Genomic DNA, 144,179 nt, shown 5'->3' on the forward strand with positions numbered 1-144,179 from the left:
ATTTGGATTCCTGACTTCAGGATAATAACAAAGTTCCTTTATTAGGCAATCCAAGACCTTATAAAGATCTGGAATAAAATGGAAAACAGCAAAAAGCCTCTCAAAAGTTAAAGGTTTGCTGGTATCTTCCCTAGTCCTCGTAATTACAAATTTAGATAAGCCTTTCATTCCTATACATGCCTAGAAAAAATTTCAAGCTGATATTTTGTTTTTTTGAACTATTTCAGGACAGGTAGTCAACTAAAATCTACAGATCATTTCAGTCTATCAGTTAAGCAGGGAATGAAGGGAGCTTGAAGGAGAAACATGGAGTATCAAAATTCCAATCTCCATTATGTGCTTCACCAAATGTAATTGTTTTATTCTTGAGTACCATTTGCAAATGAATGTGCAATTCACTATCAGATGGCTCTTATTTTCATTGCCATCTATAGAAAGCTAGAAGTCTGTGACTTGATATCAAATTTGTCCTAATGACAGAGAGTTTTAATTTTGTCATCTTGGAAAACACATTTTAAGACATTTGATGTTGCAGTAATGTACCCACTGCAAGTCAGTAATGTACTGAGTCACACAGTGTCAACCTAAAATCATGTAAGACTAACTAGATTTGAAAATTTAGATATGATACTTGGAAGAAATCAAAATATATTTTGACTTCAGTTATTACTCTGCCTCTGAAGGAAATTGACCCATTGGGGTTTTGTTTTCATATTTTCAATTATTTTCTAATGCCATGGCCATGGAGGCTAATGACAAAGCTTGCTGAAGCCTCCACATCAGATCATATGGAAATGAGTCCTCGAGAGTGTGAAACCTGAATTTCAGAATTCAGATGTGGGACCAATCTCAGAGAATACAGCCAGAATTCCAAATAAAAGGCAGTAGCAATTAGAGTCAATCCAAGCCAGCATATTGATTCATTAAGGACTAATCTTTAGTAGCAGGGTGTACTCTTTGAAGACAAAGTTTTCAACTCTTGGGCGGGTCTGGCCAATCACCCCAATATGCTAAATAAAGAGACACGGTGAATGACAGAGAAAGGAGATTCATTACATGGCTTAGGACATGCTGTGAAAAGAAGTGAAGTAAGGACTCAGCCCATCTTTAGTCATCTTTGGGGTACAGACATAAGCTTTAAATAGACAAAGAATTAAGGCAGGAGTTGAAAGGTATGCATAGCTAAACAATCTCAGTCACAGATGTGTTCAACTGGTCTACATCTGAGGTCAAGTTGTAGACAGGTTTTACTGCCACAGTGCATTTTGTAAGAGATGCTCAATATCACTGGCCAATTTTGTCCTATTTCTGGCTTAGTCATTATACCGTACTGATGTCCTTTCCCCGTCTCTGTCCAGCCAGTTTTCTCAGATGATCTGTTTTCTATATCATTAAGGTCTTCACATGCAAATTCCTTTTCTCTCAAGCTTTACTTGTCTTTGTAGGATCAATTATTCATTCTTGCCTTTCTCCTCTTTGCTTTGAATCTCATTCTCTAACTATACTTTGGATAGCCTTCCATACACAATTTCATTTCTACTACCCTCTATATGTTGTTGCCAGCTATGTCCATATTAACATTTATATAAAGTAAATATAAAAGATCAAGTTTCTTGCAACTCATAAAGTACTGTTGATATTTTATCCCCAAGCGACTTAATAAATTCATTGAAAAGAGCAGTCAATAATTTCTGTCTTTACTTCTCCCCTTTCTATTCTATTTTATGAATCTACTTCACATAAATCTACTACACTAATGCAATAGATCATAGAATTGTCAAAAAAAGTAAAATGTATCCATTTAAACATTGTTTATTTTGGCTATACTTTTCCAAAAGCCATCTGTAATGTGAAGTATGCAAAATTTTTTAGAGTTTTGTTATATATGTTCCTTTCACAATAGAGGTCTTTAAAGACCAATTTATTACTTCCATATTTAATTTAGTCCTTGTAAATTCAGTCTTTATTATTCTAGTTACACATGAAATTAAAATATTTTCAAATAACACTCAATGGACTAGAAATATAAAGATTAACCAGGCATCTTTATTGAAGGTAGTTTGCATTCTATTAAAATTTAACAAATATGTAATATCTTTCATAACCAGAGTATCTTCCTCATGCTTCATATATTAATACGAAAGTCAAATTTTAATGAGAATAAATAGAGGCATGTGTGTGCCCTTTCAATCAAGCTTTTTATAATTCTTCCACTAAAGTCTCCAGTGTATTGATTATACTTGACTGTGAAGCAGTTTCAATATTTAGATTTTGCCCTTTCCTGTCAGAAAGGCCTATGTCTTTTACTTGCTTGGCATCTGAATTGATTTAGTCATGGTCTATCTCCTACCACGCTGTAGGCCAGACCTGCGATAACCGTAGGACTGCTTTAAGAACATTTTTTCCCATTTTGTTGTTCAGGTTAAGGCAAAGAGAAAATAAGGAGTTCCAATGGGGATGTTGGTGGTGTTTTCAGGCAAAGATGTATTTATTATGTGGGATGGGCATTTACATTTAACTATGGCACAGTTGTTCAAATGCAAAAAAAAAATTTGAATGTACATAAATTAGTATTATCCCTGTACTAACATCTATTTCTCTCTTTGTCGTATTTTTGAATTTGACTCTATTTTGAGGCAAATAACAATAACAATAATAATAATAATAAACTGCTTTTATACATGCACAAGAAAGACTTTCAGTCACCAGTTGCTTCCCAGCAGGGAATCCCTTCACAGTAAACTGCTTCACTTACTCTCCTTGTGGTGACTGGGATATCAAAACCAAGCAAACCAGCCATGCTGTGGGCTGTTAACACAGGAAGGTGCAGAAACCAGCTGTATTAACTCCCAAAAGAAAGCTGTTATTCCAATAAAGCACGACAATACATAAGATCTGTTTGCAGTTTTCCACCCAATGGGATATATTGAATGCATGTTTCTGTAATGAAAAGATTCTGAGGAAACTGTAGATTTATTTTTTAACCAAACAAAGAATCATAAGCATATTATTTGTGTCTTTCTTAATTCACATATAATCAACCGTATATTATTTTGAGGCAGATTATCCAGTGTGGACCCTACAGCTACTGACTTCCCTTTATTTTGTCTTTGGTTCATGGCCTTTTGGACATCATGTTGCCCATTAGCAACCCCACTCCAAAACAAGGGGGAAGAAATAAAATCTGCTGGACATAAGTCAATCTATTCTGCTCCTTTCTAGTAGTTCTCGTAAAAGTGGATATGGAAACTGTTCATTAAACTGAGGCTTTTGGAGCAAGAATAGATGTCAGTTATCATGTTTCTCTGGCTTCCAATACCATGGAGAATTGAGAGTTGGCCATACTAGCAGACACTATACCACAACAATCTATTTATTTCGTGTTTACATCTATTTCTGTTCTTTCCACACCCTTAGACTATAATACTACTTTCTAGATCCCTAATTTTATGATCATCAAGTCATTCCTGAAAATTATTTTTGAAGTTTAAAAGTTGGCAAAAGAAGAAGCAACAAGATACTAGATTCCCCATGCATTCTAGATTTTCCTTGTTGGTTAAAATAAAAATTAAACAAATTCCTTGAGTTCTTCATTAAGTGTGGATTCCATGTGTCATTTACTTTCCTCACACAGAACACATTAAGTTGAAGATGAGGGAAAAAAATTAAGGCTGTTAGAACTTTAAAATTTAATAAACTTTAACCACTTAGATTTTTATGTGATGTTTTGAGACTATTAAATTGGATTATTTTTCTTCTTTGTTATATGTGAGATAAATTGGGTTTTAATTTTAATTTTAAACATGAGGAATTCAAAGAAAATGAGATGAAACCAAAACCTTATCTGTGGACCAGGCTGGAGTTTTATATACATGTATATTAGACCATTATGTTTCATCATGATGTTTTAATTAAGGAGAATAAAAGAGATTTGGAAGGAATCTAGAGCGGTATATTAAAAGAGCAAAAGTTCACTTGGGGGGGAAAAGGAAAGAAAGAAAATATGTTTCTGTCAACATGAAAGACATGGTTCTAAAAATCTACTGTAATTGCAAACAGTCAATAGTAATGAACTAACAAAAGATTATAATGAGTCAATGCCCAGCAATATCTCTTGTCATCCCAGGTAACAATTGACAGAAAAGAAAAAGGATCTAAGAATTAAAAAAAAGTGCAAAATTATTATTTGTTCACTCATCTAACAATCCTGATCTTAAAATATAAACATGAAGACTAAAGAAGAATGTTTTCCCTGCTTGCAAGAAGTTCCAGGGAAATAGTAACAAAATGAAATGCAGCTTGCAATGAAACACACACTATATAACAATTCTTGAGTTAGAAGGTCATTAAAACTACTTTCCCAGGAGATTTCAACTACTCTTTCCAAGACTGATGATGGCAAGCCTTGATGCAATTAAATCTATGATTTACTTGTTTTACACCTATTATAATATAATCAATAAAGAGATAATCTTAAATGAAGACAGGATTATTTAAAATACCCTAAGGTTTCACTACAGGCTGTTAGATAGACTGCTAACAGCCAGGATGATTAAGTCTATTCAATTCTGTTCAATAATATTTTCTTGAGCACTTACATATATTACTGAAAATTTAGTGCCTTTGGTCTTGATGCCAATTCACAAATAATGAGAGTAGGGTTTTGGAAAAAAGTAGATAAAGGTTTATTAATTTACCAGGCTAATAAATGACTACAGTAAACTAGCAAGCCAAAGAACTAAAGTCCTGTCCCAAGAGAAAGCCCAGGAGTTTTGGGCTTCCAGCTCTTTCCTGGGTTATTGGTGTCTCATTATTTATTGGCATTAGTCTCAAAAGCCTCATGTCTTCCTCCCTCCTTGCTGAGATGAGGAACATGGTGGTCCATCAGGTGGATGAGTGGCCCCACTGGGAGCATGATGACTCTACAGGTGGCTAAATGAGTGCTAATCTTAATTCCACTTCCACGGGGAAGGAAGAGAACAAAAAGGGAAAAAGTTAAACTGGAGCTACTTCAGTGAAGCAGTCTGAGTAGTGAAATATTAGGCTAAAATTATAGCTATGAGCATTTTATAGGTATCTTTTCCTATACACATTTACAGGTAACTGAAATACTCCTGTTCAGTCCTATGATCTTAAAAATACTGATTGGAAAACTAGCAATATGAGAACTGAAGCACAGCAGACTTTGTCACCCCAAAGTAAGCTACTTTGGCATAAGGGTTTTTTCTGATCTGAAGGCAATTGCAATGAAACAGATACAAGAAAAACTCCCTGACCTTCTTTATTTGCCTAAAAAGAAGACAATAAACTTGCAAGTGTCTTCCTTCGCTCTCTACCAGAACGGACAGATGTTAATCATGGAGGACAACTTTACACTCCCAACTCAAAGAAGACACCAGAAGAATCTGCATAACCAGTCTCACTAGTTAGCTCTTACTTCCTTTAACTTCCCTATTATTTTTACCTTTCTGACATTTTCCATCCCTAGACACGCAGTCTTTTTTCTTTGTTTTGCTACAAAGTTTACTGTTTTTTAATTTAGATTTTTCTGTAAACCTAGATCTAAGGAGCAATTTGAGCTACTCATCACCAAACGCTCCATTGTGTTTGTATAATGAAGAAACTTGTTTTCTCTTGTTGATCTGTTCCTTGTCAGCCTGTTTTAACAGGGCTCTAGACAATGTAAATGGGTAGAAAAAGAAGAAAAAATTTCTTCCCTTACAAAAAGTAAGACCTTTTAGCAAAATTAAATCTGGAAGTCCTAGTCATCAGATAACTTATGAAGACCCTGTGGTATTGGCAAATAGCGGTTAGACATGAGTGATAGTGTTAGGCAAAGAATTCTTGGTTCAGTGCATATGTGCTGAGACTCCTGTTCCCTCCCTTTCATGGTCTGCTTGCTTACATGCTGCAAGCTAAATTTTTCTAGACCTAGGTTTCTCATTCCACATCTTTGTAAAATACCTTAACAACACCAGATATGACTGACCGGTAGAAAACCTGCTGCAAACTGACAAAGAGAAGGTACATTATGCCCACATACTCCTTATCATTGACTGTGCTCTTGCAGGCATTGTGTCATTCATGGCTCCTGCATCTGTTTCTAAATGAAGAAAAAAGCTCTAGTCTAACCTGGTCAAGGTGGACTACTTTGACCAAGAATTGCCTTTTGCCATTACCATGTCATTATAATCTCACTGTGTTTTTAAACTTTTAAATGTTCTCCCCCATCACTGTTTTTTCTTAGGCTGTCAAGGGTAATCACATGTACAAGTGGTGTACATCCTACTTCCCTCACAACTTTCATGTCAATCACTCCCTACAGGCTGGTCTTGGGATGCAACCTGACACTCCAAGCCTCTGAAACTTCAATAAAAGCCTGTCCCAGGGTGGACTTAGTGGTCATTTTCCACCTGTCTTTCTGAGATGATCCACTTTCACCTCTGAGAGTACTTTTCTATATAAACTTTACTATTCTTAAACTGTGTTTTCACTGCCTTTCAAGTCTTGCCTGAAAGCTTGTCTCACCAGATGCAAGAATTGAGATAGCCTCACTGACTCCTCCCATAACAGTATCTGCTAAGGAGATCACTTCTCCACTCTAGACAAGATCTGGAACATCCTCATTACCTACTGGCCTGCTTGCTTGTAGTCTCAAAAATAAGATATTTGTTAACTTAAGGACTTTACAATATTTATTTAGAATGTACTTTCCCAGAAATATGGGCCAACTGCTTCTATAAGTTTGTACCCTCCAGACATCTTTGTGGTTGCCCAACCTTAACATTTAATGCACTTGATAATATCCAGTTCGTGTGTGTAACTCCAGTCAAATTGGAACTTTGTGTCTCATACTCAGGCACTTAGTTGCTTTTTAAAAAGGGACAATTCATATGGACTCCCAGGGCAAGATGGAAGAATAGAAGCTTTCTCCATGTGACTCCATGAATTAGAAGAGTTAGAATAACAAAGAACGGACTATTCCAAAGTGAGAAAGAGAGGAAGAGGCAACTAGACCACTGAAAAGTCACAGAGAAAGGCTATGTAGAGAGAAACAGGAACTAACCCAAAGCACCATCCCTGTCTTCCTGGGGTAGGGAGGGAGGGAAGCTACAGCCACGCCACATGGTGAGCCTGGTGACAGAATGGCAGTTCTAGCTGTAGGATAAGTTCACAGTTCTTGGAAGTCTTAAATTAGTACAGGGATTTGGTGCAACAGTGATTCCTCCTGTGTGACAGGCCAGCATTGGGAAGGAAAGAAATCCATTTATCTCAGGAAACTAAAACTGGGCACCATCCTGAGATGGGCTTTTTGTCTCAGACTGGGATACTCCAGGAACCTGAAAACAAGGAACAATCACAAGTCAGGTAGTCTGGGGACACTCCCACCCCTCAGGGTTTGGGTGGGACACAGTCAGGAGACCTGTCCATGGGATAGAGGAGGGTCACACTCAGATCTGCTTAGAAGCTTGGGCAGCTGAGAACTCAGGCCGTGAAAGTTGCAGGTGTGAGTGGCTTTGCAGACTGTGGCAAGGGGTGAACCCTTGACCTATGTTACCACTTCAGAGGCAGCTGTCTAAACTTGCAGCTGGAAGATGTCTTACCTCCAGAGCTGCCTCCTTCCTGAGTGTGGTTGCTGCTGAATATGACTGAAAGTTCAGGTCCAGAAGCATAAAAAGAACCTAAGGCATCAAAGTTACGAAGCCCAGCCACATAGATGTGCTAATCCTAGATCTCAAGGTTCTATCACTTCTCTTTCTTAAATGAAGGAGAGTTTTCAAGGCTATGAATTCAGATTCCTTTGTGACTTTTCTATTTATGATCAAATCTCTCACCAGCTGCTCTTGGCATGATCTGCTTTCTGACTGCTAGAGATGTGTCTTTAAAAATAAGCTGGAGAACTTTTGACTGTCATATCATATCTGAAAACAATATTTGATTAACTCAAGTCTGTTATTTTCTTCCTTCAGGACTTCTATAACCTTAGTGATAACCATCCAACTAAAATTTTTACATTTAGCATTGGTCTTACATATTTCAATGTACAGTTATTCAGTGAACCAGTGTATCATCTTTTCATTTACACCTCATTCCATCCACTACAGTGACAGAGTTTATTATTGGGAGTTTCTTGCAGAAATGACATTTTTTCCTCTGGCTGGTAGGCTACTAATGTAACCAGGTGTCTACTTCTGGACAAACTGTCTAAAATTTGGTTATTCTAGAAGCTAACTCTGAGATCAGGATTTGAATATAAGCAACATATATGAGAGATGATGATAGACATCACCACTGGAGTAGGGTGGAAGTCCTGTGGGATGAGCATCATGAGTCTCGGTGGTCCAGGCCTTACCAATTATTTTTTTTTCTAATTCAACTTTGACTTTGGGACTGACAATATTGCTGCATTATCCAATATGCAGACTGTACAAATGCTTAGGATATTAGCAAGGTAGAGGCAAACAAAAATAAATATTCATCTTCAACAATTTTATCCAAGGGAGAAAAATTTAAATTTTTTTCACTTCTACAAAACATGCAAATTCTGTGTTTTATTATGTATACTTATTTCTATTTTTAAATACCTTGGCTGTAGGGAACACAATCTTTCCATTGCTTTAGGTATCTAAAAACCTAAATCTAAAAACCTGGTGTACCTTCTGGAACACACTATGTCTACTTATTAAAGACAGCTGGGCTCATGGAGTCTCCTCCTGAATAACTTTAACAGCAATTTTCAGTCATCACCCAATTTTAAACAAAGTCTTCTAAAACATCATAACTGCTTCCCTACTGGAACCACGGCTCTTGGTGCTGTCACCAGCCAAATCCATCAGATTTTGGTCTAAAAAGCATACCATCCTCCTAGGGACCTCCTCTTTTTCCCTGACTCAGTGTATTTCCCTGAACATGAAACTCCCATCTCAATTATCAAGGAGGTTCATCACCAGAAAGGAGGTAGAGATATTTTTAGAGTGATTTAATCCAAGGAATATCACACAAGATTTTACTCCTCCTTCCTCTACTCTTCTCCTGATTTAGAAATCAATTCTAGAGGATACTATGTTCAACACATTAGTGTAACCACTTTCATTATTATTAATAATAACCACTTTCATTATTATTTCATTTTTTTTTCATTATTTTTATTATAATAACCAGTGATTTACTGCTAAGTGTATTCATCATAGAGAATATTTAAACTAGATAAATGAGTAGCATAACTAAAATACATGGTTAACAGTGACCATGTCATTCAGTCTTGAAGCTAACCATTGCAATACTATTTTTCCTTCAAGTTAGTAATGAGAAAACTGAGGCTTAAGAAATTATAATCTGGATCTAATGAGAATACTTCCTCTTAACCACTTGAGCTGAGTGAAATGTGAAAAGAAGGAAAAATAGAGCAAATGAGAAGGGAAGAAGGTGGAGGAGTTCTCTAAAGTGGTTTAGATTCACTCCATTCTCTGCTTTAGAATTCTTTATTATGACATCCAAAAAAAGAACTTCTATATTCCCTCTTGCCACCCTGACCTCAAGTCCTGCTTGTAAGTCTAGACACAGACAAAATGCATGTGCAGAAAAACATGTACACATTTCACACACTCAGAAAAAGTTCTAGTCGCTTAAGTAAAAGTCAGATTGATTCTAAAATACAGCAGAAACTATCACTTCACAGGTCTGTCAGTTTCTTTGCTCATTCCCAATTTGGAGACAATGGACCTTCAGGCCTTACCTCTAGTCCAGTGTCCCCCCTGCCTCACAGACTAAACATGCTGGTTGCCAATCAAAACAAACATCTTTACTGACAGCCAAGTTCAGCCTAAAAAATTCCCTCCTTTAAAGAAACACAAAGTATGCTCTGTCCCTAAAGTAATTCTTTCCTATGCTGCTCTTTCTTTATGTGAAGGAGAGAATCTGCCCTTGTCTACATATGCTCCACCTCAAGAATCTCTCAAGGATATCTGCATGGCCTAAATTTAGGAAGGAAAAAGCCCTTGAAATTAAAATGAAAATCAAAGTCAAAATCCTGCTTCAACCCTGTGTTCATCAATCTTTCAAAAGCACTGGGAGAGAACAAGCATATGTTGCTCTCTAGTCTGTGGATCTGAAATTCCTAAGATACATAATTCTAGGCTGGAACTCATTTCTTGTCTTTTAACTCTGTACATCCGTGCTGAGGATTCAACTGTTTCTTCAGCTCATAAAAAGCTCTTTTCAGCCATAGCTCTCCCAGCTTTTAGTTTCCTGTATTAATCAGGTACGTGAGTGTTTCAAATAAAAGCCTCAAAAAAACAATTTCCTTGGAAAAGATGATGATCCTGTAATGAGTTTCTAATAAAACCTACCTCTAGGGTTTAATTTTTGTGTAGAATTAGTCTAGTGAGAGAAAAGAGGGCAAAGGATTTGGGTTGGATTTGGTATTTGCTGGTAGTAGGGGGTAAGCAGGGAAGACTGAATACTGGTTGTGTTAACACACATATGGGTCTGATACAAAAGGCAGAAGTTTAACCTTGCTCACCTGTGGAAACCTAAGCTAGTGTCTTTAGACTCAGGCTCCCTGATGCATGAGGGTATGACCCTGCTCAATATGACCCCATATATCTCATGCAACCCAAACCCTGTGTAAATACTCCAAAACCACAATTGATGGAATGCCCAGAGAAGAAGGTGTTTTAGGTCATTGGGTTTTCTGCTCGATGTACAACTGTGTAGAAAAATCCTTCGTATTTCACCTTCAGAACCAAAAGTATTTAGAAATGCCTTAGTCTATTTTTCTAACATTAATGTAGTACAGAGAATATTGCTTACTATCTAATTAATGATTCAGAGACAGTAAATAAGGGTCATACTTTGGGAGATCAATTACTTTGGTGCCCTAACTACAGTCAAAAGTAAAGAAATAGAAGTGGCATGTGTTAAAGATGCTCTGGTTAGATCTAAACAATAATCTTTTTTAAAAAACATGATGCAGGCAGAGTAAATGATAATAATAATGACACATCTCTGTTGACATTAGCTTATAGTCTATTAGAGTTGAGTATAAATTCATCATTGACAGATATTTGTTCCACTACTGGCTACCTATTTCTTATAAAATTCATGGTAGAGACAGTTTTATAACTATTAAAAAATTAAAATAAAATGAAATAATATAAATTAAATGCAAGCCAACATGAACTTATGTCTCCTGATCTACATTGTTGCTATTATTGCTGTTTTGTAAAAACAAGGCTGATCTTCAGCTTAAACTCAAAAGCCACCAAAACTTGTTTCTGCTTCAGTTCAGGAGGAAAAGACCTTTCAGTAATTCCAGGAAAAAGTTTTTCTGCTCAAATTCTTCTGAACAGTGTGGCTCTGGATTAATGAAAGATAAATCAGACTCCAAACATACAAAGAAAGACCAAGAAAAAGCAGCAGGACTAACCATAGCAATGGTGACTTCAACTGCCAACAAGAACAAAAAGGCTTCACACTAGCAGTTATTATGTCCTGGTCTCCAACGATTGTGTTTTTCCTGACAAGTGAGGAACAGAAGAGGTATTCTTCCTAACTTGTCAATGGCTATAAGCTTTCCAGGTGAGAAGACCCCAGTAGTGAACTCACAGGGTTCCTCTCTTTTTTCTCAGCTCCATATTTGCTAACAAGCCACTGTTTATAGTTTCTTCTGTTTACTAACAAATATCCTTATTATCAGCAATTCCAACTTGATATAGAGTTCACTGATGGCTGTCCGGAGTTCAGTGCCAGGCAGATTACTAGGGAGAAAAAGAGGGACATGGAAAACTGAAGAAGGATGTGAAGAGAGGGGAAAACGCACCAAAGAGAAGTCTCTCATGCTCAAACAATTGATTAATGTCAATGACACTAAATCTATGTTCATTTTTCAGTCTTTTTTACCTATTTTAATAGAGCTTTCCAAGTATGTGGCCAAAAGAAATTGTTTCCACCTGATTTTTCCCTTCTGCCACCTACAAAGTCTTTAATAGTATCTTATCTTGTTTGTCTGCTTCACACAAATGCTATGTGTAAGTAATGTTCTTCTACTTAATAGAAGATGAATAATAAGAAAATTTAATTCTCAACCTACAGCTCTAATACCATTCAATATGCATCCACCAGGACCTAAACTTTCAGCAGGTCAGTAGAATGATTCATCAGTCTAAAAGTTAAAATTCTTTGATTTCCAGATCACATCCAAATAGTCAGCTACTTAGGACTTTACTGACAGAACACTGGAAAGACAAGGAACAAAGAGATTCAGCCTAGAGAGGAGCATAGAGTTTCAGACATACTGAATGCACTAATAGTGATACATAAACCACTATGCTTTCAATTCCATTGATATTGATTTATTTCAGATTGTTCCCTGGTGCTGCAAATCAAAGTCAGCACATACACACAAAGAAAAGCCAAAAGTGGAAATGACCTTCCTTTACTCACATCAGTAGGTCAACAGGCTGACACATATTCAGAAGAAATAAACACATACTTGCTGATGCTTTAATTCCATAATTACTGAAGTCAGTTAAAAGACCAACAAGCATTTGTAGAGAATTTGTTAGACTGCCCTAAAATCTGTCCTAAAATCAGATTCAGATGTCATAGTCAGATCCCTGAGTTCAGGTGACACTGCTTTTAGTCCTCTTTGAATATTTGCTTAATCAGAAAGGGAAAAATGAAGAGTTTTGAGCAAGACAAAATTTCTTAGGAATAAAGAATAGCCATCCTTCAATGACAAGAATGAAATAAAAAGATAAACATAATAGGAAAGATAAGGAGATTGATACACTTTTAAGCTGCTATAACAATACCTGAGGTATAATTAAACTATAAGTTTAAATTGTATTTAAGGCAAAATAGAACATATTTTTGCTTTAGTTTTTGGAAGAAAGAAGCAGAATACGTTAAGTGCAAGGAAACTTTTTTTGAACTACTTCCAAAAATGTTTAAAGCAATGTATTAGATACCTGCTTTAAAATATAGACCTAAGAGAAAATTTTATGAAAAAGAATAAGATCTTAGGCAGAATATCATTTATATAAATGTAATATACATGTATACAAACCAATAACAAACATTTAATAAGTGTACAACCAAGTTACATGGTAAACACATACAGTAGCTAATTTTAGGAATGGGAGAAACAAATAAAAGTGTAAAATAGAAATAAAGAAAAATTTTAAAAACCTTGCATTGATTAATGATGGCACTATACCATGAGTTAAAACGTGTGATTAGATTAACTTTTTGTACCATAGACCAAGTAATTATAATTGTAATCAATAAAGCTTATTGCATAAAAGTGTCAGAGTTTTAAAAAAAAAAGGGGAACATAAGAAAAAGAATGGCTAATTAGTTTCACATAAAATGCAATCTTCCTTGGCCAATGATGACAACCATGTCCTCCTGTAGTTCAAGTCATTACAATATATATTGGGGAAAAATTTGTTCTTTCTGTCATGATTTTTCTCATTGATTTTAATGTGTTTAACGAATGACTAACAGCATTGACCTCCAGTGTAAGATCATCTCCTGGTATATGTGAAAGTAGGGGTACAAACTTGAAGTAGTAAGAACAGGAAAACTTGGTGACGAATTGGATATGAAGCACTGTGAGGTCAGGGTTGATAGAGTTTTTTCTCACTTAGGGAAATGAGTGGATAGGATGCTATTGACCAAGCAAAGGAACACTGGTGGAAGAACAGTTGATAAGAACTAAGCATATCTATATTCAGTGCAGTAATGATGTTTATATGAAGATTCCTCATATATTCTCTCAATGCCAAAGGTCAAGTCAGGTGAAGCATTTCTGTAAGTAATCAAAAAGTTCTCTGGTGAGGCTGGGCACAGTGGCCCACACCTGTAATCCTAGGTACTCAGGAAGTAGAGATCAAGAGGATCACAGTTCAAAGCCAACCCAGGCCAGTCATTTGCGAGACCCCATCTCTAGACAAACCTTCACAAGAAGGGCTGGTGGAGTGGTTCAGGTTGTAGGCCCTGAGTTCAAACCCCAGAATGGCAAAAAAAAAAAAAAAAAGAAAGAAGAAAGAAGAAAAAAATCTAGGGACAAAAGGCAGAATATTTAAAACATCTTCCTTGAATATTATTTCTCACAGATGAAGTTGTGATGAGCTTAGAGCAGCAGTCTATGTTATTTTACTGGGTTCTTAAAAGGCAGTCATCCATGCCAGAGAGCCACCTAAATATCAAGAAGTAGAGTTAGATCCAAGATGGTGACAGAGACAGAGCTGCACACCTCATGAACTCCTGACCCAGAGACCTGCCGAAGAGCTGGAGACACACCTGGCTGAGGTAAAGCACCAGGGAGAGACAAAAACATGGCACTCTAAACACTTAGATAGTGGAAGGCTTCTCCATGCCACAATCTAATAAAGAACACCCGGCCTGCCAAATCCCAGCCCTGTAGGTCTGCAGAGCTGCTGCTCAGTTCTGCTGGGCTCTCCGCCCTTTGGGCTGTGCCAGGCAACAAGTAACATACAAAGGTAAACCCATCAAAAAAAATCACAGCAGACTTCTCAACAGAAACATTAAAAGCAAGAAGAGCATGGGGTGAGATCTTCCAGGCACTGAATGAAAATAACTTCAACCCCAGGATACTCTACCCAGCAAAACTATCATTCCAAATAGATGGAACAATAAAAGTCTTCCATGATAAGCAGAAACTAAAACAATACATGACCACCACGCCACCACTACAAAAGATTCTTCAAGGAATTCTGCACACAGAAAATGAAAGTAAGTAAAACCATGAAAGGGCAGGCAGAAACAGACCACAGGTGAAGAAAAGGCAAGAAGGTAAAGAGTAGCACTGATTCAGCTACACATAATCAAACCCTTAATCAACAAAGACAACTACATGACAGGGATCACCACGTACCTATCAATACTAACACTGAATGTTAATGGCCTAAATTCCTCCATCAAAAGACACCCATTGGCAAATTGGTTTAAAAAGGAAGATCCAACAACCTGCTGACTACAGGAGACCCACCTCATTGACAGAAATAAGCACTGGCTGAAGTGAAAGGCTGGAAGAAGATTTACCAAGCCAATGGTCCTCGAAAACAGGCAGGAGTAGCAATACTTATCTTGGACAAAGTAGACTTCAAACCTACATTGATCAAATGAGATAAAGGACACTCCATACTATTAAAAGGAGAAATACACCAAAAGGAAATAACAATTATCAACCTATATGTATCCAATGTCAATGCACCCAATTTCATAAATAATATTCTAAAGAACCTAAAAACATATATAAACTCCAACACAGTGATAATGAGAGACCCTAATACTCCCCTATCACCAATAGATAGGTCACCCGAATAAAAAAATCAATAAAGAAATCCTATAACTAAATCAAACCATAGATCAAATGGAGCTAGCTGATGTCTACATAATACTTCATAGAACTTCTGCACAACATACATTCTTCTCAGCAGTCCATGGAAGCTTTTCCAAAATTGATCATATCTTAGGGCACAAAGCAAGCCTCAGCAAATATAAGAAAATAGAAATAACCCTATGCATTCTATCTGACCACAATGCATTAAAACTAGAAATCAACAACAAAAATAGCAGTAAAAAACATGCAAACAATTGGAAGCCAAACAACACATTGCTCAATGATGAATGGGTCATTGATGAAATAAAAGAGGAAATTAAAAGTTTCCTGGAAGTTAATGAAAATGAAAACACGACCTACCAGAACCTATGGGACACAGCAAAGTTAGTCCTAAGAAGAAAGTTTATGGCCATGACTACATATATTAAAAGGACAGAAAGATCTAAAATCAGTGACCTAATACTACAGCTCAAACTCGTAGAAAAAAAAAGCAAATCCCAAATGAAGAAGAAGGAAAGAAATAATTAAAATAAGGGCTGGGATAAATGAAATAGAAACCAAAAAAAACATACAAAGAATCAATGAAACAAAAAGCTGCTTCTTTGAAAAAATAAATAAGATTGAAAGACCCCTGGCAAACCTGACTAAAATGAGGAGAGATAAAACCCAACCAGTAAAATCAGAAACACATAAGGGGAGATAGCAACAAATACCACAGAAGTCCAGGGAATCATCAGAGACTCCTTTGAGAGCCTATACGCTAATAAATTTGAAAATCTTGAGGAAGTGGACATATTTCTAGAAACTTACAACCACCCAAAACTGAACCAAGAAGATATTAATCACCTGAATAGATCTATAACACAAAAAGAAATTTAAGCAGCAATCAAGAGTCTCCCCAAAAAAGAAAAGTCCAGAACTTGATGGATTCACTATTGAATTCTATCAGTTGTTTGAAGAAGCACTAATGCCAACCCTCCTTAAACTGTTCCACAAAATAGAAAGGGAAGAAACACTGCCTAACTCATTCTATAAAGCCAACATTACACTCATCCCAAAACCAAAGACACCTCCAAAATGGAGAATTATAGGCCAATTTCCTTAATGAATATCAATGCAAAATTCTTTAATAAAATAATAGCAAACCGAATCCAACAACACATCAGAAAGATCATCCACCATGACCAAGTCAGCTTCATCCCAGGGATGAAGTTCAACATATGTAAATCTATAAATGTAATACAGCCCATCAATAGAAGCAAAGACAAAAACCACTTGATCACCTCAATAGATGCAGAAAAAGCCTTTGACAAGATCCAACACCACTTCATGATAAAAGCTCTAAGAAAACTAAGAATAGAAGGAATGTACCTAAACATTTAAAGGCTATTTATGACAAACGTACAGGTGAAAAACTGAAACCATTCCCCCTAAAATCAGGACTGGAATTTCTAGCCGGAGCAAATAGCAAGAAGAAGAAATAAAAGCAATACAAATAGATAAAGAAACTTTTGAAATATCCTTATTTGCAGATGATATGATTCTATACCTTAAAGACCCAAAAAACTCTACCCAATAACTTAGACACCATAAACAGCTACAGTAAGGTGGCAGGATACAAAATCAACTACAAAAATCCTTAGCTTTTCTATACACCAACAACAAACAAACTGAGAAGGAATATATGGAAACAATTCCATTCACAATAGCCTCAAAAAAAATCGAATACCTAGGAGTAAATTTTTTAAAAAGATGTGAATGAACTCTACAAGGAGAATTACAAACTCCTGAAGAAAGAGATCGAGGAAGACTAGAGAAGATGGAAAGATCTCCTGTGCTCATGGGTTGGATCGGTAGAATCAACATAGTAAAAATGGCTGTACTATCGAAAGCAATCTACATGTTTAATGCAATTCCCATCAAAATCCCAATAACTTTCATCACAGAGAATGAACAATCTACTCTAAAGTTCATTTGGAAACACAATAGACCTCAAATAGCCAAGGCAATACTCAGCAAAAAAATCAATGCTGGAGGTATCACAATACCCAACTTCAAACTATATTACAAAGCAATAGCAATAAAAACAGCATGGTATTGGCATAAAAACAGACATGAAGACCAGTGGAACAGAATAGAAGATCCAGATATGACTCCACACAACTATACCCACCTCATTTTTGACAAAGGTGCCAAAAACATATGAAAAAAAAAATAGGGCTGGTGGAGTGGCTCAAGGTGAACACCATGAGTTCAAGCCCCAGTTCTGCAAAGAAAGAAAGAAAGAACGAAAGAAAGAAAGAAAGAAAGAAAGAAAGAAAGAAAGAAAGAAAGAAAGAAAAGGTGCCAAAAACATATGATGGAGAAAAGACAGCCTCTTCAACAAATGTTGCTGGGAAAAATGGTTATCCATCTGCAAGAAACTGAACCTAGATCCATGTCTATCACCCTGTACTAGTATCAACTGCAAATGGATCAAGGACCTTAATATCAGACCTGAAATTCTGAAGTCACTACAGGAAGGAGCAGAAACACTCTGGAACTAATAGGTATAGGCAAGGACTTCCTCAATAGAACCCCAGCAGCTCAGCAACTAAGGGAAAGTATAGACAAAAGGGACTTCATAAAATTAAAAAGCTTCTTCAAAGAAATGGTCTCTAAACTGAAGAGACCACCCACAGAGTGGGAGAAAATATTTGCCAGCTATTCATCAGAGAAGGGACTGATAACTAGAATATACAGGGAACTTATGAAACTAAACTCTCCCAAAACCAATGAACCAATTAAGAAATGGGCAAGTGAACTAAACAGAACTTTCTCAAAAGAAGAAATTCAAATGGCCAAAAAAGCACATGGAAAAATATTCACCATCTCTAGCCATAAAGGAAAAGCAAATCAAAACCACACTAAGATTCCATCTCACCCATGTTAGAATAGCCATCATCAAAAACACCACCAACAACAAGTGTTAGCGAGGATGTGGGGAAAAAGAAACCCTAATCCACTGCTGGTGGGAATGCAAGCTGGTACAACCACTCTGAAGAAAAATTTGGAGACTTCTTAAAAATCTAAACATAGACCTGCCATATGATCTAGCAATCCCTCTCCTGGGGATATACCCAAAGGAATGCAATACAGGTTACTCCAGAGGCACCTATATACCCATGTTTATTGCAGCACTATTCACAATAGCCAAGTTATGGAAACAGCCAAGATGCCCCACTACTGACGAATGGATTAAGAAAATGTGGTACTTGTACACAATGGAATTTTACTCAGCCATGAAGAAGAATGAAATCTTATCATTTGCTGAAAATGGATGGAACTAGAGAACATCATCTTAGCGAGGTCAGCCAAGCTCAAAAGACCAAAAATCATACGTTTTTCCTCATATGTGGACTTTAGATCTAGGGCAAATGTAGCAAGGTTGTTGGACTGGGACCACATGACAAGGGGAGAGCACATATGGGTGATATAGAAATAAATAGAAAACCCAAAACAAGAAAGCATTTGATGTCCCCATTCCAGAGGAGCTAATACAGAAACCTTAAAGCAACAGAGGTTATCATGAGAAGGGGATCAGTAATTAGGGTAAAGATCAGTTAGAGATGAATCAACATAGGTCATAACATGTGTACACGAAAGCAATGCTAGGAATATTTCTGGATAGCTATCCTTAACTCAACTAGCAAAAACACTTTGTCTTCCTTATTATGCTTGTCTCTTTTCTCCAACAAAACTAATGATAAAGCCAGAACAGGATCTGTCTGAAACTGAAGGGAGGGGAAGAGAGGGGAGAAGGTGGGAGAGGGGGGCAGGGGTGAGAAATGACCCAAACAATGATTGCACGTGTGAATAAATGAATAATAATTAAAAAAAGAAGTAACAATATGCATCTCAGCTCACATTCTCTTTTACAGTACAATGCCAACAAGTGGGGTCTATGCTCTCTCATTTTGAACTTGATTGATATGCATGTAACTGAAAGGGACATTGATTCTATAGGTGTGGTCATGAATGATACCATGGTTTTCCACTTGTCTTTTTCTTTCATAGCACACATACTCTGGAATAGCAGAGCAAACATTTAAGAACTCTGACTATACTGACACACCATAGTGGAAAAATAATATGAAGAAATTATGCAAATAGAGGGATAGTTGAGTAGTTCCCCACTTCTTTCCAGTCCCAAACTGTTAGTCCTTAGTTCTCAAAATCTACCATATGAATGAGCCTTAGAGATGTCCCTGAGTCTAGCCATAATCTTACTACAAACTGCACAAGAAACCAAGCCAAAATTACCTGGCTCAGCCACTATTGATTTCCTAACCACAAAAGTTAGCTGAGAATTTTTTTTAAATAACTTTTGCTGTTTTAAATCACTTAAGTTTTTGGTGACCAATTTTGAAGCAATACATATCTTACACAGCAATTCTTCACGAAAGTTGAAGTGAGTGAGGCTGTATCCCTGAATGAATGGGGGTACAGCACCAAATACAGAAGAAAAACCTGTAAATCTTAAAGTTAGATAATTAAGATTCTCATGTATTTGTTTTTCTTACTGTTATTGTTATTTGCTAATATTTACTTACTGTTTCCAATATACCAGGCATTAATATTTCCAAGACAAGTTTAAACATATACTATTTTATGACAACTTGATACTTGAGTATAATTAAGTAACTACTGAAGTTCAAAAACTATCATTACAAAGAGCATCTTTCCATGGTGGAGACTGCTTCCAAGCCCATGCTTCTACCCATCATGCTATACTATTTGGGGCACTTTCTATGTGTAAGTTTAATTCATAAACCTTTGGTAGTAATGACAAAACTTAAGTGGAGCTATAAAAATATAAACCTAACTAAATAAACCTACCAAAACCTGTCACACTAATGATGGTGAACCCAAGTAAAGTCATCTGGTCATGTAGAACAATAATCTAATTAATGGACTCAAAATTTTAATATACAATGCAACTAAATAGACTAATATATAAATCAGAACAGTGACCTTTACTTACTAGAAAGGTTCATGTAAAGGATTAGACATGGACACACTGGGATAGCAGCCCTATGATAACTATATGAAATGTTATTCTAACAAGGTAGCAAGTAGTGTTTACAAATGCTAATATTCACAAAAAAGAATGTCATCCTAACTAAAAGAAAAGGGAAGAAGAATCAGGAAAAAATATTTATTTTTGTCTCAGTCCACAGAAATCTCTCTGTATAAATCAACCACTTTAGAATGAAAGTACTGGCAAGAATTCAACACAACTCCTTATGTCTCCTGAGGCATCATTACACTGTGTTTTCCTTTAAAAAATCACACTTAAACACTTTCTCTCTTATAAACTGTTAAGGAGTATCACAGTATTACTATTTCTTGATGAAGCAAGTGGTCTCACCATGTGTGTGGTGAGTTGAGGGTGGGATTTGAGTGTGAAGTCCATTCAAAGCATTCCTCACAAGAACTTGTTCTATTGCAACATGGTGGGTGCCATGTTTTGACTCTTTCACTGCCACACACGTAGTTTGCCAATGGTCCAGAAAGCATTACTTTAGTTTTTAAAATCTAAGACTATTTTTCTGTTGGCATGAGTTGTTCAAATATAAATTCTAAATGCAGTAGGAAATGCCTGAAGCATGATTTCCCTGAAACAAAATTTCAGATTGCGTTTTCCTGTGACTGAGTAACATTGCTTGCAATGCTGTTGGTGGAGTCCTTAAAACATCTTTGAAAGATGTAACTGCAGAATGAAGTTCCTAGCTGCATATCCCTAGGCAAAACTGACATAGAAAGGTTGATACACTGGTGGGACTTGAGAAAAAGCAAACAGGACTGTCCATGGTTCATGCCTACCATCTTGGAGAATGATGACTATCACAAACAGAACAGGAGTCTCAATAATTCTACTTCTGAATAGCCTTTAAAAGTCCCACAAATGACTCCTAGAATGATCATCTCTCTTAACTTGAATTATCACTGATGTAGGGAAAATTTCCTAAACATGCCTTCACATCTCCTTTGCAACTTTTCTTATATCCCCACCCCAATTTCACATCCTACCTTTCTCCCATGACTGTACTTCCTCTTCTAAACATTTATCTGGTCACCTAAGATACATGTAGAATTGAAGAAGGGTATAAACATTTACATAAAAATAAAAGATTGTCAGGAAACACATGAGTGCATTCAAATCTAGAGCTTATAAATATCACTCATTCTCTTTCTCATTCTTTTCCCCAGAAAAATGTACCTTCTGAGTTTTCTGTTAAAATACTAGTCTTCTAGTTTCTCAATGATCATTTACTAAATGATTGTACAACTTTAAATTATCATTCTATGGAAGATAGACAGGCTAGAAAGGAGGAATCAAAGACACTCAAACTCTTCACAGTAATGGATATGTTCATTATTTTATTGGGGTAACAGTTTCACAGTTGTATATGCTAAAACTTATCAAATTGTGCATGTTAAACAGTCATTGGATATGTATGCTAATTATACTTCAATAAAGCTGTACAAAAAATATCTTATCTCAGATAACTCATTCCAAAATACACTCCTACAGTAGAATTAGTCAGCTAACTAATTCAAGAGTGCATTTGTGTTGCTTCTCACACCTGTATTTTTCTTTCTGATTTCTTCTCTCATGAGATTCTTAATGACTTGTTCTTCAGAATACAGCTTATTTTATACCACCTCCACTGAGACTTCCCAGACCACTCTAGCCTGTACATTTCTTTTTTTCTTTGATTATCTAAATATTGAAGACACTATAGCCATGATTGGGAAATCTAAATGTAGAAGAGTCAAGCCTAAGTTTGAGTCAGAATTCTGAAGCTTACTAACTTCAGGATGCTTGAAATATAACTAATCACTCTGGGCTTCAGTTTTTCTTCTCATAAGTATTGATAATAACAGTACCCATTTAATTTTCTAAATGAAGATTGCTTGGCTTAATAGTTAGTATATATTAGTCACCTAATCATTGTTTTCTTACATTTATTGTACAATTTTCTGCCATACTTCTTATATATTTTTGGAATGAATGGTAGAATAACCTGGTCTGTGATGGTGCCCATAAGAATAATTCTATCTACGTTCTTTACACAGTAGAGAAGAAAGAGAAACACACACATACACACAAAGAGACACACTGGATTGCATTTAAAAGTCTTGGATTTAAAAGAATGCCTCGACTGCTCACAATATTATCATCTTTCTGCTAGAGTAAGCTAGCCTACTGCAGTAAGCTTAGCCTGTTTAAATTGTAAAATATATTTAGCTGTAGTCTCATAATTGTACTTTGTTTAATTTCAAATAATAACATAATCACTACCAAGTATTGATCATTTACATGACAAGGTACAAAGAACCTGGAATAAGCCAAGGATCACAAATCTAAAAGTGACTAAAATTGAATTTTAACCAGTATATGTCTGATTAGGTCATGATGCTCCAAACAATTTCATCAGTTGAATTCTGGATAGCAAAATTCAGATTATAGCCTTTTAATAGTCAGTGACTCATTTATATTAATTAACTCACATAATTCCCCATCTTATTTAATACTGGATACTTTCTCCTGTGAAGCAGGGCCTGGTTCCTTAAATATTTATTACCCAATGGACTTGGTAAAAATATTTCCTTTTTAGGAAATTTTTATTTGGGGAATGTGAGGAAAGGTTGATTTTGTATTTTCCCTATGGAACTTACTTTACTAGCAAAGAGAATGTTCTTCATTATTTACCTTGTTCACTGACAGAAGTGTTTGAATAGCTAATTAAGGGAGATGGCTACCTCCCATTAAGAAACAAGTATGCAGATAAAAAAAAGCTATCACCAATTCAAATAAGTAGATATTTAATTGATACTTTGGAAGCTCATGTGCTGAGTGGAGCTTTATCTTCATAAATAGTTCCTAGCTAAAATTCATTGCCAAGGCCACTTTGACCATAAAACACAATTGCAACTAGTGATGTCATTATTTGTTGTTTCATCACAATTAGATTCATGGTAAATGATCTTTCCTAACCACTGGCTTAAAAGACCAGGCATGGGAATATCTGAAGTGTAACAAATTATATTTTAGCTAAGCTACATTTTAGCAATTAAGTGTAGAGGATTATTATATACTTGGTCGATAACACTTATAACATGACACCCACATCATTATGATTTGTGATCAGTTATAGAGAATAAATTATGTAACAAGTGCTATTCTCAGCACTTGGATGAGTTAGCTCATTTACCTTTACACCCCTTTGAGGTGGGCCCCAATTATGAGATATAGACCACAAAAAGTTAACATTATATAGCCAGTAACTAGTGATTTCAACAATATTATTAGCATTGTTAAGAACAATAATGTTTTCATATATGATATTAGATCTCAAAATAAAATTTTAAAAATGAATTTCAAGCAACTGCTTTATTTACCCCTTCAACAATCTAACCATCCAAAAAGTTTCATATGTTTTTAAGACATAGAAGCTTAGTGTTTTTGTCAAAATAAGAATAATTTTAGGAATTTAAACATACCTTCCTTCTTAGAAAGTACATAATTCAAATTTTGAGCCTGTTGATGTATATACTGAACAATTGATAGGTATTTTCTATTAGAAAATCCAATACAAACAGATAAAAGATAAAGAAGGTATATACAACCTTAGGAGACATTGGAATAGCCCATGAAATACAATAACTAAAACTGAGAATGATGGATATTTGTATTCCAAATACTTTCAAAATCACATTAGCTTTATAAAACTCTATTTTCTCTACACCCTACCCTCACAGTCTTCCTTTACCCACTTTACTCTGGGTATTTGGAAACTGCCAATTTGGGACTTCCTCTGGCCTTGATAATTGGCAGCTGGGATCTATCAGTTCATAAAATCCAACTTGTCAGCTAAAACCAGTCATATTTCTTAAGCAAGACAATCTGTTAAACAGCTTAGGACTTAAATCCATGAAAAACATTTGCAAAAACACATTTTATGCTTGCTTTTCCTAACTTCTGAGGCTGCAGATGTTACAAAAACCACCATTCTGGAAATCCTCCCAGACATCTCTTATTCTGCCTTGAAAGTATAGGGATATCTTCAGGGTTCCATAGTGAGCAGCCAACCAGCTCTGGTAGCCATAGGTGGGAACAGATTTCTGCAATGTGGAAGGAATCTTTGCTTCACCTTGGGCATAGTGATTTCTCTCTACTGTGCAATTAATCCAGTTCATCATAAGCCAATGACATCAAAGTGCAGTTAGGCTAGCTGCTTCTACTGGCTCTGACCCTAACAAGAAAAATTTGTATAGAATTGTATAGATTTTAAGGATATCACAAAGCTTATAACACTAAAGGGACTAAGGCAAGGCAAATCTCAAACTATAATCTTCTTGGTAAAATGAAAGGGATAGAATGACCATACTACAAATTTCCTTCCAATTCAATAATTTCATGGCTACTTTATTTTATTTTATTTGTTTGCATGTGTGGGAGGTGGGGAAGACTGGGGTTTGAACTAAGGGCTTTGCGCTTGCAAAGTCAGTGCTTTACTGCTTGATCCTCAACTCCAGTCCATTTTTTTCTCTGATTATTTTGGTAATGGGGTCACACAAACTATTTTCCCAGACTAGCCTCAAAACATAATCCTCTCTATCTCAGCCTCCCAAGCAACTAGGATTATAGGCATGAGCAACCAGCACCTGGCTCATGACTACTCCTTAACATTGCTTTCACTTATAAAGAAGCCTAAGCTACTCCATTACCCTTGTTAACTCTTGAAATTACTTAGCAACATAGTTGGTCCCAACAGAACGTCAGCCCACAAATAATGAGAAGGGTGACCACATTTGAAAACTTGCTCACACTCAGACAAGGAAGGTTTCAAAAGGGATAAATGGTGTTTCCCTTTATATGATTAAAATTACCTCTCAATATAATTTCTCAAAACTTCCTGTCAAAGTGGGCAGATGTGCACCGGGGACCTCATCACCCTCCTTGATTTTGCTGCAGGCAAACAAACATTAATAACTGATTATGCTTCTTGCTCCCAAGAACACCCTCAGAATCCTCAACTGTATCTTACAGACAGACCCTACTAATTATTCAGAGTTGGCATAAATGAAAGAGTACATTTGAAATAGGACCTAATATAATTAGTCCTAATGCATCCCCAAATGCTCTCTATACATCTACAACTGGATGTGTTCTGAATACATTCCTTCTCTTTCATCAAAGTCTCTCCTCCTCTTTCTGCATTCTCTGTTTTGATAAGTAACAATACCAGTGATCCACACATCCAAATGAGACAATGTTTTGTCTCACTCTCACTTCTAACCAATCATCAAATCTTGAAGTTTTACTTCCTAAACTATTTTCACATTTATTCTCTGCATTCCAGCTAACACTTCCTAGTCCAAAGCCTTATCATTTTTCTTGTAACATATTTGCAATTGCTTTTTATACTAAATTCCTTTGCCAGTGATCTTGGGAATATCACATTTCCCCCATTTTCAACTCTTCAATGGATCCTAATGCATAAGAGTATAACAGTCTCAAGTTATTTAAATATCTTATGTAGCAGTTCAGAGTATCATAAGTGAAAGCTGCATGGCCTTTTAGAATCCAGCCTTGGAAGTAATACAACATCACATCGACCACTCTCAACTGAACAAATCAATCCCAACCCTAAACAGAGTCAAGAGGCACTAGATCTGAGGTGTGAGTGCCAAAGAATTTGCAGTTATATGTTAAAATCACTATACCTACTTCTCAGTTCCACATATCATATGCTAAAAACAACTAGTAACTTCCTGAATTTTGCCTTTCTGTATGCTATTTTCAAATGTGGGTTACACTCTTTCTTTTTCTTTTTTATTTATTTATTTATTTTTATTATTTTATTGTTCATATGTGCATACAAGGCTTGGGTCATTTCTCCCCCCTGCCCCCACCCCCTCCCTTACCACCCACTCTGCCCCCTCCCTCTCCCCGCCCCATACCCAGCAGAAACTATTTTGCCCTTATTTCTAATTTTGTTGTAGAGAGAGTATAAGCAATAATAGGAAGGATCAAGGGTTTTTGCTGGTTGAGATAAGGATAGCTATACAGGGAGTTGACTCACATTGATTTCCTGTGCGTGGGTGTTACCTTCTAGGTTAATTCTTTTTGATCTAACCTTTTCTCTAGTACCTGTTCCCCTTTTCCTATTGGCCTCAGTTGCTTTAAGGTATCTGCTTTAGTTTCTCTGCGTTAAGGGCAACAAACGCTAGCTAGTTTCTTAGGTGTCTTACCTACCCTCACCCCTCCCTTGTGTGCTCTCGCTTTTATCATGTGCTCAAAGTCCAATCCCCTTGTTGTGTTTGCCCTTGATCTAATTTCCTGAATTTTGCCTTTCTGTATGCTATTTTTAAATGTGGGTTACACTCTTTCTTTTTCTTAAAAAAAATAAAAAACCCAGTTATTCCTCTAATATTATCAAAATACTACTTCCAATGAAGAGCTTCACTGACAGTGCCAAGTCAACTTGACCTCCCTCTTTAGTCTGGTAAGATCTTGCCTCCTACACCAGCACCTCTTACTGAGGTTCAGTCTCAGTAGATCTAGTGTTGAGTCAAGGATTCTGAAGTTCTTAAAGTTTCCACATGATAATTATGCTGCTGATCCAACTAACTTTCAATAACAAGAGCCCACTCGAAAAGCTTCCTCAAATATCTAGCCCAGGGTGGAGTGCTCCAACAAGGAGAGAGGTGTGGCACAGGGACTGGCAACAGAGAGTACGCCTGGGACAGAAGCCAAGGTGGAATCAGAGTAGTTGCAACAGACTCAGAGGAGCAGGCCGACTATTCAAATGTGTGTAATTCTGAGATATAGGCAGAGAGGAAAATTCAGGGTACAACCGAATGAAAAGGAAATTGGGAAAACTAAGCCAAAAACTAGCAAAAGTTTTAAGTGTGGGGTGGGAAGTAGAGCATAGGAGAATCCTAGAGCTTATGAAACAGCATCTATTTAGATTTTTGTGGGTTAAATATATGGAGAGAGTCATTGGGGGGCGCTATGATAATTACTTTCCAAAATATTTGCCCACACCTCCATTGAGGCAACTGTCTTGTTGCACTTTATTTTTTTAAATTTTCATGTCTATATCTAAACTGTGCCCTACTGTAAGCTTTCTGAGCACATGGACTGTTCCTAATATGCTTTAATAAATAGGATTAATTATTTAAGAAAGCACATATGCTTTCCAGGTTTGTATCTTAACTCTTCCATCACTACTTCATTTGTTACTTCAAGGAGATTATTTAAAGTTTCTGGGTACTTCTATGCTTTAAGGATAAAACAGGATATAATAAGATCAACAATAATGTTTACATATAAGATTCTTGAGAGAAGTAAAAGAGAGTACATGGAACACAGTAAGCTTAAGTGAGTGTTTGATTGATATTGTAGGAAGAATGGTATCTATGAATTTGGGAATAAAATCAAATTACCAGAATAAAAATCTCCAGCTCAGTGATTTACTAGTGTGTAACTCTGGGTATAGTACATAATTCCTCTAAGCCTCAGTTATTTCATCTGTAAAACTGAGATGCTAATAGTGCCAATTTATAATCTCTTAATAAGATTATTAAGGGAGTTGAGATTATCTACCCTTACAAATTCAACAATTATTCCCTGAATATTAGTTACTATTATCATTTTTGACATGAAATAGTGACAACTAATAGGTTTTTCATAAATACTTGTTGAATGACAAAGTAAGTGAATGTAGGTGATGTTAATCTCAGCAATCTCACTTCCCTTCATGATATTGCTATGTACTTAGAGAAACTTTTTTCTTAGGACTTTTGCAAGGAGGTGGACTGGAGGCACTGTTCCCCTCTCTACCTTCTCATATATAAAAGAACTTTACCTTCATCTTTTCTTACATGTTAAGTTTCCATGTAATTTTTCACTTGAAAACTGTTTCACCACTAAAGTATAAGGAAATATACCTTACATTGTCTATAAATATGTCTTCTTCTAAAGACCATACAAGAATAGCACAGCATTCAATATCTGATTATATATTCTGGGGATAACACATATCAACAACTATAAATATCTAAACAGTAATAAGTACATGAAAAAGGCAGCTATCTCAGCACTCGTACCCCAGTCATCTAGCATTTCCTACTTGTCTGGCCCTTGAGATCCTAAGCTTAGAATTGGTTGGAGTCAGGTATGATACTGACCAGCCTGTCAGAATTAACATAGTGCTACTGAAATAGCAAAATTATTAATAGGAACAGGAGGCCTACTTCAGTACACATGGTGGGAAGCTTCCTGCTGACAGAAAGATACAGGATAGGATTCATCTCAGCATTCCAATGAGCATTACAGTAAAAACTCAACTGTCCCCCAGAGACTTCAGACCTTCAAAATATTTGGTTCATCTATTTTAAAATAAATATCAATACTCGAGCTGTAAAAGATTCAAATCCTCTTTCAACTAGTGTTTGTTAAAGAAATGCATTTTTGGTGGTATAAATATATTTTCCTTTACCTCATATTTATGTTGTTAGACATGGAATAAGTTCAAACATATTTTGTGTCATAAATTTATATAATCTTTCTGTCTTCTATGGGATTTGGGAATGTCACAACTTTCAAATTTTAAGAGGAAAACTTTCCACAATTTCTTTCACATGCAATTCAACATTTCTCCTTCTGAGAATTAATATCAAATAGCCAGTGCAGATACACCTCAAGAGAGGTTGTATACATTTCCACAGCTACATATAGTAGACAGTTCCATCTTAATAAAAGCCCTCCTACTGCTTTGTTTTCTTGTGGGTACAATACAAAGTGTCCTTTATATAACTAATGAGGCTCATGGTATATGCAGATGGAGATAATAGAAATAAAATAAAGAGACCAGCCATGTTAGGCAGAATTCTGAGCAAGGAAAAATAATAATGATCAATGAATTTTAGCCTTGTTTCTAAGAAGTGGCACTGGAAAACAAACAAACAAACATATACCTCACTCAACTAGGAGTTGAGATTCATTCTTGATATAGCAATAGCTGGCCTATGTGGGCTACATTAAGAGGAAGTACTTGGTTAGGGGTTGTGGAATATGCTAATTCTGCCATTCATCAGCTACCTCTTAATGAAAAATTCTTATACAATTATGAGAAGGCCCCCAAATTCTTTATTAATAGAAGTATTTTGGCCCATATGCTTAATTCCAGTTAGATGGCCTACACAATTAAAGAAGCCAGTTTCTCAGGGAGAATCACAGGAAGCAAACACCAACGCAAAGCCAAGAACCATAGGGCAAATTCCAATCAATAATACTAGAGAGGGAAGGGTCATCCTTCAGGTTGGGGAACAAACCAGTAGGAAGAAGTGTTAGAGAATTTTTTCCTAATGTTGAGAGAGAGAGAGAGAGAGAGAGAGCTTCCCTAATGCACATCCCAAGACCTTTCTCTGGAGTGGGGAGGTCAGGGATTCCAAAGGAGCTGCTTCCATACCTAACTTTCTTAGAGTCATGAGAACAGAAAGGATTCTTTTCCTATATGTACTGTGATTTGGGTCAACCTAGAGAAGCAGTCCCTCCTTTTGAGGATAGAATGTGGTGTGTTAACAACTGAGTGATCCTTGAAGGAAGGACAGTAAGGGCTCTAAGCTCCCCTGAAGGTTCAAAGGATGACAAAATCTATCTATATCAATTATTTCCAACTTTGTGTTGGAGAAGAAGAAACAAGTAATCTTCATATTCCAGTAAAAACCTAATACCTGCATAAAAAGTCATCTGAGTTTGAATGAGAGACATTATTGATCTAAGTATATAGTGTCTGTGAAAGACATAGGAAAATATCCACTGCTGGATTAACAAAAATTTGTGCATACAAGGGAAATCTTATTTGTTTAGTAATCAGAAAATTATTTATAAATGTTTTTATACTGAATAACCAAATAAAATGTATTTTCTTTCCTTCCTTCTTTCTTTCCTTCCTTCCTTCTTTTCTTTCTTTCTTTCATCTCTTTCTTTCCTTGAGAAGGGTCATATATTGTTGTCTAGGCTAGCCTCAAACTCATAATCTTCCTGCCTCAGCTCCCAAGTGATATTATGTGCCACATGCCAAGACTCTCTCTTTTTAATTATGTATTCAGTATACAAGCCATAATTACTCAACAACTTTCTCCTTTTGACATGTAATAATGAAACAGAATTTTAGACCTGGGTTACCAGTCAATGTAAAGATAAGTTACAAAAGTATAACTGATGTAGTGAATACACTCCCCCATCTTTCCACAAATATCACTTAATAAACAAGACTTGCAGAAACTGGCTCAGTCTCATGAAGTACCCTAACACTGAGAGAGATCTTATGACTCAGATGTACAACTCCTGCAGGGACAAAATGGAGTCCTGGGAGAAATTTGGGAATATAAGAAAATATGTATCCTAGGTCTTTCTTCACAACTGAGCTCACTTTAGCATAAAATAAGTGTTTCACAGGATAAAATAAATATCTTCCAAAGTTTCTCACTTATTGCTATAATTCCCTCAAAACCCAAGTTATCATTGTATGAAATGCACTCTTATTGCTGAGCAATTAACAATAGATTTGCTTATATATGATGTCTTTCTCTTAAGGGGTACATGGAGATGATGCATGTGGCTAATAAGGGCATTCAGCACAGCACATTCATGCTATGTGGTTCACGGAGCTTGCAATCAGGTTTTGGCAACACCACTGCAAACACTATTAAAATCCTTAGGAAAATCAGTTGGTTATGTTTTGGTAGTACCAAAACAAGTTTCTCCAAAAACTTTCACAAATATTCATTAATCAGGGAAAATGATTCAATGGTAGGAGAATGTTACTTCAATTTTAATGTCAGTTCTAGTGTCCAAACACAGGTCACATAATCCTTCTGCAAGGAAGACAAATTTCTAATTATAATGGCTGTAAGAAATTACAACAAATATTACTGAGCTCTTTCCATGTGCCATTTATCCCTGTCAGATATACTTTATACACATTATCTCACTGAATCCACACAACTATTTTATCACATTTTATAGATGAGAAACTTTAAGAAGGTCTGGATTTAGCTCAGTCCTAAATGACTTCAGATGTATGCTTTTAACCATTATATTACCTTTCATTCTTATTAACTTGTGGTCTGGAAAAATAAGTCACAAAGGGAAGACACTGACTATGTAAAGCTCATGTCACCTGTCATTGTTTCCTGACTGCCTAATAATTAAACAAATTATTCTAAGAGTTACTTTTTGTTGTTTTGATTCTTTTCATTTCTTTTTCATTCTTTCTCTTTTTTTGTTGGTGGACGAGGTATAACTTCAACAATATGTTTAGATTTTTTTCTCTATCCTGTTTCACAGCTGTGTTGGAGCACAACCTTGTTTGAGGTACCATCCACCTGACCAGCAAGAGAAAGGCATTTTGTACAGCCTCATTTTTCCTTCCAATACATCAAGAAATTATGTCTGTCCTTTACAGCCCAGCATGGTACATCTGATTAAGCCAGCTGTTTTACTGACTCATGGTGGCCATAAGAGGGATGTCCACTTGCTGGGGAAGAGCCAAGCAATGCTGTATTAATTAAATTTGCATCAATGTTGTAAATACCCCTAGAGACCATGGTGATGAGTCTATTTTATGAATCAAATAAGTGAATAATAACTTCTAGAGGTTGCTAAATGTACAGCATTCGAAGAACAGACAACCAGATAAATCTAAACTGTGACCAAGGGTTACCCTTGCTAATTAAAACACACATTGAGAACATTAACCTGATTCACAATCTAAATAAAACTCCATCTCTGGATGGCTTTCTTTCTTTATGAAATTTCTTATTACAACAGAAGTTAACCACATGAAAGTCATCCTTAATGGACTCAATGTTTTTTTAATTTTCTAAAGTTAAAAGACAAAAAAGCAGAGAAAATGAAAAGAAACATGAAAACTGCCACATTTATGATTTCCCTGCAAGTTACACATCTCAAGCCCTTGGCCTTCTGTTTTTAAGAATTATCTTAAAATTTCAGAAACTCTTCCTGTCAAAAAAAAAAGGAAGGAAAGTAGGAAGGGAGGGATGAAATAAAAAGGATTTCCAATGTCTGTAAGAACCAACTAATAGAAATTATAATAAAATGTCATGGTCAAATTCAAGGTCATCTAGCTTTGAACCTTACCTGAGAATGAATTGTTTGTACTTATTATTCAGAATAGCAAAAAATAAATTTTGAGTAAGTGAAGCTGTAATATACTACAATCTTTTTAATACATTATTGTAATTTTTATCTCTGAGGTTATTTGTTATAGTTTCAAATCAGTTACTGTGATGTGAACACTTTTCAGGCCGATGGCATCTTCCAGCCATTATGGACTCATCATCGTACAGTTAGATTGAGGTTTTAAACCAACAGAACATCTGTTGATCAAAACAATGTCTGAAGGTAAAAAAAACTTGCTTAAATTTATCCTCCTTGAAATATATATATATATATGAACACACATATGTGTATGCATATACATATATATTTGCTTCCTACTGATCTTCTGAAATAAAATGAAAGAAAGAAATGTGTGCTCCAAGGGCACACACAGGTTAGCAGTTGCTTCAGCCCTTAAGATCAGTGACAGACATCCACTCTAGGTTTTAATCTTAGAGAACTTGTCAAGGGTAGTGTGGAGAAGAGATGATTTTACTTCAGGTCATGGGAAATGTAACAAAACATTGCTTCAAACATTTGTAAGTTTTTGTTAGGTGTATTAGTTACTCAAATTCAATAATCTTGTGAATCTTCCTAAATTTCTCCAAGAAACATTTTAGTTTTTAAAAAGCATTTATTTTCTATTATAACTAAATTATATGAATATTCTATTTTTTAGCCAAAATGTGATTAAATCCTTAAAGAAGTTTGTCAATCAGTTTAGTTTCATATTAGTAAAAGTGTATTATCAAGCGTTTGGAAAAATACAATATTTTCGTTAGGGAATGTCAAATATGCTGAAGTCATTTTTCTGTATTTATAAATTAAAAAAAATTTCCTCTTGGTTTAAAGAGACCTGTCCTAAGGATGCCCACTATCTCCACTCCTATTCAACATAGTACTGGAATTCCTAGCCAGAGCAATTAGGCAAGAAGAAGGAATAAAAGGAATACAAATAGGTAAAGAAACAGTCAAAATATCCCTATTTGCAGATGACATGACCATATACCTTAAAGACCCAAAAAACGCTACTCAGAAGCTTCTAGACATCATCAATAGCTATAGCAAGGTAGCAGGATATAAAATCAACATAGAAAAATCATTAGCATTTCTATACACTAACAATGAGCAAACTGAAAAAGAATATATGAAAACAATTCCATTTACAATAGCCTCAAAAAAAATCAAATAGCTAAGTGTAAACCTAACAAAAGATGTGAAAGACCTCTACAAGGAAAACTATATACTTCTGAAGAAAGAGATTGAGGAAGACTATAGAAAGTGGAGAGATATCCCATGCTCATGGATTGGTAGAATCAACATAGTAAAAATGTCGATACTCCCTAAAGTAATCGACATGTTTAATGCAATTCCCATCAAAATTCCAATGACACTCATTAAAGAGATTGAAAAATCTACCATTAAATTTATATGGAAACACAAGAGGCCACGAATAGCCAAGGCAATACTCAGTCAAAAGAGCAATGCAGGAGGTATCACAATACCTGACTTCAAACTATATTACAAAGCAATAACAATAAAAACAGCATGGTACTGGCACAAAAACAGACATGAAGACCAGTGGAACAGAATAGAGGACCCAGATATGAACCCACACAACTATAACCAACTTGTCTTTGACAAAGGAGCTAAAAATATAAAATAGAGAAATAGCAGCCTCTTCAACAAAAACTGCTGGGGAAACTGGTTAGCAGTCTGCAAAAAACTGAAACTAGATCCATGTATATCACCCTATACCAAGATTAACTCAAAATGGATCAAGGATCTTAGTATCAGACCACAAACTCTAAAGTTGATACAGGAAAGAGTAGGAAATACTCTGGAGTTAGTAAGTATAGGTAAGAACTTTCTCAACGAAACCCCAGCAGCACAGCAACTAAGAGATAGCATAGATAAATGGGACCTCATAAAACTAAAAAGCTTCTGTTCATCAAAAGAAATGGTCTCTAAACTGAAGAGAATACCCACAGAGTGGGAGAAAATATTTGCCAGCTATACATCAGACAAAGGACTGATAACCAGAATATATAGGGAACTTAAAAAACTAAATTCTCCCAAAATTAATGAACTAATAAAGAAATGGGCAAGTGAACTAAACAGAACTTTCTCAAAAGAAGAAATTCAAATGGCCAAAAAACACATGAAAAAATGCTCACCATCCCTAGCAATAAAGGAAATGCAAATTAAAACCATGCTAAGATTCCACCTCACCCCTGTTAGAATACCCATCATTAGCAACACCACCAACAACAGGTGTCGGTGAGGATGCGGGGAAAAAGGAACCCTCTTACACTGTTGGTGGGAATGTAAACTAGTACAACCACTCTGGAAAAAAATGTGGAGGCTACTTAAAAAGCTAGACATTGATCTACCATTTGATCCAGCAATACCACTCTTGGGGATATACCCAAAAGACTGTGACACAGGTTACTCCAGAGGCACCTCCACTCCCATATTTATTGCGCCACTATTCACAATAGCCAAATTATGGAAACAGCCAAGATGCCCCGCCACTGACGAATGGATTAAGAAAATGTGATATCTATACACATTGGAATTTTATGCAGCCATGAAGAAGAACAAAATGTTATCATTCGCTGGTAAATGGATGGAATTGGAGAACATCATTCTGCGTGAGGTTAGCCTGACCCAAAAAGACCAAAAATCGTTTGTCCTCCCTCATATGTCTCATATTAGATCAAGGGCAAACACAACAATGGGATTGGACTTTGAGCACATGATAAAAGTGAGAGCACACAAGGGAGGGGTGAGGATAGGTAAGACACCTAAAAAAATTAGCTAGCATTTGTTGCCCTTAACGCAGAGAAACTAAAGCAGATACCTTAAAAGCAACTGAGGCCAATAGGAAAAGGGGACCAGGAACTAGAGAAAAGGGGACCAGGAACTAGAGAAAAGGTTAGATCAAAAAGAATTAACATAGAAGGTAACACACACGCACAGGAAATCAATGTGAGTCAATGCCCTTATAGCTATCCTTATCTCAACCAGCAAAAACCCTTGTTCCTTCCTATTATTGCTTATACTCTCTCTACAACAAAATTAGAAATAAGGGCAAAATAGTTTCTGCTGGGTATTGACGGGGTGGGAGAGGGAGGGGGCGGAGTGGTTGGTAAGGTAGGGGATGGGGGCACGGGGGAGAAATGACCCAAGCCTTGTATGCACATATAAATAATAAAAGAAAAAAAAAAGAGACCTGTCTTTTTAAAGTTTTTGAGGAGCATGGCACTATTCACAATGGCAGGTTATGGAATCAGCCTAGATAACCTATAACTGATGATTGGATAAAGAAAATGTGGTCTATACACACAATGGAGTTTTACTCAGCTATTAATGAAATTATGCCACTTGCTGGAAAACTTCATCATGCTTAGTGAAATAAGTCAATCCCACAAACACAAATACAGTTGAATTTCTCTCACTGTAGAAAGCTAGGTGGAAACAAAACAAAAAAACAAGGTCATGAAAGTAAAAGGGCAACTATTAGGGAGGTAGAAGTGGAAGGGAAAAGGGAGAAGGAGGAGATGGTGATAAGAAAGAGTAACAGAAGGCAGAACATGACCAAAGTACATTATATTCTTCTACAGAAATGCTGTCATAAAACCCCTGAGTATGTTCAATTTAATATGTGCCAATAACAGTAAATATTAAAAAGAAGGAAAATTTTAAAAAATAAGTAAATACATACATTCATACACCTTTCTTAAATCTGTGCTGGCAGGTGTTGGAGTGAGGAGTGAGATTGAGGATCGTGTCCATTATCATATGAAAGAGGAGTTTGGTTAGCTGACACAAACATGTCCTCTGCACTGAGGCTAATGACATGACTGTCCTCACAATGATCAGGTCTGCCACATGGCTGTCAGCATGCCAGACAGTTGATGGCTTCATCATCTTAGAGGTCTGAGCACTGCCCTGCAGCCCCACCACTGACAGGATATTGGAGAGTGGCTAAATTTCCATAAGAACATATCTGAAAATAAATACAACTCCCAAAGCAGAAACTCTTTAACTTTTATAGTAAGAACTATATAATTCAGAAAAATAATATTAAGAATTGTGATTTGGGAGCCTGGGAGTGTGGCCCAAGTGGTAGAGTACTTGTCTAGCAAGTGTAAGTTCCAACACTCCAGTTCTGCCAAAATGAACAAAGAAAAATAAGTAAGTTGATGGCTAGACATGATGACTTATTTCTGTAATCCTAGCTACTCCACAGGCAAAGATCAGAAAGATCAAGGTTTTAGGACAGCCTGGGCAAAAACTTAACAAAACAAAACAAGTATCTCAACAAATAGGGGATGGTGATACAACCCTATAATGCAGGATACATGAGAGGTGGAAGATCATGGTCCAAGGCAGCCCCACATAAGAATGCTAGACCCTATCTGTAAAATAACTAAAGCAAAAAAGAGCTTAGGTGTAACTCATTAGTACAGTATCTGCCTAGCAAGCTCAAGGCCCTGAGTTCAATCCTTGATACGAAAAAAAATTGTGGGGTTTTTGGCATAGTTTTACTAATTTAATAATGTATAGTACAATTCAAGCATGGTGGCACATACCTGTAATGCCAGCTCTTGTGAGGAAGTTCAAGAGTAGCTTAGGCTACATAGTAAGACCCTGTCTCAAAAAAGTTGTAACATAAAAAAAAAGAAAGCAAGAAGAATCACAGAAAAATATGAAAATACAAAATATGTACTTCCATATTTACTACTCCATAGTAATAGATTTTTTTCTTAAGAAAGTGACTTAGTAGAGTATTAGTTAGGGGTACCTTTGCACATGAAGGAATACTAACAATATTCAGAGAGACTGATCATCAATAAAGTTTGAAAACTACTCAATCCAAGAGACCACGAGAGAATTTGGTGTTAGTGTTTGTTTTCTATCTGTGACAAGGTTTTATTGAGCCTAACTGGACCACAGGTTCAAAAAAGAGGTTTCTTTTTATCTCTAAAAGAAAGCCAATAGCAGAAATAGTGGAATGTTTTCACTGAAAATTCACAAATCAATTTAGACATATCTGGGAAATTATAATGTATATAAACCAAATGCATGCAACAGATAATAGCCTCTGGTTTATGTATAGTAGCTCTGGTGGTTTTACTATGGAACTGACTACAATGAACCCTTTTTATTGCAAATTTTTTTCTTTTCTATTTAGTAGTAAGGTTGCCTACTAAAGCCTCTCAGCCTTAGCCTGAGGTTTGATTTTCAAATCTAGCAATAAGCTAATATGAGCCCAACCCAAATAGATCTCAAATAAGAGACCAGCATTTCATTGGTTTGTCTTTGATGTTGCAGTCCACCGTGTACTTCTTGCTGGCAGGGTGGATGAAGGCTATTGATATACTGTATCCAGTCAAAGACATGTGTTCACAATTATTGCCTTCAAAATAAAGAGAGGAAACATAACCATGTCCCCTGGGATATGGAAATTGCACCATTACAGAAGCATGGCCATAGGCCAATGGTTTGTACTGATATACCTAATGAACAGTACATTTCCATTTCCAAATGTGCATTCTATTTGTAATAACATAAAAGCTATTTTTTAGATGAACAGAAAAATTAGGCCTACCTGGCACAGCCACATAACTAAAGACTTGAGAGTATTAAATTGATAGAGTATAATAGTGTCTGGCACAAGAAAAGTTATGCTTAGATGAGGGCATTGTGCTCATATGTACCACAAGAAACCTTATACCCTGTGTAGGAGACAGAATCAAGGCAGGATCTGGAGATGAGGTTGCTACATTACACTCTGAATTATTACCAAATAGCAGCTTCACAATCAATAAGTAAACTCCTCCATTGACCTGAATAATTGGCAATTTCCAAGTTTCATGGATGGAGTAGTAGTATGAATTCTATGATGTCAAGGCCAGTGATAGAGAGAAGGGTGGACTCCATATTAGACTCTGAGTTCATAAAACTGGGAAGAAACTTAAGGGTTGCCACATGTCTTGGCACTTGCTCAGTTCCCTTGCCTGCAATGAATCAGGAGAGAGAGAGGTGAAAACTTATTACCATCAAGATCACCATCCTGATCTCCAGGCACCAATGGTTGCTGACTCTTGGCAAGTTGTGAGGCAGGAAGAGGACATAAATGTGACTGTGAAGGAGAAAGACAAAAGAATCTTGAAGTCACCTCAGCTGCACTGTGACACTGGGACTTGAGGGAAGCTAATACTGAACATATGCTATTCACTTGGCCAGAGGAAGAACGAGAAAATGATGTGAGGAACAAAAAACTGCAGTCCAAAAGGTAAAGGGCAGGATGCATGCACACTGTTTTGGAAATGGGTATTTCACAGTGAAAGCTGCCTGTTATAGTTTAATGCAGGTTTTCAATTTTTCAAAGCCATCAAAAGTATCATTGTACTTACTTTTACAGGTAAAGTCATTATAATTCTTGCCAATGTAGTATATGAATCAACAGAACACTATATGCCTTCAACCATAAATCTTAATGATTTTTCCCATTATTTTTGTTACACTATCCATTTTTAAAACTGTCTTAATCTGAACTGACATTTACTTCACATTTAAATAGGAAGATAGGTGTTCAAAAAGAGATGCTGAAATAAAGCTAAAATATTTATATGCAGAATACAGCGGGAGTAGTCGTTTAATAAGTTAGCATGCAATGTTAACATTCACAAGCTTGGCGACATATTTGAATGCTATTAAGTAAACTATGTATCTTTTTTAGGTTTTTTTTTTTAAAGCATGAGGGTTTGAATTCAGGGTTTCACATTTGCTAGGCAGGCACTTTACCACTCGAACCAGGCCTCCAGCCCTGAACTATGTATCTTAATAAACATGCACAAGACTAATCAAAAAGTAATCATTTTCCATGCTTTTTGAAAGGGTTTTGGGACTTTCTAAAGTATAGGTAATATTTATCTTTGGGCATGAGGAAAACTTCCTGACTCTTAGATTTATGAGGCAATGGGGTGTAATGCCAGGAAGAGCCAGGAAACCTTCACTGAAACAATTTTACTGACATTTAGATAACATGTTCCAGGCAAAAAAAGGAGATATCAGATACAAAACTCACTTCAAGCTCTAGCGTTATAATAGTATGAGGTAGTAATGCTGAAGTTTGTATCACAGTTGTTTTATTTCTCTATTAGCTTCAACGGTAACAGAACTGTGGAGTTATAGCATCTTAAACATCTTCTAATCTTTCTGTCATTTTAGAGCTACAATGTTTCATTATACAATACATAACTGACATAATAAAAAGCTGTGAGCAGAGAAATCTAAATTTACTCCCAATTCCTATATTCCCAGTTAACTTGATGGGCAAACCATGTGCCATACTACTTTTGAATTTAGTTTGGCCCTTTCCTCATAACTTTCAGATTAAATCTGTTTGGGCATCACTGCTACAAAAGACCAAAGTACATAAAACAACTGGATTTTTTAACTGATTTATTGAAGTGCTTATTGCTAGAATTTCATTTATCCCAGAAAAACAAACATGAAGAAATTATTTTTTCTCCTCTTATTTGGGCCTGCATAGTCACCAAAGTAGATTTGCAATCATATTTCCTTGTGATAATCAGTCATTAATGTAAGTGCCATGAAAAAAACTAAAATGAGGAAAATATATTTTGCTTATATTCCAATAGAAGAAATAGCTTGATTCAAGTTGCTTTTATAAAAAAAAAATGAACGAGGGCTTAAAGTGGTGGCTCATGCTTGTAAAATCAGCTACCTTGGAGGGAGAGACTGAAGGATTATAGCCAAGACTAGTCTGAGCAAAAAGCCAAGATCCTATAAAAAATAATAATTAATAAACACTAAAATAAAAAAAGACAGGATATTTGGAAAATTTGACAACAAAGCTTAAAAAAGCTAAAAATAAAGGGCTGTTTAGAAAACATAAGTAAGTAATGATACATAAGAAAATAAAATAGAAATATCCATCCCATCAAGCAACACACACACTCCACACACAATTCATCTCAGGTCAACATAGCACCGTATTATAAAACAGATAATACTGCACTGAACTGTGCCACAAGCAAATGAGCTCCTCAGTTAAGGATCATGTCCTTTGTACTTTGATATATCCAGATCCCATAACCACAGTTGCCACAATGTCTGACAAACTAGTAGGTGCTCAATGATGTTGGTTAAACTGAACAATCTCACTCCATGACTTTTCATTTAGTCAAAAGATAGTATGCTTAGGATAAGACACAACAGCACTGAAAGTCATGGTATTTGAGAGGAGTAAAAGCCCATCACCAAATATACGTTTAATATACATCTTCTAAGAGGAGTTCATGGTAAAACTTTTGGAAGCTCCATTGTTTGTGGGTTCCTGATTCAGGGTGTAGATGTTTGTTTCGTTTTGTTTTGTTTTAAGGTGGCATGAGTCAATAAGAGAAGATTAAGTAGAAATCTGGCCAGTTTCATAGCACATCACTTCACACAGGAAGAGCAGTGACCTCTGGAAAGAGTACTTAGCCCTAGGCCAAATGGAAATTGGCATAGCCAGCTTCATAGAAGTAATAGATCTTGGTTCAGAAAATCTATCTTGACTGAAATCTCCATCTTCCCTCTACAAAACAATCATCCAATATGCCTTTGTGATAATCGGACACTGAGTAGTGGCAACATTGTTCTGAGCATTTTACAATATTAATGCATATAATCCCCATATCAAGTAAGAAAACTGAGACATTGCTTCCAGGTTGTGGGTTTTCCTTTTCTTTTTCATCCCTGGCATAGTTTAGGGGTACAAGGAGAGCATGACATAGTTATCTGGCCATAGCTGGTCATGTCACCCTGCTTGGTCTTTGGATTTTAGTTTCTGATCTTTCTGTTTTTCTGAGGATGTAACCAGGTTCTGTACTTCCTCAGGACAAGCACTAGCATCTGATATATTGTAGTGTCTGCCAGATCTTCTCATTGATATGTCTCCCATGGTCTGAGCCCTCCAAACTTGATCTCAGTCTCATCTGATCATCAAGACTCTCAGCCTTCTTTGATTTCCACTAGAGAATGTGTGAACTGGAGCTCCTATCTGCCATTCTTGACCACAGAAAACCAGATGTATCTCAATTCCTCCATCCTCTCAAATCTGTCACACTGACATTTCTGCTCCACCATAGGTGCTTTGTCTCAGTATAAGACCTTCTATGGAGACTTCTATGAAGGATATGACCACAAAGTCATCTTCAAGGACTCTAAAACAGGTTTGTTGATCAATATCCATCCCCCTGATATGTATTATCCAAGAGAGAGAGTGTGAGGGGCTGGGTGGGGAATGGGGCAGTGATCAGGTAGTCCATCTTCTTGTTTTCTTCCTTGCTTTTCAAGGTCTGTTCCCTGGTTAGGAAGTGTTTTCCTCATTCCTGAGAAACAGGAAACCTCCTTAAATTATATTCTGTGTCCTCCTTGCCGTGAGATTATAGTGCTTCAATTATACCTCTTACGCTTTAGCTTCTTTTCTCTCAACATATTTTGACCTTTTCAAATGAAATCATTGGGCTTCTTGATTTTTTTATATAGGAATTGGCCTCAAAAACCTATTTTGTGTTTCCTTATTTTCATCTGAGTGTTTTATTTCCTACAAAGAAATGAAGGTCTTGGTCTCAATAGGTGAAAGCAGCAAGAAATGGCAGAAGTAAAAGTGATCACCTCAGCACGTGGAGGATGTTTTTGAAGGGCAGAAGTCTCTCATCAAGCCACCTCATATGCATTGACTAATTTAAAAATGAAAAAGCTTCAAAACACTTAGCTACTCTAGCTGATTACTTGTTAAGATTTTTCTCATCATCTTCCTTTTCTTGAATTGTTTGGGGAACATTAGAAATTATTAAAATCTTTTTCTTGATATATCTCTAGAGAGGGGATTTAGGGAACTGTGGGGATTAGACAGAAATCATTCTCTAAGAGCTGTGAATATGAATTTTTTTATTAATTTATGCATCCATTCCACAGATATTCATCATGCAGTTCCTGTGTGCCACTAGCTATGTCAGGAGTGTTAGAAATAAGAAGGTAAGTAAAAGAGATAAAGATACTGCTGTCATGTTAAGTTAAAGTATTCCAGAAGAAATGTACTGTATGAAAAGCATCTTCAGTTTTCTTCCCTATAGATAAGTGAAAGTTATCTTAGTAGAAGCCTGGACAGGTGGGCAGTTAGCTTCCAGAGAAGAGGACATGACATAGTTGAAGTCCAGCGAGGGATAGGCACTTGGTGAGTATAAGCCTTCCACAAATAAAAAGAACACCCATGTGGCTGAGCCATGGAAAGGGAAGACAACAGTGGAGGGATAAGCAATAACTAAATCACTGCATTTAATGTTATCTTTTAAGACCCACCAGTATCCCCCAGATCATGCTAACCCAGAGAATGATGTTATTAGTAATGTAGTTTGAGCATTTTATCATGTTTACAGTGGGGAAAATAGGTAGAATAGAGTTTAAGAATGGGAACAACAATATCAATTTGAGGGATGTTATAGAAATTCAGTTGACAAATCACGGAGGCTTGGATATCGACCACAGTTGTAGAGATAAAAAGAAGTGGACTGTTACAAAATATGTTTTCTAGTAAAATGATAGAACTTGGTAGTAGATTGGTTGCAAAAGATTAAAGAGTAATAAAAATATCTGAAAGATCAGCGAGGGCAGAAACTGTGACTTTCCTATTCTTAACTGCATTCTTGTCATATAGCACACTTCCTGATTCACTGCAGATACACAGTGGAAATTTGTTGAGTGAAAAGATGTGCAAATGGATGGAGATGTGATCCTTTTACTGTCCTGGGAAATACTGGAGAAGCAGATTTAGAGGTTAAGATTACACATTCAATATTGGTAGTAGAGAGTTTGAGATGCCTGACTCATTCAAGTAAAAGGACTCTAAGCATTGAACATAAGAGGCTGCAGCTCAAAAGAGAGATCTGGCCTGGAGATACTTATTTGGTGATGGAGGCAGAGAAACAGAAAATGAGTAAGGAAAATGATATTGTGATGAGAAGAGAAAATGGCCTGGAAGCCCGGCCCAGAGATACACTAATGTTTAATATTTGGCAGAAAAATTTGATCTTACCTCCTTTTTTTTTATCCTGATAATGTGTTAGTATGTCTCACTGACTACCAATAAAAACTTTAAATGCAAAAGATACTTAGGAGTGAAGAGGATGGAAGTACACTGCACATATACATACAAAGACAACATAATGAAACCACCAAACACCGAAAGAGAGGGGATGCTGAAGAGGGGAAATGTCAATATGATGGAAGGGGTGAACTTGTTCAAGGTACATTGTAAGCATGCATGGGATTATCACAATGATATCTCTTTGTATTATTAATATGTGATAAATCAAAAATTAAAAAAGGAATTCTTTGGTGATATTAGTGGATATTTATTGAAAATCTTTCATTTCTCAGATAATCTTTTAGGTGCCAGAGCCACAAACATAGGGCATATTCTTGGCCTTGGAAGAGCTTAGTGATCCAACCAGCCATGTGATGGTGTTATGAATTACTGTGCAGTGTATAACACTTTAGAAGAAGAGGCAAGATTAAATATTTCCACCCTCATCGTAAAAAACCACGCTTTGGGCTCAGCTATAGAAAAATACCAAAAAAAAAAAAAAAGAGAGAAAAATAATGTATTTCTGCTAATCTGAGTTATATATTATCCATTTAAAATATATCAGGTAGTGACTAATTGAACCATTGTATGCTGTACTGTAAATACACAGACAAGGAAATAACATAGAATGAAACAAAAATTATGACAAAGTGAGGTGGCAGTGTGTAAAGCCAGAAGGGAGTACACTGTAAAAGTGCAGAAGTCAAGAGTCAAATGCAATAGGCAGTAGAGCAAGAGAAGTACTCAGACACAAAATCCATGTTCAGAAGCAGGAAGGGAAAAGGCAATGGTGGGAGCTGAGTGACAAAAAAAGACAGACTGACCAAGTTTCTGGTATATCACCATTTTCATTGCAATTCTCCATGTGCTCGACTATTCTGTTCTGACAGTTTCTTCATGCCCATGTGTGTCCTTACACTAGACCTATATTTACAAAAAGAACTGATGAGAGGTATCACTAATGTATTCAACATTTTGAAAACTCTGATTAGACTCCAGTAGCACTACATGTAATTAATATTGCTTTCAGCATTGCTGTGAAGTACAGACTTAGTACTGCCATACCTCTCTCCCTCAATATATCCTATAACATGTCTACAAAACTTTCTGCAATGTTATATTTATGTTTGATCAATACATATACAAAAAATGAATTCTGTCTCTAAATCAATCCATTGGGCACTCCATAAGCAGTCTGAAATTAACCAAAAGTTAATATATTATGGAAATTTAGGCAGAATATACCAGGCTTAATTTAAAAATTAAATTCTTTCATATTTTAATACATAGTACTCACAAAAAGAGTAAAAACAAAGGAAGGCTTCAAAATTCACTTCAGCAGAACTCTGAACTGAGAATTCCCAGTTTCTATAAAAAACAAAAAAAATGATTTGATGAAAAATGAGAGATAATATCTGCAAAAGTTATTTCCTTGATGGAAAACTCAAAAATAATTTTTAAAATGGCCTTGTGTGAAATGCCACACAATCTTTGCTCCCGTGAAGAGAACTTAGGAATTGGACATGGTGTACTCTGGAACTCCTACAAATAGCTCCTCGATGGAAAGAAACAATTTACTTTTGTGTCTACAAAAAGATTCCCCAAAAGCATAATCTTTAGGAATAGGAAGCAAACCTTCTCCCAGGCTCTCAAGTGAATTTCCCTTCTAGATCACGATTTATTAAAAAGAAGAATATATACATACAAACTGTGAATACACATAAAAATAGAACATATTCATGTAATGTAAGTATTATTCTATTAATATGTAACATATTAGATAATAAAATATATACAGAAATGTGTATATGCTTATATTTCTGTATATTGAGTGAGATCCTGATAGAACAGTTGCCCACAGGCCATTTAGGGGAGAATAGGCTCTCCACAAACCTTCATCAGTCCATCCCAAACAAACACAACCTAAGTAAAAACAAATGTGCTTGATCTGTCAATACTGCTCTATGATAATTCCACAGGGCCCCTTTTCCAACCAAATTTTGATACCATTCTCACCCTGCTTAGGAATTCTGGATGGTATTGGACAATGATGCTATTATCCCCTCTTTACAAAGGAGAATGAAATCTCAGAGAGGTTTAGAAATTGTTCCTATCAGAAAATAGCAAATAATATATAGCTAGTTCTCAAACCCAGATCAACCAATTACAAAATCATTCCTTTTTGTATTGCTGCCATCCAAATCATCATGTTAAATAAACAAATTTGAACATTAGAACATTTAGAAGAATGAAGGTGGAGAAAAACTTTTATGTGAAACTTCCAACTCTGAGTCACATGAAGACAGGAAATATGTTCATTTGCTGCATGTATTTAGCTGCTGGTATCATGATGACTGTGTGTTGATAGTCAGCATGTACTTGCTGAAAATACAAAAATGAACTTGCTAATTATTTAATTGATAATCATTCTTAAAGATGCAATCTACTCTGCTAGGGAGATTGACATTTGAGGTTATGTTTGCAATATATGTAATTGTTTAAATTACACAGATTTTGTCAAAGTATGTTCTATTCAGAAAGATCTTTAATTTCAGTGTTCCACGACTTTGGGGTAATAATATATATCACTTCATCTAGTCCATAGAGGTGATATTTTCTTAACCAAAAATAGGTGACAGAAAAATAATTCCTCCCCAAATGTATAGAATTATTCTGTTCAGTGGGAAAATGTAGAGAACCACAAATAAATGTCAAATAATGTGGTGTGCTTTTGAAACTCCAGTCATTAAATGTTATATGCCAAGTCATATGAAGTTATATTTTGTATTTATTTTAAAAAATAAATTTTTATTTATTATAACACCCTGACCCCAAGAAGTTACCTAGAAAAACATTTTTCTTCATAAGGATCCAACTCCCAGGAAATTCTAAATTCCAAAATTGTGTTCTTATTTTTGGTACTGTGTACAAAACAAAAAAATATTAATTGCTTTTAAGATGGAAAATATGTAACCTTTCCACAAGCACATAACTCAAAACTAAGTAAACATTTTTTAAAACTTTCCCCCAAGAAATATTATGCACCAAACATGAGCCTGATAATTTTTAAATTATAACTAAATGATTATAGAGATACCAGTTTCCATAACCCTATGCTCAGGTTGCAAATTTTCTTCCAAGGAATGCAAGAAGATTTCACAACAGCATTCATTCATACAACATATTCTCACTAAATCACATCAAAGTCCATTATATGATGATAAAAAGCTAATAAATGTAAATATGTATTCTAAAATAAATGCCCAGACCTCAGTTCTATTTGCCTGATTCAAAACAACAGTTATTGATGTAACAATAGAAAAGGCAATGGAAACCATCCATAAGCCATAACTAATCACTCTTTTAATGTTATTTTTAAAACTGGGTTCATGTTGCATTTTTTCTACTATTTTTTAACCCAGAAAAAAATTCTGTTTAGATTTTCTTTTTTGTTCATTTCTTGGCCATAACCTTTCTTCACCCTGATCATTTTTCCCTTTCTGGATGCCTTGTACCTTCTAATATGTCATTTAAACTATCCATTACATTGCCTACTGGCCAATAACACCTATAATAAAAAATTCCTCCAAGATAATAATACATAGTGTTACATTTTTAAGTAGATTTGATTTCCTGTATAAGGCAAATCCTTTCCCACATGCTGATTTCATTCAGAGGGAAAAAAAAAAGTATTAGTTCACACAAACTAAGATTTTTGAATTTCCTTAGGAAATTTTGGTGCATGCATACTCTTAAGCTCTTCTTGATGTTACTAGAACTTTTAGCAGTAATTTTCTGTGATACATCTATATTTGCCAGGCACTGGTGACTCATGCCTGTTATTCTACCTATTTGGAAGGCTGAGATCAGGATGATAGCAGTTCAAGACCAGCCTAGGCAAATAGTTCAGGAGACCCCATCTCCAAAATAACCATGGAAAAATGGACTGGAAGTGTGGCACAAGGCGTAGAGTGCCTCCTTTGCAAGCATGAAGCCCTGAGTTCAAACCCTAGTCTCACCAAAAGCAATTTATAGTGTATCATTGTGTATTAGATACAATTAATTTAGAAGCAAGAGCTTAGAGCTCTTCTACAGATACAACAATATTTTATAGTTTCAAGGGCTTTGTCCAATGGAGGAACACTTTCCCCTTGGGTATCACTGTCCACTCAGTACCTCCAAAAGACAGCACATTGAATCCAACAATCAAAAATATGGAAGATGTTAAAATCATCTTTGAAGTATCCAAACTCAGAATCTACATTTTATATAGAGAAACATAATTCAACTTACTCTTTCTTAGGATAACTACTCCTACTCTAGTGGTTCCTAAAATTAGCATACTTTAGGCCTTATGTTTGACATTTTCAAGGAATAAGAATACAAAAGAGGTAAAGATAATTGCCTAAGTCAAGAAGATATTCATAATTCTTTTTGGGTGCATACTCAAAATGAAAACCGCTTGAGTTGTAAAGAACAATCTTAGAAATATCAAACTTTATCAAGCCTACTTGAATAATACTACTTTTTCAGGTAGATGTGGTTTGAAAATATGTATCTGTGTAAAATTAGTAGGAAATATTCCTAGTTATTTTTATGTCTTTACTTTGCTTGCAAATTTTGCCATGAATATTACCAAACATTTTGTACTTTGTTTTCCTGCTGTGTCAGTTCTCTATGACATTTGTTCCAACTTCTTAACATCGAGATTCTTAAAACTTCACTCAGAATGTAAGTCAATGTTAACATAAAGAGTACTCTTAGTAAATGTGCTAGTTTCATTAAAAAGATGTTTATTTTGGCTATGATTTTTCTCCTCAATATACTCTTTTACTCTTCTAGTCACTGTCTACCAGCTAATTACCCACTCTAGGAGATTTTGACACTGGGAGTTTGTAGGCTGAGGCTATTCCATGTGACTTCATCCACTTCTCCTAGACCCAAAAGAAGAATTATCTCCCTAGTGATGTTTTGGCCAGGACATTATATAGTAATCTCATTCTTGCAGAATCTCCAAGAAAAGGATGATATTTAGCACATACATGGATAACATGGGATAATAGAAATATCTAGGTATAATCCAATCACAGTTCTTGCACTAAGAGTTCCACCCAATTTGTGAGATACACAAAGTGTAAAGTAGATAAGCAACCACTTATCAAAACACTAGACTTCTGCTTTTCCTACTTTTCTCTCCCAAGTGTTTCTCAAAATCTTGGTCTTGGAGCCATTTGCTTGCCACCTGGAGAGATGAAGAAGCAATGCTTACATGTTTTAACCAAAACCAAGTGAGAACCTTATGTTGGTACTGAGCTTCCCTCAGAGAAATGAGTGAAAGAGGTAGAAGCTGGAAAGAAGGTAAGACCCTGCACAGAAATATGTGAAGAGAAATATGTTCCCTCTCCTTTACAAACAAGCAATGAGCAGTAAGAAAATATTTTAATTTTTTCCAGTAACTTGGTTGAAAAGTTTGATACCAACATTGAGCTCAAACCTAGTTTTCTTCACCATATTTTGTTGTCCAAGGCTTCATTCCATGCAATGTGAAATAACATTGAAGCTTTTATCCATTGCAAAATATAACTAGAGTCTGATATTCAATATAGATTCTCTTTCTAATGCAGTAAACAAAACACATTTTCTATCATTAAGTATGCCATTATTTTTCAAAATATGAAAGTGATTTAGTTCCTGATATATCTGGGTGTAAACAAGGGACAAAGAAATGAGGAAATTTATTATAAACTTCATTGAAGGACCAAATAGTGGATATGAATTCTGGATGACATTTATAAATGTTAAAGATTGGCTTCCTTATTACATGCAGCTAAAATATTTGAACATGATATTTTGTTTTCAAGCTATTTTTATTTTTGTTAGACACAAGTCACATATAACACCAAATGTTAAAATCACAAAGAAGGACAGACACAAGTCACATATAACACCAAATGTTAAAATCACAAAGAAGGATTAACAGAATAAAGAAGAAATCATATTATTATGCACCATGGCTTGGAAAAAAAATCTCCCTGGGATTGAATTTTGTTAACTATAAAACAATTATTTCCAAAGTCACTCCAAATCTGAAATTCTGTAATTCTAAAATTGTAAATGCTTAATACAGCTAAATTTTAGTTTCTGTCTTCAATGCAGATAATAGCAGGAATATTAATAAACTTTTGATTAGGAACCAATGAAAACCATGATGTTTCTTTCCAGTGTTCATGTGCTAGAGACACACATATGAACATACCCACGCACTCATGAACGCAGAATGTGTTCTTAGACTTTTGATTTATTAGATGATCTCATTTAGTGCCTTTAAATGCTGTCTACATTTGAACAATCTCCAGTACAGACATCGCTACTGAACTCTAGACCCACCCCAGTTTTTAATTCACATTTCCTGTGATATTTAATAAGTGTTTAAAATTCAATTTGTATGTCCAAGTCCAGACTTTTACTTTTCTTCACTACCACTACCACAAACATGGTAGTATGGATGTTTTCCACATTGCAACATATGGCAAATACATTTCTGAATTACTTAGCACCTTCCCCCAAATTGTGAAATTATTTCTGAAACTTCTTTTCTCTCATATACCATAGCCAAATTATGAACAATTCCCTTCAGCTCTGCCTTTGAAGTATAAAAACTTAGATCACTCATTACTACCCACACAGCTACCATCCTGGACCAGGGTGAGAACACCTCTTCTCCTGAACTACTGAAATAGCCTTGTACTGATCTCCCTGCTTCTATTCTTCACTCATCTCAAATTCATTCTCTATGCAGCAGCCAGAATGATCATTTGATCATGTAAAACAGATAGCATGGCTCCTCTACTCAGAACCATCCAGTGTCTTCTCTGTCAATAAATAACCACTTCTTGCCTATACAGCTCTAGTTCATTTTTCTTTGTCTCCTGCTTACTCCTTGACCTCAACACCTTCCATTCTCCTCTTACTCACTGTGCTTCAACCACATGGCCCCACATCCTGATTATCTTCTCAATATGATGTCATCATATGACATGTATTAACTTTTGGTATTTCTCTTTTTTTCTCTCTCTCTCAACTAGAATATAAACTTTTGAAATTCTGGGATTTTGTTTTGAATAGTGCCCTGTCTTCACAGATAAGAATGTTATCCAGAAACACAGCCAAATCTAGTATATGATTAAAAAACCATTAAAATATATGAATAAAATCACTTTTATTTCTCACAGTTTATGAAAGGTGCTTATTTTGTGAAATATAAAAAGACAAACATAGACTTAGAAAAACTGTGTATCAGCTAATAATTAAAGTATTAATATTTTTCTATATAAAGAGTTTCTGTAAATCAATAAGAAAATCATAAAACCAGGATAAAACCTAAAATATTGTATTCCCTGCTACTTGTTCCTAACATTTTATGCACATCTATATATTTTTAAGTACTATACTAATTACCGTGAAAATGTATGTGTTCTGCCTTCATCTTGTAAACTCTCATTCTTCTACATCTATATTAATAATACCACCTCAGTGATAATCTGAACAAAAGAAGAAATACAAGTGGTAAACAAATATGAATATGCCTAATAGCATAGCAATGAAAATGTAAAATAAAATAAAATAAAATATTTTCATTCATTAAATACTCATTTAAAATCTAATGTTTCCGAAGGTATATTAAAAGTGACAGGCCTGGGCATATATCCAAAGGAACATAAGTCAGGATACAATAGAGACATCCTGCACCACTATTCACAATAGCCAAGTTATGGAAATACCCCAGATGCTCTACAACTGATGAATGGATCAAGAAAATGTGGTATATATACACAAAGGAGTTTTACTTAGCCAGAAGGAAGAATGATACCATGTGGTTTGAAGGTAAATGGATATAATTGGAGGACATTATATTAAGTGAAGTAAAAACAAGTTCAGAAAGACAAAGTTTGCATGTTTTCTGTCATATGTGATAGATCCAAAAGATAAACATATACACAAGAAGAAACATGATCAAATACAAACATATGTAGAACATGTTTGTAAAAGTGGAACTACACTATGGAACTCAGGCAAGGAGGGAATGGAAAAGGGAACGATAAAGCATCAATAATATTGTAATATATAACATCTGTGAAGACAGAGGAATATAACGATATGTATTGAAAGCTGTTGGAAAATGGGAGGTGGCTGTAAGGGGTAAGGGAGAGCAATGGAAGGGGTTAAATGGACCAACGTAAAGTAGCTCACAACAGGGATACATTGAGAAACACCTTTGAACATTGACTTAAATAATAATGAAAGTCAAGACTATAAAATAGGTACAGTGTGTGGGAGGGTACTTGAGGAAAGAGAGGGTGAATGAAGGAGATGTAGGTGAAGGAATGTGTTTGTTGGATTTCATGTACGTATAGGAAATAGACCAACGAAACCTCTTGATTTCTTTAAATGGGGTGGGGAGGAGGTCAATGTGGGGGAGATGTTTGGCAGTGATCTAACCAATGTACAATGTAAGACTCTTCAGAATTGTTACAATGAATCCCCCTGTACAACAAATATATTCTAATCTAAAGTGACAGGCTTTTATATCAACTAACGGGATTGAAAACTATAAAACATTTTCAGTAAGGAATTTTAAAATAGATTGGATATATTCATCTTGTTTTTTAAAAGACCAAAATATTAGAAATAGTCAGTCAAGAAAATGCTATGTATCTATTAATATATATTATGGTATGTACACAAAAATATAATGTCCTTATATTTAACATATTCTTATTCAAATAATGCTGTAAAATGAAAAAAAGTTAGTGGTATACGAAGCATAAAGGCCTGGAGGCAGGATCTCTTTGGAGATTGTGATGCATGATGTCACTCCCTTTTATATCATTGCCTTCTGAGCTCTATCCACTGGCATTCCTACCCTAAGTCCCACTGTCACCGTTATAGATGCCAATAGCCTGATAGCCTAGCAGAGGTGCAGCACAACTGTCTCCTTCTCTAAAAGTCAGTGAATCAGCAGTTGCATCAGGGCAATCATCAATGTGTGATGGTGAATGTTCACCTTGATGAAAGATGCACATCCAATTCATCATGTTGAGATCTCAGGTTAGGAAAACACTGCTATTAAGGTAGCTAGTCCAGCATTTAAGGGAAAGAATGGCCCAAAAATTACTAAAGCTAATGCTGGAGGATTGGTTGGAGGAAGATTCTTTCTTCTTTTTTTTTTTATTTATTCATATGTGCATACATTGTTTGGGCCATTTCTCCCCCCTGCTCCCCAACACCTCCTTCTCCTCCCCACCGCCCCCACTTCCAGGCAGAATCTGTTCTGCCCTTTCCTCCAATTTTGTTGAAGAGTAGACATAAGCAATAATGAGAAAGACATGGCATTTTTGCTAGTTGAGATAAGGATAACTATACAGAGAGATTCCTAGCATTGCTTCCATGCACAAGTGTACTACAACCAGAATTGATTCATCTCTCTACCAGACCTCTTCACTACTTCCCGGTCACCTTCCCATATTGACCTCTGTCATTTTAAGTTTACTGTATTAGCTCCTCTGCAGTGGGAACATCAAACACTTTCAAGTTTTGGGTTTCCTACCTTTCCCTATTCCTCCTATATGTGTCTTCCCCTTAGCGTGAGACCCAAGTCTAACAATATTACTGCATTTGTTTTAGAGCTAAAGTCCGCATATGAGGGAGAACATACAATTTTTGGCTTTTTGAGCCTGGCTAACTTTGCTTAAGATGATATTCTCCAGTTCCATCCATTTACTTACAAATGATAAGACTTCATTCTTCTTCATGGAGCCAGAATATTTTAGATTCAGTTCACCAGCATTCCTTTTGGTCTTAAGAATTCCCACTGAGAAATGATGAAAAAGGATGAATGAAAACCAATTTTTAATATTGACAGTGTGTCAGGAAATATTGATTGGATCTGAGGCATCTTCTAATTTCACCTACTTTACACAATATTTCTGAATCATTTGGTAGGATATGTGGTAAATCAGACCCTTCTGCCCTTTGCTTTGGAAAACACGCTTTGAGTTATAGCTCTCTGCATGCCTGAAGGACAGCATGATGTTAGTGTGGGTGTAGAAAGCTAGAGCAAAGAAATAAAACTGATAGCCTAGAAATGAAATATATGTACCTTTATGGGTGTGCATTGTGTTGTGTGTTGTATGTGTGTTGTTTAGGGTGATACTGCAAATATCATATATTTCATATATATATGTATATATATGTATATATAGGTATGTATATTACATACACATAATATACATTTAATATCAATGGAACAGAATTGAGGGCTCAGAAATAGACCTATACCTGCTATATGGTCAATTGTTTTTTTTCCAAGTGCCAAGGCAATTAAAAGCAAAAGTGAGCCTTTGCAACAAAATGATACTGGCAAAAGTATCCAAAAACAAATAAATAAATAAACATAACTCACATCATATATAAGAAATTTTGGCATTTAGCCTTCTTGGTTTTGTGTTCTTTCTTACTTGGGACACAAAAATCACAGTTATGAAAGACTGACAAACTAGATCACAAATTAAATACTTTGTTGTTTAAAAAAAGTTATTAAGACACTGTTAGCAGTTATGGTGATACATGCCTTTAATCCCAGCTACTCTGGAGGTGGAGATTAGAAGATCACCATTCCAGGCCAGCCCAGGCAAAACTTAGCAAGACCTTATCTTTAAAACAAGCCATGCATGGTGGCACACACCTCTGATGCCAGTTTCTCAGGAGGAAGTAGTGGGATCACAGTTCAAGACTGGCCCAGGCAAAATGTGTGAGACCCTACTTGAAAATCAAACTGAAAAAAACTGACAAAAGGACAGGGAATGTAATAAGCATGAGGGCTTGCCCTCAATACCTAGTAACACCAAAGAAAGAAAGAGAGAGAGAGGGAGGGAGAGAGGGGAGCAGAGAGAAGAGGAGGAGAAAAAGGCACAATTAATGTTTTCATGCAAAGTGAAAAATCTACCCAAAGCATTGGAGAAAATATTTGCAAGGGATACAGTTGATAAAAGACTTATAAACATAAAAATCTCTTCAAACCCAATAATAAGAACACAAACAACTTTCTTTTTTAATGGCCAATATATTTAAATGGACAATGAACAAAAATACAGAAAATAAACCAGTAAGTGACACTCAACATTAGTAAACATTAGGGTAACATAAGTAAAACCACACACAATGAGATACATACCTGTTAGAGTGGATAAAGTTCAAACAACTGACAAAAATAAATTTTAGCAAGTCTGGAGTATGCCTGACACTAAAACAACTTCTAGAGGGGGTGAAAATGGTGTAACCCTTGAGGAAAACTGTTTGGCACTATTTTATAAAGTGAAATATGCATTCACCATTTGATCTGCAGTTGTAGTCCTAGGTATTTACCCAAGAGATATGAATATGTATGCCCATACAGAATTGAATTTGAATCATCTACCAACTAGGAACAATTCAAAGGTCAATCTTCTGTGGATTAATTGATTGTCATATGTCAAAGGACTATTAATCAGCAGTGAAAAAGGAGCCATCTGTTGACACGCCTAACCATCTAAGAATCTCAAAACACTATGCAAAGTGAAACAAGGCAACAAAAGACCAAAAGCTGTGTGTTAATGAGTATGAAAATTAAAAAGAAATTAAAACAACAGTGTTAAAGACCTTCCATGTTCATGGATTGGAAAACTTAATATTGTTAAAAAATGTCCATACTTCTCAAAATGATCTACGGATTAAATGCATTCCCTATCAAAATCCCAATGGCATTTTTACAGAAATAGGAAAGACAATCCTAAAATTCATACAGAACCATAAAATACCCCAAATGCACAAAGCAATCATGAAAAACAAGAACTAAACTGGAGACATCACACATTCTGATTTCAAAACATATCACAAAGCTTAGGTAATCAAAACAACACAGTACCAGTATAAAGACAGGCTTCAAACAATGAACCGAATCAGGAATAAGTCCAAGAATATAAGTCAACTGATCTTCAACAAGGTGTCACAATGAGGAAAGGATAGATTCTTCAACAAAGGGTTTTGGGAAAAGTGGATATACACAAGCAAAAGAATGAAAATGACCCCTTATCTTACAACCTACAGAAAAACATCTTAAAATGAATTGAATACTTAGCCATGAGACCTGAGACTATTAAACTTCTAGAAGAAAACTTAGGAGAGAATTTTCATGGCATTTGTCTTGGCAATGATTTTATGGACACATGACACTAAAAGCACAGGCTGTAAAATAAAAAATCAGTAAATGAAACTACATCAATACTAAAATAAACTTTGGCATAGCAACAGAAACAACGAACAGAGTGAAATGAGAACCTATGAAATGGGAAAAATATTTGCAAATCATATATCAGATAAGGCATTTAGATCCAAAATATATGGGGAACTCCTACAATTAAATAGCCAAAAAATTAAAAAATAACCCGATTATTAAATGACCAAAGGACTTCAACAGACATTTTTCCAAAGACAAACACATAACCAACAGGTATATGAAAAAATATCATTAATCATCGAAGTCATTACTCATCAGAGAAATGCAAGTGAAAATCACAATAATATACCAATTTACACAAACTAGGATAGCTATTATAAAAAAAAAGACAAGTTGTATTGGTGGGGAGGTGAAGAAAAGGTAACAATTGCATACTGTTGGAGGGAATGCAAAATGGTTCAGCCACTATGGAAAACATTGTAGAGATTCCTCAAAAAATTAAAAGCAAAAACTACAAACAAGCAAGTATTCCCACTTCTGGATATTTATGTTAAAAAATAAAAATCAGGACCTTTGAGAACTATTAGCACTCTTATGGTTATTGCACCACTACTATATTTATGTAATAGCCATGATGTGAAAATATCCTAAATTTCCAATGACAGATGAATGAGTAAAAAATAGCAACAAGTATATGCTATGCAGTACTATTCAGCCTTTCAAAATGAAGAAAATCTGCAACATATAACAACAGGGATAAACCTAAAAGATATTATGCTAAATGAAATAAGCCTGTTACACTAAGACAAATGCTCTATAATTCCACTTACAAGAGGTATCTAAAGTAGTAAAATTCATAGAAATCAAAGCCTGGAATAATGGGTGCCAAGAGATCTGCTGTACAACAGTGCCACAGAATTCAATGATGCACTGTTTTTCTTAAAATGTTGTTAAGAGGATAGATCTCAGGTTAAGTGTTCTTATCATAACAAAATAATAAATTTTAAGAAAGAAAGAAAACAAAACAAAACATTTTTGTGTTAGAAAGACCCATGATTGCCAGAAACCAAGGACAGGGAAGGGAATGGACTAGAAAGAGGAAAAAGGAAACTTCAGAGGGAAATGTTGTATACCATGACTGTGGTGATTGCGCCACCAGGCACATATGTCAAAAATTCACAAAACTTTAATTTTGATTGATTTTAATCAATCTAAACATAAGTCATAGATCAAAAAAGCTAATGTGTAAAATATATCAGAATGGATAATATAGGTCATTATTTGTTGATTACATGTTTGTTTATATAGAATCAACTTGAAAGTACAAATTAACAAAGAAATTCCTAAAAAAAAATTTCAAAAAATATACAGACATGCATCATCACATATTCAAGCTTAAATTTTGACAAGAAAAAATGAAAAATCCTAAACTGAGTATTAATTTCTTTCATCACACCAAAATTTAAAATTCCCATGACAAAAAAGACTGTTTTAGTTACCCAGTGCTGTTTTATACATTGCTTAAAACACAAACATTTGTTATCTAGCACAGTTTCTGAAGGAATCTGACATGGCTTAGCTCCAGATTCTAGCTCAGGGTTTCTTACTCATTGGCAGCTAAGGTGTTGGCCAAACTGCAGTCTCTGAAGACTCTGCTGGGGCTGGATGGTCAGCTTCCAAGTTTAGTCGCATGGCTGTTTGGCAGGAGACTTCAGTTCCCTATAGTTCCCTACAGTATGAGTCCCTACACAGGGCTACTCATTATACAGCTTCCATCAGAACATGTAAAATGTGCATGTATAAGATAGAGAACTCAAGATGGAAACCACAGTTGTTCATAACTCACTCTGAGAAATGGCATCCTATCATTTTTGTCATGGTCTATTTATTAGATGTAATAGCCCATTCTCAAAAGGAAGAGCTTGCACAAGGTCATCAATGCTAAGAGTCAGGAGTCACCAGAGCAATCTCAAAGGCACTATTAAAAAATTAAAGGAAAGGCTGGGACATGGTTCAAGCGGTAGAGCATCTGCTTAGAAAGCACAAGGCTTGGAGTTCATATCCCAGTACATAGAAGAAAGCCTTCACTTTAATAGTTAAGTGACTATAGAAGTAACGAAGGTGTTCAACAACCAATGAATGAATAAAGAAATATACACAGCCACAAAGAAAAATGAGATTATGCCATTTCCAGGAAAATGGATGGAACTGGAGATCATCACGCTGAGTGAGATAAGCCAAGTTCAAAAGACCAAATATCACATTCTCACTCATTTGTCAAATGTAGACCTAAAGTGATGATGATAACAATAACTATACTAGGACCTAACTGTATATGGGGGACTGTGGCGGGGGATTACAGGGACAAGAGAGGGGAAAGGAAATTATACTGAAGGGTGAAGAGGATGGAAGTATGCTACATACATACATATGAAGACTGCATAATGGAAACCACCAAACACTCCTAGAAAGGGGGAATGGAAATATAACAACTTGCTCAAGGTACACTGTATGCATGTATGGAATTAAAGCAATAAAATCCCCTCATATTATTAATGTATGCTGTTTCAAAATTAAAATTAAAGAAGATTTAACAAGGGTGAAATATTTGTGATACATATAGCAAACAAAAAATAGTACGCAAAGCACATTTAAAAGTTCCAAGAAAGTAAAATGAAAATGAACAAATTAACAGAAGAGCCCAAATATATATCTGGCAAATATTTATTTGGAAAGTTATGTGACCTCACTAATTACCAGAAATGATATGAAATAAAACATTATTTCCTACCCATTATATTAGCAGCAAATAAAAGTATCTATTAACACTTGTCATAGAAGGATATGGGAACACAAATAATCTTCATATAAGAATGTAAAATTATTCTGGAAAGCAATCTGGCAATTTCTAGTAAAGTTGCCAAAAATACCATAAATATACACCATAGAGAAACTCCTTTATGTGTTGCAGAGAAGCCTTTCCTGGAAAGGAAAAAATGTTACCTGAAGACTTACTTCATTTTGCAAAGTTCTGGAATCATCCTAAATATTCATTAGCAATAGATAAATAAAAAACTATCAATACAAACCAATGCCACATACCCAATACAATAAATGAATTAAATATAAGAATATCAACATATGTAGATTACAAAACAGTAAGGAATAAAAAGAGAATAGTAAGATATGTGAATTTTGCAAAAATAAATAAAGATAAATTATATATATATATATATATATATATATATATATCTCATGTACCATGTATCAACTTATTAATTTTGGTTTTGGTTTTTTGGAAGAGATTTCCATATTGTCATGCCCAGGCTGGACTTGAACTTTGTGATCTTCCTGCCTTAGCCTCCTGAATGTTATGGACAGATGTGTGAACCACTACACCTGGCAAAGAAATATTACCATGCAGTTTAAAACAAGAAAGGGAGAGTTAAGAAGAAGGAACAAGAGAATGCAAATAAAGCACAGTAGAAGAGTTGGTACAGAAATGGGGTGCAGGCTCATCTTTCCCACTCCTTGAAGTTGGGTGAGGTTTTGTGACTTGCATTGTCCAGTACAAATCACTGAAGTTACTACATGCCAGTTACAAGTCTAGGTATTAAGAGACCTCCTGTGTTTGTTTTTCCTTATTGCAAATCCAAGAGGATAACAGTGTTCTTTCAAACCACTGTTTTAAGGTGGCTCCTTATGCACTAAAAGTTCATTGATATGAGAGCTTAAGTTTCTTTGGAGCAGGAGTGTATCTTGCTCATATCGATGTTGTTAGGATATGGTGCCTACATGTTCAAGTAGCATACTTTTGGAAATATTTAATAAAAACAGAAATTGTAGATGGTTTAATATCATCTACAATTAACAAACATTAATTGTTTTCATTTTTTCCTTCCAATATTGTTAAAATAATGCTGCTTTGTTTTCTTCCTCAGAGTTAACTACTGTCATAAATTTAGGGTGTATCATGAGGATTCATGCTTTTATACTTTCACTTTCACAATTCACACATCTATAAAGAGTATAATCATGCTTTGTGGAAATTAACAATATTTGTGTAGAGGTGAATTCTGGAAACATCCTAAATATTCATTAGCAGTAGGTGGATAAATAAACTGTCAATACAAATAAATGCCACATATCCAATACAATAAATGAATCAAATATAAGAATATCAACATATGTAGATTACAAAACAATAAGGAATAAGAAAAAGAAAAGTGGGGTGATATGTGACAGTGAATACTGAAATTAGTTCAAAATAGTTACTTTTTTCATAGTTAGATATTTCTACAGGAAGATGTATAAAAGCAGACTTATTTCCTTTCTTCTTATGAGTTTTAAATGAAGTAAAATTAAGCTTATTTTAAATTCCATTGTTTCTAATTAATTTATCATGCCGGTAAAATATAAATTCAATGGAGCAAGTAAATGTCACACCACTAATTCTTAGTCTTGCTATGAAGTTTAAACTGAACAACAAACAAAAAGTCTGTGTTAAAGAAGAGAAACAAATACATTAGACCTGTTTGGCTTGTTAGGAGGCAGTTATTTATTTATCACCATATTATAAATAAGCACTCAAAGCACAAAGAGATTAAAAACAAAAAGATCTCATCAGGATTAAGAGATTAATTAAGATGCAAAAACAGAGGGGGTGACTGATGGAGCAGTTCAAGTGGTAGAGCACCTGCTTAGTGAGTGTGAGTCCCTGAGTTCAAACTCCAGTACTGCCAAAAAAAAAATCTTTAAGAATGAAGGTGAGATTAAGTGACACACATCCCTTGGAGTGGAAACACCAGACCTTAGACGAGGTGATCTGACTTCTCTTCCAGGACACTTTGTTCAATACCACATTACAATAGATAAATATACATAGAAGACAGGAAAGGATGATTGCTGTCTCTTTGAACAGTCATGACTGAACAGTGTTAGAATCTTTTTCCTCCAGTCGTCTGAGCTCCATCCCTCATTTCACAAATTTCTGAAACCCTTTGCTTAATAACTTTCATCTATACAGAGTTTGTTTCTCTTGACATTTATTTTTCCAAAAATTTACATCTCACCCATATCAGTCTCTAATATTTTTAACTATCTTCATAAATATTCATGCTATCATGAGCTACTGGTTTCCTTGTGAGTCATGCTGTTTCTGTTTCCTGAGAGGTAATACAATAATAATTACAATAACTCTCTCTCTCTTTCACACACACACACACACAAACACACACTCACCAGTCATCTCACTCACGAAGTAGAGAATTTTAAAGAGTTTTCTAAGTTTTCCTTACAACTGAGCCTTCTAGCTCTGTGATGATTAGTTAAGTGCATTTCTTGAAGTGGGTCAATGTGCCCAGATATTTGGTGTGTCTGTGATAGTGTTTTTGACGAGATTAATATTTGAATTAGCAAATTGCTTGAAGCAGATTACCCTTCCCAATATAGGTCAGCATCACAGAATCCATTCCATGGCCTGAGTAGAATAAAAAGCTATGAAAGAAGAATTCTTTCTGACACAAAAATTAGTTTTTTGCCTCCAGACGCACACTTGATTGAAATACCATCAACTCTCTTGTTCTCATGCTTTTCAACTCAAATTGGAACTATATCATCAGCCCTCTGTGGTCTGGACTTCTCAGTCTCAATATTTGTTTGGCCCATTGCTAATTATGCATGTTTGTGTGTGTGTGTGTGTGTGTGCTGTCTCTTGAGAACTGCAACTAATATAAGTCTCAAAATAGAATCCTGCACAGTTCTATAACTGACTCTAAGAGCTGACAACCAATAGCCTAGGATATTTTTGAGTGTTTAAATAATTGGCAAGAGACCAGCAAAAATAAATGTAGTATTTAATATGGTAGAATGATAGAATACTAGATCTAGAAGAAACTAGAACCTCAGAAACTGGTTATCTAAAAACCTCATCCTTTATTACATACATCAAAAACAAAATTACAGGTGTTAAATCATAGTAAAAATGATTAAAAGCGAAACAAAGTAAGACGCAGGTCTCCAGATCATTTATCAATCTTCTTTCAATTACACTGGTGTTGTTTTTATAGTTTTACTTTTCCCTGAGATCTCTGTATTTTTTCTTCTGATGTCATGAGAGAATCTGGAGTAGAAGAGAGTAGATGACTAGTTGAATATAGGAGTATAACGTGTTCCTCTGTAAAATGGAATAAAATTTAACCACATATTTTACGAAGTAGTAGTCATGTAACAGCAAGAAGCTACTGATCACTGATAGTGAGTGAAAATATTCATAAGGTAAAAAATAACACATTCTACTACCTTTACATTTAGCTAACCTGAAAACATTTCTCCAAATATTTAGTGGACAAGTTTCTTGTTGGGACAATTTCACAGTGACTTACAAGAGGAAGTGTTAAGAAATACGATTAAATCCACAATTTAAAGGAAAAAGAAGCCTGGGATAAGTAACTAAGAGTCATTCACACAGGGCAAGCTACCTGGAAGAAAAACACACAGAAACTGAAAAAAAAAATCAAGGAACTCTTCACATACCAGGCACAAAAGAAGACAACACTAACAAAGAGGGGACTGAGAACTGAGAACAGAACCCAGGATACAAACACCACGTCGCTGCTGGTCATACACTAGATACTCGAGATTCCAATTCTATAGAATAGAAGATCATTGAACCAGAATTTCCACAATGTAACTTTTCACAATTGTCAGCTCTCCAACTTAGATATCAACTCCAAAGGACATCTAGTTTTAAAAGTGCAACCCCCTCGCCAATATTTTCCCAAAGCATTCTCTTGATTTCTATTCCATTAAATGAATTAATAAATGTGCACACATACACATATATTTGTACATCGTAAAGTTCATCGCAAAGTCACTGAATTATGTTATCTGCACGTATTCCAAATTGTATTTCAACTATTGCTATTATGGGTTATCATTTTTAAATCCTGTTAGAATAATTCTTTTCATTTGCATGCTTTATATCTAGTATCTGAGGAATGGAGGGAATGAACCAAACAGGGTACATTGTATGCAGCTATGGAAGTTTCAAAATGAAACCCCCTTGCTACTACTATGTAATAAGAAGATCATTAAAAAAAGAAGTAAAAGAAAAAATATTTTCATATTCAGTCTTAATTCAGGAAAATGTTAAATGTTTTGTTTCTACTGAAGTATCTTTAATATATCTTAGTTAAGTTTTGTAATTTTTATTTCTTAAAACATTTTAGCACTTTAAGTGTATTTTCTAAAAGCTTTTAAAATCAGGAATTAGTATTAAAGTTAATGAAATTTTTTGAGATGGTATTACTTTATCTTATAATGTGCAATATTAGCAGACATCCAAATATTTTAAATTTAAAAATATTTATATAATATACAAATTATATACATATTTAAAAATAGAATTATAATATGATTTGCTTAAAATGAGTTTTAGCATAAGTACAATATAAATCATATAAAAAATAAAAGTTGGATCAATTTTATTTCAAAAAAAGGAAATAGAACATTTTAGATGAAGAAGTAGAATTAAGTAATCCCTGAATTTTACGACCTACACTTTACATGTGTGCGCACACACACACACACACACACACACACACACACTTTCTATCCTAACTCTCTCAAAGGCTAACCCCCAATCCAATTCCTTCTTGGGAGTGCCAGGATAGAAGCAGAAGAATTTTCTGACGAGGGTATTTTCTGACAATTTTAAGCGTAAGTACAAATTCTTCATATAGGTACAGTCTTCCACTTGCACAGTCTTGAAGGAAGCACAAAACTTGAATCTTGGTGTAAAATAGTTGATTCATTGCAGTTTGCAACATATTCTGAGGAGGTTAAGTGTGGCCAGAGGGAACACAGCACTAGGACCAATTAAGTCTAGAAATGAAAAATGGCCACATATAATACCCAAGTATATAATCCAGATATGAATAGTAGAAAGTTGAATGTACTGATAATACTATAGTAATGACTTACTTCTCCAGTTTGATAATATTTGTGTGAAAAAAAACATACAAGAGGAACATATATGCTGTGTACAACAAGAATCTAATCATTCCATAAAATGATTAAAATAGGGTTGGAGGCTTGGCTCTACTAGTAGACTCATGCATCACAAGTGTGACTCCCTGAATTCAAACCCCAGTACCACCAAAAATAAATGAATAAAAGAATGATTACAACATTTTTAAAAAATATGTCTTCAATGACCTATTCTCATCCTGTTTAAGATGTTTCCACTCAACTTCAGATTGTCACCCACCAAATACCCTTCATATCACATGTAGTCATCTTACTTAAACTAAGAAAAGCCATAGATGTGTATTAGGCAACTTTTTCCTACAATACTTGCCAAAATGCATGCTAAATTTCTTTTTGTCTTATGTTAAATTTCTTTAGGCTATATGCAAGTTGGAAGGTATCAGTCAAACTGCTATATTTATTTATTTTGATACTCAAAAATAACTTCACTTGCAACAGAGTGGAAGTATAATTTACACATCTGTGGCTGAAACACACATTTTTGATATAAGGCATACCCATTGGCACAGTATTAAGTATTCCCAAAAATAAATATATAACACTTACTCTAAACACATTTGTGTCACACATTGAAAATGAAAGGAACAGATTTTCATTTGTATTATAGATAAATGTATCATTTCCCTGGAAAACAAGACACAGCCAATTTGTCAAAATTATTGAGTCCAAACTAGGAAGTCTTTTTTTTTATCTACTGAATTTAAGATGTTTAGACTTCATAAAACAGAGGTTTTAAATAGGTATCACATGCATAGTGTCATTCAAAAAATGAGGCTATAATCCCTTGCTTTTTAAGCTGCTTCCTAAATGTTCTTAGGAAGCCAGAGATATCTAAACCAGAGGGCCAACTCCATAACTTCTATCTCATTTGTAAATTTCCAGGACTTCAATTAAAATTGAATACAAATTATATTTGCTATATTTAGATTAAATTTAGTTTTGTAGTCGATCTATACTCCGAAAATGTTGTTATGAAGAGATTATGAAGTTTAATACCAGCAAATTCTAGATAACTTATAACTTCAGTCCAGGCAGAATCCTTAAGTTAACAAAGCTAAGAGTACTTGCTCTTAGCTTTACGGTCAGCCATATTAAAAAATAAGTAGATCTAAACCCTCTACTCTACTACCATGCCATCCATTGTCTTTGTTATTTATCTTCAAAAATCAACAAAAGATAGAAGATTCTTTTTTAACTCTTAATAAACAGCAACATACATTCTCCTGATTTCTCATTTTTAAGATTGATATGAAAAAGCACATTACAATAGTAAATTGTCTAATCCATTTAAAAGAACTCTCTTGTCTGGGTGTGGTAGTGTACACATACACACACACACACACACACACACACACACACACAGTTACTTAGAAGGCAGGGTCTAAGGGCCTGGCCAGGCAAAAAAGGAAGACCTACCTGAAAAACAGTTAAAAAAAAAAAAAGGTTTGGGGAATGGTTCAAGTGTATTTGCCTTTTTTGTTGTACTAATTTTCCTAGTACAACAAAAGTGATGATAGCTAGATAGCTAGCTAGATAGATGATAGAGAGATAGATAGATAGATAGATTAAAAATAATTACAATAAAACCTGTCTTCTACATAATGTCCTGGAAAGTTTTTCTATTTTCAAGGGAAAAGTTATTTCCCAGATATGTCTGACTGAATAAGAAAAAGAAATTTTCTGAAAAATAAAGAAGTCTCTTTAGTCAATGAGCCAGAACAACTGCTTAAAGAAACACTGAATTTTCAGTATTAAAAGTCTTAACTATTCCACTGAGCTCTGGTCTAGAATCAAAATCTAAATATCTTCTCTTCCTGTCATTTATTGTAGAAATGAAATACTCATAAAAACACTCTATTTTTTTTCCTTTGAAAGTGCCAGAGTCATATGGCGTCCATATTTGAATTTAACATGTGTCTTTTTTTGTCTGGCATTATATTGTCATATTAACTCTTCTGTTAATCTACAGACTTACACGTTTACTTATTGTTTTTGGCTTATGTGTTCAGATTTTTAGGAGTATTGTATGACTTTTTTCACTTAATAAAATTTAGAAAGTTCCAGTACTCGCCATCACTATTTATGTTTCAGTGTTGTTGTTTGCACAACTTTACCATTTCTCCTGTCAAATCACCGAATCCAGTCAGCAGGCTTGAGGGGCTGCTTTAATCATCCACACTGTGCTCCCCTACCTGTTTCTTTCATCCCCAACTCAACTGTGACTGCTGATCCTTCTTCCTATTGTCACTGCTAAATGACTTAAGGACATATTTTATTTTTTCCTTACTCTTGAGTGACTCAAATTGTCCTTCACCCTTTTCTTGGCTCTTATCATCTCTTATCCTCCATTTCCAATTTGAATGCAACTTGTTATCTTATATGAATTTGTATAGCCCTGAGGAGTATTATATACTTTGGTTCCTATGAAGATGAGCTTATTTTTAGCAAGTAACTGAAAGAAAGAAGTTAAATATTGATAAGTTGAAGAAGTTAAATATTGATAAGTCTCTATATACACATATATGGCTTTGCCGAAGTCTCAGTTAGTTGAGCTACAGAAGGCTACATTTCACACATAAAGATATGGAAATGGTAAATAAAAGTTTTAATTATCTTCTCAAAATATTACTTTTTATGTGATTCAGCCTAAACAAGTTGAAGAAGAGACAGATTCCTGGCTTCATGGAAACTACAGTTATCACCTCTCTAGATAAGGGCATATTTCAAGACCTCAGTGGATGCATGAAACCACAAATGGCATTGAGCCATAAGTATACATACATATAGATAAATAGATAGATAGATGATAGATAGGTAGATATACACATGTATGTATCTGTAAGTTTTCTACATATACACACCTATGACAAATTTTAATTTGTAACTCAGTCTTACTAAGAGATAAATAATATAAAATACAATTAGAACCAAATGCAGTCTCTTAAAACATCTTATTGTACTGTAGGTCTTAGCAAACACAGTTGAGAACTTTTACCTTTTCCCTTACAAAAAATACTTCATGGCTTCTCTTTGGCATATCTGAATTTCCAGTATTACTACCCTTGTGCTTTGGGACCGTTATTAAATAAAATATTAAATGGTTACTTGAGCAGAAGCACTGCGTTGATCAGATAACTGAGATAGCTAAGTGACTGATTGATGGGTAGGTAGTACATGCAGTGTGTATACACAGGACAAAGGAATGATTCATGTACCAAGAGGGTTGGGGCAAGAGAACAAGAGATTTCTTCCTGCTACTCAAAACTGTACAATTTAAAAGTCTCGTGCATATCAATGTCCTGTTTTCCCAGAACCGTTTATTAAAGAGTTGTCTTTTGTCCAATGTAGGGACAAAAGATATAGTTGGCTGAAGGCATGTAGATTTACTTCTTAGTTCTCTATTCTGTTCCGTTGGTCAATGTGTCTGTGTTTAAGCCAGACCACGTTGACTTAAAACCCAAAACAGGTTGCAATAGCCCTGTGGCATGTCAGAGATCAGGTATTGTGATGCCTCTGGCTTTGCTCTGTTGCTCAATATTGTTTTAGTTAATGGGTCTTTTAATCCCTGTAGCTGCACAGGGATTCTGTGATTGTGAAGAAACTCATTTTTTCTCAGTACATCATTTGCTTTGCGCAATATGAACATTGGACAATATTAAATCATGCAACTCACAAACTTAGGAGGTCTTAACCTTTTAGTGTGTTTTCTTCAATTTCTTTCACCAGTGATTTGAAATTTTAATTGTAGAGGCCTCACATTTCCTTGGTTAAAATTATTCCTAGTTATTTTTTCTAAGTATTGAGGATGAAATTTCCCACTATGATATCTTTCCCAGCATGTTCATTATTGGCATATGAAAGTGCTCCTGAGCTTTGTAGGCTGATTTTGTGTCTTGCAACCTTTCTGAATTCATTTCAGTTCTAACAGTTTATTTTTAATAGAGTCTTCAGGTTTTTTATTAAAATAAGTATCACATCTTCTGCAAACAGGTGTAATTTGACCTTCATTCCTTCCCTTCCTTCCTTCCTTCCTTCCTTCCTCTCTTCCTTCCTTCCTTCCTCTCTTCCTTCTTTCCTTCCTATTCATATGTCTTTTGTTTTTTTCTTTCAGGTAATTGCTCTGGCTAAGACTTCCAGTAGTCTCTTCAATGAGAGTGGCTGTCCTCATCTAGTTCCAATGGGGAAATGCTGACTTGGTAGGATATTGGCTGTGGTTTTGTTATGCTCAGCTTTTATTATGTTGACATACATTCACTCTAACCTAATTTGTTCAGAGATTTTTTAAAATCATAAACAGATGTTGAATTTTATCAGCTTTTAATGTATCTATTGAAATGATCATATGATTTTTGTCCTTTATTCTCTTGATGTGATACATTAACACCTATTAGTATGCTATGCTATACCACCCTTACATCCTCAGGACAAGTCTAACTTATCATGGTGAATGCTCTTTGGATCATTTGCTATTCAATTTGATTTTCTAGTATTTCGTAGACATTATGCTCATGAAGGGTATTGGTCTACATCTCTTAGTTGTGCCTTGTTCTGATCTTGGTATCAGGATAGTGCTGGTCTCATAATCTGAGTGAAAGAATTCTCTCATTTTCAATGTTTAGAATCATTTAAGATTCTAGAACTAGAGTTAGTTTTTCCTTAAATTACTGTAGAATACAGCAGTGAAACCATCTGGTCCTAGGCTTTTCTTTGTTGGGAGGCCTATTATGACTAATTCAGTTCCATTACTCTTATTGGTCTGTTCAGGTTTTCTATGCCTTCATACTTAGTATACCAGGAGCCTTATGTCAACTGAGGTTATTCCTCTTCCCAACCAGCATTCCCTCTCCTCCCCTTCCATTCCTTTTGGTTTTGAGGAATGCAGTCTTAACGTTGCCATGTTAAGGAATGAGGAGAAATTTAAAGGTTTTTAACTATGTATAAGTATATTCCAAAATGAGCACATAAATTCCAGCATAGAGTTCAGTTCTGAGCTCCCAAACCTCTGACCTAAAATGTCAGAAAGGACATTCTTAGCAATGTGTTGTTGATAGAGAGTGGGTGCTTAGGCTTCAAATGAGAGAATTCTTACCCCTAGAAAGAAGGAAAAGACAAAGATTTTGAAATAAAAATCTCCCTCTGATGTTAGGTTGACCTTCTTAGCAATACTCATCAAGTTTAATGCCTAAATCTTCTAATCCTTCCATCAGGTACAGAAGGTTATTAATAACTATGATATTAATAACATAAATGTAAACACGCTGGCTTAACAAAACACTCTCAAATATCTAAAGTTAAGCATAAACTCATGTGCATACATTCTTCAATAAAACCTTCAAAAATAGCTCCTGGTGGAGATTTGAAATTTAAAAGGGATGAAATTTAACTTCATGCCCCAAAATAACATTTTTACTTCTGAGAATAACAAGCAAGTATTCTGCATATACTAAATAGACAAAAGTTTGTTGAACTAATTGCTATACTTTACTTCAAAAATAGAAATAATAATATATTACCATTATTCCACTAATCTACATTAAAATGTTTACTAGTTCACAATTACATAAAGCACACAGTAATTATCCTGGCATTCAAAGTCTTCCTTAATTTCAGTCACTGGACAGTGATATACTCCAAAATAAATTAGTAGTCTTATTTATAACCTGGAAACATCAATTGACATAGGTTTTGAGCTTTGGAGCTAAAAATCCAGTCGTCACTCTCTGAATTTGACATGATTCAACCAAGAGATCATAGCACCCACGTAACTGAACCTAAGCAGAAAATTTTTCTGCATCATGATCTCACCCTACCACACATACACATACACACATACATTCCTGTCATGTCCACTGTCCTAAAGTGCCAAAGAATAAATAAAAGCATTGCATTTTGATGAAAATATCTGGCATTTTCCTTCAAGTCATTGGGATGTTTCTATTGCAGATAAAAAATAGATCTTAAAGGCCCCCTTCAGATCATATACTTGTGCAGCTCCAGAGGAGACTATTAGCAGATTGCTCACTGTTGCATTTCCCTTTGGTGAGGACTCCACACAAATGAGCCATCACGTGTAATTTAACAGAAGCAAACTTTTTCTAAATGTGGGCAGAGACCAAAGCAAGCATTCCTTTTCTGTCTGTCTACATTTTTTTTTGTTTCTCTTTAATCCTACCTTCCTAGATCTCAGTTATTTTTCCTTATACATCATCAATCACTCCCTTTCTCTCTCTCCCTCCCACTGATTCTCCTCTAAAATAATTCTCCTTTTTCAATGATATTCCATTATTAATGTTAATATTATCAATTTTAGGTTTTTGTTCTGCCTATGAGCAAGAACATGATATTTGGCTATTTGATATTGGCTTATTTCATTAAACATCATCTTCAGTTCCATCCATTTTCCTGTAAATGACATAATTTCATTCTTCTTTATGGCTGAATAATAGTGCACAATATATATGTAAGCACATTTTCTTTATCCATTCATCAATTGTTGAGTACTCAGACGAATTCCACAGTTTTATACTTGTGAATAGTGCTATGATAAACATGGGTGTACAGATATCTCTCTTATTTGTTGATTTATACTCCTTCAGCTATATGCCCAAAAGTGGTACAGCAAGGCCACAATGTAGGTCTATTTTTAGCTTTTTGATGAACCTCCATGAGATTTCCATGATGGTTGCATAGCTTACATACCCACTAAGAGTGTAGGGTTGCTTTTCCTCTGTGTCCTCAACAGGATTTCCTGTCACTTGTTTTCCTGATGATAGCCACTCTGTTGGGATGTGATGTCAGTGTCATTTTGATTTGCATTTCCTTTACAGCAGAGTATGTTGAACATTTCTATATGTATTAATTAGCAGTTTGTACTTCTTCTGATAACTGCCTGCTCAATTCATTTGCCCATTTATTAATTGGATTATTCATTTGTGTGTTTATTTTCTTGAGCACTTTGTGATTTCTGGATATTAATCCTTAATCTGATGAATAGCAGGAAAATGTTTTCACCAATTTCTGGGTTGTTTATTCATTCTGATATTTGGTTTTTTTTGATGAGGCAGCAGTTTTATAAATTTGAATCAATTACATTTGTCAATTCTTGCTGTTATTTCCTGGGTCCAGGGAAGCCCATTCAGAAAATAATTACTTATGCCTATATCTTCCACTGTTTTTCCTGTTTTCCTGTAATAGTTTCAAGGCTTCACTGTGTCTGTGTGTGTTTATTTCTGGGTTTTCTATTCTGTTTCATTGGTCTTCATGTCTGTTTTTGTGTTAATACCGAGCTGTTTCCATTACTATGGTTTTTAGTATATGTGAGGTCTGGTATTATGATACCACCAGCTTTGCTCTTTTTGTTCAAGTTTGCTTTTGCTATTTGGGGTCTTTTATGACTCCATATAATTTTAGGACTGAGTTTTCTAATTCTGTGAAGAATGTCATTGGGACACTGAGCATTACATTGAATCTACAGATTGCTTTTGGTGATATAGCCATTTTCATAACATTAATTTTGCCAATTAATGAAAATGAAAGGTCTTTCCATCTTCTGGTGTCTTCTTCAATTTCTTTCTTCAAGATTTTAGAGCTCCCATTAGAGTTGTTTTTCACCACTTAAGTGAAAGCATTTTTAAAAGGTCAAACTAAGTGTTTTCTATGATTTTATTAGCATGTAATAGTTGTATAAGGAGTTGTGCATTGTGATGTTTACATATGTGCTTACAATATATCTTAGTTAGGTTTACCCCCTCCATCATTTTCCCACTTCCCCTCTCCTTCCCATCTTAGAACTATTTCAACAGTTTTCATTCTTCTATTTTTATATATGGATACAAACACATCCACCATATACACACTCATTCCCTCTTTCCTTTGTCTCACACCTTCCCACTGATACCCACCCCTAGAAAAGATTTTTTTTCTCTCCTGCCCTTCATTTTTAAAAAAATAAGTGTATATTGATAGTCCAAGGGGTTTCACCTTGGCATTTATGGTCTGTATATATTGTGATTTTATCAAATTACCCCCCTCTCCCCCATTACTTACTCGCTCTCTATCACCATGCTCCCCTAATATTCAATAGTTTACTGTACAGTGTATTGTATTATATTCATATATAGAAGTTGTTTCAACATTTTTCATTCACTAATGTTTACTTTCTCTCTTCCACCTCCTGTAGCCCCATTAAACAGAGTAAGCTTAAACACCATCACCAAATGGTCACTCACACTCAAAGGTGAGTTATCATTCATCTTTGCTCATTAAGAGTCAATGAATCCTTTATTTCTTCAAAGGCCGAATGATTGAAAATAAACCACTCTATACATTCAGTTTATGTGCATCACTGGTCTCAATCATTCCCAAATGTGACTTCTGAAGACATTGTTTGCGCAGGTAGTATATACTTTGTCTTATGCCAAACTATGTATACAAAGATGTTAGAGTACTAAGTTTAAAGTTTCTGCTTCCTAAGCTGGTATCTCAATAGGGAGATATTTTAAGTTTTGCCCTTTGAATAACAGTTGAAGAAAATTTACCTAACTATAAAATAACTATTAAATAGGAAATATGTTTTGTAAAATCACATTATCCATTAGAGCCTCTGTATTTTATAATCATTTATTTCTAAATGATCACTTAAATTTCATAATGTCCCAGAAAAATATAATCAATAACTTTTTAAAAATTAAGTCATATGTATGATGCTGGAAAATTTATACATATGTATATAGATACATATGTATAGATACATATGTTTATAGATATGTATATATATATATAGAGAGAGAGAGAGAGAGAGATATCAAACATATAATAACAGTAATATTGTAGAGGATAAACTATGTATGGAACAGATAACACTTTGACAAATACTCTTTACTTCACATGAACTTTGGACAATTATAAAAATCACTTTTGCAAATAAATGTTATGAAAGAAAAAAAGGAAAATCAAGGCATTACTTTTAAATTATCTTTAATTTTTTTAAGTTACTCTTTTTTTAATTTTTATTTTATTCATATGTGCATACATTGTTTGGATCATTTCTCCCCCTTCCCTCCACCCCCTCCTTTACCCCCTACCTGCTCCCTCCCTAACCCCCCCCTTACCCCTCGCTACCAGGCAGAAACTATTCTGCCCTTATCTCTAATTTTGTTTAAAGAGAGAGTATAAGCAATAATAGGAAGGACCAAGGGTTTTGCTAGTTGAGATAAGGATAACTATACAGGGAGTTGACTCGCATTGATTTCCTGTACATGTGTGTTACCTTCTAAGTTAATTCTTCTTGAACTAACCTTATCTCTAGTTCCTGGTCCCCTTCTTCTATTGTCCTCAGTTGGTTTAAAATATCTGCTTTAGTTTCTCTGAGTTGAGGGCAACAAATGCTATCTAGTTTTTTGGGTGTCTTACCTATCCTCATACCTCCCTTCTGTGCTCTTGCTTTATCATGTGATCAAAGTCCAATCCCCTTGTTGTATTTGCCCTTGATCTAATGTCCACATATGAGGGAGAACATATGATTTTTGGTCTTTTGGGCCGGGCTAATCTCACTCAGAATGATGTTCTCCAATTCCATCCATTTACCTGAGAATGATAACATTTCATTCTTCTTTATGGCTGCATAAAATTCCATTGTGTATAAATACCACATTTTCTTAATCCATTCGTCAGTAGTGGGGCATCTTGGCTGTTTCCACAAGTTGGTTATTGTGAATAGTGCTGCAATAAACATGGGTGTGCAGGTGCCTCTGGAGTAACCTGTGTCACATTCTTTTGGGTATATCCCCAAGAGTAGTATTGCTGGATAATATGGTAGATCAATGTTTAGATGCAGCTCAGCAACTAAGAGATAGAATAGATAAATAAGACTTCATAAAACTAAAAAGCTTCTGCTCAACAAAAGAAATGGTCTTTAAACTGAAGAGACCACCCACAGAGTGGGAGAAAATATTTGCCAGCTACACATCAGACAAAGGACTGAAAACCAGAATATATAGGGAACTCAAAAAACTAAATTCTCCCAAAATTAATGAACCAATAAAGAAACGGGCAAGTGAACTAAACACAACTTACTCAAAAGAAGAAAATCGAATGGCCAAAAAACACATGAAAAAATGCTCACCATCCCTAGCAATAAAGGAAATGCAAATTAAAACTACACTAAGATTCCACCTCACTCCTGTTAGAATAGCCATCATTAGCAACACCAGTAACAACAGGTGTTGGTGAGGATGCAGGGAAAAAGGAACCCTCTTACACTGCTGGTGGGAATGTAAACTAGTACAACCACTCTGGAAAAATATTTGGAGTCTACTTAAAAATCTGTTATTCTTAATAGTCGACATATCACATATATAAAATGGACTATCATAGCAAAGAAGAGGATGGAAACAAGAACCTAAGCACACCTAGTTCAGATTTTTGTTAATTATGGAACAAAGAAAAATTGGAAATTAAAACCAGAATCCCATTGTTTAAATTTATCTTAATTTGCATCATTTCATTCCTTAATATAACTGGTCATTCTCAAAAATAAACCTTTTCAGAGTCAGCAGATTTCTAAAGCACTAATTTAATATCTTCTAGGTATTAGTGTGTTTAGTTAAATATCCTAGAAATATCTTGGTGTTTACACTAGATGTGTACTAATAAAGATGTTTGACCTGAAAATCTCTTTATTATACACAAGTAGGATTCGTTTGCATCAGAAATGACTGTGGCCATAAAGTGACTTTGGTAATACAAATTTAAGCATATAACAAACTAAACTCTATGATCCAAGACCTAATTCAATTAGTCATTAAAATGACTAATGATTCATTTAGTTTATGTGTCTATCAACTCTACCTTGTAGAGTAGTTGAGCTACAAATTTTAATATTTTAAAAAAGCAACTTATAAACTATATTCCTGTCTGATTTTGATTACGAATTCTGATAATTATTATCCTTCACAAATTTTAATGATTTTATGATTAGAGAATTTGTCAACAGAGTAAACTGAAGCTGCCTTTACGGGGCGGGTTAAGAACTATTGTCTTTGTTTCCATCATCTGAAAGATGATATAAAGAATTAACATAACCTCTGCCTTAAATCTTAGAAGATTTTGCCACTGAACAAATCTGTGTCTGTTACTTTATGCTCTGGATGGCCTTGGGTATTTGGTCCTACAGAGTCTAGTGATGATTTCTTTTTATAATCTTTTAATAAAAATTATGAGGAATTCTATTTCTAGGAAAGATGAAATAACAAGTCTTAGATGTACTCTCTCACCTGAAAGAACACAACTACACAAAATATGTGAAACAATAGTTTTTCCAGACTCTGGAAATTAAGCAATAAAAATAATGATCTCCAGCAGATGGCAAACAAAATGAAGTGGGTCCTACAACTGCCAGATATTACTGCCTTGAGATTTTCCAGTGAACCACACAAGTAGCTGGCACGCAAGCAAAGCCAAAAAGATTCTTAGAATGAAGATGATGAAGGTGAAACCTGGGGAGATCAAGGTAATGGGAGATCACAAAACATCATACTAGAGAAAGGGAAATACAAATGAAGACAATTCAGTTATCTCTACAGTTCCCTGTGGAGAGGGAACTGTTCTTGGCCAAAGAAAGAACACAAATGAATGTCTAATCCCGCTCAAAATTCATACATCAAAGCTTAATCCCAAGTGTAACAGTATCTGGAGGTGAAGTCTTTGAGGGTTAAGTAGATCACAAGGTTACAGCACTCATGAATGAGATTAGTACCCTATAAGAGGAGGCCAATGAGCTAGATAACTCTTTCTGTCCTGTGAGGATCCAAGGAGAAACTGGCAGTCTACAACATAAGAAGGCCCTCATTAGAACTCCACCATGCTGGCACCCTGATCTTAGGTTTCCAGACTCCAGAGCTGTCAGAATGATATACAGTACATTTCTGTTTTTCACAAGCCACTACCCAAAGGAAACACAGAAAGAAAAAGGAATCAATACATAAAACCCACAAGTGAACTATGGGATAGCTTCAAATGACCTAATAAAGGTTTAATTAACATCTATGAAAAAAAGAGTGTAGAAAAAATATTTAAAAAAATAAAAACAGTTGAAAACTTCTAGATGTAATGAGGGAGAAAAAAACCTGGGCCTTATAGCTGCAAATACTAATCCTGTTCTAAAAGTTCACAATATAGGAAGAAAAGCAGATGTTTAAAACAATCATTTTTTTTATTGTTTTATTATTCATATGTGCATACAAGGCTTGGGTCATTTCTCCCCCCTGCCCCCACCCCCTCCCTTACCACCCACTCCGCCCCCTCCCTCTCCCTGCCACCCCCTCAATACCCGGCAGAAACTATTTTGCCCTTATCTCTAATTTTGTTGAAGAGAGAGTATAAGCAATAATAGGAAGGAACAAGTGTAAAACAAACAATCATAATAAAATATGTTATCTCCTATAATAGAAGTGTGTGCAACAGGCAACATTTACAAGAAAGGTGAATACTGCATAGTATTTTGAAAGGTAAATTGAAATTTACCAGGAAAACAAGTTGTAGAGATGGGGGAGTGACCCAGGATAGGACCTTATAATGAAAATATGTGGTACTAACAAAAAGGCACTGAGATGTGAAACCACATACTGCCAGGCTTATCACTTCTGGAGCATAAATAGTGTAGACAGTAATAGGGGAGTAAAAATTGATTGGCGTTCACACTAGAGTAAAGATGAAGGAAACCAACAGCACTCTGCTTTCTCTGTTAAGTAACAGCTTATATCAGAAATATGAGAAAAAATTTCATGATTGTAATTAGAGAAGTGGGTTAGTTAATGAGATTTGTATTTCAGAAAAATTAGTATAAACTGGGCATGGTGGAGATTGGGAAGACATTGGTTCTACTCTAGCCCAGGCAAAAAGTTAGCAAGACCCCATTTCAACAAACAAGCCAGGCATGGTGACTCATGCCTTCCTGACATACCAGCTATGGGGGAGGCAGAATTGTGGTCCAAGCAGACTCTGGGCAAAAAGCAAGACCCTATCTGAAAAATAATTAAAGAAAAAAGGACTGGGAGTCTGGCTCAAGATGCAGAGCACTTGCTTAGTAAGTATAAGGCCCTGAGTTCAAAGCCCAGTACTACTAAAAAAATTTAAAAACAGAAAAGAAGTAATACTAATTAAAAAAAAACCTAGCATAAAGTTAAGTCTGGAGGTAAAGGAAGCAGATGGAAGCTGTAGCAATAGACAGAACTGGAGTCCATGAGAGACAGTTTGGACTAAGGCAGGCAATGCAGGTATAAAAGGAAAGAGACATTCAGGTGTTTAAGGATAAATTCAGGGTGATATTTAGAATCAGTGTGCATGCAGTTCTTATTGATTATAAGGGGGTGAAAAAGAAGGAATCAAGGAAGACAACCAGACAGTATCTATGTACTACTCAGAAATACAGAGATATGTTGCAGCGGCTCTACTTGTCTTCTAGACTGAATGGTCTTCCACTTTTTCCCAGTCGTCACTCTTCTGTTTTCTGCCTTCCAGATACTTGTTAAAATATTTTGTTTGTTCAAGAAAACCCCTCCCATTCTTTTCATTATCTAATTCTCATTTTAACATTTGTATGGGAAGAAGATATGTTCAGATGAACAGACTATATCTGCCATCTTGAACTAGCAGGCCTCATACCAGGTAGTTAGTGAATTTTTCAGGACTGGTGAAATACTTTCATTTACTGATGGCAAATTACGTTTATTTAAATATTTTGTTTTAGTATTTAGATTTCAGTGGTATAATTATTGAGGGTATTATGGGCCAGTTTAAGTACAAGCTGTTAGAAGTAAAATATTTCATCAATGACTCTATCCTGTACTTTGCTGGTTTACTTCATTTAGTTTAAGCAGGAACAGCAGACTGCTCATTTCTGTTTCATCTAGTGTCAATGTCCACTTCACATCACTTCTCATTTCCTCAGAACAAAGTCTTTGCTGAGTCCAGGGATAGTGGTAACTGACCACATAGAATGGAAAGGGCAATAGAAGTGGCCAAGTGGACAAGAAACAGCTAGAAATCATTGCAGAAAGCTATAGAAATAAAAGCATGAGGAATAAAAGAGTATGACTAATGCCTGGTATCCAGTGTCACAGAATACTCTGGAAGTTCTGAGTTGTCTCTTCCTGGGTCACAGTCATACAAATCAATGTATATTGTCTACTTTAGGAGCATTCTGGAATGAGGAGTTATTATATATACACATGAAGTAAATAAAAACAGAACAATAATCATCAGCAAAGATTAAAATATTGTTATGTATAAGACAGATGCAGGTTTCTTTTCACATAAGAATGACTCTGATTTGATATTTTCTTGACTTCGTATTTTGACTTTTACATCATTTGAGAACTATAGTGCAGACGGTTTGGAAACCACAGTATTTTCTCCCAGATTCATGAGTACAGAGATTCTTGAAGTTAAATTCTTTCTTGATTAATTTCCCACTGTTTTATGAAATTGCCTCTCCAATTTCTTGGTATCTCCAACAACAACAGACTCGTATTTGCCAACACACAGTAACTTCCTGTCAAATACCACCAAAGTAAAATAATGGCACATGAATACTCATGTAGGAAAATATGAATTTTGCCATCATGGATAAAGTTATTCTCCAAGCACCTCAAAAACCACATCCTATTCTGATCTTCCCTACCCACCAACCTGAGGGCCTACTAGGCTTCCATCAATGTACTAATAGGGAAAAACATGGCAAATTGGACAAGGAGATGATGTTTTTCCAAAAATTTTTCAGAACCTCCACTTTGATGAAAAAAGAAAGGACACATTAGGATCCTACTATAACTTGAAATTGCTTCAGTGATTCTTGAAGCAAAGAAAGGTCTTCTATGGGTAGAATATGGATTTTGTATAATGCTAATATTTTGATCAAACCAAAGATTACAAGTAAATTAAGTGCAACCTTCAAGTCATTAAGCAGAAACGTCCTATGTTCATCTATTTTTTAAAAAAGCATAGGCTTCTCATAGCAAAAGTAATAGCAGAGAAGACAAGAGCATCTATGTGGTCTTACGAGAAAATTATTCAGATTTAAAAATTGTTGACTAATAATCCTAGAAACATTTGAGAGGAAAGTATACTAAATAGAAACAAATGTACATTTGATTCCTTTTTTTTGGCAATACTAGGGCTTGAACTCAGGGCCTCAGGCTTGATAGACAGGTGCTCTACCATTTGAGCCACTCACCAGTCTTTTGATTCCTTTCCCAAGCAGGAGTTTACCCTCTTCCCCTGACCCCACACTCCCTCCAAGAGGAAAGGTATGCTACCCAGGAACAGAAAACACTCCGTAGGGCCCCACTTCTTCTTTGCCCTGAAGCATTCTGAACTATAAGTAGAGATATAGAACAGAAGCAAAAAGAAATTACCAATGGGATTTTAAGATGACTCTAGTTGTTACAGTATGAAAGATACACAAATAAATCATTATTTCATCATTCTCATCTGCCTGAGAGGAAATTCAACAATTTAAATTCAGATTGCCAATAAAAAACTGCATACACTACACTTGGTAAGTTGGAGCTTAGAAGTAGGAACATGTGTTATTTTAAACTCACTGAAGCTTGACACATTTAGTTTGGTCAGTATCTCTTCATACAACTGTCCATGGCTGAATTTTCCGTAAGGTAATAAACAAGCATTGTCATGTTCAGAAATATTTGGCTCAGTGGGCTGTGAGGCAGTCCCTTAGATAAGGTCAGATTTGATGCAATTTAGGAAAATCAGCTCCTTAGGTATTTGAGGCAGAGCTAAAATCTTTCCTCATTCCCAGCATTTTCACAGAATCTGGCTGATTAGCATCCAACTCCATCTATGCAGCTGGGCTTATATTGCCTACTTGCACTAAAAAGAAAACGAAGTGAGGGAACCTCAAAACTCGCAGCCTTAATATAAATTTTTAAAAACACATTCATGGTTCTAACTGTCCACACACTCTCAGTCAGGTTGCCCTGTGTTACATTACTCAGCATGTGGTTTCAGTTGTAACAACAGTGCACATCTGTTCGAGGGCATGCAGACTGTTACCGTCACTTCCCACTAAGTTTAAATATGCCATCGCCTGTGACTCCCTCTTAAGGGTTGTGTCTGGCATGTGCTGCTGTGTTATGGATGGTATACTCTTCCTGATTATCTAGGGTCAAACCAGAATAGTTGGTGTCAAAAAGGCCTCTGTATGTGTAATAGGAATATAATGTGTACATACTGAACATGAAAGAAGGCACACAGTAGAAGAAAAGAACAACCCATTAGCCTGAAATGACTGTTCCCTCACTGGCTCTGTACTGACTGACACAAGACAGCCTTAAAATTTTGCCCTGTCTTCAAAATATAAAAGTCAAACTCACCACTTTTAACGGTTATTCCCTCAGAGATTTCTTTCTCCATGTTAAAGAATTATATTACACTTTGGAATTTCACAGCAAAATTTGATACAGCTTGGTATTTATCGAAACATTTATGTTCACAGCTTTCAGTATTTCAACATCTGTGATTGATGATTGCCATACCTCCTCACTTTTACCTACAGCCCCTTTAAAAAAAGAAATAAAAAGTTAAAGAAATTCATTGATCCTACCCCAAAGATCATCCCTTTTCTTTCCAGCTATTAAAGACTTATATGATATAACAGAACATTGTGACATGATTTCCCTAATTCACAAGACCCTGGAAATCATATGAGAACTTTTGTTCTGGCAAAAAAAAAATAATGGTAGCTTCTTGACACTCAATATACAGTGTTTTTATTCTTAGAAGCTCCTTTGATATAGTATATTTCCTTCTACTATCTAATTCTTCTTCACTTTTACCTCCCTTATGCGTAAAAGTATATTTAGATAAATAATTAATGCTATCTTCACATCAGAAGATCTATATCCAAATTCTAGTTCTGTAACTCATTAGTTATGTTAGCTAATTTGACTTATTAAAATATTTTATAACTTAGCTCCCTCATATGTAAAATTGCACTAATATTTCTTCCTCACAGAGGAAGTCTAAGATGAAATTAGATTAGCATACAAATCCAAGTGTTTGTTAAATCACAAAGTAGTCCAAAAAACTAAAGTCTGAGATTAATTTTTTGTAGTTACCAGATGAAAAAAGAAAGCAGTAATAGAATAAAAACTGTTAAAGGATGGGAAAATTTTAAGACAGTAACCACAATAACAGACAAAGTTTATATTTAGAGTGCTTCTATTTTGTACCACAGAAAAAAACATGCCTTTCAACCCTCTTTTGCCCCAAGACACAGAGTCAAGATGCATCCATAAAGCTTGTCACACAGCACTGCATCAGAGGAGGCAATTTAGATGAGACACCCTATCCCAATTGGCCAAAGACTTCTTTTGGAATTTAATCTCAAATCAAAATATGTCCAACAACATTAAAACATTAAAAGTCCATTTAACACCATTACTCATCCCTTCCAAATGTTCTCAGTCCACAAAGTACTTCTTCTTTAGTGATTTAAACCTTCAACTTATTGTGTATATGAATAAGCATTACATCTAATCAAAACTCACATAAAGGGATCTGAACATAAATCCTATTTACTCTTCCATTTTTATCCCACAAGTCAATTCATCAAGAAATCAAGACTTATGTAAGATAGGGTGTCCTTTCAGGTTCCTCCAATTAAATTATATTTATATATTCTAATTTAATTAGTAAATTCAAAGTGATCTTCTCTGTCTTCTCAAGGCCTGTGATTCTTTTTTTAAATTTTTTTCTTTATTCATTTATTCATATGTGCATACATTGTTTGGGCCATTTCTCCCCCCCAGCCTCTGCTCCTACCCTCTTCCCTCACCCCCCTCACTTCCAGGCAGAACCTGTTCTGCCCTTTTCTCCAATTTTGTTGAAGAGTAGACATAAGCAATAAAAAGAAATATAGAGTTTTTGCTAGTTGAGATAAGGATAGCTATACAGAGAGATTCCTAGCATTGCTTCCATGCACAAGTGTATTACAACCTGAATTGATTCATCTCTCTACCAGACCTCTTCACTACTTCCCGGTCACCTTCCCATATTGACCTCTGTTGTTTTAAAGTGACTGTATTAGCTCCTCTGCAGTGGGCACATCAAACACTTCCAAGTTTTGGGCTTCCTACCTTTCTCTATTCCTCCTGTATGTGTTATCCCTTTAGCGTGTAACCCAAGTCTAATAATATTACTGTATTTGTTTGATATCTAAAGTCTGCATATGAGGGAGAACATATGATTTTTGGTTTTCTGAGCCTGGCTTACTTCACTTAAGATAATGTTCTCCAGTTCTATCCATTTACTTGTGAATGAATAAGATTTCATTCTTCTTCATGGTTGAGTAAAATTCCATTGTGTATAAAAACCACATTTCCTTTTTTTTAAGCTGATTTTATTGTTTTTTTTTAATTATTCATTTATTCACATGTGAGTGCATTGTTTGGGTCATTTCTCCCCTCTTCCTCCTCACTTCCAGGCAGATCCTGTTCTGCCCTTATCATTAATTTTGTTGAAGAAAAGACATAAGCACAATAAGGAAGACAAAGTGTTTTTGCTAGTTGAGTTAAGTCTAGCTATACAAAAATATTCCTAGCATTGCTTTCATGTACATATGTGTTACAACCCATGTTGATTCATCTGTAACTGATCTTTACACTGGTTACTGATACCCTTCTAATGTTAACCTCTATTGCTTTAAGGTTTCTGTATTAGTTCCTCTGGAGTGGGGACATCAAACGCTTTCATGTTTTGGGTATTCTACCTATTCTTATCTCTCCCCTTGTTATGTGATCCAAGTCCAACCACACTACTGCATTTGCCCTAGATCTAAAGTCTGCATATGAGGGAGAACATAAGATTTTTGGTCTTTTGAGCCTGGCTAACTTTGCTCACAATGATGTTCTCCAGTTCCATCCATTTACCTCCAAGTGATATTTCATTCTTCTTCATGGCTGAGTAAAATTCCATTGTGTATAAGTACCACATTTTCTTGATCCATTCATCAATAGTGGAGCATCTTGGTTGTTTCCATAAGTTGGCTATTGTGAATAACGCTGCAAAAAACATGGGTGTGCAGGTGCCTCTGAAGTAACCTGTGTTGCATTCCTTTGGGTATATCCCCAGGAGTGGGATTGCTGTATCAAATAGCAGGTCTATGTTTAGATTTTTAAGAAGCCTCCAAATTTTTTTCCAGAGTGAAAACCACATTTTCTTAATCCATTCATCAGTAGTGGGGCATCTTAGCTGTTTCCATAACTTGGCTATTGTGAATAGCGCTGCAATAAACATGGATGTGCAGGTGCCTCCGGAGTAACCTGAGTTGCATTCCTTTGGGTATATCCCTAGGAGTGGGATTGCTGGATCATATGGCAAATCTATGTTTAGTTTTTTTAAGAAGCCTCCATATTGCTTCCCAGAGTGGTTGCACAAGGTTGCATTCTCACCAGCAGTGTATGAGGGTTCCTTTCTCCCCCGCATCCTCACCAGCATTTGTTGTTGGTGGTGTTTTTGATGATAGCATCTAACAGGGGTGAGGTGGAATCTTAGTGTGGTTTTGATTTGCATATCCTTTATGAAGGCCTGGGATTCTAAGGGAGTCACATTTTACAGAATAGCAGTTAGACTGGGATCCACGTCTACCTGTGATGGCTAACCTTGATTATCAATTTGACTGGATTAAGAATCCCCTAGAGATTGATAAAATCTACCTCTGGGTGTGTCTGTGTTAGTGTTTCAAGAGACAATTATATCATGAGGGCTTTAATCTAATGAATGGTTTAATCCACTGATGTATTCAAAATTTGAATATTGGGTGGTAGTAGAACTGGAAGAAGAGGCCTTATTGCAAAACATGAGTCACTAGGGTTCTGTTCTTGGGGGGAACTATATCTTTTCTTGGTCTTTTTCTGTTACTCTCCACTCTACTTCCTGGTTGCCATGATATGATCTGCTCTGTTATGTCATACCCTACCTGCCATGGTGGACTGAAACTTTGGAATCCAATATTTTCCTCCTTAAGTTTTCCTGTCAGGTATTAAGTCACAGCAATGGAAAAAGTAACTAATATGCAAGCCACAGCCTGCTTCTCACCATACGTAGATGTGATTGGACTCGTGACCAGGCATAGCTTCAGCTATTACATCTAAAAACACATATCCAGTTCACACTCATCTCCTGTGTTGTAGAATAAAGTTTACAACTAAATATTCCTTATTGGAAGCTCTGCAGGCATTTCAAAGTCAACATGCTGTAAACTAAACTTATCATTTTCCACAAATTACAAATTGACCCACAGGCTTGCTTCTGCTCTAAAGTTTTGATAGCAGACCTTGAACCCAAAATCACAGGAATTATTTTTTATTCCTTATTCCTTTCTGTGCCTTTAAGAAAATCTAATTAGTAACTGCATTCTTTCAACTCAACCTCTAAAAATTATTATTTCCCATTCTTCATTAGTTCTCTCAGGATCTTCACTTAGGTTCTCATCAGGTCTTACTGAAGTTCCATAGTATTGTTTTATCAAGGCTGATTTGCCATTGAAACCGACAATCATTCTAAATCATAAAGCTCACCATTTGGTTCCACCAAATCTAACTTTAACTGTAAACCTGATGACATATAAGAATCTATGAGATGAAACTTTATATAGTTATCAGGGAAAAACATACAGTTTTACATAGCTAACTCAAAAAAAAAGAGGAAAAAAATAAAATTAATTAAATACCCAATAAGAAAAGCAACATAAAAACAACAAGGTAAATCAAACTAAAGTGGAATACAGGAATTGATAATAATAAATGTAGAAATTAGTAAGTTCAAAAACTGAGGACTATAAGAGTCCTCAGTTCTTAAACTAAACATGGTTCTCTAAAAAGAATCAATAAAATAAATACATAGAACTCTACTTAATTAATAAAAAGAGAAGAAAGCATGAACACACTAAGTTAGAAGCAACTGACAGAAGAAAATAATTATCAAAGAGAGGAAAAATTTAAATTTTGAGATTTTGCATAATTCTATGCAAATAAATTTGAAAATCTAAATGAAATGGATAATTTCCTTAAAAATATAACTGAACAAAAATTATCTCTGTGGAATAACAAAAGTTAATTGTATCTAAATCTTACAAAACAAAAATGAAATGTACCTCAAAGTTTCCTTTAAGAAGTATCAGATTCTAAGTGGTTCACAGTTAAATTCTATTGATTCTTTTACAATCAACAATTCCAATGTTACTTAAACTATTACAGGGTGAAAAATTATGAATGTTTCTTCATGAAACAAGTATTATATTCCCCTCTAAATCTGATGAAGATTATATTTAAAAGAAAACTAGAGTTTAATCTCATAATTGTAGCTATAACAATTCTTAAATAAGCATTAATAAATAAGAAATTACCAAGTGAGACTCATTCCAAGAATACAAAAATAATTCAACAGTCAGAAGCCATCAATCCATCTTCTTAATAGAGGAAAGCAAAAAATGTTAGTGTAATCAGTCTCAATAAACACAGGCATGGCATTTACAAAATCCAGTTTCTTTCCTTTTAAAAACAGCTCAATAAAGCAGTAATTAATTATGCTTTCTAAACATAACTTTTGTAATGTTTAATTAGTAAAACACATTAAGTACCTCTAGAGAGAGTAACTTTTCACCAGTCTCAATTTCAGTGAGGTTACTGTTTCTACAGATATTTAAAATCATGATGTAGATATTCATGGTAAGAAAAAGCAATTAGAGAGGAACTAGAATTGAAAATAAATAACCCATTGAAAAAAAGAAAACAGTAAATAAATAGGCAAAAAACTAATCACATCCATATCTACAAACAAAAAACAGATTAGATGACATAATGGCAACAAAAAAGAAAATATCTAAAAGTCTAAGGCGTACATAAGGAAAACATTTCATGAAGACTCAGAATTACCCATTACCAAATAGTCATAATTTGACTTTGAATAGGATGACTCTATATCATAAAGATATCCTCCTTAAATGAATTTACAAGTTGAGTGAGATTTTTTTAAATACCATTAAGTGCCTATAATTAAGTTTTCATTTGATTCCAAACTATTGGAATAAAATAGAAAACCAGAAATGAGTATATACATATATATACATACATGTGTATATATATATATATATATATACACATACAAGTGTATATATATATGTATATATCCACATATATATTTTCTTTATAATAAAGGTATCATTACATTATAAGAAAGGCATCTTATTACTAAGTCCATTTGTCAGTTGCCAACTGAGTGCAAAAGAGCACAGATACTTGATGAAGGAAAATACAGTATAAATTAATACTTACAATGTTTTGGAATGACAAAAGATTGATGGTAAGAGATAATGAGAGCTCTACATAATACAGAAAAAAATAGGTGTACCCCTTACTGCTCAGATAAGAGAGCCTAAAGAATGTCAACAAACACATATACAGCACTGAAATTCAGACTTTGTTGAAGAGGATGCAGTCATGGGTCACTAGATAGCAAAGGAAGTTCTTTACTGACATACCACTACTAAGTGAAATCTGTTCTCTGGGAGAACAGATTTGATCTGATCCTTGGGAGAAGTCATGATGTATGACCCAATGGAAAACTACATGAGGGGGTTTCAAGGATAACAACAAATCACTGACCATTGTTGCCACTGGCCACTGCAGCATCTGGGCAATGGAGAGCTGTCTAATACAGGAGCCAGGCACTGAGGAAACTTTTGTCATCTCCATCAACCCTCTTCTAACAAAACTTACCATACCAGCTGGCCAAGGAGAAAATTGTATAAGTTCATCTAAATTATTACAGATGAACAGATCAGCCAATTAAATATGAATTTGGAGAAGAGAAGCAATAAATTGGCAGTTGGGAAAACAGAATTTTTATGAATAGTGTTGGGATAAAATTGAATCTTTTTCTTAAATTATAACCCAAATAAATGCCAGGTGGACAAATTTTAATGTAAAAAATAAAACCAGGTTTTTGACTTTGAATAAAAGAGTTGGGTAACATAGAAAAGACTGTGCTCTGAAAAGGAAAGAGAGAAAGACCATTGGAAATCATAAAACAGGTAGCAGAAAGGCAGGAAAGCAGAGAAAAGCAGCAAACAATTCCAAGCCTATTCCCAGCTCCCAGGGAAGCAAGAGGAAGCTGAAGATGCCACCACAAGGTAAGCCAGATGGGACTGCCAATAGACTGGCAATTCTAGTTGCAAGATAAACTAACCTATCTCACAAACATTAAACCCAGGGTGGGAATTTGATGAGACAGTAATTGCTCTAGTGTGGGAAGCTAGTCTCAGTGAAGAAAGAAATTCTGTTGATCCCTTATTTCTGAGGGTGATAGCAAGGTAGAGAGCCCATTGCTTGAGATATTCTGGAGGCCTTGGAGACAAGGAACATTGGGATACCCAGGCACAGTGTCTGGGTGGACAATGGCCATGAGAAGTGTTCAAGAACAGGGAGATGATCTGACAGGGTCCCATAGAGAAGTTCAAGAAACAGAAACTCCAGCAGCAGGAAGGGAATCATCATGGTTGAAGCCCAACCCTGCCTGGACAAGGAGACAGACCCATTGCCTGAGGCTCATGGAAACAAACAGCAAGCTTGTGGCTGGCTTAGTATTCAGTCTCCAAGGCTACATGTGTTGAATGCACCCAAACCATCTGAATCACAAGCTACCCACAGCATCCTGCCCTCCTACACAGGGAGGTGAATGCCTGACAGGGCCTAAAAGCACAAGAGAACCACCCCCATGGGAACTGCATTATGGTTTGTGTTTGCTGACTTTGAGACTGAGGGCCCACAATCTGGACACTTTGAATGATAAAAGTTCCACAGTCTCCTCTTCCCCACAGGGGGATGAACTGTTAGACAGAGTCTGTAAGTATTGAGATCGGCAGACGAGCAACTAGGTCTTCCCTCAGTTCTCCCCCACCTAGTGCAGAATTCAGTGTTCTGTTTGCCCTGTCCACTCTTTGATGCATTCAGGGGTCACCCAGAGACTTGGACACTTGCTGTTATGGGGGACAAAATCTGGGGGTAAGAAGGAGTAGAGCAAATGGTAACCTGCCCAGCTCTCAGGCTATAAAACTCCTTGAAGACAACAGTAGCACTCACTACACAAAGGGAAGCTTCTATAGTGAAAGCAGCTCAGAAATGAAAAAACAACTCTTCTACAAGAGTCTTCAACTCCTTTAACTCAATCTGAGCAGTGCTGGGAATCAGGTCTGGTGCCCTGAGCATGTGGGCAAATGCTTGGCTTCTGAGCCAAATCCTCAAGACCAGTGGTGAGAAAAAGCACATAACCAGGTCAACACTCTGTCCTGCCTAAACATTCAGAACACTTTACCTGAAAGATTATAGGTTGATGCTAATCAATATTTTGGCATTGTATGCTAAAAATTCAAAAAAAAAATGAGACAAGGTGTCTCTTCCAAAAGTCAGCAATTCTACAATAAAGGAATTGAGTGACAGTGAAGAGGATGAATTTTGAAACAATGAACTCAAAGAACAATGATAAGAATGATCAACAAAATTAAAACACCTAAACAAATTCAAAGAGATTACAAAAAAACAGCCAAATGAAATAAGGAAAACACTGGAGGATTTCAAACAGGAATTCCACAAAGATATATAAATCCTGAAAAAAAATCATATTGAAATCTTAGAAATGTAAAACTCAATAACTCAAGTAAAAAACTCAGTTGAATGTCTTGTTAATAGAATGGAACAAGTTGAAACCAGGGATCAAAAATACACTAGAGGAATTATATCAATCAGACAAAGACAAGGACAAAATACTAAGAAAATTAAGGGAATATATAAGACCTTTGGGATATTATCAAAAGATCAAACCTATGAGTCAAGGATATATAAGATGGAAAAGAGGTACAACTAAAAGAATAGATGGTTATGATCAATAAAATAACATCAGAAAGTTTTCAACCATAACAAGTTCACACAGACGTGGAAGGCTTTCAGAATACCAAGCAGTTAAGGTCAGAAAAGAAACACCAATAGACATATTATAGTTAAAATACAAAATACAGCAAACAAAGAAAAAATATTGAAAGTTGCAAAAGAGAAGCCATAAGTCACATGCAAAGACATAACCATTAGAATAACATCAGAGTTTTCAACAAAAAATTCAAAAGTAAGAAGAACATGAAAAAAATAGTTGTCAACCTAGATTAATGCATCCTTCATTATTGAGGACAAATAAATATCTTCCACAATAAACAAAAACTAAAGGAATTCATGACTACTGAATCATCACTGCAGAAGATATTTAAAAGAATCCCACACATAGAAGAGGAAGATAAATGCAATCAGGAAAATACAAGGAAGAATAAATCACTCTGGATTTATAAGGTGTTAGTAAATGAGAACTAGGAAAAGAGCAAACACCAAACAAACCTGCAACCTAATGTGATGCAATTGTACATACCTTTCAACATTAAAACTGAATGTTAATGGTCTCAGTTCTCTAGTCAAAAGACATAGAATGGGAAGTTGAATTAAAAAGCAAAGCTCATCAATTTGTTGCATACATGAAACATATTTCACTAACAAAGACAAACATTGGTATAAAGTGAAGAAATGAAAAAAGAATTTCCAAGCAAATGGACCCTGAAAGCATGATGGAGCATCTGTGGTCACAAACCAAAATTAGTCAGAAGAGGCAAAGAAGGTTACTTCATACTAATAAAGGGAATGATCTATCAAGAGAAGATAATTATTGTTAGCATATATGTACCAAATGTTGGCTCACCTCATTGCATTAAATGAACACTAATGGACTTACAAGCACAGACAGACCCCAACACAACAATAGTGGGAGACTTCAACATCTCACTATTACCAGTAAATAGGTAATCCAGATCCCCCTCAAAAATTCAATAAGGAAAGTTGAGAACTAAATGACATAAATGGACTTAACAGACACCTACAAGATACTTCATCCAGCAGCCAAATAATATGTATTATTCTCAGCAAATTCTCCAAAATAGATCATATTTTAGTATATACAGCAATTCTTTACAAAATTTAAGAAAATTGAAATAACCTCCTGTATTCTATCAGATCACAGTAGACTAAAACTGGAAATAAATGAAAAAAAACTACAGAAAATATTCAAACACATGGAAACTGAACAATAAATTGTTAAATGATGAATAGGTCGTTGAAGAAATAAAGGGAGAAATAAAAAATTTACTAGAATTTAATGAACATAAAAGTACAATTTAGCAGAACCTATGAGATACTGCAAAGGCAGTGTTAAGAGGAAAGTTTAGAGATATGAGCACTTACATTAAAACAAAACAAAAAACTGATCTCAAGTAAATAACCTAAAGATATACTTCAAGCTCCTAGAAAAACAAGAACAAATCAAACCCCAAATTAGTAGGTGGAAAGAAATGATAAACATTAGAGCAGAAATTAATGAAATGAAACTAAAAAATCTCAAATATCAATAAAAAAAATTTGGTTCTTTGAAAAAATAAATTAAGTTGATAAATACTTAGTCAAACTAACCAAAAGAAAGATGGAGGAGACCCAAGTTAATAAAATTATGGCTGAAAAAGGTAATAGCATAATAAATACCAATGAAATCTGAGGAACATTAAAGAATACTTCAAAAGTTTGTATTTTAATAAAATGGAAAATATAGAAGAAATAGATAATTGTACCAGACCTTTAAAGAAGAAGTAACACCAATGTTCCTCATACTATTCCATGAAATAGAAAGGGACGATACACTATCCAACTCATTCTATGAAGCTTGAAGTACACTGATACCAAAATCTGGTAAGGGCACAATGAGCAAAGAAAATTATAGACCAATTTTCTTGATGAACATGGATACAAAAATTCTTAATAAAAACTTGCAAGCAGAATTCAACACCACAATAAAAAGATCACATACCATGCTCAAGTTCATTTCATTCCAGGGATACAAGTATAATTAAATAATAAATCAAATCAATAAATGTAATATAGCACATAAACAGAATGAAAGAAAAAAATTACATGGTCATTTCCATAAATGCAAAAAAAGGCTTTGACATAACTCAACATGCTTTCATGATAAAACTCTAAAAAAACTAGAAATAGAATGAACATACTTCAAAATAATGAGATAAAGGTATCCATTTTCCATATACTTTTTACTCACTGTGTGCCTAGAATTCCTAGTCAAAGTAATAAACTAATACTAAGAAATAAAAGGGATTCAAACAGGGAAAGAAGAAGTCAAATTATCCTTATACTAAAAAGACCCAAAGTGTTCCACCAAAAGCTCTTAGAGCTGATTGATACTTTCAGCAATGTAGTATATAAAATTAGCATATAAAAATCAGTAGCTTTTTATATATCAACAATGAACATTCTGAGAAAAAAATCAGGAAAATAATTATATTCATAATCATCTCAAAAAATATCTAGAAATAAAATCAACTAAGTTGGCTAAAGAATTCTATAACAAAAACTATAAAACTTAAAATAAAGAAATTGAAGAAGATAACAGAAGGTGGAAAGAACTCCCATGTTCATTGTTTGGCAGAATTAATACTGTAAAAATAGTTAAATTATCTAAAGCAATCTACAGATTTAATGGAATTCTCATAAAATTTCCAATGCTATTCTTCAAAAAAATAGAAAAATTAACACAAAAATTCATATGGTAACATAAAAGACCCCAATAGCAAAAGTAATCCTGAGCAAAAAGAGCAAATTTGGAGGCTTTAAATTATGCTACAGAGTCATGGCAAAAAAAATAAAGAAAAGAAGCAACAGTATGGTACTAACACAGAAACAAATATACAAGCCACTGGAACAGAATAGAAGACCAAGATAGAAACCCACTTAACTACAGCAATCTGATTTTTAACTCAGGAGTCAAAAACATACATTGAAGAATAGACAAATGTATTGGGAAAACTAGATATATACAGTTATGTACATGTAGAAGATTGAAACTAAATTCCTATCTCTGTACCCTTTGTACCCTGTACAAAAACCAATTCAAACTTGTCTAAAACCTCAGTGTAAAATCTGAAACTTTGCAACTACTACAGGAAAAATGCTAGAAGATAGGCACTGGCTATTATTTTCTGAATAAGACTCCACTTGCCCATGAAATAAGATCAAGAATTGACAAATGTAACTGCTTCAAATTAAAAACCTTCTGCACATCAAAGAATACAACCACCAGAATCAAGAGACAACCCATGGAATGGGAGAAAAACTTTGCCAGCTCTTCAATGGATCAAAGATTAATATCCAGAACATATGAAAATCTCAAGGAATTAAACAACAAAAGAACAAATAATCCAATTATCAAATGGTCAAGAGAATTGAACAGAGCACATATGTTTCAGAATACTTTCCAAGGGGCCAGTTTCTGTCTCTCCTCACACAGAGTACTGATGAAATCAGAATAGTTTGAAAACTTGAGCCGGCTAAGAACAAAAGAACAGGAATGGGCACCTGGCTGTTTGAAAGGATCCCAGAATTTCTAGACAGGAAATTGGCAGATGTTTTTCATTTTCAAAGCCAGCCCATAAAGACTAGGGGAGGTGGTTGTTTCTTCAAGTGTGAAAACACCAATGTAAAACTATAGGGAACATGAATAGTCAGGGAAATATAACACAATTGACAAAACAAAGCAAATCCCCAGTATCAATGGACATTGAGTTCGGTCATAAACAAATGGGCATTGGGTTCAAGCATGGTGGCACATGCCTCTAATTCCAGCTACTTACAAGCAAATATCAAGAGGAATATGGTTTGAGGCCAGCCCAGGGGAAAAAAACTTGGTGAGACTTCATCTCAATCAACAGGTCATTGTGGTGGTATGCTTCTGTAATCCCAGCTATGCAGGAGAGATAAAAGGATCACAGTCCTATTTTTTGGCCCTAGGAAAAAATGGGATGCACTATCTTACATTTAATTAATTAGAGGAAAAAATGGATAGGGGCACGGATGATTCAAACTGCTGTGTAGAAAGAGAGAAAGAGGAAGAGAGAGAGGAAAGGGGGGGAAAGGAGGGAGGGAGGAAGAGAAGAAGGGAGGGAGGGAGAGAAGGAAGGAAGGAAGGAAGGAAGGAAGGAAGGCAGGAAGAAAGGAAGGAAGGAAGGAAGGAAGGAAGGAAGGAAGGAAGGAAGGACGGAAAATGTTTAAGTTGATTTACAAAGGATGCAAATTAATCCCAGTAAAAAAACTCAGTGACTTTAACAGAAATGATTTAATAAGAGACATATGAACAAAATGAGAATATCAACAAATTCAACAAAGAGATAAAACTATAAAAGAACTCCCAGTCAGCAATTCTGCAGCTTAAGAATAAATAACCAGACTGAAAAAGTTTCTGAGCTTATATAGAAACACACTATCTAAAAAAAAAAAAAAAAAAGCTAAAAACAACAAAAAGAATAAAACACCTAGAAAAAAATTGCCCTCCAAAAAGGAAGGTTGTAAAGGTTTTCCTAGACAACCAAAAGCCAAAAGAGTTCATCACTATTTTACCTGACTTGTAAGAAAAGCTAAAAGTTCTTCAACTTGAAAAATAATATTAACAACGGGAGAGTATAAAATTCACTGATAAAGGTAATTATACATACAAATACTAGCAACTGTAGTACTGTAATGGTGATATGTAAATTGATTTTAGTTTAAGTGTAAAAGATAAAAGAAAATATTAAGAATAACTGTAACTATCAAAATGTTATCAGATATACAATATAAAAAGATGTAAATTGTGGCATCGATTATGTAAAGTCTGTGAGTAGAGAACTAGAATGTAAAGTTTTTGTATGAGATTGAGGTTGCTATCTACTTTAAAGGAAACCATCTTAACTAAAGAATATTTTGTATAAAATTCATGGGAACCTTAAAGAAAACACTTTTAGCTGATATGCAAACTATCAAGAGAAAAGAATTAACACATAACACTACAAAAACTTCTACCATTCATAAACAAAGACAGCAAGAGGAGAAAGATGAACTAAAGAACTACATGAGACACAGGAAAAAAATTTTAACAAAATGGCAATAATGAGTCCTGATCTATCAACAATTACTTGAAATGCATATTACTTAAACTTCACAATAAAAAAACATAGAGTTTCTGAATAAAAAAAAATTCAACTACATCCATCTATAAGAGATTAACTTTGGATTTAAGGATGTACATTGGCTGAAAGTGAACTGATGTCAAAAGATATTCCATGTAAATAATAACATAAAGAGACAAAAAATAGTAAGTCAAACTGACATAATTGAGAAAGGACAATATACTGATAAAAGAGTCAATTCATCAGGAATATATATAAATATTAATAATATTCATGTGTCCAGCATCAGAATCACCTAAATACAACAGCAAATACTGAAAGAATTAAAAGGATAAATAGAAAGTAATATAATAATTGTGGGAGCGTGCAAGATGCCTCTTTCAATAATGGATAGAATATCCAGAAAAAAAACAATAAGGACACAAAATATGTGAGAAAAACATAGACAAAAATGGCCCTAGCAGGTATAGAATACCCTACAAAAAAGAAGCAAAATATGCAGTCCTTTCAAGTGCATATGAAGTATTATCTGGTTATACAAAAGTCTTAGGAAATTTGAGAAGTATGATGTCATTTGAATTACCTTTATTTATCACATGGAATGAAACTAGACATTGATAACAGAAAAGATAAAAAATTCATAAATGTGGAAATTATACAATATAATCTTTCACAACTCATGCGATGCAGCAGAAGCAGTTTTATGAAGGCAGTTTAAAATAATAAATGGTTCCATTAAGAAAAAAATTGATCTCATATTAACAGAAAAATAAGGAAATAGAATTCAGAAAATCTAAGCCTAAATTTAGCAGAAGGAAATAATAAGTAAACCAGATATAATTGAAGTACAGACTTACAGAGAATAGAGAGACAACGGAAAAGTCAGAAGAATTGAAGTTAGAATTTGAAAAGATTAACAGAATTAACATACCTTGGCTAGACTTAAACATAAAAAAGACAGAAAACTTGAGTAAACAAAATCAGAAATGGAAGAGAAAACCTAGCTGATATATGCAGAAGAAGAAAAGAAGTATCAGAGAGACTGCTATGAACAGTTATATTCAACAAATTGGATAAATTAGGAAGAAAAGGGGTAAATTTCTAAAAACATAGAATGCACTAAGGCTGAATAGTGAAGAAACAGAAAATCTAAACAGAACAATAGTGAATAAGGGTATTGAATCAATAATCAAAAATTCCCCAGTAAAAATAGCCCATGGCATCATGGGTGAACTTTTCCAAATATTTAAAGAATTAATGTCAATCCATCTTAAATTCTTCTAAAAAAGAAGAAATATTTCCAAACTCGTTTCATAAGGCCAGCATGAAGTCAATACAAGAAAAGAGAATTACAGGATAATAACCCTGATGGACATAATGCATAACTGCACAGAGCCCTATCACAAGTGACTCTAAAATACAGTAATTTGATGCTACATATTATGTCATTTTTTAGTTATCATATTATACATTAGTGTCATTATTCTGAGATTATTGTGTATATACTAAGATAAAATAAGTGAATACTTACATTATTATTAAAAACCAAGATTTTCAGCAAGGTTGAAAGAAATAAAAGTATAATAAGGTAAATAAGTAAAACCCTGTTAGTTCTAGTTTAAAGTATTTGTAAGAATTCATGGTCTATTTCATCTTTCCAGGATATGTTCATATTTTCTGATTCTATTTGTAAAATGTCTAGAAATAATAAGTCACTCAGTAACAATGAGCACTCCTTGTCCAAAGACTATGACCTCTAAAACCATAGAACACTAAAATGAATCAGAATTCTTTGAAAAAAAAATGGCTGATTCCAGATCTGGCACAAGGAATACACCAACTGAGCTTGGAGCATCTTCTCATTCCAGAAGCAAGAAAACCAACAAATAGAGTTGGGATCACTTCAAAAATTTTCAGGCATCAACCTGCATAAGCTCCAACATAGTTGGAAAAATATATTGAAATATACAAACCTTATTCTAAGAATCTAGGGAGGCAACATTATTTTGAAAACTATAATAAATAAAAAGAATCAAACTCTTTGTATACCTCTTTAAATAGCTTCTACCTACCTGAGAGGAATGACAGGTAATGAGAGAAAGCACTTTATGGAAATTCTACAGCTAACAATTATAAGAAGGAATCCTGAATTAAAATATCTTCATTTTGCAAACCATATTGAATTAACGAGCCTAGACAGTGAACATCAATGTTGATAATGCACAGAAAACAATGTAAAGACATCACTTCCTGAGAAGCAAGTAAAACCATGTAAGAAGTAATCTTGTCACCAAAACAAAAGCGGCTCACTGAATATTATCAGCTCTCTATCTCTGAATTTATATTTACTGGCAAATACAAAGGAGAAAGGATATGTAAACAGCAACACACGGAATTTTAGGACAAACCTTCAGTTGTTTTACATAAAATAATAGAATTTTAAAAAAAAGAAAAGTGAAGGGAATTCTATTGACTAAAAGAGATTTAACATGTTCAAAACAATTAACCATTCACAATGCATGAACATATGTGATCCCCATTTGAGCAAACAAAACTTTTAAAAATGTAAGACAATTGAGAAAACACGAGTACTGACTAGACACGTGATTTTTACTAAGGATTTTTAAAAATTAGTTTGCACATAATAATTGTGATTATGTTTTTAGTAATCTTTTGTAGATACATAATGAAATATTTATAGGCAAATATTTATAGATAGAATAGCTGAGATTTGCTTCAAAATGTTTTGGGGTTTAAAAATAAGGATGCTAGTGCGACTGGGCATAGTTGAGACAAAACTGATCACGTGTTGATGGTTGTGGAAACTGGGAGATGCATATATTATTCTCTCCCCTTTCATAAAGGTTTTTAAATATCTTTAATAAAGGCTTGTAACATAATGAATCATAATAGTTATAATCAGATGCAATGCAATTGACTAAATAGGAGCTATGACAACACAGAATTATTTAGTAGGAGTCAAGATTAGGAGCAGCTTTACCTCCCAGTCAAGTGTTCTTTCCACTAGATCATTCAGCAGCCAGCCATTCCTATCTCCCAAACACTTTTTATGTAGTGGAACAGAAGACTATACAAATTTCATACTCTAAAAAAGGAGGGGAAACACTGCTACTCTTTCACAAAATATCCAGCATGATGTCTAGGGGAAAAACTTATATTCCCAAGAAAGATTTTACTTGTTCAGAGGAACCTAAACCAGATCATCAAACAAATCTCAGACTATAAATTGCATACTTGAAATAAACATGATGTTTGACAACATGAAGAAAAACAAACTCTGCTCTTAAACCTTTCAGACAGAATCTGGATGGAGGTATGATTATAGCCATATATTCAGAAACATTAAGGAATTTACCACCCCCATATAACATGCTCCAAGGAGCCAAATGTAAAGCAATGTCATTATTTAATGATAGAAATAAATCCAGTAACTGAAGACAATGCTTAGATATATAAAATGTGCTATTGGCCATAAAAGAGCTCCCTGTACTCACTGAGTAGACCTTCAGAGGAAGCCTTGAGTGGGTGAGTTATGGCTGCAGACCCTGGTTTTTCTTTCCAGGAGATGTCCTTGAAGTCTCCATGCTGAGTTTTCCCCAGACTCAAGAATACATTGTTCCATCTCAGACCTTCAAGGTTCCACTGCAGCCCAAGAGGGAACTTGGGCTGAAATTAGGTAACATTTTAAATCCAATAGCTATTTTGCTTTACTATAAATCAGACTAGAGAAATGACAAAAGAAATGTGGCTGGCCAGGCAGCTCCTCTCTAAGCCTGTGGATTCACATTTCAGTAAAATTACTTCAAATACTTTATAAATTTAGTTCTATTATTAAATAAATAACACTCAGCACATACCCTCCAAAACACCAACTCTTTGCAAATACTAATTTGTGTTGAATAAAGCTGTATTTTTAGAAAAATTATGGAAATTTTCAGCTACACTTAAGTCCAGGCCTTAATGTTTGGATTACATTATGGCAGATGGCAGCAAATCACTCAAGTAGCTCAACTTCTGTCATCTTTTTGTGTGCACATTGTATTTTTTTATTTAAAATACTTCTAGCTATGTCTACTAATAAAGGAGAACACATGAGAGAAGGAGGATACTGGAAAAGCAACCTTGTACATTTTGTTTATCAAAAAGCTTCTTGTGATACTCTGCATTTCTGGTGTCTTTAAAGACAAAGAAGCCTTGGGGCACTTACTGGCATAACTGTAATGACCAACCCTAGCCCTTTCTCCTCTCTCCCTCTCTTTTCTGTCTCTTCTGATTCTAATACCATGATATCTGAACGTGATTAAGTACACTATGTAATTAGGTAAATTATAATACATCAACTGAGTAGAATATTGCACAACCTTAAACAATAATGCTGCAAAGAGCATGCTATGCTACAGGAAATGGCTGGGTAAAGTAAGTTAAAATGTACGATACAAAATAATATGCAAGACTCGGTTTATAACATACTCATAGAAAAAATATAAGGGAAATGCAAATCAAACTACACTGAGATTCCATCTCATCCCAGTAAGAATGGCAATCATCAAGAAAACAACCAGAACTGGTGGGAAAAAGGAGCCTTCTTACACTATTGGTGGGAATATATACTAGTGCTGCTGCTATGGAAATCAGTATGGAGTTTCTTGAAAACTAAAAATAGACTACCTTAATTGCCTTTCTATACAACTCTTGGGCATATATCTGAAGGAGTGTAGATCAATATATGAGAGGCCTCCATACCCATGTTTATAGCACCACTATTCACAATAGCCAAGCTGTGGAATCAGCCAAGGTGCCCTCCTACAGATGAATAGATACAGAAAACTTGGTAAATATACACAAAGGAGTATTATTAAGCCATAAAAGGAATATTTGCAGGGGGCGGAACTGGAGTTCATAATGTTGAGTGAGATAAGCCAAGCTCAAAAAGCCAAATATCACGTTTTTATTCATATGCAAAATGCATACCAAAAATGATGACAATGATAGTAATAATGATACTTGAGTGTAAAACAGGGACTATGGGGGATCAGTAGAAATGGGAAAGGGGAAGAAGAGGGTACTTGAGGAGTGAAGAGAATCAAAATACGTTTTATATATGTATGAAGCTAGCATAACAAAACCCAACACATAGTATTTGGAAATCTGGGGAGGAGGGAAGGGCAGTTAAAGGAATATAATAGAAGGGGTACACTTGTTCAAAGTGTATGCATTTATGGAATTATCACAATGAAACCCTCTTGTACTGTAATGTATGCTAATAAAATATAATAAAAAGGAAAGATTGATATTCATATATTAACTTCACATGATAATGAATGAATTATTCCTTATCTTCTGAATTAATATGCATTGCTACATTCGTAGAAAAATATTGATTCCAAGACAAGGAATACTGTCTTTTTCTGGATTCAAATACAAATCACTTTAAGGGGAAAGAAAAGGGGCTCACACAATAAAAGTACAAATGTGGATTTGAAAGTACATAAGCAACTTGCTAAGAGACATTTTAATGAAGAACTTTTGGAATTCATAAATAATGCTGTTTTTGGAGGATGTGAATGTCATCCTGAGTTTGATTGGTCAAGCATAAGGCTGAGTTAATCAGAATATGTACATTCCAAATACTTGACACTGGAATTAATCTTGAATTCATTCTGATCAATGCCTTTTACTTGGCTGAAAGAAATAATTGCTGTGAGTGATAGCATGAGAGTATGCAGGCTAAATACTCTTCTGATAAAATCTTTCTGTGGATTACAACAGAAAAATCAGAAAACTTCATAACTGGAAAAATATTATAAGGTTCACCCTTTTAACTCCATTTACTACTGTAACCAATTTCTTTCTTATGTGCCTGCTAAACTGCTCTTACGTTAAATGTTCTCAAGCTCACCACCCTATAATAAAATATGGGCTGTGCGTTTCCAGTAAGTGGGTTTTCTTCACAGCACACCACAAATGAGAGCTCACACATTTTATCTCCTGTATCAGTTTAGAAACTATGCTTATGCTAAACTGTTTGTTTGTTTTTAAATCTTCTGTTCCCTGAACTTTCCATGCTTCCTGCCCCCAGATGGTTGGTGTTTAGGAGTGTGTGGCCTAAGATTTGTTTCCCAGCCTTCCCTGTATATACTGTTTTTTTCACCTTGGATACCTACTTTCCTCATAATGTTTTTCTACAACTTCACATTTCTTGCTTAGTTTTATTTTATTGTTCCTTATCATTTATTTTTTTAAGTTGGCTTTGAAATAAAGCATGTGCCTAGTTAATTCATTAAAATGAGAAACATACATAAGAATTTCCCCTTTCCAAGGGATCTAATAAGCACTCACCAGTCAGATCAAAGCCTTTAATATACAGAAAGTGCTCAGTTAAAGTCAGTTATCATAATTATCATTAATCATATCACATGGTAATATCATAATAGTTTACAGAAACCAAATGAATGCATTCACACATAAATAAATAAATACTGTTAAGATGCTGTTAAGTGAAGATAGTCATAGAAGGAAATATAGATAGTCCTTTGGTGGTAATGCCTTTTGAAGACATTAGGTATTCTATACACACACACACACACACACACACACACATGCACACAATCTCTTATATTGCTGTGAGTGATAGCATGAGAGTATGCAGACTATACACTCTTCTGATAAAATCACCTGCTTACCCCCGCACTGCCCTCTTGCCCCACTGCCAGGCAGAACCCATTCCACCCTCTTGTATCCTGTTGTGTTGAATAGAAAACAAAAGAAATTGTAAGAAAGACATAGTGTTTTTGCTAGTTTGAGCTAAAGATAGCTATGCAGACAGACTCCTAGCATTAATGTGACAACTTTGACTACCATCATCATAATAGTGTTTTAATGCCCAGTACTTTGCTAAGAGTGTGTGGGCAATCCATAAATATTTCCTTCATAAGTGATTCACTGAAACTGAAGTCCTTATAACAACATATTTATGTTTGTACATATTTTAATATACACTTTGAGAAGTTTGTTGTATTTAGAAGATTGATAAAAAATAAATGACAATTTTAGACATCTTGAGTACTGTCCACGTGCTGATAACTAACAGGTACTGAAAGCACAAAGAGAGGAATTTATTTTTTCTGAGAGTTGTGCTTTCTCATCATTACTACCCCACTGTGAAGATTTTTTTTATTGGTGCTGGAGTTTGAAGTCAAGGCCTTCTGCTTGCTAAGCAGGTGCTCTTAACAACTGAGTCATACCCCAGCCTTATTTACTTTAGTGTTTTTTAGTAGGCTATGGCATTTATGCTCAGCCCCACCTGGACTGTGATCCTCCTATTTTTACCTTTCACGTTGCTAGGATGATACTCATGAACCACCATGCCCTGCTTTGTATTGGATTAGATGGCATCTTGCTGACTTTTTGCCCAGGCTGGCTTCAAATCATGATCTTCCTGATCTCTATCTCCTGAGTAGCTAGGATGATAGATGTTAGCCACAGTGCCTAACTACTGTGAAGATTAAATGAAATAGTGTAATACAACTGCTCTAAAGAACTTCAATATAAACCTCCTTATTTTCCCTCTCCTTCCATGGCTGGCCATGTATATTCCTATAGCAATATAAGAGTTTGTGTGTGTGTGTGTGTGTGTGTGTGTGTGTGTGTGTGTATGTGTATAGAAAACCTAATGTCTTCAAAAGGCTTTACCACCAAAGGACCATCTATATTTCCTTCTATGACTATCTTTACTTAACAATATCTTAGCTCCCACTCTTATTACCTGATGACATTGCTGTAAAGGGGGAGTAGAAGCAAAAGTAGAAAGAAAGAAGAGAGAGAATAAAAGATGAAACTGACTATCTCACTAGAAATAAAAAAGGAATGTACACTATAACCATTAGATGAGAGCAGAATACCCAAAGCATCACATAATGCTCAAATAAACACCACCATTCTTTCTTCAAAATCACTGATTGTAAGATCAGCAACTTGTTAGATATGCATTATACCTTAAGGTGCATCATAGTTGAAAAAAAAATGAAGCTTTAAGAAATTACTAGCTCCATGGTTTAAAAAACAGGAAGCCTGAACTAGAAGGATGGCTCAAGTGGTAGAGTGGCTGTATATCAAGTGGGAGGCCTAAGTTCAAATCCAGTAACAAACACACACACACACACACACACACACACACACACACACACACACAAACACACATGCATGACCATAGCCATTTGGGGGCAAGAAGCTAAATGATATCACTACCAAGTCACTCACTCCTAGGTGGCTCCTGAAATGGTATAGTCATTGTTTTGCATATGGTGTACTTCATGATAATGATTTCCCTTTGGTGAGTTGTTTTTTCCACCTCTGACACAGAGTTTTTTAATCTGTAACTAATTCTGTTTTTGTCTCTTCATTCAATCTCCTTCTCCATGTTATGGAGAATAAAAAAAAAAGGCAAGTACTGATTCCTAAGACCATTGCCCATGGCAGTTCTTCCTTGAACTCTTATTCGATTCATTTCATTTTTCCTCTTACCAAACACCACCTTGGTCATATTCTTGGGTCTCTATTCCTGATACAGGCAGCACATTGTCAGGAAATGTTTGCAGGCACTGCACAGGGATGAGGTATCAGATGACAGGCTTTCATCTGGAATATCATTTATTTATTATATCAGTACTTTATATTAAAGAAAGTGCACCAGTGTGAAATTTGAAAGGGAAACATATTTTGGCTGCAGGCTAACCTGGAAATTATTAAAGTCAAAAGCTTCTGAGTCAAAGGCCAGAGCTTATGTTATTAGAATAATATGTTCATGTTTAAGTCATGTAACCTTTATGGGTCTTTGAAACACCTGTGATGGAAATGGTTTTCACACTATTATAATGATAACAAATAAATGGGCTCAATGCTTTAGTTTTGAATTTATTTATTTGACTGAATTTTATAAACCAATAAAACATATCTAAGCATAAAAAAAGATTCAGTAAAATACCACCCTGACTCAATTTTTTTGAACTCTACCCTCTTGTTTTATTACTACTCCCACCCTCAATCTCCACCCTCTTCAACTGTACCCTTCTCCCCTCTTCTTTACTCAGGATTCATTTGGTGCAGATGTGACTGGGGGAATAGAGAATAGGCAAACCACAGGAATAAATTAGAACATAGTTTAGGTTAGTAATAAGGTTGACAACATTGAATAGCTTCTGCCTACTGCCAAACAGTTTGGAAAAAGGTGTGAATCATGTCTTAATAAAGCAATAGTATGGGTGTTTATTTCATTTCAATTTCATTTTCAGCATTAGTGTTCAAGTTATATGCAGCCACACATACATGTATACACACAGTGCTTCTCAAGATATGAAGCCTCCTTATATGTCCCAAAAGTGATAATGCCAAGAACCCATATGAACAGAAAAGGTTAGATCAAAAAGAATTAACCTAGAAAGTAACACCCATGCACAGGAAAGTAATGTGAGTCAACTCCCTGTATAGTTATCCTTATCTCAACTAGCAAATCTGTTTTTCCTTCCTATTATTGCTTATATTCTCTCTTCAACAAAATTAGAGATAAGGGCAAAATAGTTTCTGCTGGGTATCGAGGGAGTGTGGGGGAGAGGGAGAGGGTGGAGTTGGTGGTAAGGAAGGGGGTGGGGGCAAGGGGGAGAAATGACCCAAGCATTGTATGCACATATGAATAATAAAACAATAAAAAAATAATAATTAGAAGCAAAATTCACCTGTCCCTCCCCCCACCAACCCAGAAAAATAGTCACTGTGAGTCAGTGCACATCCTCTAGGATGGTATGCCTCATAAGTACATGTGCGTATGTATGAATATGTAAAAATGTGATCTAATTCATGCTATAATTGTACATTCATTCATTTACATGAATACTTATATACATAAATTGGTTTTAAAAAAAAAAGAAGACAAGCCAAATGGTCACTTTTACTAATAATTGATGATATTTTAAGTTGACATTCTGAGAAGTAAGGTATATCAGATTACAATAACTTACTCTTACTCAATCTCCAGAATTCTTCCATACAAGCACACAAAAAATGAAACGATCAGTTATCTTCAAACTGGAAATTCTAAAGAAATTCAAATTCATAAAGTGAAATATAAGTTAAATGCATGTTTGCGTTTAATAACTCACCATCTGATTTTTAAAGAATCATGCTTTAAGATAAATTGCATCTCCCTAAAATTCACATGTTGAAGCCCTAAACTCCAATATAACTAAATTTGGATATAGGGCCTTTGAGAAGGTAGTTAAGGACTAGGGGCATGGTTTGAGTGGTAGAGTGCTTGCTGGAGTTTTTAATTTCAGACTTCAGTATCACCAAAGAAAAAGAAAAGGTAATTAAAGGTTAAAAAATGCCTTAAGAGTAGAACCCTAATCTAATAGGACTTGATGTTCTTATAAGAGCAAGAAGGGAAATAGATCTTTCTCTACACATGCACACATACACACACAAACACACACACACAGCAAAAAGGCCACATAAGAACCACAGCTAGAACGTGGCCATCTTCAAGTCAAGAAGAAAAAATAAAAAATTAACACTGAAGCCACCTTGATCTTGGATGTTCAGTTTCCAGAACTTGAGAAAATAAATATCTATTGCTGAAGCATTGAATCTGAGGCATTTTGTCATGAAAGCCCTAACAAACTAATACAAGCCTTTTAAAAGTCTTTTTTATTCCCCAAACATAAATTACAACCATAGAAGTAGAAAAGATTATGAAATCACTGAGACCTCATTGTGAGAGATGTTCAGTGACAGCATTTTGAAGGACCTCCATTATGAACATTTTTATAGAAAATATATCATCCTTCAGTCAAATCAACAGAGATACATATTACACTTCCTTGGTTGGCTACCTTTAGAGTTGTGATATCAATCAATACTGAGGAGTAGTGTAAGAAATCACTGCGTGAAAGGACTCAGTACTCACTCTTCTTCCTTTGACTCCCTGACACTGACTATGAGCTTTACCTCAGCCCAGTATGGGAGCTCCTTCCCTTATTATATTTCTGACTGCTGTCTTGGGAAGCTCTACTTTGCAGCAAATGAGCTCCCACTAAATGAATCATGAATCATCTCCAAAGCATTAGAATAAGCATTGGTTCCTAGTACAAGTTCCAACAGCCAATATGTAAGTAACATATACTAGTTCCCTTCAAATATGTATCACCTCTTATTTAAAATCAATGAAAATTATTTTCAATCACATTTAAATATCTAACTTACTAGAACTAATAATATGTGAAAGTAGTCCAAAATGCTATACTATTACCCAAACAAGAAGCCATACATATTTCCATTGTTGATACACTCATAAATGCTGACAGCTGTATATTTAGGCTGTATATTCCAAAGCTGACGCAACCATATTTCCTGTCCTACACATATTCCTAGAAACTTGTCACTCCCCACTGAAACATGGGGTCTAGATTCCTTGCACTTTTACTGGAGAAGGTTTGTGACTTACTTGTTATCAATAAAATGCAGTGGAAATAATGCTACATGACTTCTGAGGGGAGGACCGTAAAGGCTTTACAACTTCCAACCTTGCTACACCAGTCCCATTCAATGTCTAAGCAGTCAAAAGTCCCCAGGCTACCATGCTGTAAGGAAGTCCAAAGCAGCCTATACAAAGAAACTGCATAGAAAAGACTCCTAAAGCTAACTCGGAGAAATGTCATTGTCCCTGATTTAAACAACAAAAGGTGCTTTCATTAACATATGCATTAATAAGATCCAGTATTTACAGAGGAAAACAACTAAAGTTCAGAAGTCTCAAACACTAAAATATTTGCTAAATTGAAGGACAGATATGGCAATAAGACAAAAGAGAGATCATACCAACCAAGTACATAGGGTATTTCAGGTACTCACCTGAGTCAGATAAAATAGGCAGAAGGAATAATTCCAGGTTCTAACTACCAGAAATGAATTATCTCTTAACATATTTTCTGTATCCTGGTTCAGATTCCTTCAGATATTGAGCAGTGCTGGGCTTTGATGTTAAAAGTCTTTAGATGTTGTGGCAAAGAAGGAATAATAAAGATGTGAGCAATAGTGAAAGATAATGAAGTGAAAAGAAAAGCAGAATAGGGTAATGTAAGTCTAGAGCGACTAAGCCTCATTAACCAAGTTCAAAGGGGTTGTGCATAGTTCAACTGAAGAGCATTCTAGGAAAGAAAAGTATGTAAAACACAAAGACAGCTGTGACACCAATGTAGAGAGAATATGAGTGGACAGCAGGGACACAAACAAGAACAATGAGTGGTGAGTCATGCTCATCACCATCATGACAGATGTTAGTGTCCACAGTCAGTATCAAGGACTATGAATGCCACTGGGGGCTTAGATTTTACCCAGAGCCTTATAGATATCAAGAGGGAGAATCTGAGCAGGCAACACTCTAGGTTCCTATCTTCTGTTCCAACTGGAGCAACAATTATTTCAACTATTTTATAAATGCTCTTATAAGTAATCTTTCATTTGAAAGGTATCATAAAAGACAAAGACTTTCACTCTAAACTGTTGCCCAGGAAAGTCATGTTGTTGTTCCAAGTATAAATATGAAAGCAAATAAAAGATAAAAACTGAAATGGATAACATTGAAAAACAAAAGAAAAGGAGAGTGAAGAAAATAGAAGCCCAACTCCTACTTCTTGGTTATCTACTGTGATCTGCCTCCAAAAGTTTTTGGTCTCAATCTGGTCATTTAATCCAGCCCTGTTCTGTGCCTTCCAAGCAGTCTTTCTCGTCTTTGGGTCTCTGTACCCATGCCATGATCACAGAGCTCCCTACCTGGCACAATAAGCCTGTGTCTCCTCAGCTTTTTTCATTACACATTGAGGTCTTGCCTGTCCAAAGTAATAACTTCTTCTAAAAATATTTTATTTTTGTTTCTTAGCCTTTGCAAAATTCTTTACAGACATTACCTCATCCTTTTTTCTTGAAAGTAGGTGCCCTGATGACAGAGTGGTCCCAAAAGTAATTTGTGTGGATTTGAGGGTATATTTGTGCCTGAGCCCTCGAAGGTGTCAATCCTGTCTATTTTCAATGAAAGATGGATATTCTCAGCTATCACTAAGTGCCAAAAGCTCCCTCATTCAAAGAGAAGAAAAATGTTCCAGTACCAGCATTTAAAAATGTCTTGCATTAACAATATAATGAAATAAAGCCTTGCTATCCACCAAAGAAAAGAAACACAAGAAAATAGTATGTTACCATGTTTCCTTTACATTCCAGAAGTTTGCTTTTTATACAACTAAATGTAAAAGACTTTATCCCTAGGGGTATTTTTGTATTCTTATGCACACCACAAAAATAAATATAGTCAACCTGCTCTTACTCAAAATTCTGTAAGAGGCTTTTATTTATTCACACACATACATGATTTCACCATACCATATGCTAATTTTTAAATCTTCTGTGTGATGAGTAAAGCAGACATTCTGGAAAGGAAACTCTAATTATGCAACTGTAATGATCTAGCTCAATCCAATGTGAGAACAGCAGAGAAAAAAAGGAATCTTTGAACACCTCTCCTTGTTCCACACTCCTCACTGTACTGTTAGTCCTGTACCATTTAGAAGTGTAGCCACTGTAACTTAAGGACCATAGAAATATCTAAACTCAAATCATGGGAAAATATTAACATTTTATTAAGTTAGTAGAAGATTCCAGCCTAAATAGACTTTTCCTTCTGCTGAACATATGTTTAAAAGATTAAGGGAAAGAATTTTTAACTTGAGTCTTTAATACCAATAAAGAATGACTCACTTGCATATTTTCATAAGACATAAAGATTATTTCACTTCAATTGCATTTGGCCTTTAAACTTTGTAATGCGCTTACTCTCAAGTAGGTTAATGTTAGCAGTTTATGTTGCAAACTAAAGTAAGAATAAGATACTTAGTAAAATAAAAGGATGCACAAAAACAAAATATTATTGTAGGAAGAAGAAAGATGCATACTGAAAGTGCTATCCTGCCTTGACATTTAGGTCTGACCTGGAAGTACCTATGAATGTTACAATCCAGCACCACCTCTCATAGTTCTGTCCTCTGAAAGTGAAACCTGGGATGGTAGATAAAGTTATCCCAAAGCAGTGAGAGGTTCCAGTCAGATATTTTCAAACATCACTCAACCAACACACAATCAAACTATCTATAAAAATAGTGGAAGAACAATCCATTTTCCATTAACCTGAAAAAATTATATGATGATGTTAATGGCACATGCTCACCTTTATGATTTCTCTCTTCAGTCCCCAAATCAAAGAAGAAGCAGTCTCTCAAGGACATGGAGTAGAGGATGGGGCTTTCCCAGGTAGTTGGTACTGTGGAACAAGCCAAGGAAAAACTTCTACTTAGATCCAGGCCCTTGGATAGCCAATCAGAAACAGAGTAGGGTAGAGGAATCTAACAGTCTGCTTATGGCTGGCCTAACCCATGGGGCTAATCATGTGAAAGGCATCCTAAGGAAACTCAGTGGTGCAGCCCACTCCATCAAGGTGAGACACCAAACAGTGATTTGGCCTATATCCCTCTTGAGAAATGGAATATAAGCCAGGCATGGTGCTATACACTCATAATCCCAGCTACTTAGAAGGATTATGAGTTCAAAGACAACCTGGGGAACATGTTGGGATAGGATCCCATCCCAAAGGAAGAGAAAATAAAAGAATGTTTATTGTTCTTGAATTTCCTTTATACAAAAATATAAGTATAGTTTCAGATGTGGTTGCAACTATAGCTATGTATATATCAGTACAAGCTCTCTTTTAATTTTTCTGATTAACTATCACTCATTTCTCCCTCTGTGAAAGATAATGGCCAATATCCACCACTACAATATGACTTAGGACTACTACACTCCTCTCTAGGAAACTTGAATACCTCTACTCTCACCTATTAAATCATACATATACAAAGTCTGATTTGTTTGTTTTTTGAGTTATGTACACCATTATGCAATGAATTGTATTATATATAATTTACAAAGCAAAAATTCAGTGAAAAACCAAGGAAGTTGTTTCAATAAAAATTATGTCACAAATAACTGAAATATTGATGAAAATCTAGAAAATCTTATACTCAAACTGCTTCAGTATACAAAGTTCTGCTGTAACAAAACAAAACTCTGAATTGAAGATCATGTTTTATTAGTATTCCTTATGCATGAAAGATAAAAATGAAACTCTAATCAGAAGACTCACACTCAAAGAAAAGGATTGTCCCCACTTAAGAAACTGGAAGTTAAAATAACATTAAGTTAGCCAGGTGTGCTGGTTCTGCCTATAATTCGCCACATGGGAAGCTGAAATAGAAGGATTGAGAGTTTGAGGCCAGGTGGGGCTACATAAGACCAGTCTCAGTAAAACAAAAGACAACAAAAATAGCATTAAGTTAAAATAAAATATTTATACTAGATATGTTTTATTTTTAATAATTTGTCATTTCTACTTTAACTTTTCTCTTATAAACTATTTTGAAAAGAAGGCCTTACTACATTTCTATATCTATACATGTGTGTACATATTTACAGATAAAGCTATAGGATCTAACTGAGGTAAGGACAGCACAGTAACCAACAAGAAGCTTTACCTTTCTCCTATATAGCAGACTTAGAGATGTACTGCTATTCCTTTTCAAGTAAAGACTTGGTGCCCAAAGACAAAGAATGTTACTGATTTGACTGTACAGAGCAGTTGGCTCTTTAGAGTTTGCGTCTACTTTAGAGCCAAAATCACATTCTTCTCAAGGTTGCCCCTAGAAATGACTGACAAGGTGGTGGTAGAGGGTCTAAGTATTCTAGTGAATGTGGAGCTATTCCAGATGATTTTTGTGAGAGCTACTCATTGGGCTGGCAGAAGATTTAACAGGCCTCTATCTCAGTCCAATGACTATACATTTCTGCCTCCTTGCTTTTCCTTTAACGGATGTTACATTCAAATAAATCTTTTGCACTCCTAACTCTGGGTTAATTTGTGCTCTGTAGTCCTTTAAAAAAATCTTCTTTGTAATATTGAGGATTGAACTCAGGATGGTATACTTGTTAGACAAGTACTTTACCACTGAAGCCACACCCATGCCCCTAGTCCTTTTGCTTTTAAATTGTTTTTCAGATAGGGTCATAGGATAACTTTTGCCTGGGCTGATTTTGGACCATGATCCTCCTACCTCTACCTCCTAAGTAGCTGACACCACAGGTGTGTGCCACCATCTGTGTCTTGTTTTTGACACAGGGTCTCATTAACTTTTGCCTAAACTAGCCCTCAACCACAATCTTACTGTCTCCACCTCCAAGTTGCTGAGATCACAGCTGTGTGCCACCACTTCCAGCTTGTGCTATATGTTCCATCACTTACTGAATCCTTCACTGGAAAAAGGCAACAGTAATAGGAAGACCATCAGAGTAAAGGAAAAATATAACTCACTTCCCACAAAAAAACATAATTCGAACATAGAAAATATGTATTGGATGCCTATTTCCATAGACTGTCAGGGGTCTAGAGCTAATATTCAAGCTGTACTGAATATTGTGTACCAGAATATTGTCCTGCCAGAAAAAAATTCAGGAAACCTGCCAGATTTTCCCTCCAAATGCAAAGGATCAGTTTCATATATTTCATGAGAAAGAACCTTAACAATATCTTCCCAACTGAGTTGAAAAATGTTGTCATTTTAGCTGTACAGAAATTGATTCTGATCAATACTTGACACCAGAAGTTTGGCCAAACTGCACCAGCCAAACTCACACATATTTAAGCTGTTTTGCGACATAAGTGGCATTTGGTAGCTGCTCCAAAGTACTTTTCACTCTCCTTGTCAATTCTGAGTATTAATGATTCAATATGTTTAAATATTTGCATCATGACCCCCGGAAGAGAAAGAAATAAGACTCAATCATGGGAAAGAGGGTGCTTCAGCTCTGCCAAGGATTAAGTCAGACATGGTTATTGAGAAGAAAAGACAGTATAGACATTATGATTTACTCTCCTGTCTCCCTGGGCCTCTTCACACCTTGGCCAGCAAAAAGGCAAAAGCAAAATTCAACAATTTATGTAACACCATGGAATTGATGGAAGGCAGGTATGATATATTAGTTTAGCATAAGGAGAATCTGGCTTCTCCCATAGTTTCTTATACAGACAATAGCTTGGATTGCCAAAGAAATTAAATTTGAAGCTTAAAGAATGTACATGTAAAATATCCACCAATGATACTAAACTTCTTAAGTGGTAAATCTACACTGTGAGAGAGCTCTTTTGAAAGTGTCCTTTGGAACCAGATAATCAGTTATTTCCATCTAAACTTTTCACTTTAAAATCTCATACTGAGATTAAAATTTAAAACTAAAAGTGAGACAAGGATTTCCTACTGTTACAGTAATAACTAAAAAAGAGAGAGATTTAAGAAACTGGATAAGGCTGTTTCATGATTTATGATTTTGCTCTGTACTTAATTTGAATCAGCTATTATAAAATCTATTTTGTAAAAGAAATTAAAATTTTGTAAAATCTAATGTTCACACAAAACTCACAAGCAAAAATTGGGGGAAGGACTCTAGGAACTCTTTCAGAATAATTAATAACAAATAAATTCACTTCCTGCTTACTGACTTGGTCTAAAGCCTTTCTCATTTTTTAGGCATTACTTCCAATAACACATCATATCCAGTACCAAAATCTGTAGTAGTTATTTATTGCTGCATAAGTAATACCCCAAACTCAGTATTTTAAATGGTAAATATTTATTTTTTTCACAGTCTCTGTGAGTCAGTAATTCAGGAGCCATTTACCTGGGTGGTTCTACTTCAAGTCATTCATGAGGCTTCACTCAGGATGCTGATTTGGGGATGTGATAATCTGAAGTTTGGCTCATTCACATGAACCTCAGCAAGAGACTTCAGTTCCCAACTGGCTCTGGCAGGCAGCTTCTGTTCCTCCTGGTGAAGGCCTCCTGACAGGGCTGCTTCAGTGTCATTACAACACAGCACTTGTCTGACTTTACTCAGAGGGATTATACGTACTTACACCTTCTTGAAGGTTGCACACCACCACTTATATCATATGCCATTCATACCAGTGAATCACTGAGGATAGCCCACTCTCAACAGGAAGAAGGATAGATAATTAAGTTCTACCTCTTGAAGGGAGATACATCAAAACTTTATGAACATACTTTAAAACTACCACAGGTACCTCCAGAAGAGGATTGAGATTTAAAGGATCAAATTACAAATCACTCTTTAATGATTTCATCCTTATCTTAACCAAGGGTCAGTACTTGTCAAGGTAATCCTGGAAGTATAGTATTCTTCCACATCATCTTTTAGTTAAATTAAGCCTTACTCCAAACCACAATGTCATACTACTCTACTCAATTTAAAATGACAGAAATTTTAAATATAATATTGGCAATACCAAGTGTTTGTGAGGATATGAAACAATATGAACTCTCAGTCATTATTGGAAGGAATGCAAAAGTAGCACACTGAAAACAGTCTAGCAGTTTCTTACAAGTTAAACATACATTGCCATATGACAAAGCAATGCCATCCTAAGTATCAACACAAATAAAATGAAAATTTTAGCATGCTCAAGTCTCTGAAAAAAATCCATATGCAATAGTATTGAATTTATATGATGCTGAAAAAACCATAACTGTAAGAACAGAAACCAGGGAATGAGTTAACTCTATGAAGAAACTAAAAAATTTGGGGCATGATGGAACTACATATCTTAATTATGGTGGTGCTTACATGACTTCGCATGTTTGTCAAAACTCACAAAATCATTCACTAAAAAAATTACTGAATGTAAATTACACCTTCTATAAATTTACAAATCTGATCAAGCAAAGCACTTTACCCACTCATATATCTGTAATTTTGGTATTTACAATCTATAATCCTCATCTAGTTGTGTTAAATGGCAGCAAAGAACAAAGACCAATCAGTTTTTGCTGTATCTGCCTTTTCACAAACCATGAATGTGAGACTCCTCATTGGTTGCATGAGGTATCAGTGAACATTCCTTACAACGCTGTTTAGCTTACTCAAAATCCAAGCCCCTCATCTCAAATCAGTCTTTAATTAAGGTACAAAAGAAGAGCACTCGCCCCAGTAACCAAGGAGTCAAAAATTTTATTCATCATTCAAAGAAAGCAGAATCACCTCCAAAACAGCTACTCCTGGCTCCTGAAGATTAACCACAGCTATTGATGAAAACTAGTTCAAGTCCACAGGAAAACCACAAACTGGCAACTTAAACAGAATAATATGTCTCCCCGACAAACGACAAATTTTAATCATCATCGCTCAAGTACTCAAGGCCAAAGCTAACATACACACCCATCCTCAGCAAAAGCCTCACCATGGTTTCCGTACATCCCTCTGGCATCTTCCTGAGGCAGTGGTCACACTCGCCCCTAATAGACCACTAAGGAACTCACACTGAGGATAGAATGTAACAATCTAAACTCAAAAATGCCAACAGAAAAGGAAAATATATCCACACAAATAATTTATAAGTGCTTGTACATTAACAAAGAAAAAATGGACTTGCCAGCAACCATTTTAGCCCAAGACTGTGGCTGGAAACTTGGATGTAGCTGGTGGTGGAAATTAAAAAGATGACAGTTCCCTTTGCCATGAGAGCCTTTCCTCAGCTTCCTGACCAAGATTTTGTAAACTAAAGCTTGGTATCAGATTTCCTTGTCAATCCATCCCAAGAATTTCCTAAGACTAGATGTATTACTACTATTGAGGCTTCATATCTTGTAGAAGAAGCTTGATGACCCTTGTCATGCTTGTCTGTCCTAACATTTCACTGGGATTTGGCACAGATATTTCAAAAATGTGTTCCCAAATGTTTGCACAAGAAGTTTATCTAGTAGTAATATCTACATGGTGACCTATTGCTTCTCATTTAGCTGATTCATACAATGTCTTTGAAAACAAAGAAATTCACTATTATTTTGATTTTTTTCTAGCCTAGACCTTATATTGCCTACACAAAAGAATCTAGTTAATCACAATGTCAAATAATCTTTATAGAAACCATACCAATAACTTAAGACTATCAAGTGTTCTTCTTGGAACAGGACACCAAGATTCCAGCCTTTACACAATAGGCATTTTGATACTCTATAGCATGCTTTCAAAAATATGTCTCAAGGAAATTCCTTCTTTTCAATATTTTAATCAATTATATTAAAGTATAACTTACATACAATAAATTTTAAGGATATAATTCAAATTTTGAATTTTGACAAATGTATACAGTCATGTAATAGTCCCCCGAGTCAAGATATAGAGCATTTCCATGACTCAAAAACATTCCTTCATGTTTTGTTGCAGTCAGGTTCCCTTCACATAAGGATAGCCCTAATTTTCTTTAGGTATCTGTTGTTTTACCTTGCTAAAATTACATATAAATGAATTCATGTGTTGTCTGGTCTTTTGTACGAGATTTCTTTTTTTGTTGTTGTTATTATTATTTGGGGGTAGATGAGCGACGTATTATTATTTTATTATCACTTTTACATTTACTCACATGTGTATACTTTGTTTGGGCCACCTCCCCCCACACTTGCTTCCTGGCAGAATCTTTTCCACCCTCTTGTTCTCCAATTTTGTTGAAGAGAAAACATAAGAGACAATAACAAAGACACAGAATTTTTGCTAGTTTGAGATAAAGATAGCTATACAGAGAGATTACTAGTGTGCTTCCATGCACATGTGTGTTGCAACCCAGATTGATTCATCTCTACCTGACCTCTTCACTACTTCCTAGTCCCCTTCCTGTAGTGGCCTCTGCCGGTTTAAGATTAGTATATTCGCTCCTCTACAGTGAGCACTTCAACAACATTCAAGTTTTAGGTTTCCTTCCCTTTCTCTATTCCTTCCGTGCGCGTTCTCCCCTTAGTGTGTGACCCAAATCCAATAATATTACTGCATTTGTTTTAGATCTAAAGTCCTCATATAAGGGAGAACATGTGATTTTAGGCCTTCTGAGCCTGGCTAACTTTGCTTAAGATGATGTTCTCCAGTTCCATCCACTTAAGTTGCGAATGACAAAATTTCATTCTTTTCTGTGGCTGAGTAAAATTCCATTGTGTATAAATACCACATTTTCGTAATCCATTCGTCAGTAATGGGGCATCTTGGCTGTTTCCATAGCTTTGCTATTGTGAATAGTACTGCAATAAATATGGGTGTGCAGGTGCATTTGTAATAACCTGAGTAACATTCCCTGTGGTATATCCCTAGGAGTGTGTGCCAGATTTCTTTTATATGACATAAATACTTTTCAGATTTGTGTTGTTATATGTATCATTGAATTATTTCTTTTTGTTGTTGAGTATTCTGTTGTACATATGTATCAAAATTTGCAATATATTTTCACACTTGGATGATCTCTACTTTGATGCTATTAGAAATAAAGCTACTACAAACATTCATGTAAGAGTTTTCATACTGGCATATATTTTCATTTCTCAAGGGTAAACATCTAGGAAGGAAATTACCACATCATATGATGAGTATGATCATGTTATGTTCAGGATTCTAGATGGTGATTAATGACATTAATTGTGACCTTAACTTATATTTCTCTAATAACCATCGAGTATATCTCTATTTCTTAATTGCCAAACAATTTTTTGATATAAAGTTTACCAAATAATTTGCCCAATTCTTTATTAACATTTTATTTTTGTCTTGTTGAGATGAAAAAGGTTTTATACTTTATGTTTCAAATCCTTTCTTAGATATGCACACTGTGAATATATTCTGAGGTGTCTATGGCTTTATTTTCTTTTTTTCAAGTGTCCTTGGAATAAGAAAAGTTTGAGGAATAAGAAAACCAATTGTTTTTGGTTTTTTATTTGTTTTTGAGACAGGCTCTCACTATGTAGCCTTCCTGGCCTGGAATTTGCTATGTAACAAGTCTGGTTTCACACGCAATAATCCTCCTGCTTTAGCCTCCCTAGTGCTATATTACCACACCTGGCAGAAAACTTTTTATAGTTCTTGCATTTGGTGCATTCTCAAAACAAACAAACAAAAAAAGCTTTGCTTAACACTAGGACACAAAGACTTTAGCCTATATTTTCTTCTAAAAACGTTCTTTTAGCTGTTATGTTTATACTTATACCTGTGGGTTTTTACTGTTTATTCATTTATTCATATATTATACATCATTTGGGCCATCTACCCACACGCCCCATTTCCAGGCAGAACCTGTTCTGCTCTCTTCTCCAATTTTGTTGAAGAGAAGGCATAAGAGATAATAAGAAAGACATAGTGTTTTTGCTAGCTTGTGATAAAGATAGCTACACAGAGAGATTCCTAGCATTGTTTCTATGCACATGTGTATTACAACTCACATTGGTTCATCTCTACCAGACCTCTTCACTACCTCCCGGTCACCTTCCCATAGTGGAATCTGCCAGTTTAAGATTACTTTATTAGCTCCTTTACACTGGGCACATCAAACACTTTCAAGTTTGAGGTTTCCTTCCCTTGCCCTATTCCTCCTGTATGTGTTCTCACCTTAGTGTGTGACAACGTCCAATAATATTACTGCATTTGTTTTAGGTCTAAAGTCCACATATGAGGGAGAACATGGGATTTTTGGCCTCTGGCTTGGCTAACTTCGCTTAAGATGATGTTCACCACTTCCATCAATTTACTTGCAAATGACAAAATTTCATACTTCTTTGTGGCTAAGTAAAATTCTATTGTGTACAAATACTACATTTGCTTAATCCATTCATTGGTAGTGGGGCATCTTGGCTGTTTCCATACCATGGTTATTGTGAATAGTGCTGAAATAAACATGAGTGTGTAAGTGCCTATGGAGTGCCTATGGAGTAACTCCCCAGGAGTGGGATTGCTGGATCATATGGCAGATCTATGTTAGTGTTTTAAGAAGCCTCCATATTGTTTTCCAGAGTGGTTGTACTAGACTGCATTCCCACCAGCAGTGTGCAAGGGTACCTTTTTCCTTGCCAGCATTTGCTGTTGGTAGTGTTTTTGATGATAGCTATTCTAACACAGGTGAGGTGGAATCTTAGTGAGGTTTCAATTTGCATTTCCATTATGGCCAGATGGTGAGCATTTTTCATGTGTTTTTTCACCATTTGTACTTCTTCTTTTGAGAAAGTTCTGTTTAGTTCAGTTGCCCATTTCTTTATTGGTTCATTATGGTTATCAGTCCTCTGTCTGATGTATAGGCAGTGAATATTTTCTCCCACTGTGTGGATGGTTTCTTTAGTTTAGAGACCATTTCTTTTCTTGTACAGAAGCTTGTAAATTTCATGCCCCATCTGTCTATCCTTTCTCTTAATGATGGGCTGCTGGAGCTCTATTGAGGAAGTCCTTGCCTGTACCTATTGCTTCCAGAGTATTCCCTGCTCTTTCCTGTACTAACTTCAGAGTTTCAGATCAAATATTAAGGTCCTTATTCCACTTTGAGTTGATTCTGTTACAGGGTGATAGACATGGATCTAGTTTCAGTTTTCTGTAGGCAGATAACCACTTTTCCCAGCAACATTTATTGAAGAGGCTGTCTTTTCTCCATAGAATGTTTTTGGTGCCTTTGTCAAAAGTAAGGTGGGCATAGCTGTGTGGATTCATAACCAGGACCTCTATTCTGTTCCACTGGTCTTCATGTCTGTTTTTGTGCCAGTACCATGCTGTTTTTATTGCTATTGCCTTGTAATATAGTTTGAAGTCAGATGATACCTCCAGCATTGCTCTTTTTGCTGAGTACTGCCTTGGCTATTTGTGGTCTCTTGTGTTTCCAAATGAACTTTAGGATAGAGTTTTCAATCTCTGTGAAGAAAGTCATTGGGATTTGATGGGAATTGCATTAAACACATAGATTGCTTTTGGTAGTCTATCCATTTTTACTATGTTGATTCTACAAATCCATGAGCATGGGTGATCTTTCCACCTTCCTGTAGTCTTCCTCACTGTCTTTCTTCAGAGGTTTATAGTTCACTTTGTAGAGGTCATTCACATCCTTTGTTAAGTTTACTCCTAGGATTTGATATTTTTTGAGACTATTGTAAACGGAATTGTTCTCATACATTCTTTCTCAATTAGTTCATTGTTTGTGTATAGAAAACTACTGATTTTTGTAAGTCCATTTTGTATCATGCTACACTGCTGAAGCTGTTTATGGTATCTAAGAGTTTTTGGGTAGAGTTTTTTTTTTTTTTTTTTTTGGTTTTTGAGGTATAGGATCATGTTATCTGAAAATATGGATACTTTGACACTTTCTTTACCTATTTATATACCTTTCATTACATCATCTTGCCTTATAGCTCTGACTAGGAATAACAGTACTATGTTGAATAGGAGTGGAGATAGTGGGCATCTTTGTCTCATTCCTGATTTTAGGGAAAATGATTTCAGTTTTTCTCCATTAAGTATGATGTTGACTGTAGGTTTGTCATATATAGCCTTTACAATGTCAAGGTTCATTCCTTCTATTTCTAGTTATCTTAGAGCTTTTATCATGAAGTGGTGTTGAATCTTGTCAAAGGCTTTTTCTGCATCTATTAAGATGATTAAGTGGTTTTTGTCTTTGCTTCTATTGATGTGCAGTATTACACTTATAGATTTGTGAATGTTGAACCACCCCTGTATTCCTGGGATGAAGCCAACTTGGTTGTGGTGAATGATCTTTCTGATGTGTTGTTGGATTTGGTTTGTCATTACTTTTTCTTGAGGATTTTTGCATCAATGTTCAGTGGCCTATAGTTCTCCTTTTTGGATGTGTCTCTGTCTGATTTTGGGATGAGTGTAGTACTGTCTTTACAGAATGAGTTACACAGTGTTTCTTCCCTTTCTATTTTGTGGAAATGTTTAAGGAGAGTTGATGCTAGTTCTTCTCTAAAGGTCTGATAGGATTCAGCAGAGAATCTGTCGGGGGAGACACTCTATTGCTGCTTCAATTTCATTTCATGTATACATCTATTTAGGTAGTTAGTATCCTCTTGGTCATAAGTATCAAGAAATTTGTCCATTTTTTCAAGATTTTCAGCTTTATTGGAATATAGGTTCTCAAAGTAGTCTCTGATGATTCCCTGGATTTCCTTTGTGTTTGTTGTTATCTCCTCTTTTCTATTTCTGATTTTACTGATTTGGGTCTTTTCTCTTCTCATCTTAGTCAGATTTGCCCAAGGTTTCTCAATCTTGTTTATTTTTTCAAAGAACCAGCTTTTTGTTTCATTGATGGTTGGTGTGGTTTTTATGGTCTCTATTTCATTAATTTTGGCCCTTATTTTTATTATTTTTCTCCTTCTGCTTGATGTAGGGTTTACTTGTTCTTGCTTCTCTAGGAGTTTAAGACATAGCATTAGGTCATTTATTTGAGATCTTTCTGTCCTTTTAACATATGCACTCATGGCTATAAACTTTTCTCTTAGGACTGTCTTTGCTGTGTCTCATAGGTTCTCATAGGTAGTGTTTTCATTTTCATTAACTTCCAGGAACCTTTTAATTTCCTTTTTTATTTCATCAAGGACCACTGATCATTGAGCAATGTGTTGCTCAGCTTCCAATTCTTTGCATACTTTCTGCTGTTGTTTTTGTTGTTTAGTTTTAGTGTTAATGCATTGTGATCAGATAGAATGCATGGGATTATTTCTATTTTCTTATATTTGCTGATGCTTGCTTTGTGCCTAAAGATATGATCAATTTTGTAGAAAGTTCCATGAGCTGATAAATTGTGCAGAAGTTGGATGAAATATTCTGTAGACATCAGCTAGGTCCATTTGATGTATGGTGTGATTTAGTTCTAGAATTTCTTTATTGATTTTTTTGGATGACCTATCTATTGGTGATAGAGGGGTATTAAAGTCTCACACTACCACTGTGTTGGAGTCTATATATGTTTCTAGGTCCTTCAGAGTATGTTTGTTGAAATTGGTATACTGACATTTGGTGTATATGGGTTGATAATCGTTGTTTCCTTTTGGTGTATTTCCCCTTTTATTAGTATGGAGTGTCCTTCTACATTTTGTTTGATCAAGGTAGGTTTGAAGTATACTTTGTCTGAGATAAGTAGTGCTACTTCTACCTATTTCAGGGATCATTGGCTTGGTAAATCTTCTTCTAGCCTTTCACCCTAAGCCAGTGCTTGTTTCTGTCAATGGGATAGGTCTCCTGTAGACAACAGATTGTTGGATCTTCCTTTTTAATTCAGTTTGCCAAATGGTGTCTTTTGATGGGGAACTTGAGTGCATTAATGTTGATATGTATGTGGTGATTCTTGCCATTTAGTTGTTTTTGTTGTTTAAGTGTTTGATTGTGTGCAGCTGAATCAATGTTACTCTCTGATTCCTTGTCTTTTCTTCTCCTGTGGTTTGGTGCTGCCTGTCCTCTCACAGTTTTGTTTGCTTTCATCTTGTGTGCAGAATCCCTTGAAGAATCTTTTGTTGTGTTGGCTTTGTAGTCACATATTGTTTTAGTTTCTGCTTATCATGGAAGACTTTTTTTGCTCCATCTATTTTGAATAATAGTTTTGCTGGGTAGAGTATCCTAGGGTTGAAGTTATTTTCATTCTGTTCCCTGAATACCTCACTCCATGCTCTTCTTGCTTTTAACATTTCCGTTGAGAAATCTGCTGTGATTTTGATGGGTTTACCTTTGTATGTTATTTGTTTTTTCTTTCTTACAGCCTTCAGTATTTTTTCTCTATTCTCTGTGCTTGTTGTCTTAATGATAATATGCCGTGGGGAGGTCCTATTTTGTTTGGTGTCCTGGAGGCTTCCTGTACCTGAATGGGCAAAATTTTCTCGAGATTTGGGAAATTTTCTGTTATTATTTTATTGAATATATTATGAATTCCTTTTGCTTGCACCACTTCTCCTTCTTCAATACCCATGATTCTCAGATTTGGTCTTTTGATGGAGTCGGTGAGTTCTTTCACATTCCTTTCACAGCTCTTGAGTTGACTAACATTTCTTTGGTTTTTCCTTCAATTTCTATTTTATCTTCAAGTTCTGAGATTCTGTCTTCCTCTTGTTCTAGTCTGCTGGAGTGGCCTTGCACTGTGTTTTATGTTTCTGTTTGATTCTTTTTTCTGAGGTTTTCCATATCTTGGGTCACTTCCTCTTTAATATTTTTTATTTTCATCTTTAATTCATTTACCTTTCTTTTTGTAGTGTCCTATACCTGTGGTTTAAAGTAAAGGTCTAGTTGATTTTTGCAAATACATGTCAAATAATTTTAGTACCATTCTTTAGATACATCTTTTCTTCCATTAAATTACCTATATACATTTTGACAAAAAAAATGACCTTATGTGAACAAGTCTCTTTCTTGCCATTTATCCATAAATTTGACCTACCACGAACAAAACACCTCTTGATTACTACATCTTTATACTGTCTTTAAGTTATAAAGTCTAAACCCTCTAACTTTGTTCTTTTTCCATATTGCTTTGACTTCTGAAAATCATTTTCAGCTGGAGGAGTGACTCACACAGTAAGAGCACCTGCCTTGCAAGCTGAGGCCTTACATTCAAACCTCAATTCAGTCATATAAAAAAAATAGAAGAGGAAAATCCTTTCCATTTCTATATAAATTTAAAGAAACACTTTGTTAATTTCTATTAAAAATAAAATTCTCTTATAATTTTTATTATAATTGCATTGAATGACAGATCTATTTGAGAGGAAATGACACTTTCAATATATTAAGTATTCTGATATGTGAGCAGTTATGTTTTTGAATTTATTTAGGTCCTCTTTAATTGACCTTAACAATACTTTACAATTTTCAGTATGCAGAAACAGCATGTAATTTCACATACTTATTCCTAAGTACTTCAGTTTTGATATCTATCTAATTAAATTGTTCATTATTAATACAGAAATACAACTGGTTTTTATATAGTGATATTTTCACTTGTGATTTTTTAACACATGTATTTGTTCTAGACTCTCTTTCAGTAAGTTCCTGTTTTCTACATAGGCAATCAAGTTACTCCAAAGAAAGTCAGTTGTATTTCCTTTACAGCATACATGTTATTCACTCTCTCTTCTTGCCTGATTACAATGACCAGGAATGTGAGTCAACAATATACAAGAGGAATGGTAAGGGAAGAAAATTTTCCTTTTTCCTAATCTTAGAGAAAAGCATCAAGTCTTTCAAAAATAAGATATGAGATTATCAATATTTTAGTAGATGACTTGTATCAGGTCAATGAAGTTTTTTTCTGCTCTTGTCATGTGAAAACTTTTCCTGGCCTTGTGATCAGAGTGATGCTTGCTTCACAAAATAAGTTAGAAAGTCCCTTCACATCTACATTTTGGAAAAGTCTACATAAATTCACACTTACTTGTTTCTTACTTACTTGGTTCTTAAAGATTTGATAGAATTCACCAGAGAATCTATCTGAGTCCAGTATTTTCTTTGAATAAAGTTTTTACCTGTAAAGCCATATATACTATCTTTGTAAACTTGAGTACATTTGATAGTTTACATATTTCAATAAATTTATTCATTTTATTTCTTGAGGAATTCATGGAATAAGTTTGATTTTTCATACTATTACTTTATTATTCACTTAGTGCATATAACAGTGACAAGGATGCTCGCTTTTACAGGTTTATATTGATAATTTCATGTCTTCTTTCTTTTAATAATAAGTCCACCTAGAAGATTACAAACTTTTAGTGCCTTTTAAAATAATGTTGTTTTATTAATATCCTATAGAGTGCATTTTACATTTCACTGAATTTTGCTCTTTTTGTTATTTCTGCCTTAAGCTTACTTGTGTTTAATATCTCTTGTTTTTCCAGTCTTTCTAAAGCTAGAAGTTAAAAACCTCTTTTTTTCTAAGATAAATATTTAAAAGTACAAATTTACCCTTAAGCAATGTTCTAAATAGTTGTTACAAATTTGAGTAGTTTGTCACTTGAATTCATTTCAAAATACTTCCTAATAAAACATATCATTTATGTCTGGACTCATGAGTTATTTAGCTCTCTGTTCTTTGAAAACAACTATTTGAGAATTTTCCAGGAATCTTTCTTTTTTCTTTTTTAATTAATTGTGTAAAATAATAGTTTTCATTATGACATTTTCATACCCCATCACCCTACTTTACACTCTTTCCTCCTGCTGCTGGTTTTGGTGTTCATTTCTAGTTCAATTCTCTCATGGTGAGAGAACAATTTCAAAACTCACTGAAACTTTCTTTATAGCCCAAGGAATATTATAGCTCCATGATTGTTCTATGCATATTGAAAAGAAGGTGTATATTGACCAAATACAATTGCTCACTTCTACAATCCTGGTTTAAGGTCAACTCAGGCAAAAAGTTTGTGAGAAACCCATCTCAACCAATGGGAGTACATGGCAGCCACTGCTGTCATCCCAGCTCTGCAAGAAGCACAAATAAGATTGCAGCCCAGGATGGCTTGTGCATAAAGTGAGACACTATCTCAAAAAGAACCAGTGTAAAATAAGGGCTTGTTAAGTTGTAGAGTGCCTGCCTAGCAAGCATGAGGCTCTGAGTTTAACCCCTAATGCTATGAAAAAAAGAAAGTGTATTCTGTTATCATAAGATAGTTTATATTATAATATTAATAACATCAAATAGGTTTTTAATATTTTTCAAATTTTCTATACTCTTACTGATTTTCTGTCTAGTTCTTTTTGTATTACTGAAAGAGGACTCTCAACATAGTCAGCTATTTCACTGAACATTTGTATTTGTCAATTTTCTCTCATTTTTAATTACATACTGTTTTTTCTTCATGTATGTTCAAGTTCCATTATAAGGTGTATACACATTTATAATTGTTATCTCTTCTTAATGAATTGTTTCATTATAGAAAGTTGTACATTATCCCTGCAATATTACTAGTTTTGAGTCTATGTTAGTATAATATAGCCACTCCACTGTTTGTATGATACATTTTTTACATATTTTTATTTTAACATATCTATGATTTCATATTTAAAGTTAGTTTCTTATAGATAGCATATAGTTCTTATCTTTTAACCAATCTGCTCTTAAAGTGTTCTGTTAAGGCCATTTATATTTAATATAATCATCAACATGGTTGGCTTAAAATCTACCATCTTGCTATTTATTTTCTATGTGTCTTGTTATTTTTCTTCTTTTTCTACTATTTTTCTTGTTAAATTAATATTCTTGTGGGATTCAACTTTACCTTCTTTTGGCTAAGTTACTGTATATAAAGTGCTCCTCATCTCATGAGAGTGCCTTTTATCCCAATAAGCCTTTTGTAAGTCAAAAAATTCTAAGTTGACAATGCATTTAATACTCTGATAAACCAATCATAGACTCAAAAATGTATACATTGAACCACCATAAGTTAGAGTCTGTCTGTTCTTTAATATGCTGTTGCTACTTTTAGTTGTTGTTCTATAAATTAATATACACTTATTTTTCTTATCATTGTCTACTTTTCAAAAATATTCAAATTACATTTGAATTATAACAGTGTAAAGTGTTTTCTTATTTTTCTTTGTGCTACTACTTACACATTTCCTTTCTAGAGAACTATAAACTCAACAATGCATTGTTATTGTTTTGCTTTAGATGATCAATTAATTATCTTTAAAAGAGATTTTAAAAATAAGAAAGCATATATTTTACATAATTCTCATTTTATCCATCCTGGTTCTCTATTCTTTGTGTAGGGTCAAGTTTCTATTTGAGCAATTTGCTTTCAGCATGAAAAACATCCCTTCACAGTTCTGTAGTGCAGATCTACTAAAGAAAAAATTCCCTGGGATTTTTGTTGCATATAAAAGTCTTTCCTTCATCTTTAATTTTTTTCTTTACTTTATTTCACATTTATTTTAGAAAAACTTTTCATTGGGTATAAATATATTTGATATATTGTAAGAACTTTTGTAAATGTCACAATGTACCCCCAGCACAATAATAATAATTGACAATAATAATAACAATGAATGATATGTAAAAATTTAGGTTATTTTTCACTATCTTAGTGGAAATAGTTATTACCATATTTAACTAATAACCACCACAAACCAAAGAGATCTAGGTAATTAGCCATGAATGTAGGTAAAATAAAATCCTACAAAAATCATTTTATACAAACTAATGCAAGAAAAGACAAAAGAGAAATTTTGGGGAGATCCCCACAAAAAGAGCAATATGATAGATTTCAAGCCAATCATATTCGTACTTACATCAAAGGCATTTGGTCAAAACACTGCAGTTGAAAGGCAGAGATTATCAAATCGAATAGAAAAGTCAATCTACATGCTGTCCACAAGAAATTTTAAATAGAAAGGCATACATTTTAAAGGAATAGAAAGGATATATAATAAAAGAAAGATATAATTGCATTGTATTCTAGTTTGTATGGTTTTGCTGAGAAATCTCTGTCATTTCTCTCTTTGTCCTGTTGAATGTATTGTGTAGTTTTTTTTTTTTTTCCTGGATGCTTTGAAGATCTTTTCCTTGATGACTAGTTTTTATCAATGTGGTTTCCTTTATATTTCTTTTGCTTGGGATTTGTATGACTATTGAATCTGAGTTTATATTTTTCACCAAATTGAGAAATTTTAGGCCTTATTCCAGAAAATGTTTTTTGTGTTGCCCTACTCTTCTCTCTTTCCAGTGCTACATTTCTGTATACATTGGACAGGTTGCTATTACACATAGCCCACTGTCACTCTGGACACTGTACTTCTCGGCCTTTCATTTTGAATCATCTCTATTGTTATATATGTAAGCTTCCTGATCTTTATTTCCTAAGGACACACAATTGAATTTATTTTGTAAATAGAATTGCTAAGCAAATCAATCAATACAAAGAATACGTTCCCATAAGTGATTAACATAACCAGTCTCTACAGCTTATTTTATGAAAGAGTGACTCAAGAAAGAACCAAGAAATCCATGCAGAATTCTACATACAGAGGAATCAAAGCCTAGCCTGGTATTGAATATCTCAGAGGAATAATTACAAATTTCTATGAAGTACATAAAGATACAAAGAATCCAGTAAAGCAAAGATGATATTGTTTTAAATATTAGCAACCATGAAAATGGATATATCATCTAAGAGATTAAGTGAAATATTCAGTTGAGGAGAGTGATGAAATTGATTCTAGACTGATTACAGACGACTTTGCAAGTATGAGCATCCTAGATGAAATTTGATATAAAGAACCAGAGCTCAGAAGAGTCTTTAAGTGTAGAGATTTTAAAATTCAGTCACAATTATCAGAGTTGAACCCAGAGGAACTGATAATTTCTCTATATACTCACTATAAAGTGAGAAAGGAACAGTAAACCAAGAGAATAGCCCTTTAAAAATAGCCATTGGTAAGCCAGCACCTGTGGCTCATGCCTGTAACCCTAGGTACTCAGAGGCAGTGACCATAGTTTGAGGCCAACCTGGGCAAATAGTACATGACAGCCTATCTCAAAAATACCCAAAACAAAAAATGGCTGGCTCATGTGGCCTGCCTAGCAAGCATGAGGCCCTGAGTTGAGGCCCTGAGTTCAAACCCTAGTTCTGCCAAGCAAATAAATAGATACATAAATACATAAATAAATAAATAAAAATAACCATAGGTAGAGAAAAGAGAAAATAAAAAGCAACAGCTGAAGAGATAAAAGCGAATACAGAAGAGTTTAAGGGTATAAGAGCAAGTGGAATTATTGCAGTAAGTGAATAAATCTTCCTTGCTGTATTAAAATTTTCTCCTCTGTAGGAATTTTTCATGACCCTTGTAGTACAATGACACTCCTAACATACCTAAAACCAGCAGGCCCCAGGTAGATGGGCTTGTTCATCCCCCAAAGTGAGGCTAAAAAAAAGGAGCAAGTGGAAGAGTGATTAAGGATATTAAGTGGAGTTTCAATATTATCAAAGTCATACATTTAAAGACAGAGTAAGAATGTGGAAAGTGTCATCTTGATGACATTCATAAGGACAAAATTAACAATCAAGCAGGAAACCACAGCCACAGTGTCATGCTAGAGAAAATTTACTTATAAAGCTTCCCAAGTGCTCTGCCATTCTCTGTCATCCAATAACAATGGAAAAATAACAATTTCTGTTGAAACTTTCAAGAATGAGGGAGAATGATGGAGGGGGTAAATTCAAAATTCAACTATGAAATATTTAAGAACTTTTGTAAATGTCACAAGGTACCCCCAGTACAACAGCAATATAATAAAAAAAGAAAAAAGAATGACAATTTTTAACTAAATACTGAGAACTTCAAAGATGAGAATTGAGAATTTCTATACCAACAGAACCTCTAAATTAGAAAAGGGGTTACAGTAACGCTTTAATACCTGCCAAACCTTGCTTTCCTTAGAGTTTTACCATAAAGAAAAACTTTACAGTCAGAATGCTTTAACATTTGCGTTTCCAAAAAGCAGGTCTCTTCTTAAAACATCACAAAATGCAATGAATAACATCCCATCCCGATGTTAGCTTGGGTTTCCATGGAGTTTATAAGCGTAAAAATAAAATTTTATTAAATATAACTATAGTCTCTAAATTTTAAAGCAAAATAATTATGTACCCAACAATAGAGCTCAAATTTGTCTTTTAACCATATGTAAAGTATTTCAAATAAATCTAATTCTGTTCAGACCTACCTATGATCCACAAAGTAAACATGTTCGGTAATAGTATAAAATGATTTGGTAATTATTATCCACAACCCCACACTCTAACCATCTGCCAGAGAGAACTGGGATTATTTTGCTCTACCCAGAGAGAATTCATAAATAAGTGAAGCATTACAAACTGTTCTGGTGTTGGCAGTCCCAGGCCCTTGAGAACCTAAGGCCTAAGGGATGGACTGACAGATACAGAAGCTTATAGTTCCAAGTCTTGGGAGCTGGTGGCCTATTTCTCTAGGCTTTAGGAGTCAGAGGCTCATGGCTCTAGACTTCAAGAGAAGAGAGAATAAGAGAGAAAGGAGAGAGAACAAAGTGGTCAGAGCATTTTAAGAGGTTTTTACATAGCGGGATGCTGTTTTGTCACCTTGTGAGAAGTTCAGTAAATGTCCCAGCATTGAACACTGTGTTCACAGTTGGCTTTGGGGTTTAACTTGAGTAAAACACTGCTTATTAATATGTTGATTTGTTTTGATGGGGGTTTTGGAGATGCAACGAAGTGTTGAACTTGTTTGGGAGATTTTTTTATTTCATATGGGAAAAAAACAAGCCCAGTACACATGGCAAGTCAAAGCCCGAGACTTTCATTCAAAGAAGAAAAAGGAGCATATGACTATAAATACCACTAAGCAAAATATTCACCTTACTATTCAAGCTATGCTGGATCAGATAGTGAAAGCTCACCAAAAAGGTGATAGAAAGCAGAAGTGGCTCACACCTGTAATCCTAGCTACTCACGAGGGAGAGATCAGGAGGATAGCATTTCGAAGTCAGCCCCTGGCAGATACTTTGCAAAACCCTATCTTGAAAACACCCATGACAAAAAAGGGTTGGCAGACTGGAGTATATGCCCTGAGTTCAAACCTCAATACTGCAAAAAAAAAAAAAAAAAGAAAGAAAAGAAAAGAAAGAAAGAAAGCAGAAACCTAAACAGGAAAGGCAATTTGTACTGGTAATGACCAAAACAGATGTCAGAAACCAAATCCTTGGGAAACTTAGGTTCACAGCAAAAAATTCAACCCACTTCAGCAAAAGGTAAGAATTTCCACATTGTAGAACTACAGTACTAATCAGGAACCCATTCTGTGAATGGAATAGAATACTTAACACAGCCAATATTTTAGGGTATAATTTAAAAAAAATAACCAAGTCATTTGAAAACTAGAGTGTCAACAATAAAAGAAAACATTTATTCAAATCTATCAATTCTAAGCGAATAAGTCCTTTTTATAGTTTCTATTATGTTGCTCTGACTTCTGTAAGGTTCAAACAAATTATAGCTAAGTTTAAAGCTGAAGAGGGATAGCATTGAAGATTTAGAAAAATGTTTTGAAACCCAGGTAAAGTATTAAATTTCTCATTTATCATGAATTTCTAAATCCAAAAAAATCCCTTAACTCAAAAGGTCAAGGTCCATTTCAAAATAAACTAAGTATGAAAACAAATAAATTGCCAATTATTTCAACATTCTTAAGTATTTCTACAATTTAATGCTAACAAGAACAAGATTTACATCTATAAATGTAAGGAGATTTTGTTTTTCCCTACCTCCAACTCCAGCAATATTGACATCTGAAATGTAGGAACTAGGATAAGTAGACTGAGCCTTACATAAGACTCCAGACATGACCACAGATGTCACAAGAACTTTTCAACTGAGAAATGGAAGGAATAATCATTTGGCTTAGGAAATAGCAAGATGAAAACAAAATGCCTTACCAATAATCTCATCTCTGTTCGTACTTAAAAAGTACAACAAGAAAAAAATGGGAAAAATGAATAACAGTATAGGGTTTTATAGACATGAATTTAAAATGCAATTATACCCCCACCTTCTGTATGCTTCAGCTTAAGCCCTGATTTCTTGGGAAATCTAGAACTGAGAAAATGCCTCTAAACTTACTAGAATAACCTTTCAGTACTATGCAGGCAGCCTATGTACTAAACTAGAATAATGAAGCTCATAGATCTTCCATCTTCCCAAGTTAAAACCATGGTATGGCTCTTTGCATGTGACATTGTAATAAATAATTCTGCATTCTGTACCAGGGGATTAGCTATATCAGAAAATGTACTGCCTGCAGGTGTAAATGGTAAAGAATGAGAAATTAAGATCTCTGAAAATATAATAATTTTAACCTGATAATGAAAAGCTGACAAGAATAAAGGAGCATGAAACAAAAACTAAGATGCAAATAAAGTTTCCAGAATAATACTTAAGAAAGTGATTAGCAATTATGATGACCAACAAAGTCACCACATTGCTATGCAGGTACATCTACAATGCAAAGCCTCCATATTGCCCAAAGTGGGAGGTATTTATGTCATGAGAGTAGAACCATGCACCTAGTCCTGTGAATAAGTGCATGACTAAGAATACATGAATTAAATGTGAACTGGAGCAATGTGAATACCAAGCTACCCTGCAACACACTTGAAGGGCACTCATAAATACTCCAAAAACCTCTGCTGTACTTGGGATGGTGAATGATCACCAGAGGTACATGTATTAAAGTGTTGGTGCCCAGGATGGTGATATTGGGAGATGGTGGAGCTTTTGAGAGGTGGGGCCTTTGTGGGAGATCCTTTAGTCATTGGAGGCATGCCCTTGAAAAAGATTGTAGGACCCCAGTTCCTTCCTCTTTCACTTTTGCTCACTGGCTCATCATGAGGTGAGCATTTTGCTCTGCTATGCATTCTTATTTTGCAGCTACCTTGCCACAAACCTAAAGCAAAGGGGATCATTGGATCATGGAATGATTTTGTTTACTGAAAACAATAAACATTTTCTCTTATAAGTTGATTATCTTTGTTATTTTCTTACAGTGGGGAAAAGCTGACTCTCTCTCTCTCTCTCTCTCTCTCTCTCTCTCTCTCTCATCTCTTTCTCACAATCTCTCTTTCCAGAAGCACTCATACTGAATACTTCTATCTTGCTTTAGATTCCAAACGCAAGTGCCACTTTACATGGTCTCAGCTGGATATTGATAAGAGAAGAGGTGAATTAAAATCAATCTAAGACAACAATATCAGGAGCTACCACTTAGTGAATAGTTACCATTTCCTAGACACTGTACTAAACACCTTATGGGCTTCAATAATTTATTCTTCACAAAATACTCTGAGAAATATGTAATTATTTTCATCTTATGGATGAGAAAAGTGAGACTCATAAAGTTGCTTCTTATCCAACATCACATAGCTAATAAAAAAATGGAACTGGGATTTGAACAAGGTCTGTTAATCACAAAGACTTCTTTCCACAACACCACTCAGAACCACAGAATAGCTCTCTATTTCTAGCAGTTCCAAGAGGGAAATTCATTCAGTTCCTTCAAAGTGATTCCAACCTTCAAAACTAGTGTTCTACAGCAAGGTCATGATGACCACCCTGGAACAAGGACATATCTAGACTTTGTCTTCAAACACATCTCATGTAAATTGACATCTTCAATCTGGAGAGAAACTAAAGAGAATAAAATGGAGAAGGGTGTGTGAGAGAGTAGATGGGGGAGAGAACTAAGAAAAATAAGAGGATAAGAGCAAAACTGAAAGGAGAACCAGAAGTCAAGTCAGACACCAGACTGTTATTTGAAAGCTGTTATACTGCCAGTGAAATCTGGGACTTTAGGTCTTTGAAAAGTAAGTGTGAAGAAATGAGAGACTTTTGCCAACAGACCTAGTAAAAATAAGTAGCTACAACACTGTAGCCCATTGTTTTGAACCTTCTTTACCCTACTTAACTAAATTTAAGAATAAGTTCAGTTTTACAAATTCTTTCCACTGCTTTTTTTCATTTCTATTTCTTTAGAGACAGGTTTAACTTTCTCTGTTCCTTTTCTTCATCTTTCAAGTCATAATAACATATTTCTTCAGATTCTGCATCAGCCACAAAGCTTACACATGTCTAGCTATGCTTCTTGGGTCACTGGCTGCCTTCTTTTTCTGTTGAGTTCCTTAAATCTCTTTAGTTTGTCCCAACATTACTTTTTTTACCTAAAGGAAGCTAGATTTCAATAGTTCACCTAGTGGTAATTCTGTTTTCTCCAGTAAAATTAGGCAAGCATGCACTGAGCTCTGAAACGCAGCCTTCAGCATCCCACTAATTTAATGTGACTTTACTTTTGACTTTCAAATCATTTCAGTCAAGTACTTCTCCATCCAGCTTGGAACAAGTGATTTGTCATGTCACACATAGCCACACTGGCATCCTCTACCATAACCTCCCTGTCACATTGTGCAATAATAATGTTATGTTTACCACTAAGTGCCAGGTACTGTACACAGTGCCACTTCACATTCATGGACAAACTCCATACTTTCTTTTCTCATGAACCCAAGTTAAAGAGCATTATCTGAAAGAGTTAAGAAGATGGATCAGCTATTTCTACCATATATTCTTATGGCCCAATCTGAGCTAGTGCCTAAGTTTCTCAGAAGGTCATTCTTTCATTCATATTTATCAACATTTGTCCAACCCTGCAGGTGCCAGGCATAATTCTAGCACTGGAGATGCAATGAATAAATGCAAAATCCCTGCCACCATGAAGTTTAAAATTTATGAGGAAAGTAAAAGTATGTAATACTATATTAAATAATAATAAGTATTGTGGAGAAAAATACAGCTAGGATTCACTTTATTTGTTTCCTTACAAATTTCTGTTAGTGGCTGCTTCAATTCCTTTTCACTCCCCTTGTCCCTCCAATCCTGTATGTAGTCTTCTACTCACTATAGTTTACTTTCCTTCAGTTTTGTAGATAAAGATAGAGGCAAGTCAGCTACTACACTCTTGACTCCTCCACAGCGCAAAATATTGCTGTACCTTCACTCACTGTATCAGGGAGAAAACTGTCAGTTTCAGGTAAAAGTTACCCCAATCAAGGTTTATACAATGAAGAAAATCTATTTCTTATATCATTACAAAATCTAATGGTTATATCACTATATCCCACTCTTATCCATCCTCACACTGGTTTCTCTCAACTGAAAGACAATTGCCAGCACTCTCCTTCTTCACTCACATCATGGGATTGCAAGTGTCTCACACTCACAGCATTATGAAAAGTCCTAAACATTACTCTGGCTGAACCACTGCTAAGACAACCACTGGGAAACCCTGGATTAACTGGATGGCATCTAGACAAATCACTGCAAAGGAGAGGGGAACCAACTCAAAGCTGGTGCCAGTTCACTAACTTGCATGACTGGGGCATGGTGGCATTAATCCCAAAGAGGACATGTTTTGGTTCTAATTCACCTATCAATCTGAAAATAATTGCTATTGATTCCAATGCCCATCTTTATCACATTTATTTCACAGTACAGTAATTTTCGTATTCATTTCCTCTCATTAATTTAAGCAATAAATTTAAACAAAATGAAAGAAAACCCATTTCACAAATATTCTTAACTTGAGCCTACAAATTTTCACCTGTTTTCTGAAACATTCTCTTTCTAAATGAAGTTAAAATTTGACCTGCATCAAAATTTTCTGTAAGTTTTTGCATCTATTTTGTCTTTTGGTTTTATCTTTTGAATCTCGAAAAATGTTTTTTTTAATGTTTAAATTGCATTATACAAGGCAGGCTTAAGACAAGTATCTTGTCAGCCCAAGTCAACTTGTTATGTAAGTCAGCTTGAGAGTTGAAACTATACAAGCTATGGAGTGAACTAGAAAACAGTGAAGTGGTTTTTTTTGCAAAATATCTAAATATTAAAAATGAAAGTAAAACTCAGTACCTTGGGGGCAGTTTTACTCCAATGGGATTAAAGGAATGCATTGTGTAAACAGATCTCGAATATATTGATTTTTAAAATGAACTTCAGTCTTTTGTCCTCACTATTCATGACAGCTTTGTTGCCACAGGATAGCCAAGAATGTCATGACTGGTTATATTCACACAGAACTTATTACATTTTTTTGAATAAAGTAACAGGATGTCGATTTTCAATGGGTGAAAGAGTTATACAGTTTTGCTTATAGACTGCATACTAATTTGGTATAGAAACTATAGAAATGTTATGGCATTTGGTGTCTTTATTTTTTAGTTCCTTCAGTTTGCATACATTTTCTCAATTTGACAACTAATTCTTTTATATATAGGTCACTTTTTTTAGATACAGTTCACTTTTTTTATTTGAACATTTTCAAGTTGTCAGAAGGAAAAAAGAGATTCAAATTAAGTAATAAGTTTAATAATATCTGATAAATGTAACCTTTCCTTTTTTAAGAATGTCATTCTTTCTTTTTTTCTTTCCTTTCTGTCTGTCTTGTCTGTCTTTCTCTTTTTTTTTTTGTTTTTGAGACAGGGTTTACTATTAGCCCATGCTGCTCCTCCTGCTGCAGCTTCCTGAGTGCTGGAATTATAGGTATGAACCACCATGCTGGGAAAACACCACTTTTTATCACATGTTAAAGAACAAAAATCTTCCAATTAAAAATTTAACAATCATAACTACTCATTTTTGTTCTTCAAAATAATGAATGCTTACTGTTGTCTGTCTTTTTATTTAATTTATGCAAAATTCAGAATAACACAACTTTTTGTACTCTTATAAGTGGAGCTTTATGACTTTTCAAAGTTTTTCAATCCATTTATTGAGTGTGAAATCATGTTATATACAGGATATCTATCTCATTGAAACTAGCTTTGAAGCAAAACACTGTAAGCATCCTTTAGTTTTTGAATGAATGAGATAGGGTCTCTTAACCATTTGACTTTGGAACATGTGAGCATAGAGAGCCTTAATTTCCATTAAGTAAAAGTCTGATATAATTGTTCAAACATTTTCCATGGTTTGTAAATACTGGAGATGGCTTAAACATCTGAGTTTAACATATGTGTCTGGTAGAAATCATTGTGATGAAAATTTGGAATGTTATATGAAGATCTCCTTCTTATATGTTAGTTGCTTATTAACTTGCATTTCATTATTAGCATTTTTTAATGTCGCCTATACTTAAAATGGTCTACTGTGAATATACATTAAAATACAGATGACAAAGACTAATTATAATTTCAAACCTCAGAAAAAAATTGACTTTGGTTTTCCTTTCAAGATGTCCATTTAGAAGTTTTTCCTTGGATCCAAGATGGTGACTAAGGCACAGAAGCAGACAGCAGGAGCTCTGTGACTCCAAACCCTCACTGAGATGCTGGAGACACACTGGCAGAAATAAAGCACCAAGGAGAATCTAAATTTCGACACCCAGAACCCCTAGCCCATGGAAAGCTTCTCCATGCCACGTTACACTGAGAAAACAAGAAAGCTGCTGCCCCTGCCAGAGGCTGGCTCCAAACCTGCTTGGGAGACATTTGACAGACCAAGCAAGTGAGCATCAAGCCCCCAGCCACCCCTGGGATAAACCAGCATAGCCCCCTGGGCAGACTGACTCCTGTGCAAAAAATAAAAATAATAACTGAACAATAAACAAGGAACTGAAAACTAATACACAGCAGAGGGAGTTGCTAAAAGTCCACTGAAGAAGAGGGCAGGGGAAAGGAGCTGATCTCCATGTGAACTTTCAATAAACAAAGGCTGGAAACGCAGGAGGACTGACAGCAGGAGGGTAATAAGACACTGCCTAAAATAGAGCAGGTAGTGGTCCACAAAGCTCGTCTCCTGAACCACTGAGCAATAACCAAAGTCAAATGACACTGCAAAATTGAAAGATAATCAGCAAACCATCACAACATGCTGACAGCAGGGGGCCAGCTGGCAGATCACTGACCTTGCCCCAGAGAAAAGGGGCAAGGCAAAGAAACAAGCCCCCAGTAATCAAGGACAGTGAAAATGCAACTCCAAAGCAGGACAGCTGGTAGGCTACAGAGCTGATCTCCAGAACCTGAGGACAATATACAAACTTAAACTGCTACAAATCACTGAAGGAGGAGCTGACCAAGCAGCTGCCTCTAAAAGACAGAAGAAAAAAAAAAACAATCACTACTCATCACCTGGGGAGACTTGACAGAGCTTCTGCTTAAATTCCAACACCAGAATTGGATGCTGAAGTAATAAACACTCAAACTTAAACTAAGACTGAACTTCTATTGTTCCTTAACCTGGATTTTTTTTTGTCTGTTTGTCTGTTCGTTTGTTCATCTCTCCACATTGATTCTTTGTGTCTTGGTTTTTTTTTTTTTTTTGGTTAGTTTTACTATTGTGAATGAGCTAATAGTAAATTACACAGAGACAGGGACAGAAATAGCACACACGTACTTAGCTACAAACCCAATACAGCCACAAAACAAAATTAAACCAAAGGAAAGAAAACAGGAGACTGAAATCACCAACTAGCCTATGAAGAACATAGTTGCACAGTACCAAGACGAGTGATGAGAATATGAAAAAGGGATGGAAACCATCCTCCCCCTAAGAAATAATTTAATATGGGATTCAAAAGGAAATGAAGAAAACTGATACCAGTTCCAGACTCCAACAAAACAAAGATAAACAATTTCAAGGAATCCAATGATGCCCACAAAAACACCCTCAAAGAAGAAATCCTGAAAATAATCACTGAGAATTTCATGGAGATGTTACTAGACATGGTTAACCTAAACATACAAGAGGCACTCAAGAAATTTCAAGTCACCAAAAATAAAGAATATGAGAATACACAGAAACAAATAAATGAACTCATAGGAGCCTTAAACAAACACCAAACTGAAACAGAAAACACTATAAATAGAGAGAAAATGAATTAAAGATAAAAATAGACAATATTAAAGAGGCAGTGATCCATGATATGGAAAACCTCAGAAAAAACAATGAAAGAGAAATAAAAATACAATGGAAAGCCACTCCAGCAGAATAAAACAAGCAGAAGACAGAACCTCAGAACTTGAAGGTGAAATGGAAAATAAAGGAAAAACTGAAGAGCTATTAGTCAAACAACTCAAGACCTGTGAAAGGAATGAGAAAGAACTCACCAACTCCATCAAAAGACCAAATCTGAGAATCACGGGCATTGAAGAAGGAGAAGAGGTGCAAGCAAAAGGGATTCATAATATATTCAACAAAATAATAACAGAAAATTTCCCAAACCTAGAGAAAGCTATGCCCATTCAGGTACAAGAAGCCTCCAGGACACCAAACAGATTTAACCAAAATAGAACTTCCCCATGACATATTTTCATTAAAACAACAAGCACAGAGAATGGGGAAAGAATATTGAAGGCAGTTAGAGAGAAAAAACAAACAATATACAAAGGCAAACCCATCAAAATCACAGCAGACTTCTCAACAGAAACCTTAAGCGCAAGAAGGGCATGGAATGAGGTATTCTGGCTACTGAATGAAATAACTTCAACCCTAGGATACTCTACCCAGCAAAACTATCAACAGATGGCCCAATAAAAGTCTTCCATGATAAACAGAAACTAAAACAGTATATGACCACCAAGCCACCACTACAAAAGTTTCTTCAAGTAATTCTGCACACAGAAAATGAAAACAAACAAAACCATGAGAGGACAGGCAGTACCAAACCACAGGAGAAGAAAAGACAAAGAATCAGAGAGTAACACTGATTCAGCTGCACACAATCAAACCCTTAAACAACAAAAACAACTAAATGACAGGAATCACCACATACCTATCAATATTAACACTGAATGATAATGGACCTAACTCCCCCATCAAAAGACACCATTTGACAAACTGGATTAAAAAGAAGATCCAACAATCTGTTGATTACAGGAGACCCATCTCATTGACAGAAACAAGCACTGGCTTAGGGTAAAAGGCTGGAAGAAGATTTACCAAGCCAGTGGCCCCTGAAAACAGGCAAGAGTAGCACTACTTATCTCAGACAAAGTATACTTCAAACTTACCTTGATCAAACAAGATAAAGAAGGACACTCCATACTAATAAAAGGGGAAATACACCAAAAGGAAATAACAATTATCAACCCATATACATCCAACATGAGTGCACCCAATTTCATCAAACATACTCTGAAGGACCTAAAAACATATACAGACTCCAACACAGTGGTAGTGGGAGACTTTAATACCCCCCTATCGCCAATAGATAGGTCATCCAAACAAAAAATCAATAAAGAAATTCTAGAACTAAATCACACCATACATCTAATGGACCTAGCTGATGTATACAGAATATTTCCAACTTCTGCACAATATTCAGTCCTCTCAGCAGCCCGTGGAACTTTCTACAAAATTGATCATATCTTTGGGCACAAAGCAAGCCTCAGCAAATATAAGAAAATAAAAATAATCCCATGCATTCTATCTGATCACAATGCATTAAAACTAGAACTCAACAACAAAAACAACAGTAGAAAACATGGAAACAGTTGGAAGCTGAACAACACTTTGCTCAATGATCAGTGGGTCACTGATGAAATGAAAGAGGAAATTAAATGGTTTGTGGAAGTTAATGAAAATGAAAACACTACCTAGCAGAATGTATGGGACACAGCAAAGGCAGTCCTAAGAGAAAAGTTTATAGCCATGAGTGCACATATTAAAAGGACAGAAAGATCTCAAATCAATGACCTAATGTTACATCTCAAACTCCTAGAAACATAAGAACAGGCAAAACCCAAAACAAGCAGAAGGAGAGAAATAATAAAAATAAGGGCTGAAATTAATGCAATAGAAACAAACAAAAAAACCATACAAAGAATCAATGAAACAAAAAGCTGGTTCTTTGAAAAAATAAACAAGATTGACAGACCCCTGGCAAACTGGACTAAAATGAGGAGAGAAAAAACCCAAATCAGTAAAATCAGAAATGCAAAAGGGGAGAAAACAACAAACACCACAGAAAACTAGGGAATCATCAGAGACTACTTTGAGAACTTATATTCCAATAAATTTGAAGAAATAGACAAATTTCTAGATACGTATGACCACCGAAAATTGAACCAAGAGGACATTAATCACCTGAATAGATCTATAACACAAAATGAAATTGAAGCAGCAATAATGAGTCTCCCAAAAAAGAAAAGTCCAGGACTTGACATATTCTCTGCTAAATTCTACCAGATGTTTAAAGAAGAACTAATATCAATTCTCCATATGCTTTTCCACAAAATAGATAGGGAAGAAACACTACCTAACTCATTATAAGAAGCCAGTATTACACTCATCCCAAAACCAGACAAAGACACGTCCAAAAAGGAGAACTATAGGCCAATATCCTTAATTAACATCAATGCAAAAATCCTCAAAAATAATGGCAAACTAAATCCAACAGCACATCAGGAAGATCATCCACCATGACCAAGTTGGCTTCATCCCAGGGATTCAAGGGTTGTTCAACATACGCAAATCTATAAATGTAATACAGCACATTAATAGAAGCAAAGACAAAAACCACTTGATCATCTCAATTGAGAAAGAATATATGGACACAATTCCATTTATAATAGCCTCAAAAAAAAATCAAATACCTAAACTTAACAAAGGATGTGAATGACCTCTATAAGGAGAACTATAAACCCCTGAAGAAAGAGATGGAAGAAGACTACAGAAGGTGGAGAGATCCCCCATGCTCATGGATTGGTGGAATCAGCTAGTAAAAATGGCTATACTACCAAAAGCAATCTATATGTTTAATGCAATTCCCTCAAAATCCCAATGACATTCATCATGAGATTGAAAAATCTACCCTAAAGTTCATTTGGAAACACAAGAGACCACGAATAGCCAAGACAATACTCAGCAAAAAGAGCAGTGCTGGAGGTATCCCAATACCCAATTTCAAACTATATTACAAAGCAATATTAATAAAAACATCATAGTACTGGCATAAAAACAGATATGAAGACCAGTGGAACAGAATAGAGGACCTGGATATGAATCCACACAGCTATGCCCACCTTCTTTTTTACAAAGGCGCCAAAGACATATGATAGAGAAAAGACTGCCTCTTCAACAAATATTGCTGGGAAAAGTGGTTATCTACCTGTAAAAACCTGAAACTAGTTCCATTTTTATCAGCCTGTACTAGTATCAACTCAAAATGAATCAAGGACCTTAATATTAGACCCAAAACTCTGAAGTTACTATAAGAAAGAGCAGGGTATAATCTGGAAGCAATAGGTATAGGCAAGGACTTCCTCAATAGAACCCCAGCAGCTCAGCAACTAAGAGAAAGATGGACAAATGGGACTTCATAAAATTAAAAAGCTTCTGCACAACAAAAGAAATGGTCTCTAAACTGAAGAGACCACCCACAGAGTGCGAGAAAATACTTGCCAGCTATACAGCATACAAAATACTGATTACCAGAATATAATGGGAGCTCAAAAACTAAACTTTCCCAAAATCAATGAACCAATAAAGAAATGGGCAACTGAACTAAACAGAACTTTCTCAAAAGAAGAAATTCAAATGGCCAAAAAATACATGAAAAAATGCTCACCATCTGGCCATAAAGGAAATGCAAATCAAAACCGCACTAAGATTCCACCTCACCCCTCTTAGAACAGCCATCATTAGCAACACCACGAACAACAGGTGTTGGCAAGGATCTGGGGGAAAAGGAACCCTCATACACTGCTGGAGGGAATGCAAGCTAGTACAATCACTTTGGAAAACAATATGGAGGCTTCTTAAAAATCTAAACATAGACCTGCCATATGATCCATCAATCCCACTCAGGGATATACTCAAAGGAATGCGACACAGGTTACTCCAGAGGCACTTCCACACCCATGTTTATTGCAGCACTATTCACAATAGCCAAGTTATGGAAATAGCCAAGATACCCCACTACTAACGAATGGATTAAGAAATGTGGTATTTATACACAATGGAATTTTACTCAGCCATGAACAAGAATGAAATATTATCACTCACAAGTAAATGGATGAAACTCGAGAACATCACCCTGAGTGAGGTTAGCCAGGCTCAGAAGACCAAAAATTGTACATTCTCCCTCATATGCGGACTAGGGCAAAGGCAGTAATGTTTTTAGACTTGGGTCACACATTATGGGGAGAGCACATACAGGAGGAATGGGGATAGGTAGAAAACCTAAAACTCAAAAAGTTTTTGATGTCCCCACTGCAGTGTTGCTAATACAGCAACCTCAAAGTGACAGAGGTCACTATGGGAATGTGACCGTGAAGTGGTGAAGAGGTCAGGTAGAGATGACTCATTTCGGGTTGTAATATAATTGTGCATGGAAGCAATGCTAGGAATCTCTCTGTATAACTATTCTTATCTCAACTAGCAAAAACACTTTGTCTTTCTTATTATTGCTTATGTCTTCTCTTCAACAAAATTAGAGATAAGGGCAGAACAGGTTCTGACTGGAAGCGAGGGGGGTGGCGCAAAGAGGGAGGGGCAGAGGGCAGGGTGGAGAAATGACCCAAACAACATATGAATATTTAAATAAAGAAAAATAAATAAATAATGAAACTTATATGGGCAAGAAAAAAATAAAGTAATTATTGACATTTAAGGGCTTAAAAAAGAAGTTTTTCCTTTATTCTTCTATGTCTTCCTTGATCAATTGAAAATTCTTTTAAGATCACAATTTTGGGGGAGAAAAAGCAAACTACCTCTCCTTAAATAGTATTGCATGAAATTGCTGCTATATGTAATAAATGAAGTTGAAAAGTTACAAGACATTCAAATGAGTAGATTCATTAAAATGGAGTTGATACTAACCTTTTTTTCTGCAGAACTGGAGTTTGAACTTAGGGTCTTGAACTTTGTAGTAAGCTGGACTGACAGGTGCATGCCACCTCACCCAGTCTTTATTGGTAGAGATGCATTTCCTCTTACTTTTTGTCCAGGTTGGCCTTGAACCACAATCCTCCCAACATCTGACTTCTGAGTAGTTAGGATTATAGGTATAAGCCACCATGCCCGGCTCTTCCTACCTTTTATATGCTCTATTGACCAAATAAATTGTGTTGTACTTCTTCCCACTGCTGTATTGCTTCCTGTTCTAGTTCTCAAAATCTTCACTGCATGTTCTGACAAATTTTCATTATCTGTATTTTAGATAAGTAACTATTATTACTTATTTCCTTATTGTCATGATTCAATCATCAAATATTTAGTTTTGACCTTTGGAAAAACTAAACTGGAGTTTATTTCTTTCAGTTTGCTTCCTTGGCTTCAAATAGAATACTTCTTTCTGATCATATTTGAACTTTGGAAAAACTGTTATTCTGAAATAATTATATTTAAAGATAAATCTGAAGTCAAGGCATACATAAGGCAATTCAAATAAATGTGTAAATTGCTGCTGCATTTCACACCGCTAAATTGCATAACCAACTATTTTTCCACTATCCACTCTATTTAACTGATGAGTATTATGGTTTTGTCAGATACATACTGCACATTAAAATATATCTGTCCAATGACAATTGCCAAGGGATAATCACACTAGCATAAATCAAGAAAGGCAAAATAAGGGTTTAGATGAGTTAGAGATGAGAATCTAGGCCATCCCACCAGGAAAACAAGCCAGAACAGCTAACATTTTGGACAACGCTAATGGAAACCTAAACTGAACAAAAGAGAAGGGCCATGATTAATATTAATTATGTCCTTGAGACTAGCCTCAGTAGCAAGCACTATATATAGTTTATTTCACTAACCATTTTGACTCAAGACTTTTAGATTTTGCCAGCTGGCCATTGCTTTGAACAAGATGCTCTACCAATTGAAATTGTATGTCTCCTTATAAGAGCAAATAAATGCATCTTTTTCTCCCATAAATGGAGGCCTTATATTACAATGTGGGAGTTAAATATCACAGGATAACACATGTAGATCTGTATCAGACAGAATTTATGCATAATCTCAGATAAATCCAGTTTCTAGGAGATCAGCTGCTTGTTTAGTTTAGTTTCTTGTACTTACAGTAAACTCTGTTACTGAAAATGGATAAAGAATGTAGAATGTTTAACTAATGTAAATAGATGTTTACCACATATCTTTCACACAACATAACAATATTCGAGGATCTGAACATAATGAAACTACAACACTGTGACAGCATAATTCAATCACTTGTCATTAACATGCTGACATTTGGGGATACTGCACTAGCTCTTGTCATCACTATGAATATAAGTTATCAAAATTCTGGTAGCATAAAAGTTACAACTTATAGTGATTAGATGCAGAAATTGTCATGGATAAGTTCTTTCTTTTTTAAGAACCCAAAGTGGGAAATTATAGACATATATTACATCAAAGTGAAGCTGATTCCTTCCCCTGGAAGAATATTCTCTATCAAAATGTCCCTTGGGGTCAGACCAATGCAGAACAGGAAATCCACTGATAATCACAGAACCTGACAGCTTTGCCTCATGCCAGCTGTTTGCAACCAGGCAAGCACAAAATTGGTATCACTTTTCCAGTCTCCTATCATTATGAACAGAACATTTATCTTTTGTGTGTTTCCCAAGTTTTAATACAAAGTTCTGTGTAGCTATTTCACATGAGTTCTCTTGAACTCATATAGTAGAATGACATGCTCTATAAAATTTTACCTAGAATTCAGAAAATTTTTAATTATTTTCTATAATTTATTCATCACCATTTTAATTACTTCACTTACCATATTTTTAAAAATGAAATGCTAAAATGAAATTACTTTTTAGTCTTCAATCTATTTGAAACACTATTCTCTACCTATAACTTTTCTTCCTGTCTTAAAGAGTAGTTCTTTTCAAACTAAGACAAATTTGAATCTTTCTCTACCAAAAAAGATTTAATTATTATGATAATAATTAATATCTGATACTTATTTTTGTCAGAAGTCATCAGTAGTATCTCCCATCCCAGCCTATGGTCTATATGGTCTAGTCCTTAGAATCTACTCCCTAAGGCTATTCCTGGGCAAGAAACATGGCCATCACCTGGCTAATCATCTCTCTGTTCCAACTCAACCACAGCTCTCACCTCATAGCAAAGTGAACCTGGACCTGTAAGCAAGACAAATGGGAAGACAGAAATAGAATCTAGAAATACCACCAAGACAGTGGCACAGATAAATTCTTCCAGAGGCAATTTTAAATGTCCACCTTTCACATTAATACAAATGCTCCAGTAAAGATTTGTTTGGGGAGGACCCGCTCAATAAAAATTTTAGAGCAATTGTATTGGAAAGTGGGGTGGTTTTTTATTTTGGTTATTTTGCTTTTAGATCACCTTAATCTTCGATGTGAAGACATTTCAGAGGGTCTTATCATTCATGTAAGGCAATCAATGCATCTGTTTTTCCTTCCATCATAATAAT

Source organism: Castor canadensis, chromosome 9 (genome assembly GCF_047511655.1).
Source record: "Castor canadensis chromosome 9, mCasCan1.hap1v2, whole genome shotgun sequence".
NCBI classification, from domain to species: domain Eukaryota; kingdom Metazoa; phylum Chordata; class Mammalia; order Rodentia; family Castoridae; genus Castor; species Castor canadensis.